The 121,896-nt window shown below is 41.4% G+C and overlaps 4 protein-coding genes and 1 non-coding gene across 14 annotated transcripts; 2 read left to right on the top strand and 3 right to left on the bottom strand.

The window, feature by feature from the left end:
* Window positions 1-877: 877 nt before the first annotated feature.
* On the bottom strand, window positions 878-74,103 carry klhl5 (kelch-like family member 5). 3 transcript variants are annotated; one of them, XM_026170938.1, is made up of 13 exons: window positions 74,053-74,103; window positions 29,549-29,737; window positions 19,971-20,107; window positions 18,291-18,487; window positions 16,812-17,024; window positions 11,753-11,939; window positions 10,922-11,146; window positions 10,017-10,092; window positions 9,390-9,476; window positions 7,914-7,988; window positions 7,497-7,634; window positions 6,034-6,205; window positions 878-3,300 (listed from the first exon to the last, which is right to left on the bottom strand). In XM_026170938.1, coding segments are annotated over exons 1-13 (1,755 nt in total). In that variant the 5' UTR covers window positions 74,055-74,103; the 3' UTR covers window positions 878-3,243. The 3 variants fall into 3 exon arrangements, with proteins under 3 accessions (XP_026026723.1, XP_026026722.1, XP_026026724.1); XM_026170937.1 differs by lacking the exon at window positions 74,053-74,103 and adding an exon at window positions 36,915-38,288; XM_026170939.1 differs by lacking the exon at window positions 74,053-74,103 and adding an exon at window positions 33,722-33,747.
* Window positions 74,104-74,148: 45 nt separating this feature from the next.
* LOC113024157 (uncharacterized) lies at window positions 74,149-81,337 on the top strand. Of its 3 annotated transcripts, none has more exons than XM_026170941.1 (10): window positions 74,150-74,498; window positions 75,051-75,347; window positions 76,911-77,216; window positions 77,968-78,078; window positions 78,329-78,382; window positions 79,807-79,842; window positions 79,922-79,960; window positions 80,058-80,090; window positions 80,174-80,221; window positions 81,186-81,337. In XM_026170941.1, the coding sequence occupies exons 1-10, from the start codon at window positions 74,411-74,413 to the stop codon at window positions 81,245-81,247; spliced, it is 1,074 nt and encodes a 357-aa protein (XP_026026726.1). In that variant the 5' UTR covers window positions 74,150-74,410; the 3' UTR covers window positions 81,248-81,337. The 3 variants fall into 3 exon arrangements, with proteins under 3 accessions (XP_026026728.1, XP_026026726.1, XP_026026725.1); XM_026170940.1 differs by having other exon boundaries at window positions 74,151-74,498; window positions 79,919-79,960; XM_026170943.1 differs by lacking the exon at window positions 80,174-80,221 and having other exon boundaries at window positions 74,149-74,498; window positions 79,919-79,960.
* Window positions 81,338-82,852: 1,515 nt separating this feature from the next.
* On the bottom strand, window positions 82,853-98,055 carry fam114a1 (family with sequence similarity 114 member A1). Of its 4 annotated transcripts, none has more exons than XM_026170936.1 (13): window positions 97,965-98,055; window positions 95,159-95,485; window positions 94,561-94,645; window positions 93,173-93,405; window positions 91,456-91,590; window positions 91,086-91,238; window positions 90,861-91,002; window positions 89,132-89,217; window positions 87,103-87,315; window positions 86,760-86,899; window positions 85,242-85,314; window positions 84,696-84,749; window positions 82,853-84,109 (listed from the first exon to the last, which is right to left on the bottom strand). In XM_026170936.1, exons 2-13 carry the CDS (start codon window positions 95,477-95,479, stop codon window positions 83,984-83,986), a joined length of 1,761 nt encoding a protein of 586 aa, XP_026026721.1. In that variant the 5' UTR covers window positions 95,480-95,485; window positions 97,965-98,055; the 3' UTR covers window positions 82,853-83,983. The 4 variants fall into 4 exon arrangements, with proteins under 4 accessions (XP_026026721.1, XP_026026718.1, XP_026026720.1 ...); XM_026170933.1 differs by having other exon boundaries at window positions 90,822-91,002; window positions 97,965-98,045; XM_026170935.1 differs by lacking the exon at window positions 97,965-98,055 and adding an exon at window positions 96,415-97,407 and having other exon boundaries at window positions 90,822-91,002.
* A 441-nt stretch (window positions 98,056-98,496) lies between these two features.
* Window positions 98,497-98,568, top strand: trnap-agg (transfer RNA proline (anticodon AGG)). Its single transcript has one exon. It is a non-coding gene; the product is annotated as a tRNA-Pro (tRNA).
* A 4,908-nt stretch (window positions 98,569-103,476) lies between these two features.
* Window positions 103,477-115,567, bottom strand: klf3 (Kruppel like factor 3 (basic)). Of its 3 annotated transcripts, XM_026170930.1 has the most exons (6): window positions 115,216-115,567; window positions 107,868-107,928; window positions 106,874-107,366; window positions 106,232-106,367; window positions 104,032-104,198; window positions 103,477-103,936 (listed from the first exon to the last, which is right to left on the bottom strand). In XM_026170930.1, exons 2-6 carry the CDS (start codon window positions 107,907-107,909, stop codon window positions 103,755-103,757), a joined length of 1,020 nt encoding a protein of 339 aa, XP_026026715.1. In that variant the 5' UTR covers window positions 107,910-107,928; window positions 115,216-115,567; the 3' UTR covers window positions 103,477-103,754. The 3 variants fall into 3 exon arrangements, with proteins under 3 accessions (XP_026026715.1, XP_026026714.1, XP_026026716.1); XM_026170929.1 differs by lacking the exon at window positions 115,216-115,567 and having other exon boundaries at window positions 107,868-108,882; XM_026170931.1 differs by lacking the exon at window positions 115,216-115,567 and having other exon boundaries at window positions 107,863-107,926.
* Between the last annotated feature and the right edge of the window lie 6,329 nt (window positions 115,568-121,896).

Genomic DNA, 121,896 nt, shown 5'->3' with positions numbered 1-121,896 from the left:
TCTGTCATTTCCTTCTGTTTGTTCCAGCTCTTTATTGAAGCCATATAGTGCTTTTACTGGGCGCCACATAAAGGATTTTATACACACTTTTTATACACACTCACACCAGTCAGTCTCCACAAACTTTAGGGTCTTTACTAGAATTAAAAATACAGTTTTGTGGGTCTCACAAGCGCTTGACTGCACAGCATATCTGCTTTATTCTGCTGCTGCGTTGATGCAGATGTTGACAGATGTAAGTGTTTACCGGTTATTTCCAAGTGTAGGATGCAGAATGAAGCAGACCACTTTGTGTCTCCCTCTTGCTGCTGTCAGGGGAAATAGACTCAGGTGCAGTAAGGCGGCAAGACAAGGTCACCAGCATCATCTCTGAACGCCACCGGGAGTCGTTTGTCAGAAGCACTTATGATTTAAAGCTTCCTCTGCAATAAATATCAGAGTGAATCACTTGCCTACTGGTCACTGTCCTGAGGCTAAAATATCTATAAACTGCCCCCATTCCTCCTCCCTGCACACTTGTTCCACTCTGCCTCGAACAGCTGTGGCGTCTCTGGTTCAGTGTTTAGCTTTTACATTTGAGGAGCTGCACTTAAGACTAATGAGGATCCATATTAACCTCCAGGCACATGAAAATACATTCAGAATTGCACTTCAGCAGCCAAAAACCTGCACAGAAACCTTTGAACTGCAAAGGGCCTTGGCTGGAGTCGCACCAATGGGGGTGCTGTTAGAAATAAGAGCCAAATTTACACCACAGTGGCATTTACTGTGAATGTGACAAACGCAAACTGCCAGCTGCAACATCTGTAGCATAAACATGATTAGCTGTTGCTGTTAAAACGCCTCTGTCGAGCAGGGAAAAAGCCACGGGAAGTGGTAAATCACATCTTGACTTTAATGTATAAAAGACCAATGATAGCTACAGCAGCATATATTGTACATACATAATGTATTTTGTAAAAGACGAGCAGCTGTGCAGTTTCCCACTGACCGCTTTTATTACATCGCTTCATCATCTGAATTCATGTTACAAAAAACAAAACACAATAACACACAGCATTTTCAGTGGGAAGTGTATAATATAGACACCGTAATGCAGTAAGACTACATTCAGACTTTATATTTATTTATGTACATAATATACAGTTATAGTTAGATTTGGAATGTGTTTTATGTTATTTTTAACCTCTTGCTGAAATCATACGACACAGTGGAGATGACACACTTCTTCTGCTGTGATCTGAAGAGAATTACTCTAAATAAACACCAGGCAGGTTTGAAGAAGCAAGCGAGGGTGGGGGAGAAAATAGAATAATGCAGCAGTGCATTAGGCTTGAATAAACATCAGCTCGGCAGAGGGGAATTGAGAGCCTTCGCGTCTCCGCTTTTTAGATGTCAAGCTGGCAAATTTGGGCGGCTTTTCAGTCTTCACCGGCTCCTGGGGCGCTTGGCTTTCAGCTGTGTGGTTAAGTGTGTCTTTGTGTGTGTGCAATATGTCCGTGTGTGTTTGTAAAGTGCATCCTGGGGGCTACATTAGCCCTACATCTGTCAGTTCAGAGAGGAAGCCTGTTTTGCCTCTCACTGTCAGGAGTTTCCTTGCTCTGCACTGGACAGACAGACAAACACACACACGCACAACATGACCAATAGGAAACAGACAGGAAATGCACAATTAAGGATGCAGCATGACATTTTTGTGCCGTGTGCCGGTAGGGAATCTGCTGTCAGAACCTTGCATTCCCTACGTTTCCTGACCCACAGTTTGTTCCACAGCATTCATCTGCCCCTCATGTCTTATGTTTTGTCTACAGTAGCATCGAATCCAATAACGCTTTGAACTCGACATCAAACAAAATATCGGCACCGGCTGAATCAACGTTATTAAATTCATGGTCTCATTACATGGTCTGTTGTTCATTTTTCTGGGCCTGAAATTGGGCTCTAAAGCAAAGCGGTGCAAGCAAACGTGTGTGTGTGTGTGTACGTGCGGTGATGAAGTGGGAAAACGGGGATGCAGAGAAAGCAGCAGGGAATTGAAGATGTGGTGAGGGGAAGATTCTCATTTGAGATAAAAATATACTCCTTGCAATTTCTGAGCACCCAACACACACACACACACACACACACACACACACACACACACACACACACACACACACACACACACACACACACACACAGGAAATGAAGAAACCTCTACAGTGGAGGGAAAAAATACGGTAGCTGAACAGACCCTGTCTGTAAATAGCTGACCCTGTGGTCTGGAGGAAATTGAAAACAAAATTTTCCTGCAGGGATCAACAAAGGATCACAGTGTTATCACCATTATCATCTCACACACACACGCACACACACTTCAAACCCAAATATCCTGCTTAATGGACCTAGAGTTGTGCAAAAATGGCAGTTAAAAACAAATAATGAAGTCAAAAGTTGGACAATCTTCTGGCGCAACTTAAAGAAAAATAAAATATTAAAAAGCTGAGATAAACTTCATACCGCAGCATTGCAGAGGCTTCAGATGTGAGCTGATGCAACATGGAAGACATATGCGCAGAAATATTTGATGAAGCATGAAATGTTTTTGCATGAAAATTGTAGTTCCTCACAGAATCGCTGTTCGTGAGGGTGTGCTGATTATGTCAAAAGTCTTTCTTTCATCTGTCGGCGGGTAACGGTGGGAAAAAGCAAGGGGAAGAAGAGCACTTGCCAACTGCAGCATAAAAATAATAGGGACTATCTTAAAATAGCATCAGTACACAGCATCAGATACTGTTTGGAGAAACGAAGAGCGTAACGTGATGAGGCAGTTTTGACAATCTCGCTCTGTCTTCCACCTTTTTACTCAGCACAAATGGGAGCTGAAAGCAGCCGTGTAGATTTACACGTGCACGTACGGTATGTGTGGGACAGCTGTTCTGTCGAGCTCGGATAAACACTGCAGATTTCCTCTCTGCCATGTGTATTTCTGGCAGTTCACTTCTGTGGCACAAAGTATCGGGACGTGAGAACTTTATCGGAGAGCTACTGACATGTACCTGAACCCTAATCTGCCTAAAATCTGAAGGATTAGTCGGCATTACGCAGAGTAAAATGTGTCTTTGCTGAAGAGTGTTCGCAAACAGTTTTCTGGTGTGGCCGGAAAGACCTCTCGGTGTCCCCAGCAGTGTCGGCGGTGGCAAAGAGGAGGGTCTGCGAGCCATATGGTGAACAGTCTGCCATCTACTATGTGAGGTTGTGCTTTCACAGTCTGACAGCCACCACGCACGCGCCTGCCCTGCCCAGACACAGAGGTGCTACCTGCAAAGATAACAGGACAAACATGAGGAACACAGTCAGAGATGTGGATTGTTTATATAACTGAAAATTACTATTAAACTACTGACTTGCATTGTTTCATAGTTTTGAAAACGTTGAATGTAAAGACTGCAAATTTGGATACGGCTATATTTTTAAATGGTCTGCAGCTCACTTGAGCAATTATTTAATTTCATTTTAGTCTTTTGGGGGAACAAATTTATTGATTTTGGCTCAATAAAAAAAAAACCAGTTTTGAGTACAAATGCTGTAAATAAATCTACAGCAGAATATCTGCCCCGTGCCCGAGGGTAGTGATCCAAAATAATGGGAAATAGACTGATTCTTATACAGCAATCTACTTACTCAAAGAGCACTTTTTTTAACAAGTGATTTTTATCTAACATTCACACACACAATCACACTCCAATCAATGCATTGGGACTTTGGGTTCTGATTGTAGGGGTCAGTATTTTGCTCAAGGATATTTTGGCATGCAGGCTGGAGCAGCCAGGAATCCAACCGCCAACCTTCAAACTTTACCACCCAAAACACGAGTCAATACCAGAAAAAAACAAAAAACTAACTAGAAACATGACTCTATGGGAATGATAATATCCTGTTTGACTTAAAAGTTTATAAGCACCTTGTTAACATATACAGATGGATAGCACACACGTGCTGATACACAGACGCGCACTCTCTTGACTACGCCGAATTTACTAATGAAGACTACTTGATATAATTTAAAGCTTGAGAAAAAAAAAAAGCTAAACAGAATTGAAATGACTTTGTTGGCTGCTTTAGGTGTGCTATTCTCCACAGTCTGGATCTATTAGGTGGTGATGGATGATCTCAGTGGCAGCCAATTTCAGTTTTACTATCAAACCTCATCCAGAGCTTACTTTTAAGATGCTTCAGCTGCAGTCTCTGCTGCCTCTGCAAGCCTCTTTGCAACCTACGGTGTCCCTATCGTGCTATTTTTGACTTGACTTGTGTGTATAGCTGTGCTCAGAAGTTTACGTACACTCATGGCCACGATAATTTTGGGCTATTTCGTTATTTCTTTCTGTTTTTGTTCCAGGGTGCAATGATTGTATAGCATACATCTTTAATGACTTTAAAAAACACTCAGGCCAGTGATGTGTGTACGTAAACTTTTGACCAGAACTGTAAATGCACCGAATGGGAGGGAGATCCCAGAATAGAGTGATGCTGCCAAACAAAAACTGACTGCAGATGGAAATAACCCATCATAGTTATTTGGAGTAAACGGGTCCTGAAAGTGAACGGAAGGAAATGGGTTATTATGTGACTGCAGGGAATGCATGCTGTTGATATCAACAGTGAGCCCAGCAGGGAGCAGAAAGTGACGATGATAACCGAGTGGTGGAGGTGGTGTTTTAAAGAGCATCAGTAAGTGGTGACAGCACAGCTTCAGGGGAACACAGTGAAGCTGTAACTGCAGCAGCAGACATGAGTCAACCACCTGAACCAGCTGACAGGTTTTTATGCCGAAATGCCAAGGTAATTTCTTCTAATATCATTTTGAACAAACGGACTCATTTCCCCATAATTTATAATAATAAAAAAAGAGGAACAAAGAGAAGGCATCAGTGCTTATGTTTGACATCACTGTTACTGCACAGACAAACCATGCTGAGCCTCCTTTTAGCACCTATATTACTCGATTTGGCATTATTGAGACTGACAGATTTGTGCCAAAGCCAAGAGTGGAAGTGATGCCACTAGGATGGCACTGACAATACACCAACTGATTTGTTTGTTTAAGTCTCTGACAGTAGATACAGGACATATTTAATGGTCTCAGCATTTCTTCTCTCATCTGAGTTTGTCCTTGTCCCTCCCTGCCAGTCTGAGCAGTTCAATGCATTCTGCTTCCTTCCTCCCACACCTCTCTTGTTCTCAGCATGGTGCCTGTCTCTAAAATGGCAAATTTTAACAGAAAAATCTGCCAACCAAAGTTGGAAATCCTCTGAGCCTACGTGGGAGATGGGGTATAAACTGAAGAGTGGCAGAGACTCCTGAAAGCCGCTGAATGAGATCACTCAACTTTGAGCGGCAATATCCAGCGGCAAGGACAATATTAGCAGGAGGAAAACACACATTTACATAACAATGAAAACATGCCAAGATACATCGGAGAGGAGCTGTGGGAAGGTCAAACTGTGACTGAGTGTTTATACATTTCATCTACTGATTGTACATTTGTGTTTTACTACACGTTTTTTACTGAACTGCAATCAGTGTGTGTGTGTTCATACCTGGATGCCCTCTCTGGATACTCTCAAGCTTCACTTGGTTCACATTTTGTCATACTTTCAGTCTTATTCCAAACTGAATTAAATTAAAATTTCAAATTCCAAAAAAATCACATGTACAGAAGTATTCACAGCCTTTGCAATGACACTCCAAACTGAGCTCAGGTGCATCCTGTTTCCACTGGTCATCGGTCAGATGCTTCTACAGCATGACTGGAGTCCACTTTGGGAAATTCAGTTGATTGGACATGATTTGGAAATGCACACACCTGTCTATATAAGGTCAAATAGTTGACAGTGTCAGAGCACAGACCAGGCTAATGGTCCATGGACCTCTGAGACAGGAACATGACAAAATGTGGAACAAGTGAAGTGCTGTGAATACACAAAATGCAGTGAATGAGGTTAAAGAGACACAGATTTGCTGCGCTGTGCACGTGTCTGCATACAGTACCTGTTTCCACTCGTTTGTCTGAGGGTCGTAAGCTTCCACAGTATTGAGATACACCTGGCCGTCATACCCGCCCACAGCGTACAGACGATCACCAAGGAGACAAACACCTACGGCATCTCTGCTGATGCTCATGGGAGCCACAGCTGTCCACACATCTGTCTGAGGGTCATACCTGCACACAGGAGTTCACACTGTAGTTCAGTGGTTTGAAGTTGGCGTGAGATGATGTTCATTAGCTCAGCTTAACATGAATACTGGAAGTAAAGGAAAACAGGCTATTCAAAAATAAATACCTAATTTTCACCCCTCACTTTGTGCCATCTCATTTGTTTAATTTCACAAAACAGAAATGACAGGATCTTGCTTCAGTCACATGCTGTGACCACTTCTTAGCAAAACAGCTGGACACAGTAACTTCACAGAGTTGTTTCATCACTGTATGACACTAACACACCTTTACAGAGATCTCTGCTCACCAGCCAAATCTGGAATAAAGTGTGGGTACGTATAAACAAGTCAATAAAATAGTGACGTTAGTCTCACCAAAATCACAAACTGTGTTCTTACAGCAGCTACATGTACCTAATTAAATGTATGTGTAGGATTTCATCAGCTGTAGATCTGCTCGCCTGTATTTTTTCAAACTTTGGACGTAACCAGGAAAACTATTTTCCTTGTTTTGCAACATGTGCGCAAAGCTAAGCAGATAAAAAAATGACTTCAACTAAATATTTCACAGGGAATTTTTCAACCTATCAAATAAGCCCATTTTTCAAGGTGTTCAACTATTCCTGCGAAATACAATATATACAGAATTAATGTAAATGTAAAAATAACGTAAAAATTATTATACATTATATATATACACATATACACATATATACACACACACACATATATACACACACATACACACACATACATACATACATACATATATATATATATATATATATACACACATATATATATACATATATCCAATAATTGAAATCAGCACGTTTCTACGATTTTACAACCAAAACTGTTAAAAACAATCAAACACTGTGGTAGAAAAGTCAAGAACACAAATCTTTGTTGTGATTTCTTTATCACACTTGCTTTCCCACTACCAAAGCCACAGTGTGCTGCACTGTCCAGTTCATTTGTTCATGTAAGCAGCTGCATCTTTGTCCTTGAGCAGAGATTCAAATGTCCTTTCTTACTGATGCGCTGACAGTAGTCTTACACTCAATTATAATACACACAATACTAAATCAAGGTCAAATCCTGCTCCCATTTAGTATCTTCATTAGCAAGATTAATGAGTAATAATTCTGCACATTGCAATGAGGATTCAAAAGACACTAAAATCTTTCCATTAATTTTAAAAACGCTGCCACTGTATGACAGACACATTATAAGCACCACAATACTTTAGCATATTTCAAATCAAGCAAACACATTCATAAATGTGGACTCACCTTTCCACGCAATCACTTAACCGAGATGCCAGGGATGACGCCGGAGCATCGTGGCCTCCGATGGCGTACAGGAACCCGTGCCACGTGGCCACGCCCACACCTCCACGCCTTTTAGCCATAGGGGCACAACCACTCCACCTAAAAATGAAGAATACAGTTAGAAAAAAAGGAGAGGGAAACATATTGTTTGAAAATTACTTTACTCTTTCCAGTCCTTCCAGTAGACCTTAATCAAAGTACATGACAAGCTTTTTTCAGTGTTGTCTGTTCTAACATCCTGTGAGGGTTACTAGTCTCCTTTGATCTGTGGGTAAATAACCTAACAGGAAGAAGCGCTTCACTAGAGGAACATGTAGACAGGAAACAAAATAGGAGACAGCAATTAGTTGCTGACAGATGAAGTCCCCGGTCTCTGACCTGTTGGTGTGGGGGTCGAAACACTCCACTGAACGCAGGCAGGATGAGCCGTCACGACCTCCTACTGCATACAATCTGAGGAAGAGGGAAGATGGTGTTATCCCTCTGAACATTTCTGGACCCTGGAAGTCCCTTTTCAGTTTAGTGACACTGAAGCAGATGGTACAAGGTGGAAGACAGGCATATGTGTGTGTCTGTGTGTGTAGCTTGTGAAGGTTTTTTTGAGGGCAAAATGAGGTGGGAAAAATCAATCAGCCATCACTCTTGGTGCAACACAACCCTGAGCAGTCAGTCTGTGTGTGTGTCCTTGTGTGTGTGTGTGTGTGTGTGTGTCCATGGATGTGAAGTTGGGACGGTAAAGAAAAAAATGAAACGGGGCCAGTCAAGCAAGTAATAAGTTCCATCAGGCAAAGCGCTCTGAGAGTACACAGCACATACAGTACATGACACACTCACCAAAGCACACAGCAATGCTCACACACACACTAACACACACACACACAAAACTGCTGGGCAAGGTTAGCCGTTGCTTCTGTATTAATTAGCATCTATAAAGCATTTCACTGTCTCTGAGGCCCTGAATAATAAAAACAACATGCAATATTTGATTCTAATAACTTCCAATTCTTTGGCCAGCGAGGCACTAAAAGCCCTAAAGCCTTATTAAATCCAGCTATTTAAATAAATGTTCGTCTGTGTGTGCATGTGTGTGAATGAATATTGTTATGCTTTCCATTACTGCCTCACGTGTCTTACAGAAGAAGGTGGGAAGTGACAGTAGTATAAACGTAACACTTTTATCTTCCAAACAAAGAGCGAGATTGTGAAGGTTTCAGGTCTCACGTTTCTCAAATGACAAAATATTTACAAAATCTTCTCTTTATGCCACACGTATCAAGTCACATCTTGCATAAAATTATTTTTTATTTGATTTTTGAGAGAAATATCAGCAGCTGGTAACACTGGCTTCAAGCTTAGCTGGCAGATACTTTTGCTTAAAGTCATTCAAATAAATATAGAATATCACATTTTAACCCCCCTGGCGCCTGCACTATGATTCATTTGTAGTATCTTGTCTGTATTGGTATTATTTAACTTTGAAATATGTAATTTAATGCTGCACTTTGAGCATCCTAGTTTATTTTTTTATATTTACATTTATATTTCAATTGAGGTTGCATTCTGCTACTTCCAAATGTCCACAGCAACATATCAGGGGCAACAAACATTGCGTTTGTGATGTTGATGCCTTTTGGAGCCCTTTAAACTTGAATTAACTAACAAATTATATGGCTCGCTATGTGTAACAGATGCAAAATGCTAATTCCAAAACCAAAACGTCTACACTCCATAACAAACGGCCAAAGCTGTGTTTTGTGCTAAAACAGATGCGCTAATATTGAATGCACTTAATATAACTTAGAACAAGCAAATCTGAGTAACTTTTTACCTGAGGGGAACTGTGAGATCACTTACTTGCCATTGAGAACAGCTACTCCCACTGTGCTTCTAGGTGTAACCATGCTTGCAACAAAGCTCCACTGGCGTCCTTGAGGGTCCCACCTGACAGACACAGTGTAATTTCTCAATCCTGCTCAAGGCACAGCATAAAAACCTGTATCTCTAAGGTCTCAGTCACACAGGCTAGAGACCGGTCAGCAACTCCCTGGCAACCTCCAGTCACTAGGGAAAAATGTGTGAGTGGGGCTTTAGCAATCATTTCACAGCAGCTGCCATCAAACTCAAACAACCCTCACTAACTGCTCAGGAAACGTCCATTTTTTCCTCGTGACCAGTGGTTGCAACCCAGTGTGACCTAGGCCTTACCAATAATGAAATATGTAATGTTTAAGAAGGGAATCAAAATATCTGTCAACAGTAAAATGTCATTTTAAAGAGAGACAGCCGTTTCTCCACAGAAAAACAGTATAAAAAAGCAGGGATATGAACAGCAAAACCTGGTCATACAAACCCAAGTTTACCCATATGACTAACTACCAGACAAAGTAAGTGACACTATTTAATAATTTGGATGAATTGACCCTTTAAAAAGCTGGGTTGATATCACAGGAAAAAAAACAGCAGTGTGAAGTTATTTTGCACCTTTCCACTGTACTGAGGTAACTCCAGCCATCGTGTCCTCCTACTGCATACATGGGTCCCTCTAGAACAGCCACACCTGCAGAAGATAAACACACGTACTATTAAATCATGAAAACTTCTCAAAACCAAATCAGCCAGGATAAGCAAAGCATCACACATATAAAGCATCATACTTTTAGGACAAGAGGTGTTAGTTTTTATGTGTGTGTGCAACTACACCCAGGGCATTAGGCATGTAGAGTTAGCAGCATGTTGACACCTCTGTACTTCAGGGATTTATCTGCCTAAACATCTGTGCTGCCAGATGTGTTTGAAAACCCACCACGGTTCACACACTTGCACACTTTCGTAAACACAATAAAACAGCACAGCACGCCTTATCAAATGTTGTTATAGTAATAGCAGGACACTGCTGCGAGTGGGGAGATGCCTTTCAAATGAGAAACATGGGCTCAAACCAGCCTGCTGAAGTGTTCTTGAGCCGTGGCACCGAATCTGCTGATCCGCTGCAGTTGAGTTGCTCTTTTTTGTCACTTTATTGCGTTAGGAAGCAAGTGTAAGGACAACGTTTGAAGGATTGAATCCAATTTCATAACCAAATATTTTTTTTCTTCAAAACTTTACTTTTATATCACAGTGCTTAATATCTTTGGGACACAGTTTATCCACAATGGAGCAGGGTGTGTCTGTAAGGTGCATCTAAGCTTCTGTTTTGATCAAAATTTGTAAGGTAAAGTCCAGTTTATAGAACAGCACAAAGTGAAGACATGCAGGAGTGTATCGAAGGCAACTAAATTTGAGATAAAGTATAAATACAGCCCAAACAGGACACCTACCTTCTTGACTCAAAATTCAAAATCTAAAGCAAAAAGAAAAGAAAATATAAGTTGTCAAACTGCCCTCACCTAGGCCATGCCTGTGTGTGGACATGGGGGGCATGACGCTCCAGGTTTTGCTGTGTGGGTTGTAACACTCCACAGTGTTGAGTGTCTTGAGTCCGTCTCGCCCTCCAACTACGTAGAGACGCCCGTCGAGGACTGCTACACCAAACTGTAGTCTCCGTCCACTCATGGTGGCAACTTGCCTCCAGGCGTCTCGACGTAAACAATACTGCTCAATAGTCGTGGCACCTGAAAAAAAAAAAAAAAAAAAAAAGAAAGAAGAAGAAGTACGTGCTATTAATTCTGAAACTCTCTAAACTGTACTTTTTCACACTTTGTCCTTTTATGCATTAAAAAAACAATTCAAACTTGCACCTTCTTGATAACGCCTTCTCACAGTTGTAGGATAGTGTTAAACCTGTTGACACTGATGCTCAATATTTCATTTAAAGGTAGAACTAAAGGAGCTGCTCATTAATGTGGAATCTGTTAAGCTATTAAGGTGAACCTATTATGCTTGTCCTTACTTCCTGTAGAACCGACTCGGTTCCTCACACTACACATGCGGTCAGCAAATGTACAAGTAATTCCTTTAAGCAAAAAAACCCTTCAGATTACCCTAAACAGCCTGTTTAGTGAAGGAATACCCTTAATATGGTAATGTCAGCTGTGGCTGTGAGCAGAGATGCCCCATCTATTGAAATCTTCTGTTTGTAATGGGCATCAATCAGAACAAAGCTTTTCTAAATGGAAGTTACCGACTCTCAGTTTGTAGCATTTGTCACAGTTTAACTGTAAGCTCAGTCCTCCTCTACCACAGCATCACCTGTGTCTGGATGTGAGATGCTGTTGTACCTTTCGTAGCATCCATGCCACCCACAGCGAACATGGCCCCTACGGTGGCCTTGCGAGGCCGAGTGCGGGGGCTCTGAAGCAGGGGCCGACGCTGGGGTAAAAGGTGATACTTCATCCCCTCCATCAGGAGGCGTTGGCACTCTACACTCTCCCGGAGGAGAGGGTTGCTCTCAAGGTCCGCTAGGAACTACAGACACATGCAAAAAAGAAATGAGAAAAAAAAGCAAAGGCATCAACACGCAGAATCATGTGACAGCTGCAGCTGGAATATATGGAGGGCACACGCATGTGCTACATCAGTATGGGTGTAGGGACATGTTGGCTGCGATGTTATCGCTGATTGAAGAGGTTCAAGAGCCGAAAGAAGGCTGCTCTCTCTCATTGAGAGATTAGATGAGATCAGACCAACAACCATTAATGCGCTCTCGCACACGAGACCACGCACACACTGATCATCTGACACACTAGAGAACTAATCTGCCCTCAACATCTCATCAGCTCTCCACACCCTATAACCTCATCTACAATCACACACACACGTGCGCAAAGACAGACACACAAATACCCAGGGGCTGCAGCAATCCACAGCCTGTTCCTGAAAACACATCCTGAGGAAACTGCTGCCTGTGAGAGGCATGGTAGTGAGAATCAAGTTTTCCCTCAAGCATGGGGGGGAAATACATGATTTACATTTAGATAGGTTTGTGTTTGTGTGTTTGTGTGAATTTCGAAGTCATTTTAGGTTAGACTTTGAGAATGCCTGCATCTCTGTTTTTGTCCCGCATGTTCAGACAGTCACTTAGATTCAATCACAGAGAGCAGGTATAATGGAAGAACTAGAAGATAAATAAAAAAGAAGAGGAAAGCGATTATTATTTTTACCCTCTCATTATGAATTATGTTCTCCTCCATAATTCCCACCAACACAAATAACATTCAGCTCAAATAATTCAACTTGGTCACTGAATATAAAATCAATTTCCCCCCCGCCAGACGTGGAGAGCGTAAAGCAGGCATGGTAAATGGATAAGCAGCTTACACACCAGGGTGAACCCACACTTCTACTGCGTACAATCACTGAGGGACAAATTACGGCGAACCCTATTTGCGCATTCATTCATGTGCATGTGTGTTAAAAAAACGGACAGATCGAAAAAAAATAGTGTTTGTCCTCTCCGGTGGTATTTATACATCTCTCTGTGAAGGACTGAATGTGGAGGATGAGATAAGACAGCTTGCTGCAGGCGTCCCACCTTGTCCTCTCCGTCCTCTCTTTACCTCACAGTGGGCAGAGAGAAACTTGTGTTATCTTCTCTGTTTCAGCTCACGCTTGAGAGAGAGAGAGGGGCAGCATGGGCTCTGTCTTCTTCTAAAAAAAAAAAAAAGGCACACTCTCATACACACATCTTCCAGCTACACACATTTTTTATTCCTTATGCGTGTCCCTGTTGCTGGATGTGCTCTTGCTCTAGCTGTCCTCTCCATCTTGACTTTTTGTGAACACCATACCACTGCACAAATTCCCACAAAACACAACTTACAAACAATACTGCTATGCAAATAATTTAATATACAATTTTAATCATTTCAGATTTAATGTTGTCCTTTGAGGCAGTTCACTGGTTTTAGGCCTGACTGTAATATCTCAGGAACTACTGGGCGTACAGCCATGACATTTTTTCCACATACAGTCATGGTAGCCACAGTCTCTTTCATTTTAGCGCCATCATTTTAGCTGTATATTTACTTTTTCCAATACTTGTACCATATCTTGTATTTAGCACTAAAAAATACAAGAAATGAACTCATTCAGTGCTAAAAAAAAAAAAAATGCTGGCATCCTCACGTATTAAAGTGAAAATCTAAGTGGTAAGTAAACATTATACCTGTGAAATAAACTAGCATATTAGCACTGTCGTATTAGATTTACAACATTTGTTTTTTTAGCATTGTGTTGTTGGAAGGCGGGCTTTTAAATATATAATACATCTCGATTCAGGTTTGCAGTAATCCATATTCTTATAAACATATTAAGAGCCAAGGCACACCATAATAAATATAATAGCATCTTTTCACTAGTGCTCTGACCTTGTAGTGTTGTTAAAAATTAAAAAACAAAACAAGGGGAAGTGTTTTACTGAATTTCCATGACAGAAAAATAAAATCTCATTTTAATTCTTCTCCCTGGTCTACACTGCCAATTTTGCTTCCTGAGATATCACATAGAGAAACTTACATTTATATTTTTTTCTCCAGATTACAAGCAGCAAGCTGTGCCTGTCTTGGGAGAAGACTTTGCACTATTTTTGGTAGGCTGCATTGGTTTTTGCCATTACTTTACTATTACTGAAATAAACTGGCTGTGGCTGTGTTCATTAATTTACTCAACTGTTGTCAGATCATCTGAAGAGCTTTGCAGTCTAATTTTTTCTATAATCGTGGCTTCACAGTAAGGTGCTGGGGTCGTTATGGCTCAGGATATAGAGCAGGTCATCTACCAATCAGAAGGCTAGTAGTTCAATCACAGTCAGACACTGGACAAGATACTGAACCCTGAGTCACTCCTGACACATTCGTCAGGGTGTGAATGTTAGAGAGAAGAATTACAGAAAGAAAATGATGCTTTGCTGGCAGCACTGTACAAACTAATAAGAATTAAAACCCAACAAAGAAGTCAAATAGGCTCGCAAACGGTCATATCCAGAGCAAACTAATCTTGGTTCACTAATCTGACCCAAAAAATAGGACTAACAGTTCTTATAAAAACGTGCCTGGAATATGTTAATTTATCACCATGAGGATAATTTGGGTGAAGGCCTATTAAGTGATCATCATGTGCAAGTTTTATTAAATTCTGACAAATAGTGTAGAAGGATTACCAATTCTTGTGAACTGTGTCCAAGTGGCTGCACATCATCATTTAGCAAGACGCTTACTTCTGCTTTTCTGCATACCTCATACATACAGGTTAAGTTCATTGAAAGGTCATATAGTATGGCTGGAAACAAACGCATACACACACACACACGCACACACACACACACACGCACACACACACACACACACACACACACACACACACACACACACACACACACACACACACACTTCATATTCCTGCTTAAGAATGTCACGTGTATTTGTAATTGCATATTCTTGTATGTGACAATAAAAAGGGCTGTAGCAAAGGAATCAGTTGAAGTGAGCTGAGTTCAGGTGAAGGAATCTTTTCCTCAACTTTGGCTGACACAGAGAGCACATTCTTGCCTTGTTTTGTCGTGCAGTTGAGTGTCTTGTGTTCCAGCGGGGTTTGTGCCTAGATAAACCCAACAGATGAAGACACCCACGTAGGCTTCAGCTGCCAACATGCTCCATCAGACCTGCTTGTCGGTTGTCATCCTGCCTAAAAGCGCTAAATTTCCACTGGTCACAGATATTGTACAAGCTGTCATACAGCTGTTTGGTGTGTACCGTCAGGCTGATGCACTTCTGAGGAGATTCGATGAAGAATATATATGTGAATGTGTATGAGTGGGAACAGGGATCGGGAATTAAAACATTTCATCTGGTGAATTGACATCCTCTTGATGAATAATAACATGGTGGCCTAGATAGAGAGCTAACTAATTGGCTGATGAATATTGATCGGTTGTCTGTGTGAGGTTTATGTTTCACTCTATTGGCATTTCACAGCTCGTGAGGATCCTGAATGCTGGCTTATTTGTCATTTTGTCATGGTGGCGGTGGGGGAGGAGCTGTCACACGTGATACACTGTTAAAGGTAAAAATCAACCCTTGGCTCTGTGCCTCTTTTGCTTTCAGTCTCTCTGCTCTGTTGCCACTCTGCTGCTTTACCCCTCTGCCATCCATCTTCTTCCCTGGTTACATGTTACAGCTACTTGTGATTTCAGCTGACCGGGGCGAAGCCATATATCTGAGCTGTTCATGCTATAAAGTGCCAAAGAACAAAAACAGGGCGATGTATAGATGCTGACAGAGATAATGGAAAGACCTGAGGGGGGACAGAGGGAAATTGTTGATAAGGGAGATGAAGAGAACAGATAATTTAGCTGCAGTTACGAGAGATATCACAGTTAATTAAGGTTTTAAAAAGTGTGTGTCTGATTATGCCTGTAGCCCTGGGCAGTAAGTGAAGTTCTGCTTAGCATAAAAACTTCTGAGCATTACAGTATAAGTCAGATACCTGCCACACATACTAGACAGCACATAGAGCTATGACACACCTGACAGAGTAATGGTTATGGTCCCCAGCTGTCTGAAGAGGACAGTGAGACAGAGAGACAGGTTATAACCAAGAGGCCCGAGAGGAGAGAAAAAAAGGACGAGTTAAATTTGGCCAGCACACCGTCAGGGGGGAGACAGATGCACACTCCAACCGTGTACTTTGCTGTTACACATATGAGGACATAAGCATCTTTGACATCTCCCAAAATAAAATCAATAAAATATTCATGCAGTTCTAGCTTTGAAAAGCAAAGACTAATGCAGCACGCTGAGTGAAATGGTCAACAACACAATATAAACACAATGTGCTCTTTGTTAGCTAACAGCGATTAATATATTTTTATTCGAAGAAACCCATGAAGCGCCGCACATCGAGACATGTCGTGTTCACGGCTAAATCTGGTTGACCAGTTGTTAGCCTTTAAACAGACACGTCTAATTGTCTGTGTATGTCTAAATTTGATTCGAAAGCAAAATGTATTTTTTAAACTATAAAATTCATGTTTACCCATTGAGCAATTTTCTTTTGTTTGGAGATCTAAAAGGTCTAAATTTTGTTAGGAAACGCTTGTGATCAAACAGTAACACATCTAATCAAAGTACACAGAGCAGCATTATCCGATGTTTACGCCTTTGATAAGCTTATGCAATGTTAAGTTTATTCCCTTTCAGAGCTGCCGGGTCTACTTATTAGTGCAACTCTGATAATTAATTGAATTTTCACCAGGATCTCTGTATTGTGCATCTGTTTGTTAAATCTTACCATTTTAATTTTCTTGGTAACCAGTGACATTTACCTCTTTGACGCTCTCACCTGTGGTTGCAGCAGCGGGAGTCTGATATGAGCCAGCAGCTGGGGTAGGTGGCGTTGTCGAGTGGAAGCGTCATGACGGACCCAGGTTAGTAAAGACGTAACCACGGTTTCCTCATCCGGCACGTTAATCTCATCAGATGTGAGGAGCCTTTCCATCTCCTCCACTGGTAGTAGGAGGAACTCCTGGCCTCCAACCACCTCCAGAAAGTGCTCCTGGGGGTGCAAAGAAGGTTAGAGTAAAACTGAAGGATGGATGAGATGGACTGGAAGAGAAAGACAGAAGTGGGGGGAGGGGGTTAGAATAGATGAATAATGCATTGCAAAAAAAAAGAAAAAGAAGAAGAACAGCAGAGAGGATTTGAGAGGAGAGAGAAAAGGGATTAAGGGTTTGAAGAATACAAGTGGAGGGAGGAAAAAAGAGGAGGAAATTACAGCTTGAGAAAGGTCAGATAAAAATTGAGAGGAAAAGCTGCAAAAGGGGATCTGGATGAGAAAATATGAGATCTATTGAGTCACAAGACGGGAAGAGATGATGTGACAAAAATTAATGAGTGTAATCGGTTAATCTGACAGTTATTTGCTAAATGAACTGATTAATTGCTTAGTCTATTTGCAGCTCCTTAAATTGCAGATTTCCCTGCGTGTTTTTGTCAAACAGTCCAACAAGCTACAGCTGATCACAATCTTGTGAAAGCTTATTTCTCATTAGATGTAAAAAAACAAAACAAAAAACTCTCAACATATTTCTACCATCTGTAAAATTAAAAGAAAAAACAGAGAAAAAAATGTGACCTGAATAAAAAGGTAGGAATCTAAGCAGTGTCGAAGTCATTCTTGTTTAGCTCTTACACAAAGACTGCAATAATCCTGTAAGCTTTGTGAGTCTGAACGTGTGTTTGAGAGTGAATTACAGACACTGACAGTCACACCCAAAGAAAGCCACCTTTATGACATAATTACCCGAGATTAAACCTTAACAATAATCCACTTACAGAGAACTGGAGAGAAAAAGAGAGCAACAGTACTACAGACAGAGACAGACACGCAGAGTGACGCTGGATGAAAAATGAGGCATGTAAAAAAAAAAACACCACACAAAAAAACAAGAGAACAAGAAAAAGAATAATCAAGTCGATGAAGGAGCTATTTCACCGTCACCATAGCAACTCTGTGCAGAAAAACAGCCATTGTGGCAATAATGATTGTGGTGCTGTGTGAATGAGGAGCCAATTTGTTACCAAGAATAAGATGAAGGCTGGGGGTGACTGGAGTCTTACTGAATAAAGCTGTACTGAGGTTAAAGGTGAAAGAATCCTCTTAATTGTTTTTACATGTCACTGTTAAAGACTTGCAATCTACCTAGATCTGCAACATCATTTCCAGCACTGCGTTTCCCAAAGCAGTCTTTTCATTCATTTTCGTGTGGTGATTCTACAAGCAGGGGAGGTATACAAAGATGTGAACTGGCTTTGTACCCACCATGGTGTAGGCGTGAGCAGCCCGATGCAGGTCATGGCAGCCCTGAGCATCAGCATAGGAGCGGATGCCGAGACAGTTGGATGGGTGGAGCTGCTTCATGAGGAAGGAACAGCAAGCCTGAACTACAGATGACAACTGCAGCAGGCAGGAGGCTGACAACAGAGACTCAATGGTGTCTTCCCTCAACTCAAGACGGCCTGGATGACATGAAGGGAAGAGCAGAGGAGCAAGATGGTGAAGAAAGAGAATTTAAAACGTCATAAAAACATGGAAATAATGAGACTTAATGTTATTTAAGAGATCTACAGTACTGCAACAAGATCACGTGTGTTCATCTTTTTAAAAAGAGAATAATCATTAAATATTTAGTTAACATAGAAAATGTAAAGGCAGCTAGAAAAGACTTCCTGGAGATCTTAGCCATTAATAGATGTTGAGCTCACAGTAATGTTGGTGCTTGTTTGCATAATTTAGATCTTGCAGAGTACTGTACAGGACCTGGTCTGTTAATCCTAGCATGTCTTCATACTCTCTGTAATGGAGTATACAACGGACTAACCACACAGTTTACTTTTGCATTTTGCATGTATATTTTGTATATTGTATTGATGCATTCATATTTGTATATACTGATGCTGGAGCACAATTTCTAGATGGTGATGAGATGATGATCATTTCCACCCCCCAAAAGGAGGATAAGCCACAGAAGGTCATTGCTGAAAAGACTGGCTACTCAAGAGTACTGAGAGGAAAGGTGTGGAATGAAGAGGTGCACAAGCAACAGGGATGAGTGCAGTTTGAGGAGAGAAAAGTTGATTGAAGAACTTTGAACAGCTTCACAAGGAGTGGACTGAAGCTAGTGTCAATGCATCAGGATGCACCGCACACTGAAGTCTTGAGAAGACTGCAGCAACTGTCTGCAGCATTTCTAATGTGAAGGCACCACAGCCCTCTACGAGGAGGTTTTAGAGCACTTCCAGCATCCATCTGCTGACAGGCTTTATGGAGATGCTGTTTTCCTTTTCCTGCAGGACTCCGAATCTGCCAACAGTGCCAAAACTACTACCAAACTATGAACTATGAAGAATGTACACACAGCGTTCAGATCATCTTCATCTAGACAACTAGAGATAATGAATATTTACTGGAAGTGAAATATTCTAAGAATACTGGGTGTTATGAGATCTATCATCAAAAATAAAAGCAGAGTACTGCAGTATAAATATATAAATAGAGAATTTGGTGCATTTGTCAACAATTTAATGTTTTTTTAAAATTCCAAAATCATGAAAAAAGAAGTGGCCATGTATCCGTAAAGAGTAACGTGAACATAGAGTTAAGTGATAAAAGCTGATGTCAATGCCCACCCACATCCGCTAATGGCACAGCAGCATATTTGCAAATTTCTATGCTTTTGCCTCTGCAAGCCACTTTGCAACCCGCTTCCAGTCCAGCTCCTCCTTCTTATGGTATGTAACTGAACTGATGGCATGCATGCTGTCACTGATGTCTGTTCTGTTCTATGCTGTAGGTTTGTCTTGCTGCTATTCAGTGCATGCACATGGAAGAGAACCACACAGCCAAGCACTATTTACTACAGAGAAGAAAAAAAACAATAATTCCTTCTTAAAGATCATCCTGTTTTTCTAAAAAGAAAAAGGGAAGTTGACCACTATATACCTGTGTATGCATATTGCACCAGGACCCACAATGCATCAGGGTCTACACCCTCCATCTTCACCTCGTCCTGCTTGGCTTCCCGCACATCACTGGTGAACATTGCAGCAAAGTAGTCAGACACAGATGAGAGGACAAGCCTGTGAGGAGAGAGTGTCAGGGATCAGCCACAGAAGACGGATGGCTGTAATGGAGCAACAGAAAAAGTTCACTTTGACCTCGCTGACAGGATTGGGTCAGAACACAGATCAGAAAAGAGAAAGAAGAGGCACAACAAAACCATCTGAAGAATGAAACAGGAGGAGAAACCTTAAGGAATAAAAATAAATAAAGCTTGTTGCATTGTCAAACAGCATATGCCTTTGGTTAAAAACAATCCCCTCAACTTTCTGAAACTTCCAATCTGATATTAACATACAGCCACAGTAAAAGCCTAAATGTCCCAATCGACTGATTTGTCTCTTTTAACCTCTTTACGTTAAGTGTTAAAGTGTACAGGAATAAGGAAATTGGTCAGACTTCAGCACCAGGTGAGATTTCTGCAGCAGTTAGGAATGTAAAGGTCTCATTATATAATCTCCTTTTAAAAATGAAGGTCGCTGAAAGACCTTTATATTAGAGATGGAAAAAAATGAGTTAGAAACCAGTGTGTGCAGAAAATGGTAAAGAAAAAAAAGTCATTATTTCATCAGTAGAGATTAAAAAAGACACCTAGTGTCCCCTGACCTTCAGTGTAAAAACATACTTTATCAACCATCCATTTAAAAAAACAAATGATGCAGAGCCTGAGATCTTTAAAGAAACATAAATGCTATTTCAACAACATTCAGCCAGATTTCTGTCTAAGAAAGAAGAGATGGCAGCTACAACTTTTCAAAGAAATACACAGGCACAGTTTCTAGACTTCCTTCAGTGTGGTACAGCACAGTCTTTGTCAGTAATAAGACTGTAAAACCTAACTCATGATGATTCAGACCTCTGGCTTGGAAGATTCTCTCATGATCCATTCTTAATGACTTGCCACACAATCCTTCTATCGTACTGCCAGATCCAGTCAAAAGTGAAGCCCTCCTCTGCAATGCTATCCAGTGTGCTCAGTTGGGCCTTGCTTGACACCCCTCATTTATATAGTATACATTAATTCAAGATGTAACTTTACTCTTTGAATAAGATATGTGTTTAATTTACCCACTGCTAGTTTCTTAATCTTTTTGCACACACTCATACCCCTTGGTTAAAAAAAGGAGAACAGAAACATGAGCAAATCTAGTGATGAGATAAAGGAAGAAGAAAGAAGACAGAAAGAAAAGAAGGGGAAATTTGATTATAATAAGACAAGGTTAATGTAAAATTTATTGGCAGGAAAGTCTGAGGAAGAAGTTAGCTAGTGTAATGGAAAGAAAGTGAGATGAAGGACAGAGTGAAATTATCTTAAGGTCACTTGTAAGAAGACAGTTAATTAATTCCATTCTGCAACAATCCATTAACCTTTCGTGCCACTGTTAAGTTACACACAGGCACACAAACATCTAGGCATTACAACAGCACTCGTTGGTGAATATTTACTTCCTGCTAGAGATGCCTTTGCACATGAAACCTCCAAGGAAGGATGCAAAATGCCATTGACATATATTTTTGATATCTGATCTAAATGTATCTGAGTAAAAGGCTCCCGAGTAAACCTTTTGAGGTGCAGCAACTAGTCAGTTTAACTGATTAACGTAAAAATAATTCGGAACGTTTGTTCAAGCAAAGTCCCAAACATGACCTGAATGATGACATAAACTTGTGACTCATATTAACATGTTAAACTGGCTTTGTTTGTGGCTACTTGAACATGAGTGTGTGCATGCACTGAATGTGTATAGTCTCATTACTGAGTGTGACACTGGGACCTTGACAGATAGCCTGAAGCAGAGAAGAGCTGTGTGAGCGTGTGTGCAAGTGCGTGTGTGTTTATTGTGCAGACAAAGATGTCAAAAATACACTACAGTCAGCAGGAAGTCATTCTACCAGTATTCTAGTCAGGTATCTTCCCCCCCCAATCCCTCTCTCCCTGGTGCACACACACAAACATGTTCCCTTAATTTTTCATGGGTCTCTGTCTGACTAGCTGTGAGCGACACAGGCTGTATACAGCACTGGGTTATTTGCACACAAACACAAATGCACTGCGCTGAAGACAGAGACAAGACAGGCAGTGTGTCAACGTGTAATGGAAAGAGCAGAGAGAAGACAAAATGCCAGAGTGGAGAGAGCAGGAAACAGACGAGTTGGACTCAGGAAAGGAGGGCAAGCGCTGGAAACTGAACAGTGTGTCTGTTTGTGTTTCAGTGTGGATGTGATGCTCGGTATAGAGACACAGTAGTGGAAAAACAGAGAGGGGAAAATAACAAGCAGGTCGTGAGAAAGACTTGCTTGGATACTGCAACTTTTTGCAGTATCTCTGAAATACAGAGTTAGAAGAGAAGGACCTTTAACTGATAGCTTTGCTGCCAGTCCAGGGATTTCCTAAATCCATTTTGGGGCTTTTTACCTGGAACAGTTTTGTTAATTGGGTCTTCATTAGCTCATGTGTATTGGTCATATATTTTATCAGATGGTAGGAAAAGCACAGATTTCTTCCATATATTGCTGTAATTGATTTTAAAGTATGTGCACTACCTATGGTTACCCCTCAAAACTCCATTCCCAGCCAAAGCCTTGAAATTTAGTACAGACTTTAGTACAGAGAATAAATCCTAATGGTACGTATGGTTTGAACCATCAGATTTACTACACACATTCACATCACACTTGGGTTAAGCTGAAAAAAAATATCAGTCTATTACATTTTCAGCTATAGCAACAACACACTACAATACTCTGAGCAGGACCCATTGTGAACTGTCACATCCTCTGCAGAGCAAACAGACCTGGGTGGTTCATATAAGAAAAAAGCTCCTGGAAGTGGCTGTGCATTGCCCTTTAACAGAGGGGCTGAGGTTAACCAGATGTACACTGGCAAAACCCACTAGTTAGTTTTCTTCATCAAAGTCTTTATTCTTGTAAAACCAACCTTATAAACCCGCTGTTAAAGTTCAGCTCATAGCTGATTCTATTGGCTCTTCTAAAGGGCCCTACAGTCTATTATCCCCCGCAGTGTATCAGCAAAACTGAAGACTCTTGGTCTTGCAGTAATGGAAACAATGAACCGCAGCGCACCTACCTATCAGTCGATATACAGTGATGGTAAAAAAAAGAAAAAGAAAAAACAAAAGGTAATGGTATACTTAATAAAAATCGGTGAAGGCAGCGCTTAGAGAAGTAGGTACAAAAATAGATTTGCAACATAATGTGCTGCCACAGAGACTAAAAGGTACAACTGTGCTCAACATATTTATGCATTCACAGAGTTTTGGGTTGGGTTTTCCTCAAAGTGCACTGTTTGCAACAAACTCCGCAAGAGATAAGCAGCTACACGCAGTACAAGTAGCCTACTCAGCGTGTACACTGCATTTGTCTGTTTACATGTAAGATAAAGAGAGAGAGAGGGAGTGTATATTTTAGTCCCAGAAAAGCACTTTTATCCTACACATATAACAAAATCAATCCCTAACAAAACAACCACTTTCAAACAAAGATGTCGTACTCCTACCGCTTGGCACACACACACACACACACACACTTGAGACAAACGAACACTCAAATACTTCAGACGCCAACACACTCTTTCACATGCAGCATTAAGATTCTCCTACAGCAGGGTCTTTTGTTTGTCACCATCTGTGCCTGGAGGACTAAATCAAATGAGGCAGAAGAGGAAGGCGAGAAAGAGAGAAAAGAAGCCTTTCTGCTGGTGGAGGGCCACTTTTCTGTCTCATCCCTGCAGATGGACCCTGCTGCTTCGCCAGTGGCCATATGCCCAGGGAGTAACATCGATGGTGCAGTGGAGGCATGTGACTGATGCATGGTTCAAACAGACTCTGGTACATATGGTACAGAGGTACTATAAAAATAAATCCTAGGAGCACGACTGTGGTTCTGCTGTTTGTGAGAGATTCTTTCCAAACATCCTGCGTGTGCAGTATATGTGTCATCGTGCCCGTGTGTTCATGCGTGAGTGTAGATGCACGTGTTCAGATGTTGTGGTGCATGTGTCAGCACTTCATTCGGGAGTTAATTATAACGCTGCTGCATGTATGTGATAGTAGAATCACTATTTCCAGCTGCTGTATTGTTTTTGCCTTGTGAGTCTGTGTGTGCGTAACCTGGAGAAAAACTGAAGTGGGATCAAAATTAGTTCTGAGCACCTTGGCAGGTGTTCATGTCTGTCTGTTGACAAATTTTATTAAGCAGATGACACATCGATTCCCCCCCCCCCCTTTTTTTTGGCCGAGGCTCTTGTCTCTCTCTCTTTATTTATTTATTTTTAAAACGCTGTTTCTTTCCAACTGTTTTTTGTATTGAACAGTCCAAAAAAACTATTCAGGCTATCACTCTCGTCCTCTGCAGCTTTATATTAGCACTATTCTTTAAGCTAAGCTACTATAGAGTGACTGTGCCAGCCCTTAGGCTCATGATGTCCTGGACACTGTCTGTTCTTTTAAAAATATTGACTGTCTTTACAGCTCAGATTTTGGCATGAAGATCAATCTCGGGATCATGACTTTTTGGTGGTAAAATAATTCAAACCAAAAAGAGTTATATTAATAACTAAACACTTTTAGGATGGTGTCATTTGATGCACTCTCTTGGCTGAAGTTTTGTCTGTTTTCAGTGTCTTCTTTATATAAATGATGGCACTTGTACCTTTAGGTGTTGTGCTTTACTGACCGACTTTCAATGTATTTTTTTTAATCACGAGAATTCTTATCATCTGCCCTTAATCTTTTAAAAGAGATAGACTGGGATGATTTATTTATATTAGCATACATATTGATATACTATATTTTTCGGACCATCGGTGCACCGGATTATAAAACGCACGGTCGATGAATGGGTCTGTTTTTATACATAAAGCCACCGGATTATAAGGCGCATTAAGTGAAACAAAACAGTCAGATAAGTCAAACTTTACTCAACTCATTCTTCTTGCTTCCTCCACTTCCGTACCATTGATTCATTAATGTTGAATCCTCTCGCAGCTGCTCTATTCCCATGTTGTTGCAGTATATTAATGACTAACCTCATCTTGTGGTTGGATTATCTCCGTTGTTCTCCTGACTGAAGTTTGGTCTGTTTACAGCATCCTGCCATGCAATTGCATTTGTCAAAAACCATCGGGAACCCTCACGTTTAATTAGTTAGTGGTTCATCCTCCAGCTTCACTGTGTTATGCTTTGTGTTATGCTAACATAGCTGTGTCGCTAGCGATCACATAGCACAGCATTATATACCAGGTAGCCTAACTTCAGTAACCCTATAAACGTCACTACTGTTCAGTTTTCTGTCTTCATTTATGTTGGAAGTGGTAGCAGAGCTGTACGTTTTAATTTTTTCAGAAATCTCTCAATAAGAACATGGTATATCATGTTTAGGTAACTAGTGAAACTAGCGAGCTAACTTCCTGCTAACTTCTAACTCTGTTAAATTGAATAAATTCTGTTTTCATGGATACCTAGATGTTAAACGTAATTGTTAAACCTGGTGAAGCAGCAACGCTGATCATTTTATTAAAGTTAAAAGAATATAGACAGTTTTTAACTCTCAGTGTGCTGGACTGCTCGTTTGACTTTGGGACCTGAAGGGACGGAGTTTTGGACCCAGATTACTCTGAGTTTGCGAGGCTCCTGACTACAGTAGCCGTAATGCTCCGACAATCCATCAAGTGGTGCGGCTTCATAGCTTACCAAGGTCGTACTACATTTTTTCACAGATGTTTGAGCGCCGTGTACCACATAAAATCGGTTCGAGGTCAGTAAGCACAACCAGAATTCAAACATAAGGCACACCGGATTGTAAGGCGAACTGACAATTTTTGAGAAAATTAAAGGATTTTAAGTGCGCCTTATAGTGTGGAAAGTACGGTAATACAGGGGTCTTAAACTCGCAACCCAGGGGCCACTTGCAGCCCACATCACCCCTACGTGTATGTTGACATGAAGAAATATAAAGCAATCTGGCGCCTGAAGTTACTTTTTTTGCTAGGGAGGATTTGTTTGTTGTTGAGTTCAATGTTAAAATAAGTTCTTTATGAAGCAAAAAATTATTTAATATGAAGGCAACATGAGCAGAGAGTACAAACATGTTGAGGGATTAGCTCTGTTAGTTCAGCGATTCATGTGTAAAGAAAACAATTTTCACTAGCAGTCAAAAACTAATGTGTACAGTTATGTCTGCATTTTTATGTTGTTAAATATGAACAAAATTATAGCAGAAGTGATGCCATGTGTCTGGCTAAAAAGAGAGTACTAATTTGTTTATTTGGTAGTTCAATGAAGGCTTCAGTTAGTTAAGAATGGGGGGGGGGGGGGTTTAATCTTTTTATACAATATTAGAAATTTTAAAAAACAAACAAAACACTACATTTTCGCAAATATTAGTGGGTGTTTTCTTGTTTGTTTGTTTGTTTGTTTGTTTTTTGTACTACATGAGCACTAAAGCGGCCCTCCAATGAGATGACAGTGCCAACAGTGCAAGTTTGAGACAGCTGATATAATAAAAATAACACAATGATAGCAAGCCATGAAGTGGCAGAACATTACATTTCATCTAGCCTAAAGCTGCGTCCACACAGGGAGAGATTCACAGCGATGTGGCGAGCAGAAACCATAGAAAGTGAAAAAACTACTCTGAAGTTGGTTATGTTGGCTCACAGAAAATCTGGCATGGTGTGCATGTTTAAATATAGGCTCCAGCGCCGTTCCATTGGTTTATCTAGTTTATCTGTTCTTTTCCAACAAAAAAATCTAACCAAATCCCAGTACTATCATATGGAGCCCCTCTGATGACATGGTCCAAAAAAATACTACTTCGTGGGCACGAAATGGGAATAACGTGCCCACGAAATACTTATTTGTGGCAGGCACCTTCAGGCCTGGTGGGTGTGGTCCTGCCAGCTGACCGGTCACACCCAAGGATCCTCACACACACCTGGCACCAATCAAGCCTCGTCGGAGGAGCTACAAAGCAGTGTGGCTGAGAGCTCCTCGACGCTGGATCGTTGAGTGACTACCCTTCAGTGTTCCCAGCAAAATCAGTGAGTGCGAGTCTGTCGCTTTGTAGTTGTGTGTTAACGGCTTCCTCTGTGGATTTTCCAGCAGGAGTGCGGGAACGGGAGAGCAGCGAGCAGAACTTTCACGGGAGCGGAGACACGGAGCAAGAGCACTGAGAAGGAGACACGGCACTGGACTTGGAAACGCACAGGGATTTATTATTGTGTATTGTTTACTTAAAGCGCTATACAAATACAGGCCATTTACCATTTATTTTACCATTTACTTCACTGTAAATAAACACACTGCATTAATCGCACGGAGTTCCGCATTTTGAGTCCTTCCCCACACACCCACGGTCTGCCACGCAGACCATGACAAAAGTAAAACTCAATCATTCTGTCTCTGGCCATGGTGTATAGGTTTAGCCTACTCTTATGCTTATGTCTCTATACGCAGCTGTCCAGGAATTGTATCAATGTGATGTGCGCACGAAATACTATTTCGTGTGGCCACGAAATATTTCGTGGCCACAAATAAGTATTTCGTGGGCACGTTATGCTATTTCGAGGGCACAAAGTAGTATTTTGTGGCCACAGTTTATTTATTTTTTGGACCATGTCATCAGAGGGGCTCCGTACTATCATGCTACTGAAAGGATTAAATAAATTAGGATATTGATTTATAGCACTAACGCATCCACTATCTTTGTAATGCCATTATCTTTAAAGGTAACAGTGGAGAGATCAAGTGTAACACAAAACACACATTCAAGTAGTAAAATTCCTTTACACTGTATAGTAATCAGTTAATTAAAAGGTTGAGCAGAGTCTTAACTTGAAAGGTTTGTTGTTCCCAGTGTGGTGATAAGGAGGTCAGGCCAAAAGGGCGGAGTTTTATAATGGCCACGAAATCAAACTGTCAGCTTCACAGCCATACACAACGACTGAATGGCTCCCTGTGTGTGCAGCTTAACTTTAATGCTATTTGGATTTTCATCTTCCTTTACACCCACTGTTATAGAAGACTTTTATGTGTGTTTACAAATATTTCAGCTGGAGTGCAGATAAAATACTCACTTTCGTCAAGTTGAAATAATTTGCACACTTTAACCTTTGTGTTCCTTCAGTTTTTTATTTTTGGGAACTAAGGGAAGTCTTTGAGCACAAGACTTATTACAGACTTCAGAAACAGTCACCACTCCTTAAAGAGATCCACATACAAAGACAGGCGTGGGCTGACTATTACTACTAAGTGCTTTTTTAAATAATGTAATCATTTACTGTAATAATGCAGTAATGAAAGCCGGCTACTCATTGATCAGAGCATCAGCATTTCAATTTGATTTACTCTTGTAAGGATTTTGAACTTATTACAGAAACCATCATCAGGCTCTGGGAAATCATTATCATTATTAATCACAAACAAAACTAACAAATTTTACAAAGGTTACACTTTATATCCCAAAAGTTTGATTGTGTTCATCTGGACGTAGCGTTTTCAGTGGGAGAAATGTTTCGTCATTCATCCAAGTGACTTTTCCCCAACCTTATGAACAGTACATTTACACAATGACTGAAACTAGCCCACTGAGTGAACAATGGGCTGTGAGGTCAGTTCCTTGATCACTTACACTTTATAATACAGCCTGTGACTAAGGGCACTATTGGAACTTCCATATATTTTATTTGAAATTACAATGTAATTATATTTAAATGCACATACTTAAAGGTAGCTACACTAGAATAAGGTAAGTCATTTTTTTTCTTTACAGAAAACTAATAAATAATTATACTGTAACTAAATTTAAGTACTAGTGTACAATTTCACTGTCCTTTTGCAGAAAAACAAACAATATTTTACATTTTACAGAGTGGATCTTGGCTTTTTACATCTTTATATAATATTCATTATGTTGATGTGGAGGATCGATATTCTATTATTCAATTATTCTTGTATTTTACCATTATAAGTGTGATAAGGATCGTTCTTCCCTTCTATATTAAAAATAAATAACAAATAATAATAAATACCATCAGAATTTGCAGGCTTATGTGACCTTGATGATGGAAACAAAGTCTAACTTCATTTTTGTTTTTTCACAACCATTATTAGATACAACTTTCAAAATGAGTGTCGTTTCCTGTAAAATACCTAGAAGTCATGTACTACCTAAAATTACTTATACATTGCTTAAATTAAAAATTAACTCATAGTATTATTATTTATTGTAGCATATCTACTTTAAGTATTTGTAAGTAAATAGAATTACACTGTAATTTCAAATACAGTACACTAAAGATCCATTCAATTGCAGGGGAATTACGCTCTTAATTGCAAACCGCATTACAAAGTGTTACCGAATGTAGTAGTAATGACAATAACCATTAGCATCACAGCCTTTGCTGTCCGTGTATTAGAATTTTAGTGCTCCTTTGCTCCTACCTGTGAGCAGGTATTCGCCTCTCCCCAGCCACCAGTATGACATCACAAAGCTGTCTAGTCCGCAGGTAGCCCTCCATCTTGCGGAAGGTGACATCAGCATGGGACAGAGCGGTAAACATGCACTCCTCCGGACACGCGCACTGCTCCATTGACACACATGAGGACAGCGTGGCACTACTGTTAGACGTCCTGCGCCCACACAATGGCACACAGACAAGGACAAACATCCAACAAACACACACGGACAAAGACAGAAAGAGAAAGAGACAGTAACTTTCAGTGGATTTATTGGTGAACAAAGAGACAGATGTGTGAAGAGAGCTACACCAGCTGTTCTGAGTCATCTAATGTACCCTCTTTGTATGTCGCCAGGAGCAGACAAAAGATCTTTAATGGTTCAATTACTAGGAGTAAATGGCCAGATAAATTTAGCCCTCTTTAAAGAAAATCTGCCAATTAAATAGCTATGGGAGCTAAGCCCATAGGATATGCAGTAATTTACTCTGCTCCCTAATGGCAACCAGTTTCCTTGCATTTATACCAACAACAGGAGACAGAGCAGAGTTTAGGACCAGGAAGGCTTCGACATTACTGTTGAGTTTATTTGTGCATGCGTGTTTGTCAGAGATGAGCTACCCTGTGAATTATCAGCCATCATGACTCCCAAACCAGCATTTAATTTATGTGAGCCAGTGCTGTACTTCCATTTTTAATTTAACAGCAGAAGAGGCAGGACTGGCCCTGCAGCACAAAGACATAAAAATAAACTGATACTCCAAGGATAATATGAATTCAACTCCTCAGTCAGGAGAGAACTCACACTCTTTTAGTGAAGTGTGTGTGTGTGTGTGTGTGTGTGTGTGTGTGTGTGTGTGTGTGTGTGTGTGTGTGTGTGTGTGTGCTCAAAGCTCAAGCTGTTTCAAGTCAAACTGTCTTAAATTGCAATTTTTCACTTGCATGTTCTACCAGGATTGAATAAAGAGAAAGGTAGAAAGAGATACACAGACATAAATTGTGGAAAAGGTGTTACAAAATGTGACTTCTGTACAAAACAATTTAGAGATTGGATTATTTACTCAGAAATCATTGTCACGTATTGGTGTAGCATGTTAAAAAAAACTATCACTTGGCACTTGAAGTTGCTATACATATTTCCCGATCCATATTTTTTTATACATGTTTGCACATAAATAAATACAGACAGACATTTCCTCTGAATTTCTTTGTGAGATGAAAATGTTTTACAGCACTGACATTAAATATAGGATTCATTAGCTCAAAAGAATGTGTAGTTAAAATTTTTTTTTTTTTTAGTACTGGGGAATTACCACCTGACCATGAATTTTTACATGGTTATTTGTGTTCACTGTTTTAGATTTTCCATCCTACAGCTTTTACTGTTTTGTGTTGAGTCCCAATAGTCTTATCTGTTTTCCTCAGACATAGCAGGCAACTGTTTTGAGCACGGCAACCTCCAAAGGTCCTGTATACAACATAGACTGTATATTAAAAAGATGGATGCATCCTTTTCTTTCTGTTTATGGGTATACACATTTTCCGTTGAGATGCTTTTCTACAGACAAAATCTGCATCTTAATTAAAAGTGTATTTTTGTTCCCCCACCCAACTCAGAAAGGGCATTTTAGGCAGTGACTAAGCATGTATACATAATTGATGCATGCACAATACAGGAGAAGAGACCGTTTTACTGTTACTTTATGAACTTCCCTCTTATTTTTAGCCTTTTAATAAACAGAAATGTAGACTGAGTAAATGAAAACAAAACCAATACTCATGGTTAAAAAAAGAGATTTATTACAAAGTTTATGACTTTTCTTTGGCTCTTTCGGGGTGGAAAAAGAAAAACTCCTTTGCTTAGGAAAACTAATATCAGAGTGATGCACCTTGCTGAAAAGCTCACACTAGGGCTGTGTCAAGTCATCCTGTCCGTGATTATACCACCACAGATTTTTACATCATATCAGAATATCAGTGATATAGCAACACCACACCCTCACGTTCCCTAGCAAGCCTGGCAACGACACAATACCAGGCATGCTTAAGAGTGAGAGCAGGTTAGCTCCCCGATGACGGTTTAGTAACTAAAAAGAGAAGAAAGCTACTTCAACAACCTCCAACAAAAACAGCACACTTTGCTTGCTTGCTTCTTGCTAAAGGTGTAAACGACAAATTTGCTTCATAGTTTGAGGCATCATCGAGTACAACCAGACTACAAAGGCTCGGCTGGAGGAGGATGTGCTAGCAACAGCTGATGTGCAACCCAGTGGATGGAAATGGTGCAACAGAAGCGCTTTAAGTAGCTGGTTAAATAGCTCGACCCAAGATACAACATCCCAGAAAGAAACTACATTTCAGTTTAAACTGTATTATGTGACAATACTGTGCAGACTCCTGAAAACTTCCAAGGTTAAGTATTAAGCCAGCAGCTTTTGCCTTTTAGAGTTGCCAGCAGCAAATCTAATGCTGTTGCTGCTGGCATCTTGTCATAAATATAATTATTGCAAATTTCCTTGAAATAATGTGATGAAAATTTGAGGATATATCACCCACCCCTAGCTAGTCCTAGCTAAAAAACAAAGAAACAAAAAACTTAAGGATTCAAAACAATAGTCTACAAACTGGAGTGTGACCCCAGAGTGGCTACAGCCACCTTCAATATACTGTCTATCGCCTGCTCAGCATCAAACCTAATAACCTGCTACTGCATATAATGAGGCTGTTGCAAATATTCTTAATGTGATTATAATTGAATATAAAAATAAATTAGAACATTTGTGTGTGAAAATGAAATCTGTTGTGGAAAATAAAATCAACATTACCACTTTTTGTCTCCCGAGTGACACAGAAAGCAAAGCTGGCTTTCCACCTTTAGATACAACGCTGCCGAGGGGTTAACGGCGCATCCAGGAGAGTGAGAGCAGTGAATGATTTATCCTACCTTAATTAGGGAACATAAGTGGACAGATGTGAGCTGAACAACTGAGGGTCAGTGTTGTTAAGTTCTAACATTCATCTAGTTGTCATTTTCTTCCTTAAAAAAAAGTTCTTTTGTTTTAGCAACTTTTCTCCATTCTCCAGCTGCTTCCATTTTCACACCGGATACTCTTCCTGATGCAATCCCCATGGGATCTGATTCTCCTCTCGAAATCAGGATCTTTTGCTTGTTAGGCGAATGTGTGAACCACTCCATATGGAGCCAGGCTGTTTCTATGTCTAACACTTTGTAATAACGGTGAGCTAACAACATATATAAGCCAGCTTAATAGTTAGCGCTTGTGTCTATAAAAATGTCTTAAAAATACAAAACTCTCAGATGCTCAAGCCCGACAAGGATCTAGAGAGACTGGAGATGTAACACAAGATTTAATGGCTCAACTCTGTTTGGGTTTTTGATAGCCCTAACATAATGAACCATTTTTCTAGCTAAAGACTCTTTATTTATCAATAACCGGCAGATTTACATTTATGTGGACAGAAAAGCGACCTCTTAAGCGGAGGTCCGCACCTGCTTGATGTTAGAGCAGGCATAACAAGGTCACCGTTTCAAACCAAGTTAATGCAAGCTTAGGTCTTACGAGATAAGAACTCATTTGTGACTTTAATGAACAAACTCTCACTCTGTTTAAAAAAAAGAAAATAATGTGCACCTGGTGCGTTTATGCACATATTTAGTATAATCACGTGATTAGGAATGGGTATCGTTTAGGTTTTATCCGATACCAGTACCAAACCGGTACTTTTGAAACGGTGCCGGTGCTTAAACAGTGCTCGAACTGGTGCTTAAAGAATGGAAAACACAAAATTGGTCCAAAAACCTCTCATGTTCAGCTGTTTTTTTGTAAAAAGATAACAATGTTAGACTTTTCTGCAGCTATGGGGCATATATGGCATCACTCTTGGCTGGAAGCAGTGCTTAATCAATGGAAAAAAAACTAACTTTGTCCAAAAACCTCTCATGTTTAGCTGTTTTCCACTTTTTCTTTGGTCATTTTAGCCTTTTTGGTCAGGGTGAAGGGAGTATGTGCCATCAAATAAGAAGACAGCCGCATGTAACTACGACTGTGTTTGCTAGTTCACCTTACATGCATTAATGTAATAACGTGGTTAGCCTACTCAACGTAAATTACACACGAACAACATTAAGCTACTCACGTGGAGAAGAACGGCTGCTGCTGCCATCATCATCCTCATCATTTCTGCTACACTGGCAGGGCTAGGGGCCAGGACTCTAATCTTCGGGTTTTTGGGGGATGTTGCTAACTCCGGGTCCGATAACAGGCACCACACCCGCAGTAGAGGTGCACGATGTGAGGTCTCGCAGCAAGCTATCAATTACGGCACATTTCTCGGCTTTTAACAAAACGCTATGCGTCGCCAGGTGTTTCATCAGATTCGAGGAGTTACCTCCTTTGCACAGTATCACCTTAAAGCACTTGTTGCTGGCTGCTGAGTTTGCATCTTTTACTGAGAAGTACAGCCAGACTTTGACCACTTCGCTTTGGGCATTTTTAATCTGTAGCTCTGCTCTAAAAGAACGTACGTACCTGGGCCCGCCTACTATCCTTGCAAAGGTAAAATGATTGGCTGGAATCCAAAGTGTATGACATCTCAGGGGAAAAAAAGCACCGAAATAAAGCACCGAAATGTGTGCTGCTTTTCGGTCTGGTTACTACCGTTTATGTCAGAATGGCACCGGATACCGGTACCCATCCCTACATGTGATACAGCCAGGCTCATCTCTGCCTATGTGCATTCTCTCTCTGTCCTGTTCCAACTTTCATATCTCCAACTAATCTCATTACTCACTCTCTTCATTCCACCTCATCCCAACATTAATCTTTGCCTCAATTTTCTCCCTCTTTCCTATCCCGTTCCAACCCTCCAAGGAGGCTTTTTGGCTGGCTTTCCTGCTCTCTAGCATGTGCATGTGTGTGTGTGTGGATGTGTGTCTGTAGACGAATGGTGTGGCTAAATACTGCCAGAGGAGACGGCTTTGAAGTAGGGGAACGCTGCCTTCCAGTCCCCTTAACTGAGCCTGGCAACCACTCAATATGGACAGAGAGAGAAAGGAGGAAGAGAGAGTGTGTGTCTAGGGCAAATCAACACCATGAAGCCAGATTTTTTAAACCCCCGCACCAGGCAAGGGCACTCGCCCAACTGTCATTGGGTGTCTCTCTCCCAGCCTCTTTAATACGCTCACTTCCCAACACATTAGCAAGGGAAAAAAAGAAGGGGTGGAGGGGGAGGGCAATGAGTGGCCAGGGGTGGGCAGAGATGAATGTGGGACAGGAGGAGAAAAAGGGTAAGTAAGGGAGGTACACCAGGATTAAACGAGGGAAAGCTGGGTGGGGTGTGAAAGTGAAAAGGAGAGGAGGAGATGAGTGGAGCCGAGCAGTGCCTTCAGTCGCTCTGGGATTCTGTGCGCGTCCCTTCCCATGATCCCATTTGGGATTCTGCCACCCGTGTTTTGGAGTATCACACTGTACACAGGAGCTCTCTGAGGATGAATCGCACAGAGAAACACACAAACAAACCCCCACACACCACAAAACAAACATGCTGAAAAGCTACACATGTATGCAGCATACACTAATGTCTGGGTTGGTATGGCAACAATAATGTGTGCAAGGACATGGCTTCGTCCGTATACGTTTCCATTCAGACTCGTGCAGTGAAAATTTTCTCTGCCTGTGTTAACGAGGCATGTGCGTGTGTGTGCGTGCTTGTGTTACTATTAGGCAGAAGTAATTTGCCGTGTAAGCGCCGCCGGACTACCATCGTCACTGAAGATACGACATTAAGCCTTGCATAACAATGGGTATTTTTAAGACCTCAGTTTTCTCCTTCACAAGCAGAAACATACACGTTTGCGGTGAAAACAAGTTCATGAAGAGACATCAAAGATGAATCGGTTTTTAAAAAAATAGGTATATCAACTTTGGCTCTGATGAAAGCTGTGTGTGCACACATGTGCGTGCATTGTTTCCAATGAACCTTTTATATTTTCTGAGGTGTATGGGGAACACGGAGTACGATAGAAGGCTACCAGACGCATTTTGCCTGTATAGTAAACACACCTAAAGAAGCTGCCTAAACATTGCCCGTATTTTACAACTGCATCACAATAATATAAGTGTGGTTAGGACATCCTAATTACCCTGTTTTCCTATCTCCAAGGCAACTATTAATTAAATGGCTTTTTCACACCACTACAGCTGGATGGTCACACAGATGCAACACACTTCTTTCCGCATGTGAACACAAGCATGCAGAACCCTAAGGATTAAGAATAAAAGCCTTCGACTCTGATGCTGAAAACAAAACAATACAAATGTCAAGTGCAGTATGCAGCAACATGCAGAGCTCAGCCCTAGAGTCATATTGTAAATGACTCTGAAAATCCCATAAGCACAAGAGTGAATTTCTGTTTGTGTTTGCATGCATCGTCTAATAACAGAGCCTGACTGGTGAAGTGTTATTAGTTGGTTGGAGGGAGAAGTCAGTGCACCACACCCAAATGTACTCAGCCCTCACCTTCTCTATCCATCTTTCCATCTGTCTGCATGTTGAGAGTGGTGAGAGCATGCTGTCTGAACAGCCTTCTTATTCTATTAACTCATCAGGGGGGAATTCAGCTTCCATAGACCCTGTGTGCGCCAGAGATCAAAAGGAACAACAATAAAGAAAATAAATGATAAATGGCCTGTATTTGTATAGCACTTTTTCTAGTCCCTAAGGACTCCAAAGCGCTTTACACAACCTGTCATCCACCCATTCACACACCGGTGATGGCAAGCTACAGTGTAGCCACAGCCACCCTGCGGCGCACTGACAGAGGCGAGGCTGCCGGACACTGGCGCCAGCAGGCCCTCTGACCACCACCAGTAGGCAACGGGTGAAGTGTCTTGCCCAAGGACACAACGACCGAAACTGTCCAAGCCGGGTCTCGAACCGGCAACCTTCCGATTACAAGGCGAACTCCCAACTCTTGAGCCATGATTGCGAATAAATTCACATCTTCTATTTAATTGTATTTCTTCCTTTTGAGCTATTGTACTTGTTTAAGCCATTTCATTTGTCGTTAATGTTTGGCCTACTATAACACATGATTCCAACGTAAATGAAAGTAGATCCCATCTTAACAACGCACTAGACTGCAAACAGCCCAACTAGAAGAATTACAGCTTGCCAAATGCTCTTCTGATAAGTTGAAGCTAACACCGAGGAGTTCTTGTTTAAACTTTTCAGGGAAGTGTGCGTCTTTCACACAACTAAGTGCAGAAATTCTGCTCACAACTTTCACCTGAAAAGTCAGAAACTGCCAACAGCATCCCCCTACTACTACCTGCAAGAGCTGGAGTCTGTTTCCGGGTGGTTGTTGTTCTCCTCGTTGCATGCTGCTGCCGCCACCGCTGCTGTCGCCGCCGCCGCCTCCTCCTCCTCAACCCCGGGGGGCTCGGACACCAGCTGGGGTGCAGGGGCCTCCCCGGGGGGCTCCATGCTCGTCACGGGGCGAGAGCGACGTTGAGGCGGCGGGGAGACCCAGGACAGCGCTGCGGAGGAGCTTCGGCACTCTGGCTGGCTGAACGAGCGGGGACAGGAGCTCCCCGTCGCTCCAGCTGCCGCTCCTCCCGGACCGCCCCGACTCCCAGCCGGATCAGCAAACTTTCTGCTGCTGCCGCTGCCGTTACACAGGTTAGACCCAGCGCTGCCACTGGCCACCAGACCGCCGTGACTCCCCGCACTGGGGTTTACGCTGTTTGAATTCGAGTTGCTAGAGCCGCTAACTGAGGGTCCGTCTCCGGAGCTGCCGCCCGCTCTCCTGCCGGGGAAGTAGTCTCCTAGCGGCGGGGAGTGAGGCGGAGGGACCGCGGGGTGACCGAACCACCTCCATCGGATTCTCAGGATCTGCTTCACATCGAACTCCTTCCGCGAGGAAGAGCCCGAGCCGCTACTCGACATTCCAGGGCTCGACACGAGGAAATGGCGGGGAAGATCCCGTGCCGCTCTGCCGTTAAAACTGTACACTGCACTGCACGCGCGTCTCTCCTGGCAACCGCACGCCCGGTAACCGCGACTGGAGGAGTGAGCTGAATATAGCGGAGTATACAGACACACAAAGAGAGAGAGGGAGAGAGGAGGAGGAGATCTACTCTTAAGAGCCAGAGCATTTCAAGTAACCACAAACATCTGCCACAAGGACACGTTCATGTCACAGCTCTGCCAAATGACACAGAGCTGAAAGAGAGTGGACCATCACCATCACCGTCTTTTTCCCCGTCATTACTCAACAGACCAGACAATCAGTCGATATTAATTAATAGGAGATGGAAGCCAGCAGACAGGCAGTTTGTTGTGCGCGCTGAGGTCGATTAGTCGATCAAAATGAAAATAACGACCAACTAGGGCTGCTGCTAACTGTTTTCAGGATCGATAAAGTAATTTTTGGTTCTATCGATTAATCCCAGACCACTCTGGAAAATGTAAGAAGTCCGTGAAAAATGTGAAATTGCTTGTTTACTAAAAGGATGCAACCTTCAAAGCTGAAAAAAAGAAAAAGTGCTGTTTCACTTGGTGCCTGAGGCTGCCTCCTAAAGTCAGTCCCCACGGGCAGCCATGTTAAAATGTCTAACGGTACAGCCTTAAAATGCATGTTTACAACCTGCTGCAAAATACAGAGTTGGCAGAGTGAACATTTTGTTGTTGCTCTTTGATACTACTTCAAAAAAATTCTTACAACTTAAAACTTTTTTAGCTTTAAAAAGTATTAATGGGGGTATTTGACCTAACTCACGTTGCACTTTTATTAAAAAAAACACAAGAGGAGAGGCAATACTGTCAAACTGTTGCAGTTTGGCTTGCACTCACACATGCACAAGTCCCCAAATCACAGGTTAAAAACCAAACTCCACAGTCACACCCTGTATAATTAATAAACCTGTGCAGTGGGCCACCTTTACAGGCTACAGGGTAAAATCCATAATTACAGTAATAAAAGTGCAAAAATAACTTAAGCTGGAAGTAAAGCAGGAGAGATTGGGGGTGGCTGTAGTGCAGAAGGTAGACTAGTCAGCCACTAGTCGGAAGGTTGGTGTTTCAGTACCTGGCTGCCGTAGCCCTTGTGCCAAAGTAACCTTGGGCACGATACTGAACCCTGAGGTGTTTTCTGATGCCTTGATTGGAGTGTGAATGTTAGATAAAAGCACTTAATGAACTTAGATATAGGCATGTTGTGTAAAGCACTTTGAGTGTTTAGATAGAGTAGAAAAGTGCTGTTTAAGAACTTTTTGCCATGTTTTCCCCCAAAGTACAAAAAACGATCGACTGTTAGTGCAGAATAGCCTCAACAAATTAATATTAATTGTAGCAGAATCGTGCTTTCCAACTACCTATACAAGCTAAAGAATAACCTCTTTTTAGCTCCAAAGAGATGTGAGGGGTACCCATAGTCTTACCTGCACAGGCCCATACGCTCCAACTCAGCTTCCTCCTCATGTGGCCAAGAACTAAGCTACTATTAACCAAATAATTACCTTGAGCTTTAGCTGCAGTAACATATTGATGTGGGTATTAAATTTCTTCATTAACAAACTGTATGACTTCATTCTATGCATAGCTGCTTTCTTCTTCTTCATATTTTGGCTGCTCCCTTTAGACGTTGCCACAGTGAAACACCCCATCCCTAGCATCCTCATCTCTCTGCCTTCTCTACATCCACAAATCTTATCCATGGTATTCCTCTTTTTCCAACTTCTTCCAATTTCCAACATCCTTTGTCCGGTGTATCCTGTATCCCTCCTCTGCACATGGAGGACCATGTCAGCCGTTTCTCCAAAGTGTCCATCTGATACACTCATTTCTAATACTGCACCATCCTGGTCAACGTCAATAAAAATCTTAGCACCTCCTGCTCCACCTTTTTCTTTCTTTGTGTCCAAACCATATATCACAGTAGGCCTCACTGCCATCTTATAAACTTTCCCTTTCACTCTTGCTACTTTTCTTCTGTCATAAATGCAGTGTTGGGACTAACGCGTTATTAAGTAACGCGTTACAGTAACTACGTTATTATTGTGGTAACGAGCACGGTAACTAGTTATTATGCCAAAATCAGGAACGCGTTACTCGTTACTGGGATTTAGATAGGCTCGTTATTCGTTACTTCGTGTGGTGGCTATCGCGGAGCTTCCACAGATTCAATAACAATAGCAAGTGGTGGAGGCCAGCAGGTGGATGAAGGAAAAGGGAGGCAAGAGGAGAGACCCGAAGCGGCCGCTGGTCCGAGAGTGTCAGGTGAACTGAACTTCAGGTAAGAAGTTATAACCTGCAGTCCACCTGGGTCAGATATGAACCAAGTTTAGGTGGAGTTTATTTTCGTTATGCTGACTTTTTCGTACTGCGTGCTAGCTAGCATGACGGAGTTTCTATACAGCTGGGTGGTGCTATGTTACTGATGTTGAACTTTATTTTGTTCATAAGTTTAATTATTAGAGTTGCCAACCGTCCCGTAAAAAACGGAATTGTCTGGTATTCAGAGAAAATATTACGCGTTTCGTATTGAGGTGAAAAGGAACAGTTTGTCCCGGACTTCAGCTACAATGAAAAAGACACAAAGCTGGAGTTATTCTGTGTTTACGCTGCACAGCTGCCTCTTCTTCTCTCATCCTCTCACCCTCCCTCTCCTGTTTCTACTTCAATCATTAAACTGATCAATGATCAGCTGATCGGCTTTTCTCTCTTGTTTATTTATCGTCCGCTTTGCGCCAGAAAGAGGAAACCAGCGGGTGTCACGCTAAACAACAGCAGCACTTTTAAGCTTGATCAGCTGTTGTTAGAATTTATTTAATATTAATTTCTAGTATCAGCTGATGTTGGCTGGAGCCACAGCTGTAAACCTGCTGGTCATGATATCGGTTTGGTTATGTGGTGAGAGGGAAACATGAAAATGAAACCAGGAGATGTCCTTCCTGAATCATCAGAGCTGTGATGGAGAAACAGGTTTACCTTTTAGTTAACATGAATGAGTTGAAGAGAAGTTATGAACTGTTTCTGAGAGACAAATAACACCAGGATCCTTTTCTAAGTAGCTGACAGCTGGTAACTGTGCAGGGGCGGGTCTAGCAAAGTGTTGCCAGGGGTCCATGTAGGGCATTAAAAGGGAAAGGGGGGCACAAGGAAATACTTTCTTATTCTCATTTAAAATGTCTCACTTTTAAAGAAAATAACTATCTGAGTCTTACAACAAACGATTGATAGATTGATACATATTTACCATCAGAACAGTGTACATCACTGTGTGTTTATTTTCATTCAAAGGCTTTATGGTTTTTCCTATAATGGTGGGCCGGTCTTTAGTCAAAATGCCCGGGACAATTTTTTTGTCCCAGTCCAGCTCTGTATGCAGCTCATCTTCAGTCTGGTGTTACCTACATCTTCCTATTCAGAAGGCAGAATTTCCGAGTTCTGAGTACAATCAAAAGCACCACGACTGCAGTTTTTTGTGTTGGATGTAAAAAACAGGCTAGGATAGAATCAGGCGTGGGATTTCTCTCGTGGAAATGTGCACATTATTTTTTCCTTTCTATTGGTAGGTGGCACAGTGCACTTGTGGCAAGTAAGCAAGCTAGAAGACTGGCAATCTTGCTGGGTATCCAGTTACGGAAGCAACACATTAACAAGAGAATTCTGAGTAAAACCAAAGTTACTTTCCCTAGTAACGAGTTACTCTGAAAGTAACGAGTAACTTGAAGTAACTGAGTTACTTTTGATAGAAGTAACTAGTAATGTAACTAAGTTATTAATTTAAAGTAACTTACCCAACACAAATCACAAATCATATTCATCTCCACCTGCTCCACCCTACCTGGTCTCTCTTTGTCACCTCTCTTGTCCCCCCAGGTGTATGTCAGTAGAATTCACAGACAACAGTGACCTTTAAGGAACCCCATAACTGCATTTGTGTGTATTTTTAAAGGACTATCTAACAAATTACGGTTCACTGTGTGGTACTTCAGTTTTGCTGAGGGAAATTCTTGTAGTTTTTTTTTTTTAAAGTCCACGCTAATTAGCTGATATGTGTGTGCGCATTGCACCCACGCAGCTTATGAGTGCAGCTTGCCAACCAAGCTACTGCTCCACCCTTTAATCCATATCTGGCTCCAAAATAAAGCAACAGGGAAACAGCTAAAACCTTCCAAATGTGGAGTTCAGCGGGTGACGCCACAGTTAATTTTGTGATTTTCAAGTAAATGCAACAAACATCCCACTAGTGTGAGGCTGAATTTCACATAGTAACAATTTTGGTATTCACCTTTGAAAAAAAAAAAGAGCTTTAGTGTTAAGACTCTGGTTGCAACAACAGGGCACGGTTCAGGTTACATAGGATAATTTGTAATAAGTCGTTACAGAGCTGCTAAGAGACAAACAGGTGTCTTTGTAGCTTTCAGTGAACACGAAGGTTTGTGAGGCTGCAGCAATCATTACATGGTAATCAGAGACTCTAAAATGTAATGAGGCGGTGGACACAACCTCTTCATCATCTTCTTACTCACCTTGTCTAATGGTGTTCACTCACTCCTTTCTGCACCCTTATTTCTCTGAGTCGCCGTCCATGTTATTGCCTCTGAACAATCTTACACTTTTTGGAAGCTGGCTGCAATACACTGATGTGATGATTTGTTTCTTACGCAGATACTGAAAATAGCCTGCACTGCCTCAAATCACCACAGCGGGAAGGCCTGAGTTTTCCTTGAGAATAAGATTTCACCACACATGCACAATCTTAGACAGACATGTCTCTTGTTTTTGGCCCATGCACATGAGCTTACTCTTCTTCTCTATAAGCCATTACTATCATCCATCCATTACTACGCTCCTTCCTTCACGTCCCCCTTTTCTCTCCATCTGCAATGCAGCAGCTATTCATGGACAATAATGATCTGTGGGAGCGGGCCCTGTGGGAGCCATCCCATGCAGACACACTCGGGGCACCCGGCGGCCCAGCCAGGCAGAACCTTCTTCCCTTCCCGCAGTAACCCCGGGACGACCACAGGATTTGCCAGAGCCAGAGAGCCGGAACACCTTATGTTCTGGATGGAGTCCCACCAACAGGAGGGGAGGGATGCTTTAGGAGTCCCACTCTAGCAAAAATCAATAAGTCAAACAGCTGAGGTCAGTTTGTGAATTACACAGATGGGAGATGTGTTACTCATAGATTGGCCCTGCAGAGCAACAGCCAGTCGGAGAGATTCATTTTTTCCATAAATAAATGACTGAGAGGAGCAGTTTAATACGGCCGATTTAACTTTCACCGCTTTTGTTTGCCAGGTTCTGAGAAACAGGGCTTTTCTTCAGCTTCAGGATGTGCTGATGACTAAGTGCAGGACCACCCTGCTGCTTTATCCGATCAATACTACAAAGTCAATACAAACGCACACAGACACAGGAACATAGAACACACACACATAAACCAAGGCTTTGAGGAAGCATGAAACCAGCAGCAGCATCATTATTAAAGCAAAGAAGTAACAAAAAGTCAAGGAAGCGAGAACGATTTCACAGTGACACATCATACTCCTTTAGAAGGAAACACTTTAACTTGTTAGAGACACTGGACTTATTTATACATGCACTCACCAGCCACTTTATTAGTTACACCTGTTTAACGGATTACAATGCAAATATCTAATCAGCCAATCACATGACAGCAACTCAGTGCATTTAGGCATGTGGACAGGGTCAAGAACACCTGCTGAAGTTCAAACTGAGCATCAGAATTGGGAGGAAAGGTGTTTTAAGTGACTTTTAACATGGCAGATGTGCTTCTCTGAGCATTTCTGAAACTGCTTATTTACTGTAATGATCCCACACAACCGTCTCCCCAATGGAAAAGAGAAAGTATCCAGTGAGCAGCAATTCTCTGGGAGAAAATAAATGCCTTGTTAATGCCAGAGATCTGAAAAGAATATCAGCTTCCTTTGAGGTGATAGGAAAGCAAAAATAACTCAAATTACCTCTGGTTACAGCCAAAGCATGCAGAAGAGCATTTGTGAATGCACAACATGTTGAACCATGAAGCAGGTGGATTACAACAGCAGAAGACCACACCAGGAGGCCACTCCTGTCAGCTAAGAATAGGAAACTTAGGTTAAAATGCAGATGGGATCAACAACATTGGGCAATAGAAAATTGGAAAAATGTGGCTTGGTCTGAAGGGCCTTGACATTTGGATAGGTTCAGGTGCTTTGTGGCTTAGACTGCTACTGGATGTGTAATGGTGTGGGGGGTATTATCTTGATACACTTTTCAATACTAACTGAGCATTGTGTAAACACCACAGCCTATCTGAGGATACTTGTTGAACCCGTTGAACCATCCCTTCATGTGCCCATTGTCTGATAGCCCCATGTCACAAAGCTTAAATCATCTGAAACTGGTTGTTTGAACATAGCAATTAATTCACGCTGCTCAAATGGCCTCCACCATCCAAAAAGCACCTCTACGATGTGTTAGAATGAAAAATTCACAACAAATGTGCAGCATGTGTGATGCCATCATGTTAATATAGACCAAAATCTCTGAGGAATGTTTGCAGCATCTTGTTGAATGTATACCTCAAAGAATGAAAGCAGTTTTGAAGAAAAAAGGGAGTCCAACTTAGTATAAAAACACATATTTCACATGTGCAAAAGAGCTAAACAACCTTAATTTAAATCTATCGGCAGTATTCTGCTTTCTGGAGACCATTCTCCAGGCTGAGAGACCACAAGGCATAGCACATATAAAGGCAGGTGCAGTGAAGGGCTGCAAAGACGTATAATACAATAATAGTTCCTTTGATTTCATGTGACTTTCCAATTCCCACTGAGTCTGTGCAATTTCCCCACAGTGAGAGAAATTTATCACATAACATCTATGTATGCATGAGCACAAATCCTGAGATTTCCAATACAAATCTGTCATTTAACTGGTGGGGTTGTAAATAATGTGATCTTTTATTTTTTTTTAAGTTATGCTGTGTTTAGACCATAGAAACTGAAAATGGATGTGTTTTTTGAAAAGTGAAACCAACATGGAAGTCCTGTGATTGCACAAAGGTTTGTGAGACAAAAACCCACGACTCCCACAGCAAACATTTCCTGATCAGGTGAGTCGCTTGTTTCAGGTCATACTGAATAAAATATCAAGTTCATTTTGTAAAGTGGTCGTTATTAAGAGTCAGAGATTTCAGCACTGGCCCCTTTTTTGTCTCTTCCGGTTTCAAAACAACGAGATGGTGATAACACTCAGCTTCACTAACCAGTGAGTGATGTCACAGTGGCTCTGTCCGTCTCTTATACTGTCTATGGTTTCGCCTCCTTGTAATTGTGTGAATGCTCAGGGGTATTTTTTTTTAGATTAAAGCCCACTTATTCTGTTAAAAAGGGCCTTCAAGCAGCACTGCATTAAAAACAGTTACACTTCTGTTTTTAATTCACCTCGTTGGCTCATGAACACTTCCAAAAAACATTTTTCATTCCACCATCCACAGATTCAAGATCAAAGTATACAAAGAAGAAAAAAAACCATGAACAAGATCCAGAAATGCCTTTTCTTCTACTAAAATCACTTAAAATGGACTAAGAAGAAATGGAAAACTGTCCTTTGGTCTGAATGAACTAAACTTGCAATACTCTGAGGAAATGATGAGCATAGGGGCAACATCTGGCTTGTTTTACCACACAGCTCAAAAGCCAGCATCTGTGATACAATTAGGTTGCATTAATGCGCGTGTCTTAAGGAACCTTCATATCTGAAGTCAACTTTAATACTAAATGATACACACGTGCATATGGTGCAGTCTAGCAGTTGTCCTACTTTTCAGACCTGTCCCCTCCTGGTGATGTACGGAGCATTAGGAAATGAAAAAGGCTTTGCCAAGACACCGGTCTCCTCACTTCCCAATAAGCTACAGATCATCTTAAGAAAAGATGAGGTGAAACAACACAGGAGTCGGTATAAAATGTCTTTGAAATGTCTTGGTGGCATTAAATTCAAAATGACCACACATGTTAGAAACAAACAAACAAAAATAAGAACAGTTACAACATATATTTGATATTTGATACAGCATCCTAGAATTACTTTCAATTAAATGAGTTTCAATGATTACATTCGACTGTACACATACAGTCTGTGTTTGACTTACTGTTTTTTGTTGTTAAAATGGCAGCTAAGTTAATAATTTACATACCCATCTTGCACATTGATTTACTCTCGTAACTCCTAACTGAACATAAATTCTGCATCAGCATCAATTTGGCTGTGTTCCCTCTTGCGAGTGGATTCCTCCCAGGCATGAGTGGTTATATATTTACATCAGCTTGTGTTCTGGGAACCGAGAATAGATTTCACATTTCATTTATGTGCTGTTGAGTTTAAGAGACCCTGTATTAAAGGGTTATCTGGATAACTTTCTAATCCGGCCTTCTCTCTCCCACTGAGCCCTCCTCACAACTATAAAAAACCCCAACAACTAAGGAGTCAGAGAGCAAACCAATGCATTTCTGTGCTACTTACGGTGGAAATGCACTCCTGTTAATGGGGGAGGCTGGGAATGGGGCTCAGAGGGGGAATGAAACAGAGGAATGACGGGTCATTCGGCTCTGGTCTCCTTCAGTTGGATCTAATCATTGGTCACTTGGCAGAAGCCTCCTTGAGCGGCCTACTGTTATTGGTCTCCTGGCTGTGGTAGTCCAAGGCTATCACTCACAACTCTCTAGCGCAACTTTATGGCTCTACAACAACATACACAAACACACACACCCACACCCAAGAAAATGACACCGTGAAAGTCCCTTCACACACACTCCTCCCTTGATAAGCTTCCTGTTTATGTGCATTCACGCATGCATGCATACTGTCATGGTACTGGGTCTGGTGTTCAAAACAGTGTTAATGTTTTAATTATTAATATTCTGTAATTTAGTGGTCGCGTCTCAGTCTGTGTCTCATGTTTCCCGTTTTATTTTGATAGTGCCTCAGCTGGTGTTAGAGTGTTCAGTTTTGCTTCCTCTCAGTCTTGTGTGTGTGCGATTAGTCCCAGCTGTGCTTCCCTCCTGGTCCTCATCCCCTCATTACCCTTCTGTGTATGTAGTGCTCAGTCTTCCACTGTCTGTTGTTGGGTTGTCTGTTTACCTCCCTCATGTTTCCTAAGTCCCAAGTTTCTTCAGGTCTCAGGTTCCCAGTTTCTGTATTGTGTTTCTATGCACCTCATGTCTTTATGTTTAGCGTTCCCCAGTTTAGGCTTTTGTTAGTTTATCACAGCCTCCCATCGCCTTTTGTTTGTAGTGTTTTGTGGAGCCCAAAATAAAGGCTCTATTTTTGTTAATATCCACCTCCATCTGCATTTGGGTCCACGTTCTCTTCAATCTTCGTCCGCCACTGCAGACGTGACACATGCACTAACATACAGCTGGTAAATGCAAATTGTAGCACACCATCTGATTCGTGCACATGTACTTCATAAATATTCAAGTACGCACTCTCAAAGTCACATAAATACAAACACAGAGTCAAATAAAAATAGGTAGCAGCATCGAGGGAAAGCTGTCGTAAAAGATTTTATAGGGCCAGAAAGTGAAACATTATCTGTCTGGCCTTGCTGTGATGATCAGCTCATCTCTCATGACTGATGTTCATCCTCCAAAGGGCCTCTTCCAATCTCTGTCTTTACTTATTCCCTCTTCCTCTTTCCACTTCTTCTTTTCTTCCCTACGGTTGGCTCCGTTTCGAAAAATCTCTACTTACCCCCTTTGTTTTCCTTCCCACCCACACTCTCTGCTTTTCTCCACAATCTCCTTCCCAACCTCAATTTCCAGCTTGAGGAAATTGAGGTTGTTGCATCCCTGCTATTATACTTCGCTCGTGTCTCTCTCTCTGTGTGTGTGTGTGTGTAATGGCGGGACTCTGGTGCTGATTCCCTGAGGTGTGAACCTCCAGGGATGTCACTACAAAAGCTATTGTTCCATATAGGCATACACCCATCAAGACTTGTTTTCAAAATACGCGGAGCATAAAGCTCTGAAGATGAGCTATACGCCACCTATAGATTCAGCATGCATACACATGACAACCAAACAGTGTACTTTCATTCAAGTCACGACCACTGCATCATACACAGGCATTAACACTGCCAGCTTTGGTCTGTTGTGTTGCTTGGTACTGTAGCTGCAGGCGAGTCCGTCCTTGAGACTCAAAGCAGGCTCAGACCGGCCAAGCAAATAATTACCTCTCCACATTGCCACACTAGCAGCACCCGCCCATCACATGAATGAGGCAGGGAGTGTGTGTGTGTGTGTGTGAGAGAGAGAGACACACACACAGAGAGAGGAAGATTGCAATTAAATTCATCTGGAGGCACAGCATTTAATATAATTGAACAGAAAATAATTTCACACCGACTAAAGGATTTACAAGGCAGAAGGATTTTGGAATGTGAGTGAGTGTGTGTGTGTGTGTACTAGAGATGGACCGATCCGATATTACGTATCGGTATCGGTCCGATACTGACCTAAATTACTGGATCGGATATCGGAGAAAAATAAAAAATGTAATCCGATCCATTAAATATCACGAAAGCACCTCACAAAACTTGCAACACGCCGTAACTCACCTCAGAACGTTAGCACGTCGGAGCAGTATGCATCACGTGATAGAGCGGCTGTGGCATGCGGGACCTGTCGGTGGTCTGGATAGCATGTGGAGCTTCGCTAGCAACCCGGCATTTCATCTCCGACAAAGTTATCACCGAGAGAAGTAAAGCAAGTGTGTAAGTCCATCTCTGAATGTTTGTAAAGCATTCCTGCGTTAAGCTTAACGAGCGACTGCCTCTTCTTGCTGCTACTTCAATCATGAAACTGCTTAAACTGCAGGAATGTCTTAAAGACATAAAGACCTGGATGGCCGCTAACTTTCTGCTTCTTAATTCAGATAAAACTGAGGTTATTGTACTCGGCCCTGAAAATCTTAGAAATATGGTATCTAATCAGATTCTTACTCTGGATGGCATTACCTTGGCCTCCAGTAACGCGGTGAGGAACCTTGGAGTCATTTTTGACCAGGACATGTCCTTCAACGCACATATTAAACAAATATGTAAGACTGCTTTCTTCCATTTGCGCAACATCTCTAAAATTAGAAATATCCTGTCTCAGAGTGACGCGGAAAAACTAGTTCATGCATTTATTACTTCCAGGCTGGACTACTGTAATTCATTATTATCAGGATGTCCAAAAAACTCACTGAAAAGCCTTCAGCTAATCCAAAATGCTGCAGCAAGAGTCCTGACAGGGACTAGAAAGAGAGAGCATATTTCTCCTGTTTTGGCTTCCCTTCATTGGCTTCCTGTTAAATCCAGAATTGAATTCAAAATCCTGCTCCTCACATACAAGGTCTTAAATAATCAGGCCCCATCTTATCTTAATGACCTTGTAGTACCATATCACCCTATTAGAGCGCTCCGCTCTCGCTCTGCAGGCCTACTTGTTGTTCCTAGAGTATTTAAAAGTAGAATGGGAGGCAGAGCCTTCAGTTTTCAGGCCCCTCTTCTGTGGAACCAGCTTCCAGTTTGGATTCGGGAGACAGACACTATCTCTACTTTTAAGATTAGGCTTAAAACTTTCCTTTTTTCTAAAGCATATAGTTAGGGCTGGACCAGGTGACCCTGAATCCTCCCTTTGTTATGCTGCAATAGATGTAGGCTGCCGGGGGATTCCCATGATGCATTGAGTTTTTCCTTTCCAGTCACCTTTCTCACTCACTATGTATTAATAGACCTCTCTGCATTGAATCATATCTGTTATTAACCTCTGTCTCTCTTCCACAGCATGTCTTTATCCTGTCTTCCTTCTCTCACCCCAACCGGTCGCAGCAGATGGCCGCCCCTCCCTGAGCCTGGTTCTGCCGGAGGTTTCTTCCTGTTAAAAGGGAGTTTTTCCTTCCCACTGTCGCCAAAGTGCTTGCTCATAGGGGGTCATATGATTGTTGGGTTTTTCTCTGTATCTATGAAGCGCCTTGAGGCGACTTTTGTTGTGATTTGGCGCTATATAAATAAAATTGAATTGAATTGAATTGAAATTAACGATCAGCTGATCGGCTTTTCTGTCGCCAGTCGTGTCTCTAGTTTGCTTTTGGCCCACTTTGCACCAGAAAGAGGAAACCAGCGGCTGAACAACAGCAGCACGTTTAAGCTTGATCAGCTGTTGTTAGAATGTATTTATTATTACTTTCTACTCGAGGATCTTTATCTACGTAGCTGACGCTGGTAACTGTGCAGGGGCGGATCTAGCAATGTTTAGCCAGGGGGGCCGATAGGGCATGAACAGGGAAAAGGGGGCACAAAGACATACTTTTCTTTCTTATTCTCATTTAAAATGTCTAGCTTTTAATAAATAATTATCTGACACCCAAAGTTTTAATTTGATGTAAAATGAATAGAAGTCAATTACTGTATATAGTAACTATTAAGTCTAATATATATACCCTAGTAAGCTATAGTACTTTTTCCTTTGGGAAGGTACCATCTGTGCAGTCTGCAATTTTGTTGAAGAAAGATGTTGAATCTAGTTAATATTTCTTGAAAAATAATTGATTTCTGTGCATTTTTTTTCACACTGCATCAAATTAAGGTTGATTACGTCGATTAAGCATCATGAGGTGGCGCGTGAGGGGTGGTTCCCTATTTTTTTATTTTTTAAGTGTGCCTATGCGAAGGCACACTTATTACTATTGCTCGGATTTATTATTATTAAGTGTGCCTATGCGAAGGCACACTTATTACTATTGCTCGGATTTATTATTATTATTATTATTATTATTCTTTTTCCGCCTGAAATTTTGGACCTTAACTCGCCCCACAGTTTTGAGACAAGGTTCACATATGATATATCATTGTGTGCGGCTGGAGCTGGAATGAGTTGCTATGACTTTTGGTGTTTATTACTTCTATAGTTTTTTAAATATGAATATTTTAATGCAAGTTTTTTCCCATTGAAATGAATGGAGAACAAGAAAACTTCATTTGTGGTGTGCTGGCTCACTCTAGTGGTATGTCGGGAGTAATGCGAGGCGGCCGCTGTGTCCCTGTGGACGCTTTTATTTTGTATAACTACCGGAAGTAGTTCCTGTGTACTGACGCTAGCTGGGTAGCTAGCGCCGCGTCGCTTAAAAAGCAGCCGGGCTTGTCTTAAACTTAAGAGGCTGACACTCGCTAAACCACCCGATCGCTCGCCAAGCGACTGTTTCACACTGGACTTATTTTTCGTTTATATGGGCCGATGATGCTGGTCGATGAGGAAAAACTAACTGAGTTGTTTGGTGGTGGCTAACGCGGAGCTAGCTAGCCACCGGTATGTGTCTCTTTCCCCTCATATGTGGGGAAAGAAACATGTGAGGCGGCCGCCGATCGACCGGTTTTCAGGTGAGAATGTAGGTGTGTAAACGTCAAATATCTGCTCGTTTTGTCAAAACATCCCATATTAGCAACAGATTTCTCACGATGTTGCTGCTAGCCGGCTAGCTAGTTTGGCCGGCCGGCTAGCCGGCTAGCTAGCTCGGCTAGCTAGCGCCGCTTCGCTCAAAAGCATCCAGGCTTGGCTTTCAGTGAGGCGTCTCTAACTCCTTTCACCCCCGATCGCTCCGCAAACAGTCTTTGTCTTAGCTGGACTTATTTTTCGTTTATATGGGCCGATGATGCTGGTCGATGTGGAAAAAATAACTGAGTTGTTCATATACCGGTGGCTAGCTAGCTCCGCGTTAGCCACCGGTATATGTCTCTTCCCCTCGTATGCGGGGAAAGAAACACCGATCGACCGGTGGTGGCTAACGCGGAGCTCAATCGTGGATAAGGGAAACCCAATGCAGGAGAAGCAGGCGGCTGGTGAACTGAATTTCAGGTAAGACGTTATTAACTGCACTCTATTTGGGTCAGATATAACCCGAGTTTAGGTGTAGTTTATTTTCGTTGTGCTGACAGTTACAATAACTGTACTGTGTGCTAGCTAGCACGACGGAGTTTCTATACAGCTGTGCGCGCTAAGTTACTGATTTTGAACTTTATGACAGCCTCCCCTATTTTCAGGCGAGAATGTAGGGGTGTAAACTTCAAATATCTGCTCGTTTTATCAAGAAGTCCCATATTTTATCAAGAAGTCCCATATCTCTCACGATGTTACTGCTAGCGCCGCATGGCAGCTAGCTGGCTAGGGCGGCTTGGCTGACACCTAGGCCGGGCTGACTGATACCCAGGCCGGCTCACGCTCTCGTTTCACCGCCGCATGGCGGCTAGCTGGCTAGCGCGGCTTGGCTGCCACCCAGGTCGGGCTGGCTGACACCCAGGCTGGGCTGGCTGACACCCAGGCTGGGCTGGCTGACACCCAGGCTGGGCTGGCTGACACCCAGGCCCGCTCACGCTCTCGTGTCACCCCTAGTCTTTCGTGATGACTCTTGGTTGGCTGCTGGACTTATTTTTCATTTATATGGGCTGGTGATTCAGTATGAGTGTCCGGTGAACTGAATGTCAGGTAAGACGTTATGTATATGTAAGGTAGTGACTGGAATAAGTCACAAGGTGTCGCTGTTGAGCTGCATATATGTTGTAAATTTTAGCAATTTTGACCATTTGTCCTCTGCAGGACACCGTAGTTCAGATTTCTCGTTCGCGTGGGCGCCATCTTGGTTCAGTGTTTACTGTGATGTGCAAAGGTAAGCACTGTCAGTGGCGAACTGCATTGGTTTTGTTTAAAAATAAGTGTTCCACTGTGTAAAATAGCGGTTTGTCATTTAAGCCGAGCAAATATTTTGTTTATTGAGAGGTTCATGTATTGTCTGATGAGAGTATGAGACAAAGATATACTTTTCTTTCTTACTCTCATATAAAATATTTAGCTTTTATTAAATAGTTATCTGAATCTTACAACCAAAGTTTGTATAATAATACACAAGATTGGCTGTAGACCATTGTTAATCATTCAGAACACTGTGTAAAAATAACAAAAAACAAAAAGTGAATGAAAAGTGCATAAATATTTATTTTACGTGTTTGATGTGTGTGGCAGGGCGTGGTCTGCAGTGCCGCTGCAGGGGAGGTGGACCCACCTCAGCGGCATCTGCAATCACGCCTCTCAGGTGTAAAGTCTGTGCTCTCTCTGCTTTTGTTTTTGTTTTTTTTGTGTATGTGTCGGGCTATGAGATGAAAAGCTACAGCCGGCTGTGTGGGTACAGCAACTATGTGTGAAAAGTGGTCCATAACGTAATGCTTCAAAGTGTGTTCATGCAAACATTGTCGGGTCTGCTTATGAACCTCTGCGCACAGCGTCTACAAATTGGGGCTGTACGAAGTCACCTCATCTTTACACAAAACTGTAAGCTGTCATCTGTGAGGCGCGAGCGGTGTTTGGTTTTACCATAGTTCATGGTGGAGAATGGCTGCTCCGGTGAGTTTTGCTCTCTGTAGCCGTTTGAATGGCAAACTATACTGATTAGCGGCGGCATAGGCACACTTAAAATTTCTTCAGAAATTTTCGCTTTCTAGTTATTATTATTATTATTCTTTTTCCGCCTGAAATTTTGGACCTTAACTCGCCCCACAGTTTTGAGACAAGGTTCACATATGATATATCATTGTGTGCGGCTGGAGCTGGAATGAGTTGCTATGACTTTTGGTGTTTATTACTTCTATAGTTTTTTAAATATGAATATTTTAATGCAAGTTTTTGCCCATTCAAATGAATGGGAACGAACGAAAGTGAAACTTTACTTACTTTGTGGTGTGTTTGCTCACTCACTTAATTTGTGGTGTGTTGGCTCACTCTAGTGGTATGTCCCCGTATTTGGATTACCATAATGACAACAATACGAACGGCGCGCACAGCGTTGGTGCTTTCAGGAACCATTGGAATTCTTAAGGTTGCACGAAGCATTGAATAGTTACGGTAACGGCAATGGTGTACGCTTGGTGGAAAACTGCATATCCCACAATTCAAAGCACGCCTCTACCAGTCAAACAATGGCGGCTGCCACTTGGTTTAATATATTCCTCTTATTTGTGTTTCTAGGTCACAAAGTAAACTTTTAAGATATTTTCAGGTGAGAATGTAGGTGTGTAAACGTCAAATATCTGCTCGTTTTGTCAAAACATCCCATATTAGCAACAGATTTCTCACGATGTTGCTGCTAGCCGGCTAGCTAGTTCGGCCGGCTAGCTAGCTCGGCTAGCTAGCGCCGCTTCGCTCAAAAGCACCCAGGCTTGGCTTTCAGTGAGGCGTCTCTAACTCCTTTCACCCCCGATCGCTCCGCAAACAGTCTTTGTCTTAGCTGGACTTATTTTTCGTTTATATGGGCCGATGATGCTGGTCGATGTGGAAAAAATAACTGAGTTGTTCATATACCGGTGGCTAGCTAGCTCCGCGTTAGCCACCGGTATATGTCTCTTCCCCTCGTATGCGGGGAAAGAAACACCGATCGACCGGTGGTGGCTAACGCGGAGCTCAATCGTGGATAAGGGAAACCCAATGCAGGAGAAGCAGGCGGCTAGTGAACTGAATTTCAGGTAAGACGTTATTAACTGCACTCTATTTGGGTCAGATATAAACCGAGTTTAGGTGTAGTTTATTTTCGTTGTGCTGACAGTTACAATAACTGTACTGCGTGCTAGCTAGCACCACGGAGTTTCTATACAGCTGTGCGCGCTAAGTTACTGATGTTGAACTTTATGACAGCCTCCCCTATTTTCAGGCGAGAATGTAGGGGTGTAAACTTCAAATATCTGCTCGTTTTATCAAGAAGTCCCATATTTTATCAAGAAGTCCCATATCTCTCACGATGTTACTGCTAGCGCCGCATGGCAGCTAGTCGGCTAGCTGGCTAGGGCGGCTTGGCTGACACCCAGGCCGGGCTGACTGATACCCAGGCCGGCTCACGCTCTCGTTTCACCGCCGCATGGCGGCTAGCTGGCTAGCGCGGCTTGGCTGCCACCCAGGTCGGGCTGGCTGACACCCAGGCTGGGCTGGCTGACACCCAGGCCCGCTCACGCTCTCCTGTCACCCCTAGTCTTTCGTGATGACTCTTGGTTGGCTGCTGGACTTATTTTTCATTTATATGGGCTGGTGATTCGGTATGAGTGTCCGGTGAACTGAATGTCAGGTAAGACGTTATGTATATTTAAGGTAGTGACTGGAATAAGTCACAAGGTGTCGCTGTTGAGCTGCATATATGTTGTAAATTTTAGCAATTTTGACCATTTGTCCTCTGCAGGACACCGTAGTTCAGATTTCTCGTTCGCGTGGGCGCCATCTTGGTTCAGTGTTTACTGTGATGTGCAAAGGTAAGCACTGTCAGTGGCGAACTGCATTGGTTTTGTTTAAAAATAAGTGTTCCACTGTGTAAAATAGCGGTTTGTCATTTAAGCCGAGCATATATTTTGTTTATTGAGAGGTTCATGTATTGTCTGATGAGAGTATGAGACAAAGATATACTTTTCTTTCTTACTCTCATATAAAATATTTAGCTTTTATTAAATAGTTATCTGAATCTTACAACCAAAGTTTGTATAATAATACACAAGATTGGCTGTAGACCATTGTTAATCATTCAGAACACTGTGTAAAAATAACAAAAAACAAAAAGTGAATGAAAAGTGCATAAATATTTATTTTACGTGTTTGATGTGTGTGGCAGGGCGTGGTCTGCAGTGCCGCTGCAGGGGAGGTGGACCCACCTCAGCGGCATCTGCAATCACGCCTCTCAGGTGTAAAGTCTGTGCTCTCTCTGCTTTTTTTTTTTTTTTTTTTTTTTTTTTGTATGTGTCGGGCTGTGAGATGAAAAGCTACAAGCCGGCTGTGTGGGTACAGCAACTATGTGTGAAAAGTGGTCCATAACGTAATGCTTCAAAGTGTGTTCATGCAAACATTGTCGGGTCTGCTTATGAACCTCTGCGCACAGCGTCTACAAATTGGGGCTGTACGAAGTCACCTCATCTTTACACAAAACTGTAAGCTGTCATCTGTGAGGCGCGAGCGGTGTTTGGTTTTACCATAGTTAATGGTGGAGAATGGCTGCTCTGCTGAGTTTTGCTCTCTGTAGCCGTTTGAATGGCAAACTATACTGATTAGCGGCGGCATAGGCACACTTAAAATTTCTTCAGAAATTTTCGCTTTCTAGTTTATTTTTGTTGTTGCTGGGAGTTGGAGCCCTATTAGTTAGGTTGCTTAATATATATGCTAAGTACTCTTTAAAATACCAGAATAGGGAGGATGGTGTAGGTTTAAGTTTATTAGATTGATCAGTATTGCTGAACTATGAAATATTTTTTTTTTGCATACAGGTATAACAGAATAGCTTTAGTGTAGTTGTTGTTTTAAATTTGAGTATGAACTTATACAAAATGCAGCAAGATATTTAAAAAACAGTTTTGTTGATTAAAAAACACTATATCGGATTCATATCGGTATCGGCAGATATTCAAATTTATGATATCGGTATCGGTATCGGACATAAAAAAGTGGTATCGTGCCATCTCTAGTGTGTACTCTAAGTCTGTTAATTCAACTCAAAAACTGTAATTCAAAGGTTGAGTAGCATCTTACTGTACATTATCCATCCATTTCATCTTCCTAACTGCTTATCCAGTTCAAGGACAGCCTATCCCATCCATCACTGTGTACAGCCCGGGCAGGTCGCCAATCTATCTCATGCCTGACACAGAGAGACAGACAGCCACTCACAACTAGCATCAACCTGTTAACCTAACATGCATGTCTTTGGACTGTGGGATTAAGCCAGAGCACCCAGGGAACATGCAAACTCCACACAGATGGGCCCCATAAGAACGTTGGAATTTTCTGGCATGATTTTGTACCTTTTATATCTAGTTTCCTCATGACTCTGGGGTTTCCCTCACATGGGGAAAGTCAGAAATGCTGATCACATGGTGTTAGTTGAAAACTCCAGTTTTATAGAGAGCGACCTTTGCAAACACTGATGCAAACACCAATGATTGCTTCCTGAGTGGAACAGTCATGTGATATTGTTTTTGTTGTAAATGTGGCATTTTTTGACAGAAGTTTACAGGAAGTTTGACACATGACCTCTTTCATCATGGGAGGATTTTAATGGACAAAAAACAGATTGACCGCTGAATTTATGGGATGTTTCTGAGAATAACCCCCAACATTTCGAAACAACCTCTAATTTTGTTGCTCAGCTCGTTATTTTGAGATCTGAGAGTGACAACTCAATTCTCAATTTAAAGTAAAAGCTTTGCCTTTTGAAACTTGTTGGTTTCAGGTTAAGTCACAATTTTTACTTTGCATGCAAACATTCTCTGTTTCTGGTTTGAGTTGCACTTTTCCGGTCAGCGAGCGTTTTCAGGCAAGCCGGTCTGTTCCGCTCAAAAAACTGGTGACCGTGACAACCTGCTAGTGGGTCAATGGGAGTACAGCTTTTTCCATACTGAACAGAGATTGGCAACTGGTCTCTAGTCCTGTGCGACTGAGGCCTTATGGAAAGTATTGCAAGTTTACTTTCATAGCCCCATAATTTATTTCTCAGCCTGTGCTGACTCAAGTGAAGTCACTGGAAGCAATTTATTTGGCTTTCATGCAGCTCCCTCCTAAGCATCAACAGTCTTCGTCCAACTTTTTAGCAGAAGCAATAACTCTTACATCTGTAAACAGACATCATCGTGCAAAATTGATGGAGTTGCCCTTTAAAGTTTTAGTTAATGGGATGGGGAATACATTCTGCCATAGAGAGCCCTCACAAGCATGGAAGCACAACGCATATGTGTGTATCTAATTTGAATAAAACGCAGACCACCTTCAGCTGGTAATTTCCCTCTTATCCCCTATCACATCAGTCAATAACACAACCGCACACATCAAGGATACTTTTCTCTGTGCGTGTGTGTGTGTGTGTGTGTGTGTGTGTGTGTGTTGCTCTCTATCTGGATTCAGGAGTGTGTCGGAGCTCCAGATGGACTTTGTTGTCCCAGTTTCCCGACACGTAACTAACAGGAAGGATGAAAGAATGAAAGAAACTCACCATCAGATTCAGATGCCTCGCTTTGCTGCTCCTTCCTTCACAACTTTCTCTTTTTTGATTTTTTCCCCCCCCCCAATCACATTACTGTTATCGGAGAGAATACATGCAACAAAATTCATGAGCAGTGTTGCTTCAGTCCATGGTTGATTTCTTTTAATGCCTCCTTTTCATTTCTATTCCTCTGTAATCTCTCTCTGTAATATCCTCCCTTGTCCGTTTACTGATACCCTCCTTCACTTCTTTCCCATCCATTAGGCTTGTTCTCTAATTTCTTTGCCAGCCTCCACCTTCAAGAGACAGAATAATGGTTTGAGAAGGCCAGTATTAATTATGTGTGTCTCATGTGTGACTAATACAAGTTTCTGAGTGCAGATACAGTAGATTGTAATGAGTGGGAGTAAAAGAAAGAAAGAAAGACAGGCAGCAAGAAAATGAGCAAATGCCTGTGTGATCTGAGACATGGAAACTCAGCAGGCATGGATCAAAACACCCAAAAGGCCCACAATTACATCTATGCCTTGCGCTGACAGAGGGACACACACACACACACACACACACACACACACACACATACACACACTCTTTCTGATCTTGTATCGGAGCAGAACCTTACATCCTGCTCCCTCTGCACTGAGCGAGACTTTGACACACTTTTACTGACATCCTTTATTAACACAGTGTAGAGAGGAAAAAGATTGTGTGTGTGTGTGTGTGTGTGTGTGTGTGTGTGTGTGTGTGTGCATTCTCTACCTCCCAGATCTGGTAGGAAAATACAGTGTGCATCCTTTCAACTACACACACACACACACACACACACACACACACACACACACACACGCACGCACACACGCACGCACGCACGCACGCACGCACACAGACACACACACACGCACACACACACGCACGCACACACAAGGGCTTTAGACTGCCCAAGTGTGAACCAAACTGTCCAATTACTTTGATCCATGCCTGTTGCTGTGGGAAGAGTTTCTCCCCTTTTGCCTTAAAGCATATTACCTAGGTATACACATGCACTCACCGCACACACACACTCCTACGCACATTTATACACAAACAGAACATAATGGCTTTGGTCTGGCTTGCCAGATCTGGTTCCCCTAATTGCCTGAGAGGATGGAGAGCAGAAAATCAGGGAGGGAAATGCAAACTGCAAAATTTAACCACATTTGTTGAGTGGTGCATCTGTTTAACAACTCCAGAGGAGCAGCAGCAGCAGGAGGAGGATGGAACCAGCTGTGGCTGAAAAACAATGGCTCCTGGCTCTCATTCAATCTAATCAAAATCCTTGTTATATCAAACCGAACACACAACCATGTATTTTGTGAGCAGAGGCAGCCACTCATGTGTCAAGGCCCAACGTGGCATTCGTGTGTGTTCCTGAAGTTAAACTTTGCTGCTGCAGGACAAACAGAAGTTTATGAGCCCCTATGAGATTACACCCTCCCCCAATAAACCCCACTGTGCCCTCCATCAGTCAAAAATGCAGTGAGTGTAAACTGTGTCCTTCAAACAATATTTTCACAGTCCTTCAGTAATGTACAAGTTATCGAGTACATCACAGCAGAATTACACAAAAACTGGGTTGAAAATCAGTGGCAGCAGGACTTTTTTGGTTCAAATAGTCAGTATGTGTGGAGGAGGTCAGGAGAGGGGCACACCAGTGAGTGTCTAGAGTCATTTGTAAAAAACGGTGGAGGCTCTGTCATAGTTTGTAGCTACATTTCAGCCAGTGGTGTTGGGAATACTGTTGAAACTTTTGACAAGCAGCTGATTGACAACAACTTCCCTTTTCAGCATGAGAGTGATCCCAAACACCCTGCCAATTCAGTTTAAACATTCCTGGTCTCCCCAGAGCCCGGACCTGAAACCACGTGGGATCATCTTGACAGAGACAAGAACAAAAAACATCAAAAGAAGAGCTTTGAATGTCCTTCAAGAAGCCTGGAGAACTATTCCTGAAGACTACTTAAAGAAATCACAAGAAAGCTGCCTAAGAGAGTTCAATCAATCAATCGATCCATTAATCCTTTATTGGTACACATTGCGTGTTATGTGTAGTTACACATACACGTTAGATGTTACACGTTCAGTTGCCTGCAGTGAAAATTGGACCCCTTCTGACCACACGTACATAGCACAAAACATCACATTGGGAAGACAGGCCAGAGAGAGGTTGAATGGTAAGAAAAACAATGATGTTTAAATAAATCCCATTTTCCTAACAAAATATAAAGAATGAAGGGCAGCTCAAGTATTTTGCACAGTACAGTAACCAGTAAGAATCTGTTATTGTTTAAGAAAAGACTGTAGTGTACTGTTGCATAAAACAATCAACTTAAACTCTTCATAAACCTAACAATATTCATTAGTGTAAAGTTATTGTAGTTCATCAGAGAAAACAGTTGTTTACACACATGCAGCCTCCGTTAAAGTATCAATAGACTTATTCCGATTTTTCACCTCAAGCTCAATTAAAATAATACTAATATTACCTTATTCTGTTTTGTTTTCCTTTTAGGAAGTTGGGACTGGACCGAGATGGCCAGAGGGCTGGTTCTGACCCTCAGGCCGTATTTTCTTTTTCTGATACATTTATTTATTTGATTACTTCAATTATTATTTAGATGAAATTTTAATATCATTGTAAAGTTGTTATTCTTTATCAAGACCTTTCTTTTTTAAATTAAAAATACAAACTGAAGTCTTTTTCTTGGGGGGGGGGGGCACTGCTGACCTTTACCCAGTGATCTTTAATTTATTAACTGGTTAAAAAATGAATGGATGGATGGAAGCTACTATGCAGCTGCCTATTGTTGATATCCATAGACATGGAAACACATTCACACTGATTTAGAGTCATTGGTGGAAATGATGTAATGAGATCCCTAAAATGCAGCAAATGTTTGCTATGAAACCAAAACAATGAGCTAAAAGAAGTTAAAATGCTCCCCAGGGCGTAGAGCAGAGTCATGGGATCATTTTCCACACGTTTTACATCACACCTAATAAATATGATATAATATAATATAATATACTTTGGGTAGGAAGTAATTGGTTAGAGCACCTTCATTCAGGAATGGGGAGGAGAGAAGGTGAAAAGTTTAAGATAGCAGCCATTAGCACAGAAAAAGATGGCACAATTAGATTTTATGGATCAGCACTGTACAGTTATGCTAAGTAGGTGTTGCCTGATAGATTCGGAAGGACTCAGCAGATAAAGAAAGTACGCTAATAATCGCCCCACTGCTGCTCTGGAGTCAGAACTTTTCAGTGCATGAATCTCATATTGACATAAATTACTAGTTTGCTGGCAAAATACCACAAGTGATGCCTAATCCTCCTGTGTGTGTGTGTGTGTGTGTGTGTGTGTGTGCGCGCGCGCGCGCGCGTGTGTGCGTGTGCGTGTGTGTGTGTGTGTGTATACAGGCATGTGTCAGGCTGTTTGCTGCTCTTAAAAGTGCTTAGGCATAAAGTTTGCAGCTGCACACACCAGGAGATAATACACATCCTGAATAATTGATAGAAATGAAAACAGCTCTATTTTTTCTTGATGCACTCTTTCTCTGTCTCTAACCATCTCTCATCTTATCTTGCTTCCTTTCTTTCTGCCCTCTCCACCCATTTGGCAGTTTAACAGCTCTTTAATGACAACAACACTTAAATGGTCCCTCTTTGGTAGTTTTGTAAAACACACGCACACAAACACACAGATTCACCAGCAAATAGCCTCTATTCTGAGGTACGAGGAGGGGGCGTATTTGCTCTCATGCAGTCAGACATCAGTGCAGGTCAGGTGGCAGGTGTGGAGGATTGGAAAGCGCTTGCTGTGCAATCCATCAAAACTGTCCCTTTGTCACTCTTTCCTTTTCCTCTCTCATGCTCCATAGCTCTCTTTTTAAAAAATTTCCCTGCTGACATTTTTTCCCCCCATTTCTGTTCATCACATTTGTCTCGGTGTTATTTTGCCTTTCTTTTGCTCCTGCATGCTGTGGTCCCTTTTGTTACCTGTTCACTCGCTTCCTAAATGGGCACAGAAAGGAAATCAGAAAGCACCGGGGAGAGAGGAAAGGGAAGACAGGGTGCATTTACGGCCAAATAAAGAGCAGGCCTTAATAATTTACTGCCCTCCACAGCCACTAGCCAATCACAGGCCATTGCAAGGATAGAAATGAGAGAGAAAGGGAGAGAACGAGTGAGAACAAGTGAGAGTGCGATGAGGAAATCAGACAAGCAGGGGCTGCTTCGTATTAAACATCCCTCCATGCTGTGATGAATTATTTGAGGTGATGTATGCTCTGAAAGCTTTGAAACGGTCACCATTGAAAAATGTCACGAAAACTGAGACGGCAGTCCAGTTTTTTAAAAAAAAGACATCTTCAAGGATAAAATGCAAGCTCTTCCAACAAAATGATCCACACATGCGTTCAAAAAAGTAAAAAAAAAATTCAGGAGCTAAATATTGTGTGACTCACAGCAAACAAATATTTCCACTGACCCACTGTAAGATTTCAAATCCATTATAAAGTTCATCAAAGCTTTTTGAATTTAAATCCTACTCCTGCACAGATCTTTTAGCCTCTCTGCATTTCGCGCATATACTTCATATAATTATATTATAATGATTTAACTCTGCAGGAGCTGCATACAGTAGGTTGGCCCTAATGTGCTAGTGTCTCCTCTGGGAGGTGGTCTCAGATTACTGCTCTTACTATAATGGATACAAGCTTCAGTGTAAACCTTAACCTAACTACAATTTTGCTCAGGAGAAGACAGAAATCAATTTGTGGCTGCAAAGAAAATAATTAAGGACATCTGTTCCCCCCAAATGAGACAAACAATCCTCACGTAGAGTTAACAAACACGCGCACACCATTTCACATGAACACTTACAGGGCTGCTACTGTACGCTTTCTGCTCATGGTGTGAAAGAAATAGACAGATAGTGCCTTAGAAGCATTTTTGGCTGTTGGAATAGGCAGTGCTCTATTCAGCAAGTGCTCGAATTGGTCAGTGTGAGGAAGGTCACCTTCCCCCCCCTACCAATCATTGATCCATAAACCTGTGAGACAGCAGAGATACCAACAGGAGAGAAAGAGAGAAACAGGTGAAATGGAAGAAATAAAAGGTAATCGGTGAGTACTGTATCTCACATCGGTTGCTGATGGAGTAAAGTCTTGGTGGCTTCGGTAATTGAATGTTAGCCTAATCTAAAGCCAATCAGTCTAATAGTGCTCAATCAGCCAGTCGACACCTGATCAATTCTGGATCCAATTCTCACTTAGTGAGCGGTGTTTGAAAGTGATGCATGTGTGTTTTGCTTTTTCTGTTCTTAAAGAAAATAAATAAAGAAAAGGAAAGAGAAGAAGAAGAAGAAGCAAGCACGATGCACTTATACTGCTGTCAGAATTATTACACCTGTATCAACAGCGTGGTGCAGATTTTTATTCAGGCACATAAATGTAGCATCGTAGTTTTTTAAGCAAAATGGATCATGGCATGCATCCAGCCATCCATACGGCCAGTGTTGTGCAAGAGAAAACAAACTCCTGCAGAACAATGTTTGTCTCAGGTACGCTGCTGGACTAAAACTAAGCACTGATATGTGCTGAACAAGCTAGTTAACTGCACTGGTGCATCTTCTTCAGCCAGCTCCATATAGCGGCTCATTTGCAAACACTGTTGTGGCCACTTGTGTGAAGATGTGGGTAGAGTAAGAGTGAAGAAATATGAAATAAAATTACATTTGTGAAATTTAAGCAGGCTTGAGTTGTTACTCTACAGCAGAGGTGGTGCAGGCAAAGAGTCAGAATAGTACAAAATGATGAGAACTGGATTGTTTTTATGTGTCTGTACACACTGTTAATTATTCTATTATAAGCCCTTATAACTGTGGGTGGTACCATCTGCATTTCAAACTGCCAAACTGCAGCATGAAAGCAGACTTAGAATAAGAATGAGTGGGTAGTGAAGAAGGTGAGAGGAACATCAGGCAGGGCTCTTGTTGGATAGTGTGACTAAGCATTAATCAGCGGTAGGTGGGATAATTACAGGAGGGATGGGGATGCATTTAGAGCACGTTGACACCGCAGTTTATCACAGGATAACTGGTCCTCAGTACTTTATATTTCAGCACCAGGGAGCTTTTTGTATGCATCTGGTATATTGATGGGTGAATGAATCAGACTGAATGAACTGATGTGATGGTGGAAGAGCATTTAGGGCGTGCGTGTGTCAGAAGAGAGTCTGGAGATGGGCGATAACAAATGTTAATCAAATCAAAATGGCGGGAATGTTCTCACTGACGTATGATTATAATTTTCTGTGCGCAGAGCGATTACGATTAACAACACACAATTAACCTGCTTTCACTGATTGCTGGGAACAGTGTTTTTTGTGAAGGACAAAAATCATGTGGCAGAAATGTGAGCCCTACCAGCCAGTATCCATAAACATCCGCCTGCTGCTTCTCAGTCACGAATAAAAGGAAATGAGATTTACACTGCTAATGTTTGTCTGAAGTTTAAATGAATGAAGTTTTGTTTTATTTTCACTGTATGAGCTGTATTGTAGGAATAATACGCTGCGGAAAATGCAGACAATTGAAAAAAAAAAAAACAGTCAGAGGAGGGAGAGAGCTGTGTGCTCATCTTTTAGAGAGCTCTTCTATCAGGGTACATTTGAAGATCTCTGAAAATAGCAGGGTCATCAATGCAAAAATAACACACACACACACACACACACACACACACACACACACACACACACACACACACACACACACACACACACACACACACACACACACACACACACAGATCTAAAAAAGATCACCAATGCACACTGTAGTCTAGACTGTTTTATACACTCAACACACAGTTCTGAATGTCTGGTTTTGACAGTGAAGCCAATGAAAGAATGGGTTATATTTGGTAAAAAAGGAACATTAAACAAATTTAAATTACTTGGAGTAAACCTCTGACAAGAAATCACACCTGAGATTCATCCAATAGTTCTCACGCACTAATACCACCACATTACTTCCCACCTTGATTCAGGTGATTTATCAGACATGGTCTGGTGCTCGTTCGAGATCTGTTTCCACAAGTCAGAAAACAGTCTTTGACAAGTTGGCAAGATTTGGAAATTATGTTTTTAACTTATCAAGAAGACTTACATTTTATCAGGTACACCTAGTTAACTACTCTTTAATGCAACAACTATCTGATCAATCCAGTCACATGATAGAAATTCAATGCATTTGGCCACCTAGAGATGGTCAAGCTGACCTGCTGAACTTCAAACTGAGCATCACAATGAAAAACAAAGATTATTTAAATGACTTTGAATGTGGCATTGTTGCTGGTGACAGAGAGGCCAGTTGAGCATTTCTAAAACTGGATTTATGGTCCGAAAAGGAGAAAATATCTGGGGAATGGCAGAGGGAAAAAGACTGCTTGTAACTGCTAGGGGGCGGCCTTAATTAACATCTTGTTACAACTAAGATAAGCAGGAAAGCATCTTTGAACACACCACATGTCAAGCCTTGAAGCAGATGACCTTCCGCAGCAGAGGAGTCTGGATATGTAATGCAACGTTCAGACGGTAGGGTCAGAATTTGATGTAAACACCATGAATGTTTGGATACATTCTGCGTTGTATCAATAGATATGGCTGCTGGTGATGTAATGGTGTGAAAGATATTTTCTTGGCCCACTTTGAGCCCCTTAGTACCAACTGAGCCTTATTCAAACACCACAACATACCCAAGTATTGTTGGTGACCGTGTCCATCCCTTTATGACCACAGTCTACCTATTTTCTGATTGCTGCTTCCAGCAGGATAAGATGTCATCTTACAAAATTCAAAGAACCTCAAGCTGGTGTTTCAGCATGACACTGAGTTCACTGTACTCAGATGGTCAGCTTAGTCACAGGATTTCTAACCAATAGAACAACATCATGGATATGCAGAAATCTGTAGAAACTTTGCGATTTATGGATGAAAATCTTGGATGAATCTTTCCAGCACCTTGTAGAATCTATGCCATGAAGAATTAAAGTAGTTCTGACACCTCATGCTAGGAAGGTGTACCTAATAAAATGGCTGATGGTGTACTTTTATCCCTTTATTAGAGACGTGGCAGCAGAAAAATGACACAGCTAACCTCCCACTCTGTGCCAGCAGGGCACTCTGGCAATGTCTGGCAACCCTCATGAGAAATAAAAGACAAAAATGGTGATGTCACTTATTTAACTTACAAGCAAAGCACTCTTTATTTTGCAGCGATATATTGTTGTAATTTTAACTCATGCACTCTGTCTCTTGAGTGAATAAGGCTGTACAGAAAATACCTATTTGTTCATTTAAAATTGGATCAAGTGGACTTAAAATAGAGGCCTCTGAATAAAGACTGATGAATCAAATCCAGCAGTAGATTCTTTATATTTTAGAATAAAGGGCAGTGCATCTATTTTATCTCTGATGTGAAGTGGAAATATAGCAGATATCACTCCGGAGAGGCAGTACAGACATTGGCATCGATCACTGTCTGCTCTTACTAAATGATGTGAATATATGATGCATTTTATTGAGCCTTTATGTTAATGTATTTTATAGCGTTTGCATTGTTTTTATGATACATTTAACTGTGCATTTTTACTGCACAGCCCTGCCTCTGATCCTGCTTATCTGCTCAGAACAGTAAAAGTTGATGGTATGGATTGTGACCAATAAAGCATTGTAAAGTGTTCATGTTAACACATATCAACGTAAAACAAGAGGAGAAAGCCCGTGTTTTTTTCAGTCTCACTTCACAGCGCACAGTTATTAAGAATCCGCTTTGAATTTTCCTTTTTACCTGGCTCTTATACATCAGCCGTGCTGGTGTGCTGCGGCAGAACCGACCATTTGTTGGGGAGGCACGCTTGAAAAAAAGGTGCAATCGGAGCACATTGATTTTTCTTCATGTTAAAAAGCTTTTATTGACATGGCATTTTCTCACCAGAAAGGTTACAGCAGAGGAGAGACGAGAGGGAGGGAGGAGGTGAAACATAAAGACACGCTGCACCAGCACGGCTCAAGAGCTTCTTGTAAATTCACCCCACTTTAGCCCACTTTAGTGGGTGTGCTATCCTTTTGAAAGTGCAAATTATGGCCTCTCCCAACACATACGCATGCCCATGCACAAACACGCAAACACATGTGCCTCTAAAAACCTTGAAATCCTGGCGGACACAGCGAAAGAGGGGGAGAGTGTACTGACTGAGTAAGGCGAGAAAAAAAGATTCAAGGTCATGAATTCGGAGAACAAATGAACATTGTAAAACTGTGATTCAGAAAGACAGGCAGGCAGACAGCTGGGCAGATTACAGCTCAAGGAGGACGGGACTGGAACCTTTCATCACCTTTAAAGATTCACTCATGGTGATAATCTCTTTGTGAAACATCGTAATTTCTCAGTAAAGACTCATAAAGCCTCACAGTGTCTTCGTCTCTGGAGAGCCAGGCGACGCCTGCTGACACAGCTCTAAATCACCATGCTCTCCTCCCTCTTCTCCATCCTCCTCCTCCTGCTCTGTTTTTAATAGAAAAACATGCTCACGACTCATACCTCATTTCCCACCACTTCTCCCTTATTTCTCTCCCTTTAAATATATCTATTTATTTTACCACATCGGTGACTGGGTTGAATACCATCAAAACAATCGGCACACCCTCATCCATTAGCTGCGGTTAAGCCTTCATGCTTTTAATAGAACATGCTTGAAATAGACAGAATACCTGCAGTAACTAAACTTTTGGTTATGTGGAAATCCATCAGCTGCACACCAAATAACTGTAAACATGTTTCAGGCCACCAAGCAAAAACAGTGAATGGAAATTCACAAGCTCCTTAAAGTGGAAATATGTGTGATTCAGGCATATTAGTTCAGTTTTATCCAGTTCACCGTTTTAGTTTTGTGTTTTACCATGAGAACATTTGCAAACAGCAGCTGTTATTTAGGAGACAGAACATCCTGTCCTCATGTCAGAATGACCCCTCACGTCTTTATCAAAATGCGTGCCTGTTTATTTCTCTATTAACCATAGATGATGAAGGAACAGTCACCAAAGTTAGAATAAAAGCTCATGTCCATCAACCTAACAGATGTTGAGATGTTTTAGTGTGAACCAGAGCAGCTGACTGACAGACTGTCATTTTCATCCCTGGGCTCGTGTCATTTGGATGGCTAAAAAAGGTGATAGAGATGAGATAGTCTTCTTTCTCCTGAGGTGCCAGATGGTAGATGAGAGGCAACAATGGAAACTTGACACAGTAACTATGTGTAAATTTTGACAGGAGGGGATCCAGAGAGAGGCATTTTTCCTGTCTCATTAAAATGTTGAATTTTACCTAGCTCTATGACTGATGCAAAGTCTAACATGCACCGTGAGCTGAGCAAGTTTAGATTAGATTAGATAATTCTCACTCTTCTTTTCCAGAGAGGAAAATGGCTTCTTTACCCATGCTCGTTTAAAAATGTCAAAAGAAAAATGATGCAGTCAGATCAGAGAACAAAGAACAGCTGTGACGATGCCGTAGTGGCATTCATCAAACTTCTGAGAGGACTTTAGTGCAGCTCGCCATGAACCTATACAATGCATACAATGCACATCTCAGAAGACAAGCATGCATCCTTAACCCTGTAAAGCCTGAAACAAAGGTGAGTTCAGAGCCTTTTTAGGGGTGCTCAGCATCCCTAAATGTAATCGTAGCACCTTTAAAAATAAAAGTAGTGACAGTAGTAGACTTCAATCACCTATCCTACTAATTATGTTGCTTTTGAAAGAAACATTGTCATTTGTATCTAATTGAACTGATGTTCAATTTATGAGGTTATGGAACCCTGATGATGGGATCGACAAAAACTACAATCAAAACTAAAATCTACAAAAGCTGAGCCAGGGACTAAAGCATGAAATAAAATAACAAAACTAAAAACAAAACTTGTTTAAAACTGGAAATGACAGAAATATATTTAGAAGCATAAAAACAGGATTTTGGTAATTATAAATATTGTTAATTTAGGGCAGCTGTGGCATAAACCTAACACTGGGTGGTGGGCTGATAAATTTATTTCATAGTTTTTTGTGACCCGCCTACCAACTACGAATAAAAATTAGCAGCTGCCGTTTTCATGTATTTTAACAAGTGTCAGGACCCTGCTGAGGTGTCCTTGATTCCCTGCTAAAGAAATAAGTGAAGAAAGAAAATAAATAAATAAATAAATTCTTCTGTAACGTATTGTCTTAAGATCAGAAACAGTTTTTATACACATGAGCACATCAAACAGCATATGAGCTTTAAGCTGTCCTCCTGTTGTACAGGGTGAAAGAGAATCTCTAATCACTGACAGTAATAATGCCTTTGCTTATCTAAAAACATCAGTGTGTCCATTAAAATCAGAGTCAAGTTCAGATATGATGTAGAAGATCATGTATCCTACATCAAATGCCTGTAAGATAACCACCGAGCCAGCCGAGTGGAGCCTGTTCTCAAATAACATCGCTTATACCTAAATCCCTAATCTCATCACGCTGTTATAGTCCAAGTCTGAACTCTCCACATCAGATTCTCTGTTAAAGCAGAGCTCCAAAAATATCCTGTACACTGTACCTATCGAGCGATTCTCGCCTTTGACACTGTCAAAACATGTGACAGGGTGTACGGTTAATGTTCATATATATATACAGCAAATCACTGAGTCTCAAAGATGTGTTTAGTGCTATAAGGGCACCCGTCTTTTCACTCTCTCTCTCGCACACACACACAGACACACTTTTCGCCCGGTCAGCATTTGCACAGCCGTGTGTGTTCATCGTTACAGCCTCTGACTGCAGCGCTAAAAGTGACAGATGTGTCCTGTTAGCTATATGTGACAGACCGTGCAACAAGACAGAGCACTGTGCAACAAATGACCTGTTTGATTGCACACATACATAATAGAAACGATTTGAAGATGAGCCAAAAACTCCAAAGTGCATGTTTATTATAAACAAGATTAAACGTCTAAAGTTCTGCCTGTGATCTCTGGAGGCTGCAGAGTTCATTACAACCCATTAAAAGCTCAAACTATATACTTTTCTTAGTGCCCTTGGTCTTTTCTAACTACATTATATCAGGTGAGTTGTATAAGCTGGTCTAAAGAGCAGAAAAGTGTTAACACGATGATGTCTAAAGCCTCAATTATACTTTCTGGGTTTGTGAGTCAGCTGGAGTCCCAAGTGAAGTAAATTCTCGTCAGATGGCAAGCGCAAGTGTCCATGCAGAGGTCAGTGTGCCTGCCTGTTTATTTTTTGTGACCACACTGACTTGTCTGCAGAGGATTTACATCACAATGCACCAACTACACAACCGCTCCAGGAGGCAGACTTCAAGCAGACTTCAAAGAAATGACAACTCAGCCCCTGGGTCTCCACCTGTCTGTATGCCTGTGTCTGCAACAGTCTTACTCTAACCATTGGCATGTGTCAATATATATATATATATTGACACACACACACACACACACACACACACACACACACACACACACACACACACACACACACACACACACACACACACACACACACACACGTGTGTGTGTGATTCTGGCCACTAGCATCCAAACGACCAGATTAAATACCTACAGTGTAATCACAGTTTAACCATATCTTAAACCATATCTAGTTTTAGTGCAAAACCAGTGAAACGGGAAGTATAAAATGTAGACTGAAAGGTATTTGTACACCTGGCTTTCCTGTCAGGCCCTCGCTCTCCGTGGACTACCTTCATCCAGCTTTCTGCAAGTCCATCTGCTGCAGCTTCCAACTAATCAACCTCAGAGCAAAAGGTCCAATCAGCTGCCTTTATTCGACAGTTTGCAAGGTTAATACAGATCCACATTCTCCAGAGGAAGATTAAAATTTAAAAAGAAGGCTAGAAAATTTAAAAATCGAAGCTAGAGTTCATTTTTTAACATGCAAAACTATTCAGTAACATAGTACGGTTCACAGTCTCATGTTTATTTAGTAGTGTTAAACTACCCATGCTTCACCCAAAGCTGATTCATCCATGTTCATCCAAACTGAATACTATCAACACATATTGTTCACTTTGTAAAGGTTTGTACAAGGCACTATCTAGAGATCTATCCATCTAGTTTTCAAGCAAATGTATTTGCAAAAGGCTAGTGGGTATTCCTCAGGTAAGTTGAATATACCCCAGATGTGCATGGTTTGGTTTACAATTGCAGGCAATGCCCTTAATGTGAACCAACTACATGTTAATGTCTCCTTATTTTTGTCTTGCAGTCAGTAAATAGACCCCTTACCAGAACTGAAATGTGTGGGCTGAGTGTTATTTACATCTGAGGGTTTAAACTAGCACATATGTGACAAACTGTCGAAAGTCTCAAACACTGAACAGCATTTTAGTGTGAAGGTGTTAAAGTGATAAACTCAGAAATGTTTAATTTTAACTGCGGGTGTCCAGTTATTATTTATTAGAGTTACAGACATCTCGTCAGCAAAGTGACATTTCCATTAAAGTCATGCTGTTAATAGAGTATATATACTTTTTTTTTTTTATTAACAAACAAATAAGCAAACAAAGGAATACAAGGTTTTCGCACACAACCATCTCTAGGTTTTAGAGAGACTGGTGTGAAAAAGAGAAAATGTCCAGTGAGCGGCAGCTGAAAGTGCCTTGTTGATGCAGAGCTCAGAGGAGAAAGACAAGAGTAAATAAAATGACAACTTATTACAACCAAGATATGCAGAAGACCATCTCTGAACACACAACATGTTGGACCTTGAAGCAGACGGGCTACGGCAGCAAAGGACCACACCAGGTGTCACCTGGGTGCTTACAGCACGATAACACACCTCGTCACAAAATTCACATCATCTCAAACTGCTTTCTTCAACATGGCAATGAGTTCACTGTACTCCACAGTCACCGGACCTCAGTCTCACTGAGCACCTTTGGGACGTGGCGGAAGAGGAGACTGGCATCACGGATGTGCCACAGACGAATCCGCAGTGTGTGATGCTGTCATGTTAAAAATGTTTTCTGAAGAATGTTGAATCTCTACCACAAAACATTAAAGCAGTTCAGAAGGTAAAAGGGGGTCTCTTTTGTACATCGCTACCACCTTCCCATGCTGTCAATCTCAATACTGATTAATGTAGTCTTACGTCTGCATGGTTTAAATCTGTGCTGTCTGTCATTCTCCCTTTTATACTCTCATTTGTGCAATCCATCTCCTCCCCATGTCCACCTCGCCTAATTCACTCAGAGCTCCACCCAAGTCTTAGTCTTCATCTTCACTATCACCAGCGTCTAGACTCCAGGGGGGGTCCTGTCCTAAATCCCATCACTGCTGGAATTCCATTCTGAGATGATGGGGCAGTCTAATCACTGAATGCACTGATTAATTTCTCTATCTAAAGAAATGATATTCTTTTCCCCAAATGATCTCTGCTTACTGAAATATTTTAGCCCTTTTTAAAATTAGGTTTTACTTGCACAAAGACAAATTTTCTGTAATTAATTCTGGAAATCAGGACAATCCCATTGTTTCCACAGGGATAATTTACGAGGGTATTTTTCAAGGACACCTCAGCAGGGTCCTGACACTTGCCGACAGCAACAGCTCCTCACACACAAACACAATCACAGATGGTAAATGCATTTTAGCTAAACACTCAAAATATTCAGGAATTCTCAGAATGTAAAGCATTTCTTTTGTTTTTATTGTGCATAAAAGAAAGAAGGTGATTTTTTTTTAAGTTTTGGCTTCTGCCCCCCTCTCTAAGCTACTGACTGAGCCCTGAGAGAGGCAAGCCGCTGTGGAGTGGAGATAAGGCTACACCTGCCAGCCAAGCTCATCACTGTGTTTGTGGTTTTGAGTGTGTGTTTGTCTAAGCCTCTTTCCGTGTGTGTCTGTGTATGTTCCAGTCCCAGGGTTGAAAAGATAAGTGGCTCTAAGGAACCCGAGTGTAAAATCTCAGCTACACCGAACCCCAACAGAGATGAAGTGAGACAGCACAAAATGAAAAATACATATTCCTTTCAGAGTGGATTAAACTATAAAAAGATAGGCAGAAAGGTCATTTCCTCCTCAAAAGCAGCTAAAATACCTTCCAGCTCCCAGACATGTAGCCACATCACTGAAGAGCGAAGCCACAGCAGAGACCTGTGGATATGTTCTCACACTTATCTTATATTTACAACTAATTAGTGGTTTATTTAAAATATACAATAATGCTCAAAAGTCTATGATCAAAAGAAATCTTCTCTTGACTACACTGTAATAATCTGCTCTAAAAATAGTATAGTATATAAATGATGAATTAAGCACTTGTTAATACCTGATTCATGCTTAACAGTGTAACATTATTATAAAGTGCAATCAGAAGGCTTCTAATGTATTTGACTTTTTAAAATTAATTTGAAGAAAAGTGGTTGAATATTTTGGTTTCCACTGACTTTTTTTTTTATGACATTTTGTTCTCAAGCAATTACACAATGTAACTGTATAATTTGTAAACATTGTAGTCATGACAACCTTTCTTAAAAACTACAAACCCTTTGATGTGTGTTTACACGGTGACTGATGTGTTTTAACTTCATGTTTTATATCGCATAAAAACCATGTGTATAATACAAACTACTGATAGTCTCATGATTGAGATAAGGACAATTATGAGACAGTTTTGTATCAAAGAATGGTTACAGGCTACTAATGTCTTAGTATTTCCAAAATCTATAAAAAAAAAACACATCTGTGTATATGTGATCTGTGATAATGAAAATATCACATTTTATGAGAAATGGTGGCAATAATATGATATAATCTAAAAATCCTGCTGTAGAAAATTATGAGAAACTCCTCTGTGATTGAGAAGAAGCATCACAAGACAAAAAGTCTGTCATGATGACAAACAAAGACTGCATTATGAGATGACTGTTATATAAACGACAGGCAGGAAAGCTGCACATGTGGAGATCGGGGGGTTTTGTTGTGTGTTTGTGATCATGTAAAGTTTCATTCCTAATCTTAATAATCAGTGACACAGGCAGGTTACCACATGTTACTGTTGTTTCCCACTTTTTAAAGATCATTCACCTTTAAATGACCTTTTTTTCCACTCTGTTTTTAACATTTGTAAAACGCAGTTCTCCCTCTACAAAGAGACTACACATCCAACACATAATCATATGTCTGTAACCTGCTGTTTACACAGGACCTGAATTCATAAATAGTCCGATAAAGTTTGTCTCTTTTTTCACGAGAGGATGAGTGGTCACGCACACACACACACATCCACAGTCAAACAGAAACACACTTTGTACTTACATTTTGTTGACTGAAACTCTTTGTTGTCTGTGCAGCGCTCCATTTCTCTCTCTTTCTCGCTTACTCAGAAAATGACAGGAAGTGTAAAAGGAAGGGAAGTTGCTTCTCGCTTTGTGTACGTGTTTTGAAATGTTGCGGCCAGCCTCTTCTTAAATTACGAACTCTATCGTGAGAACATCAAAAAGTCCAGCGACGGCTTCTCTGATGGGCAGCGGCACGAGTGTGAATGGATGTGTTTGCTGAAAACTCGAGAGGGAAGAAGACACCACGCGCCACGAGTCATGCCTGTGCCAGTGTGAACAAGTACCTGTGCCTGAGCGCGCGCGTGTGTGTGTGTGCGTGATCTTATGGTACAACCATGGCAAGAGCAGCACTTACTAAACTTCTTCTCCTCGTGATTCTTGCCTTCATCATCTGCCTCCCGGAATTTTTCACATTTTACCAAGGTTGGTCACACAAACAGCTTCAGATCCACATTAGTTCATTCTGTGTGTGTGTGTGTGCGTGTGTATTGTGTAAATGTTAGAATGTTATCCAGCTTTTGTTCAAACTTTGCATCAAAGTAAAGCTTTAGACAACGTTCGCTTGATTTGCTTCCTCTTTACACACATTGTCTGTGGAAAGACCTGTCTGTGTCGGTCTAAGATTATAAATCAGACCCAAATATAGCTCCATACAACTCTGACTGACAGCCCTTTTGAAAAGGTTTCCGTATTGTGTTGCCTTGAAAACACGTTTCTTTATGAGAGCATCTCGGTTTACCCTTGTGCTCCTGCCGTCTTTGCCTTCAGTGGTTTTTCTTTTTTGTCTCTCCATCTGTGTCTTTCCTCATCTGTCTCTTTCTGTCAGATACAAACTGGAGGCAACAGCTTCCATTTCGAGATCTTGCTATGATTTATAGCTTGACAGCTCGTTCTTTGCTGCTTTTCCTCTTTATGCCTGCTTCTGCTGAGAAATCAGTCTGAATTTTGCCGTGTTCATTCTCTTTATCCTTGCAGTAACAAAAGTGAACTTCTTCTGCCTTCCCTACCGACCCTGCGAACAAGGAAATCAGGTGAAAGAGGGAGAAAATGGAAAGGCTGGAAATGATGACGCTAAGAGAGGCCATATGTGTGACCCATCTCAGACTCCAGATCAGGAAAAATGGGAGCAAGCGTGCATACGAGAAGATCAAAGCAATACAACAGATTCGGCTTCAGACGTCAGGCGAGGCAGAGATGATCCAAAAGCGAGGTGGTTCATGTGTGAGACAGACATGGAAATGGCAGAAGTACACAGAAATATCTCAACTTCAGGTATTCACATCTAGAGACTCAACAACATCTGCTTTCTGTTTAGAAAAGCTTGCTACTGCCTGAAGTCCACACCGCTGAGTGCATCTGACCCGTACTGTCTAGTGTGTTTGGCTAGTGTGATTATTGAGTGCCACGTCTGGGTGCGGTTAAGTAAACTGTGCCCTGGTCTGCTTGAAAAGGTGGTCCAGGGCATGCTTCAGTTAGACTCTTAGCATACTCTGTGTACGCTCTTAAGACTTCCAAGGTGAATCATGACTCTAGGATCCATCACATTTGAAAAGTTTAAGCTAATTAACAACTAATTAATTGTTTATTAAAAGTGACATTTTATGGTTACCGTCACAGTGAGGACTCTATGCAGTCCTGTGAAAAAGTAAGTAGATCCCATGATTCAGTAGTTTAGCGACAATAACTTGAAGCAGTTGTTTTCTGTATGACTTCATCAATCGCTCACACTGGACACACTTTAAAATGCCATTTAAGTTCATTGAGGCTTACGAGCATTAATTTATGCACATTTCTCTAAAGGTCTTGCCACAAGATTTCAGTCATGTTCAGGTTTGGACTTTGATTGCAACAGCTTAACCCTTTTGTTTTGCAGCCATTCTGTGGTAGGGTGCAGTCTGAACCAAGCTTTAGCCGTTAGGCAGATGGCCTCACATTTCACTCTAGAATACTTTGGTGTACAGAGGAGTTCAGTGTTGACTTACTGAGTGCAAGATGTGTCGGCCCTGTGGCTGCAAAAGAAGCCCAAGTCATCACCCCTCCACCACTGTGCTTCATAGCTGTTATGAGGTGATATGCTGATATGCATTATGGCCTAACATCACGTTGGTCTCTTCTGTCACTGTTCCTGAAGTCATGATCAGATGCATTTTTGCAAACTAAAGCCAAGCTGCATGTTTCTTAAAGAGAAGAGGGTTTGTCCTGGGACTCTTCCAAGCAAGCCATATTTGTTCAGTCTATTTCTCAGTGCATTTAACATGCTAACTGAAGCTTGTCAAATCTGAAATATACCTCTGGTTTGGTCTGGTGTATATTTTTGTATTTGCTCCTACCTGTTAGTTGTGAGATTCGCACCTTTAGCAATATTTGGGTGAGAGGTTGTACTGTTTTTTCAGCTAGTGTTCAGCTAGTAGCTTAGTAGTGGAAAGGTGCATCCCAGGTCTTAAAACTGCAATTCCTTGAACAGCCACTTGAGGGTAGATTTACAATGTAAAATAAACTTTTTTATAGCCTTGTACAGGAAAAGGCTTTTAGTCTCTAAAACTTCATGAAAACTGTACAGAGGACACCTGTCACGAAGTTTGCCATAATTCATCTTGTGTTTCTGTTGTTCAGCAGACCATCAGAGGTGCAACGCTTCCAGAGAGAACTGATCGCCTTTCACTAATTAAAGAATCTAATTAAGCTTTAAAATATGAGCATATTAACGTGAGCGTCACTGTGAGCATGTTCACAGGCTGGTGTTATTTAACTCTTGCGCTGCGATGCCTTCTTCAGCAGACAATATAAGCCTTTTACGCCCCAATCAATACATTCATGCTATTTATTCACCCACAGCTTACGAGTCACATCTGGAGGTGTCAGCCGAGCTTCATCTGCCCAACGCAGAGACCCTGAATCTCACCTTGTACGGCCGCAGCAATCACAGTTCCTTACACCTCTACCCACCTGAGGAGGAGGAGGAGGAGGAGGAGGAAAATAAGGGTGGTGATGAAGGACAGAGGAAGGCATTCTACTGCTGTCTCCCTTTCCTGCCCAACTCTGAATCGCCCAATCAAAGCCGCTGTCTCCTTTGGTTCGCCAATCAAACGGTTTGGAATTCAACAGCAAAGGAAAAGCTGCCATGGAAACGGACACAGAAAGGTTGGTGTCAGGCGGATGGAGCTGGGCTTCTTTGATCCCCACGCGGCAAGTGTGGCTTCACTGTAAGATGGAAAGGAGAGGAAAGAGGAGACAATAGGAGACAAGGAAATTGGCCACTCAGTTTTCATTTCATTCCAAGCTGCCCACTCTCTCAGTCCACAATGGAGTCATTCTTTTTAATAGAAGAAATTTCCTTCAGTTCTTCTCCTGACTTTTTGTTTCTCCCTCTTCCTCTGTACTACATGATCAGTCATACTTTCCAAAACTACAGTACATCTTAATTTACTGTATCTCTAAGCCTGTATTGATTTCTTTCTTTCTGCTCTGCTCTCCAAAAGTCCCTCTTGCTTAAGACATTGATTAAGTAATATTTTCCAAAGTGCATAATGAAAGCTGGATATCCATTTCCTTCCAATTTTTCTGCAGCACCTCCACCAGACCTTTCCATTTATGCTTTTCCCTTTCTTTGTTCTTGTTTGTTCATTTCCTCTTATTATTTATATTGCCTCTTCTATGTCTTTTATCTCTTTCCAGTCCTCCTTCCTTGCCGGTCTCTTGCCTTCTTATCCTTCCTTCTTTTCTTCCTTCATCCACTCTACATTTTCATGTATTTTATTTTCACATGGCATGAATTTTAGTGCTGGAATGACTGGGATGGATTTTTTTTTCTTTAGGTAAAGAGGTCAGTAATGAAAATAATACATAATTGTTTCAGACTCTGCTTTGTCCAAAATGTTCCTCTGTTTTCCAGATGAGTGGCAGTGTGCGCTCAGAGTGGTCTGGCTGGCTCTGCTGTGTTTGGTGTTGCTGAGTATAGTAACGAGTGTGATCGGACAAATCTACAAGAAAAGGCGTTTGTGCAGTAAGAGACAAAAAACAATCAAACAAAAGAAATCACTCGTTTTATGATGCCACAACTGAAGAAACAAAGTCAAAATTTTGAGTTACTATTTTAAATTTCTAATTAAAAATGAAAAACTTTGAGTTTTTGAGTTGAGTTTGAGTTTGTATTAGTGAGTTGAAAGTTTGGACTTATGAATATAAAAAAGGCTTGGCTTTGTTTTTCAGTGGTGGAAACAGGCGTCCTAAGACATGTTTTTTTCCTCTGCCAGGGAAGCCGAAGGTGCACCCTGATGGCTTCAACTTAATTACTCAGCAATTAAATGGTAAGCCAGCAAAATGTGTATTCTGAAGTTACTGTACACTAGATACGTTTGTACTTCACTGGATTTCAATATTGTGAGTGCTTAAAAATATCCAACTTTAAACAAGTTCACCTTTTGCTGAAGGGCAAGACTGAGCGTGCAAACTGAGGTGCACATAAGAAAAAAACAACAACCATTTACACACAAAGATAAAAAGCAAACTCTAATTATAACACAAGAAAAATGTTTAAATGTAGCATGTTCAGCAGCAGTGGTCTGTCCAAAGGTGACTGACAATGTGCAAGGCAAAAGTGCAAAAAGTCATGTTTAGCGCTGTGACGTGAGACTTCCTGCTTCTATGGTGAAAGACAAGCTTTTTCTCCTGGCCGCATATTGCTATCAGAGCCACTGCTTTAGACTAGTTTCAACCACAGTGCAGAGAACTTAAAAAACAATTATTATTATGAGAAATTCTGAAGTGATTGGTTTTGTCATATTGTACAAAACCTTCTATGACAATTAAGCAAAGGTGAAACCAATGAGGGACAAGATCAGAGTCGAACTGAAGCAAGACTCATGAAAAACTGACTTCCACACCCAAAAAGGAAATGACAAAGAAATGAGTGTCTTACACTGAGGCATGAACACTAAGAGGAGGCAGACTCAAGGGAACACAGGAAGCCTCAAATTACAACCCCCACTAGGATTTTCTCAGTGCACATGTACCAATACACAGCCCTCTGTGACATTTCAAGCAGCCCTCAAGGACAGAATACACTACCATACAGTTCATTCACCCACAATATATAACTTAACACCAAATATAGAGGCAGAACCAAACCAAGGGAGCATAATCTATTCATCAAACTCAACAGTCACCTCAAGGCACTTTATATTGTGATAATACAGAGAAAATCCCAACAATCAGACTGCCCCCTATGAGCAAGCGCTTGGTGACAATGGGAAGGAAAAACTACCTTTTAACAGGAAGAAGCTTCTAGCAGTCCAAGTATCAGGGAGGGACAGTCGTCTTCGACAGTCAGTGAGGGGTGAGGACAGGAAGCCGCTCCGGAAGAGAGACAGAGATTATTAATAACTAATGATTAAATGGTGTATAAACATAAGACTCAGCCATTCAATGTTAACAAATACATCTGGTGTCAAGAAATGCCACCTCTCACTGTAATGGTTAAAAAAATGATAAGCCATGGCTTACTATCAACCAAAAACCAGTGTGTTAGAGCTCTGAACAAACACACTAAATGTGTATTTAATCTATGTTTTCATTTATATGCTGGCTCAGTACATGGTCACTTTTAGAAATCCTGGTCTGTGAATAGTCTGTATTGTCTCTGAAGTATAATATATTAATAATATACTAAGTAAACTAAAATGTATTCCAGAAGATGAGAGTTACAACATGTTTATGCTACTCTTTTATGTAGACGGTGCCAAAGAAACAGAAGTCAGCCCTCCTGAAGGTAAACTGCTCAATAAAAACGCATTTACATCTGCGTCAACAGGTTTGGAGATTCTAACAAACTCTTTTTGGTTCAGCAGGGACAAACCTCCACTTATACGGGTTTCATACCTGGTCAGGTCAGTCCTTTTAATCAGTCAGCATCATTTAATGGATCTGTTGTTTCACTGCTTTCACCACGTTAATCTTTTTCTTTTTTTTTACCAAAATGGATAGGGCTCTCACCAATTAAAGAAGTTGACAGTCAAAGTAGGTACACACACATGCACCTTTTAGAAAAATGAGTCAGATCACAAACACACGTTCTGATTGTCCTCACGTATACTTTTCAGATGACATATCAATGTTAATGGATGGAAATGCTGACCACTGCTATACTGGTAAAGTCTTTACTGGAACAATTGTACAGGTTCAAAGAGAAAGCTGTTGGTGGTTATGACCACCAATAGCTGGTTGATGACTTTCAGATACTCTTGCACGCATTCAAGACTTAACTTGGCGCCTCTTCATGCAACCAAAGTTTGATTAATTATATGCGGTTTAGTTTTTAGATGCTATGGGTCGGCCTTTAGTCCTGTCCTTACCAGCGTATTGCTGGATACGTTATTTGAAACTGCTGCACGGTTGGGAACCACATCGCCCTTCATTTTCATACGTGTGTGGTAATCTGCGAATGGTGCTACGAGAGCTCAAAAACTCCAAAGTGTAGCTTTAAATATGATGGACTTAATGCATAAATACAAAAAGTATACCAATGTGTAGCTAATTATCATTGAATTGTTTGCTGTATTAGGCTGTTCTCTTTACGTAAAACGTAAACATAAGGTCAGAGGTTAAATGTGATGTGATATTTGGATGTAAATTATAATGTGATATTTAGAATACACATACACCAGTATCATTTCCTAAATGTTGCCAATACAAACAAAGGCAGTCGTAAAGTTAAAAGACATTTTATGATGTTTGACCTTATAAAATACACACAACACTTATAAGAATCATAGTTTCTAAGTTATAAGGCTTTTTGGTAATTTTGGACCTATACATCATTATTTTGACATTGAGGATTGTGGTTGATGTGAGCCAAATTTTGAATGGATTGTTAACACGACTCCATTCTAAATAAAAAACGTAAAGTTTTATCGGAATTCATTCAAAACTTTTTGAGTTATGGTGTTTACAGACAGAACGGCATGCACACTTCCAAAAACGTAATCTTCCAGGCGGAGTTAATCGTCAAAAAATTCATCTCAGTAGACAATTACTGCAGAGTATCAACACATCAGAACCCTTTTAAAATGTCATCTAACAGTGTGCTTGGTGCCTTTTTTCTGTTGTCTTTAGGTTTTCTGCATCATCGCAGCCATCCCTCCGTCAGCTCCATCAAAGATGAGCCTGCTCGATGACAGGCGAGCAGCCGGAGGAAGCTGGAGGAAAACAGCCGCCTCATTTACCAGCATTACTAATGGTGAAAATAAAGATATCTGAACCACCTACATGTGCTTGTGAACTTATTTTCAGCATGTCATCTCGGAAGCTTTGTCTATGTTAGCACTTTATTAGAGGACAGTCTCTACACATTATTAAACTATCAAAAGTTAAATAAATGGATTGGCCCTCGAACATTTTTCACCCTGAAAGAACTAAATTGTTTTGTATTCTGAGTCAGATGCATGGCTGATAAACAGCCTTACCCCGTCTGGTTATAGCTGAAAGGAGCCAAAACATTTTGACAGCACTGACTAATGCTTAATAGCTTTCCTTGCCAGCATCCATGTATCTCTAAAACTGAAGAAGAAGCAGAGGGAGAGAAATATTTATCCTTCAGAGATCGAGGTAACTGTGGGCTAAGCGCTATAAAGTAATTCATCTCAAATTCTGTAGAGACGGCGGTTCAGAAGGAGGAGAAAAATGTAGAGCATAGTTGAGATACAACACATCTGACACATCTCTGCGGTGATGTGTGAGATGAAACCGACGTGGTATACATTTCTGAATGTTGGAACGCATGATCAAAGGCTTTGTTCTGGAGTAAAAACATGTAACCTATGTGTGCATGTAAGGCTGTCTTTGGGGTGTTTAAAGTGGAATCACACAAAGTGTACAGCAGGTCGAACGCGAGTAACCACCTGGTTTTATTTCACCATAAAAACATTAAAGGAGCCAAGCTCGCTCTGCCAGGAAGTAACTAACTCCAGATAGCAGCACCTGCAAGGCTCATGTCTTACTGTGAATTTGCTCTTTTTGCAGTCAGTCGTACTCAACCATCTGGAAAACATCTGTATTTGCAGCACATTTTCAGAATTATTAAACCCAATCGCTACTCTTTTACTTTTATGGCATAAGAGGGAGACATGAAAAATATTTTAACTTATGGGTCATTCCACCTCATATCGCTCATCACATTTTTAGATCATTGTCTGCTCAACCACCTGTGTATTGCTTGAAAATCGAATGGTTTAAAACTTGGATGACTATAATCTAGCTGTGAAGTTTCAGCCTCGTGTATCAAATACTTTTTTGGACATGTTTTGTTTTTCTTTTCTGAGGCAATGTTTCAACATGAATATCTCAAAAATGTCCAAGATAAAAGCCTAAAACTTTCTCTGATCTTTCTTTCTCCGTAAGATAGAATCAGGGTCTGTAATTTGGAAACAATGCTTAAAAATGTCTGGGTGGATTGAGCAAACACAACAAGTTGCACACTAGAGACATTAGCTCATTATTTAATATGAAAGAACAAATTTCAGGAGCTTCCAGATGTAAGTCTTATTATAACGGAGAAAATTATCTTGTGAAGTATATGCATATTTGTTATTTTCAAGACCCACTGGATGAGTCTAATAATGATGTTTAATTTTGAAATATACAAAAATGCAACAAATACTGATTTTTTCTTGTACATACAAATAAATATTACAATGTTGTATCTTTAAATTTGAATGCAGACTGGAGCTGGTCGAGCAGATGGCCCACAATAATTTGAGATAAATTGACCCTTATACCAACAGTTTTGCAGAGTGAGGCAGTTTTAATGCATATTTATAACCAAAGAATCAGAAGTTACACTCCGTTTCAGCAAAGATTGCTGTGTGCGAGTTATACAATCCACATCTACCTATCGTGTTTCAATAACCTTTAAAGTGAGTGAACAATGAGTTAGCTCATTGTTTAGCAACAAACAGATGCACATGATGGAGTAATTCCGGCTAAAGAGCTCAATGTCCCCTTTAGGATTTAGCAAAAGCCAAAATCAGAGTTTAAAGAGTCAAAATTCACTAAATGAATGATAGTGTTTAAAAGGTGATACATAACACAAGTGTTCACTATTTACTTCCACAAAAAATGTCTCTAAAATCAGTTATTGCAGGTTTGAATTAATAAACCCCCCCAAAACAGACAGTTTTTGTTTTACTGGGGTAATTAAATGTTTTATTGTTATTTTGTTGCTGTATTTCACACTGTTTGGTTTTGGTGCAGCCAAACTAGCCGATTCCCTTCAAAAGGCTGTGGTTTCACTTTTAGCGTAGAGAGTGGTATCGCTCATCTAATTCAGTCCAACAACAAGACGCAAACAGAAATTAATTAACCGACATCACATTAGTAATGTTCACAACAAAAGATGGAAATAAAATATAAGGTAGTGTTGTTTCATATAATTTAACACAGAAAACAAAATAAGTATGATATTACTATATATAATCACTGACGCTGGTATTTTATCTTAACCTGCAATTAAACAGTCAACACAACAGACACTCTACTAGTGTTAGTCTATGTTTTTTCCTGTTGTGCAAAGAAAGCTCAATGTACAATAATATAGAGTTTGATCAGTACAATCAGTAATATTCTGTTTTTTGGTTTTGAGGCTTGGACGTCATTTTGGTTTCTTAAAGCAAAACATCAACGGCAAAACAGGCAAAGTAACATTCAGAGACACAACGTGGCACAAACACACAAACAAAACGTATGCGAGCTACCACTACGTGTGTCAGTTAAGCTGGTATCTTCCTGATGATATTCTCTGTGTTCTGTTACTATTTGGCACTTAGTGTAGATTAAAGCACTTGTTCTGGTGACTCTATTCTCTATACTTTACTGTACAACAATAGACACACTGGCAGGCAGTTGCACAGGCAGTGTTAATGCTGAATCTGTGCTGCGGCCTCTGTGGCGGGTCGGCAGTGTTGGCTCTGGATGTGGGAGATCTGCAGGATGGGCAGCAGCAGCTGAAATGCATTCTGGATGTAGTTGGTGCTGTTGGAGCCCTGCGGATAGGAAATCATAAGTAGATGTAGCATAGTGCTGAACAATATATATGCATATATACATATATGTATATAATTGAGAGTTTCAAAGACTGATGGCTTGGGGACAGAAACTGTTCTCTTGCTATTCTGCTCCAACAGCTGTAAATCCTCTAGCTAGACACCTGTAGTGAGAATAATCCATGATGGGGATGGATGGAATATAACAATGCTACATGTGCACAGTTTGTGTGCACAGCTCTGGATGTTTCTGGTCATCCAGAAATTCCTCGAGGCATTAAACAGGTGCTTTGCTAACAAGAAAACAATGCCTCCTGGCATCACTGTCACAGAGATATAACAATAAAAATGAGGAAAGATTTGTTTCTAGAGATGCAATTTGTAAAAAAAAATGCATTCTGAAAAATGTTGAACAAGTCTTTAAACGCTGTGTGGATCTCGTCTGAGTGCCTCTTAAAACTCAGTTCCCATTGCATTAGTGATGATGATCCTGATCATTTATCTGTCACTCATCATGAGACTGCTACATCATTAATTTTATCCATTTTTATTTTTATTCACGATGTTCAAAGTAAAAAAATCTCACCTCTAGCAGCACACTCTCTACCAGTGGGTTCAGCTCTTCTGCTTTCCTCTGGCCCTAAAAAAGAGAGGCAGTGACACTCGTGAGATCAATAAAAGATGACGGAGTAGCAGAAAAACACAAGTACAAAGACAAAGATCAAAAATTATTTTACTACTGTCAGCAGAGCCTATGAAAAAAACCCCAAACAAACAAAAGAAACAGTGACTTGATCCAACAAACAAATACTCACACATCAGCTGTCTGATATATCTCCTGCTACATCTAAAAAGCTCTGCTGTCACTGAGTCACGTTGTTGTAGTGGGTGAAATGTTTTATTACAATGAATACGACCACTGTATTTATTATGAGTCAGCTCTACAGAGACTGCTCTGTTGGCATAAATACTCATTAGAGCACCCTGTGTGTATTCATACAACTTAAAATAGGCCCCAACTGAACTAAAGTTAAACCCCGATGGATACTTTTTGACAATAGCAAACATTATTAGAATAGTCACAATCATCCCTAATGTTCACACACCCACATGCACACACACTCTCACCTACCCCAACATCGAGCAGCGTATCAGAGAACTTCTTGGCCAAACACTCCACCTCCTTACACATGGCACATGTCAACCTGCAATAAGAAGAGTGGATTTGAGCATGCATCACTCCTTGGAGTAGTGATACTATCTCTTCCTTGACCTCTCTCTACCTCACAGATACACACACACACAGACATGCAGACACACATTATGTGCAAATGGATTATTTCTTCACATTTAGTTTTTGCTAGCTCTTTAATTGTAGACCTAATGCCATACACACCTAACTGTTCTTATTTTAGTGCCCCTCAATCCCCTTTTCTCTCTGTCCTCCTCTCTCCTTGGTACCAGGGGGATTCACCCAAATGATCCTGGTAAAACAGATCCTTATCAAAGCCTTCCCCAAGCTGCAGTATCTGCCCTAGCACAGGGCCGAAAAAAAGGAAAATCAGACCCTCTAACTGGACCGACTTTATCTTTGATAACAGCACGTTTTTCATAAGCTTATGCACACGTGAACTGTGCAACATTTATTTTGATCATTTTTGACCAACATCTTGTGTTGATGATGAGCATGTTGGATTGTTACGGCAAGTTATCTCCAGCACATCCCAGTGGGGTTAATGTCTGGAGTCTGTTGCGTCTAATCCACGTGAAAATGACGTCTCCTATTCCCTGAACTCCCTGAACCACTCTTTTACAATTTGAGCCTGATGAATCCAACCCAACCACATTGGAAGAAAACATTTACTAAAGGAAAAACCTGGTCATTCAGTATTTTCAGGTAGTAAGCTGACCTCAATTTCTGAACCAATCCCAGATCGTAACACTGCCCCCACAGGCTTGTACAGCAGAAACCTGACACGATGAATGCATCACTTCACCCGCCTCTCTTCTTGCCCTGATGCACCCATCACTCTGGAACAGAGTAAATCTGAACTCATTAGACCACATGACCCTTTTTTCATTTACTCCAATCTTTATGCTCCCGAATATACTGAAGCCCTTTTCCTGATTAGCTTCACTGATAAGTGGCTTTCTTAAGGCTACACAGCTGTTTAGTCCCAATCACTTGAGCTGTTCTCGCACTGTGTGTGGGGAAAGGCTCTTACATGTTGATTTTTTATCATTTCATTCCAATTTTAGCAGTTCCAACAATCTCCTTAGTTGTTTTCTTTGCTTGACACAGTCCAATAATTTCAGTGAAACGCAGTAACAGCTGACACGGTTGTCTAAGAAATGATAAGCTCTTATGTATTTGCCTAGTTAAATCCAGGTGGTGACTTGTCTTTTGGCCAGGCAGTGTATGCGACTGTTTCAGTCTTCTTTGCTTGTGAACCTAACCTCAACAATCACAAATGCCAAATCCCAAACATTTCCATTATTTCCCTTAGCAAAGACATAACAACAGCTTATATTTATCTCCTGGAGGCTTACCCTAACCCGTACCATAACCTTGAACCTGTCAAGGGGATACCCACAGAAGGAAGTTCCCACAATGTAAGTGTGTAATACAAGTACACATTCACACACATACCTGGTGAGGACGTGTGCCTGGTCTCTGGCTGGTTTCTCTTGCTCCTGGCCGTGGAGGATGAGCTCCGCCACCTTGTGGAGCTGCTCGATGCTGCGAGCCGTCACTTCTGCCAGACTGCTGACCGATGACAGGTAGATGGCCTGATGAGAGGAAGGTGAGTGTATACACACACACACACACACACACACACACACACACACACACACACACACACACACACACACACACACACACACACACAGAATAAGTGATTCAAATCAAATAAGGCAGTGACAGCAGGAAGAAAAGGTGACGGAATTTAAACTTGAAAGCAGAAGTCATAACAGTGCAGATGAGACGTCACCTCTACAGATATGGGGTCGCTCTCCTTTGCCTCTTCTCCTCCCTTCATCTCCTCCTCCTCGCCCTTCTTCTCCCCCAGCTCTTCTCCGTCTTTCTTCTTCTCTTCCTTTTTGTTCTCCTCTCCTCCTGGCTGGTCCTGCGTTTCCCTGCCAACTGTCTCTGTAGTGACAGGTTGTTCCACCTTGCTCACCCAATCATGGGCCCTTATTCGAGCCTGGAGATGCATAATTACCACTCATCAGGTCTGCATGAAGACACATTCCCACCCTGATCCTGATGTATGCTAATTAGATGCATATACATGGATATATGCTAATATTGGTTTTTATATATGTGAATGTGATTACGCAGGATGGCTTTAGGGGCTGATAACTTTTAAATTAGCTTTGCAGCAGGATGCAGAGTTACTATGTTGAGTGTAGATACAAAGATGTGTATTTTTGTAGCTTTGTGGACCGTTTTCTCAGAGCAAATAGGAAGAATGATTGGTGGTTGTTAGAATATTCCTGGTACTAAACTACACTATGGAATTTGAAATGCATGATTTCAACACAATTTCATAATAAAACGAGGTATAAACTAATACTCATAACACAGCTTTATAGAAGAAAAATCAAAGATTTTCTTTCCAAATCAGAATCATAGGCAGCACGGTGGCACGGTGGTTAGCACTGTTGCCGCACAGCAAGAAGGTCCTGAGTTCAATTCTACCATCAGGCCGGGGTCTTTCTGTGTGGAGCTTGCATGTTCTCCCCGTGTTTGCGTGGGTTCCCTCCGGGTACTCCGGCTTCTTCCCACCGTCCAAAGACATGCAGCTTGTGGGGATAGGTTAATTGGATAATCCAAATTGTCACTAGGTGTGAATGTGAGTGCGAATGGTTGTCTGTCCCTGTGTGTTGGCCCTGCGACAGACTGGCGACCTGTCCAGGGTGTACCCCGCCTCTCGCCCTATGATAGCTGGGATAGGCTCCAGCGCCCCCCGCGACCCTGAAAAGGATAAGCGGAAGCGAATGGATGGATGGATGGAATCAGAATCATATCACTATGTGAAGGAAACTATCTGTGCATTACACCTACAGGAGTGTTTATGACACCCCAGAAAAAAGACAACAACCCTTCTCCATCAAACTTTAGAGCAGGCACGATTCGGTCAGGCAGGTGGTGTTCATGTGGCACTCGCCAAAGCCAGATTGATGATGTATTGCTTGCGTGCTGCTTCTCAGCCACAGAAACCCGAGTCATGAAGCACCGGGCGCAGTTTTTGTGCTGATGTCGAAACCCTGCAGTTACTCAGTCAGCAGAGCACTATGTGCCTCAGCACTCGGCAATCCTGTGCTGTAACGTTACGTGACTTGCGGTGATTCCTAAATGCTTCTGCTTTGCAGTAATACCACTTACAGTTGACTTGTTGCAACAGCTGAATCAGAGTTGCAACACTGGCATTTCTCTATCACAGTGCCACCTTCAAATTCACAAATGTTTGTAAAGGCAGGCTGCCTTTATATACCTGTGGCCACGAGACTGAAAACACCTGGATTCATAAATGATGTGGCTCAATACCTTTGTCCATATAATGCAGAATGATATGACATTCAGAGCACAGACAGTATACTGGCTACTTCCTAGACTTCTGTACAATCAGACCTCTTTTTGAAACCAGAGGAGTCGCCTCCTTCTGGACATTAGAGGAAATACAGGTTTTAGGCAATTCAACACCAGCTTCGCTTTTCAGCCACACAACTAAGGTCTGTATTTTATACACAGTCTGTGATTTAAAGGCTCGTCACAGACAATGTACCAGAAGGCAAAAAGGCGCTTCACCCACTGATGGTGCTGATGTAAAGTAGTAAGTGTCAGTAACTTAACAACCGGTGTTGCCAATAAAAAAATATAAAAGATTGTATTTATTATTAAACTGTACAATTTACAGAAAAGACAGTTAATTTAAAATTGATAGCAAAATGCAGGATGGATGGATGGATGGATGGATGGATGGATGAAAACTACTGGCATCTGTGTGAGTGAGTCACCTTGTTGAGTTTGTCCGGCGTGGCGGCAACATGAAGTTCAAAGAGCAGCTCGGTGAGAACACTCACAAACTCCTCGCCATCAGCAGCTGATAAAAATGCACAAAAGGCATGCACCACCTCGTGTCAGTTTACTTAAATACACAAAGCACGTGTTAAAGTGTGATGCTACACGCATTTACACCACATGTCAGGAATCAGTCGATTTACTCCATGCTGAGATCACGAAGCGTATATTGTTGTTGTCATGCCAACGTAATTCAAACTCCTGTGTATAAATTACAGCTGGAATTGTAAAACATGCAGATTCGGCGCCTGGATCTTATGGATTGTTTCTGTTGGCTTTTCTTGAGTCTGCAAATGTGTCGGTGGCCCCTGAACACCAAACGCCGGATCAGGCATCCTGTTCAACCCTCCGAGCAAAAGGGCGCCTGCCTGCTTTGAGCTGTGCACCTCCATGACATCCCCTGAAGGTGCCCCTCACAAACCCTTTAAAATGTAAAGTGGTGAGATGTGACGAGACCAAAACTTGGCATCACACTGACACAGTTTCACTCCAGTAGAACATTTTCTACTTCTTTAGCAGATTAGGAACAGTCACCGTCATCGCTGATTCCCGTAAGGATCTAAGGTTTTCAGGGCTTTTAGGAAGAGGAAATATAATTTGGGTAAGTTCTAGGATGCAGAGCATATAAGATTATTTGACATGAAGCAGATGTTTAAGTGAAAATTTGGATTCTTGAACTCTAATTACGACATAATATAACAGATTGATGTGACTTGTCAGAGTCATAAGAGAGTGAATAAAACAAAAATGTCAGGTCAGATAATAAGACGTTTGGGATCAAAAGGGTGGCTGATCATAACCCTAGGTAGACCTACTTGTCAGGTTAGGTTACCTGTACCAGTGACCAGTGACGATACTAATGCAATATTATTAGAGGCTGAACTGGGTCAGAACAAGAGAGTTCAGGCAAAGGAATGCTATTTTTTAGTTTATGAGGAAAAGGTCCAGATTTTCTTAATTTTTTTTTTTTTTCGTGGAGTTTAGATGACCTCCATATAAACAAAGAAAAGAACATATTTTTGTGTGCTGACAGAGCCTGACTCAAGGATGACAACGCAGTTAATCTGGTCACGTTTTCACTGAAGCCATGCAGTGTCTTTCATCTCGTTATAAGATGCTAAAAGATCATCCTGTATCAGTAACAGGAGAAGGAGGGGTACTCAGGCCATTTTCCATAAGTTTGTTGCCTCATAAGAAACAAAGGAAAAGTCATTGCCTCACTTTTTTCCTGCAATGTTGCTGAAACTGGAGAAGGCTGTGTAAACGGCTTTAAACAGCAACCAAATACCACAGGATTAGTCTTTGTGTCTGAAATTGATGGAGCACGCTTTTAAAAAGCACTCTTTGAATCTGCACAAACTAACTTTCTGCACAACTGCACAAACTTTGAAAAGATTAAAACTAAAATAAGTGAGCTAAAGCTCCCTGAGGAACAACAGCAGGCTGCCCACAGCCAGCATCAGAGATAAGCGCAGTCATGAGTGTGTTCAACAACAAACCCTGTTTTTAACAGTTTGGGTTATCATTTCCCATCCAGGTGCCTGTCAAAGGCCACCTGATCCTGGGTCAGCGCTAAGGGACCACCTCCACCTACAGCAGGTCTAGCAGTCGATCTGGGTCACTCACATAAGGGGGTAGAACAGTGTAATTGGGAACTAAGATCACCGTTATCCTTCGTCTGTCCTCCTCCTTCTGTCTCCACATCCTCCTCTTCCTCTTGCTTGATGAAAATCTCCTTGATGTAAATCAGCTCCTTCTTCACCTCCTCCTGCTCCTCTTCGGTCAGGGAGGAGAGGAAGGCTTGAACCTAAAATCACAGCTGCAGGTAAACTGCTTGAAACAGGCAGTGTTTCTGAAGCGCTTTCTGTATTCCCGACACTCGCGCCTTACCTTTGCTTCACTCTCATTGGACAGAATCTCCAGGGCCTCCAGGTGTGACAAGCCCTGGTAGTCATCAAAAAGAATACCGTAGTGAGCTGTGGGAGCACTGATAGGCTGGTTACTCAGACGGGCCCGCTCCTTCTCCTTGGCTTCCTTCAACATCTGAAAAAAGAAAAAAAAAAAAAAAATCAGAAAAAACAGAGCCACCAATTTAAAGCAATTACACCTACACACACACACACACACACACACACACACACACACACACACACACACACACACACACACACACACACACACACACACACACACACACGACACACCAGTTTCAGATTCATTTCTTATCTGACAAGATGAGATGAGATGGTCAGTTGCATGCCTGACTAAGTGACGCGGTCTTTTGCATCAGAGTTTTGGTCTTTTTAAAACCCGGGTCACTCTCTGCAAGAACAGTCATGGTCTTCTTTCCAATGAACTCCAAGGCATCCAAGCCTCCACTGATCACTGACTTACCCTGAGAGACACAGAGAGACAGATGCAGAGCGAGGAAGGGTGGGAGGGGAAAGGCAGTTCAGCAAACTACAGTAGCCTGTTAAAGAAAACAATAAAAAAACAAAAACAAAATAGGATTGACCAACAAAATTGTAAATTTAGATTGCACACTTTTATAAAATGTTGTAATTTAAATAATATCATACTGAAAGTTTGCATACTGAAAACTAAATGAATTCAGTTAAAAAAATATGAGCTTGCTCTTGGTTTATTGAGGTCCATGAGCGCCAAAATGAATGAAATAAATACATTGTTAACTAATTAAATGTGTCATTAATCAATTAACCCTTTAAATCTCAGTCAGTTCAGTCAGGAACAAAGAGGGAAAAAATAAAGTGAATGTTTTTGCAAAATATTTAAGTAGGATTGTAATTTTAAAACTGCAGCCTTCTGCCAAAAATCAAGAGATCATTGCTTACAATCCATAACAGCTCACAACTGCTTCCAGTCTGATTTTCAAAGCACAGATGATGTCTTTAACTTTAACTGCGCTCCTTCACACAGCAGGAAATCGAGAGGCAGAGCATGTGTTAATGAGAAATATTTCAGCTTACTAAAACTGTGAATTAGGAGGTACTTAATATGTAACACAAATAAATAAATCGTTGACAGCACTGAAGGGGCTCGACTTTTCTATCGACCATGGCTTGCCATCGAACACAGATTGAGGAATGCCGCAGGGAAGGAGAGGAGAGGAGCTGGCAGCGACGTCCAGAGGAGGATCAGTAAATCAAGGACTGTCTTCTGCAGCGTGGACGCTGTCTGAAGTCATCACAGTCAAGCACTCTCACCAATCTGAGGCTATAATAGAGCTGTGCTGTGTCTGCTGTAACTCTATAGGCTAAATTAGTTAAAGGGTTAACTAATTAAATAGGTTAAGCTCTGTAGAGTTCATTCTTTTTAAAATCTCACTTATATTTTGAGACATCTTATTAAACAGTTTATTTTGGATTAACCTGATTTTGTAGATTAACAGATTAGCATTCAGGGTTAATAGGGAAGCTTTTCAATTATGTTTGCAGTTCAGCAGCAGTTTTATATGCTTATACGTTAGGAGCAAAACTGTGACACCACTAGTGCATTATACTGATCACTGACTTATCCTGAGAGAGACAGAGAGAACCTGAAATCTAAATATTTAAAAATTTTGCCAGGAGGAAGGAGAATGACTGAAGGCGACCATAAAAAACTCTCACTAAGTCTAAAAGTCTCAGGAGACTGCTGTGGATCTGATTAAACTGAACGACCTCCAAACATTCGGTAAAGCACATCATCAGAAACAAGCACAACTCCATCACACAGACAGCTCTGCTGTGGACACCAAAGTGCAAAAGAGAGCGCCCTAAGACCACACGGCAGCAGACTGTCGAGGCGGCATTATGGGCACTAAGAAAACGAGACGACTCTTCATATCTGAGTACATGACTGCCTGGTGAAATGTATGATTTAATCGCCACTAACACTCTTTCATGACATGGTTTGGAAGCTTCATCAGATGGATACCTTTTGTGTGTCTCTCTGTGCGTGTATGTGTGTTCACTCACAGTGTTTTGTACGGCATGTGTGATTGTAGAGAAAACGCCCCTGCTAGAAGCTGTGGCTGCAGTAGGAGAAGACGACTCCCCGGAGTTGGACAGGTCAATCTCTCTGCTTTCGATTCCTCCTTCTGTCTTCTCCTCCACTCCCTCCTCCTCTTCCTGTGCCTCCTCTCCAACTGAGGTTCTGTGGAGACGAAGTGCCTCTCCTGCCTTCACCTTTACTGAGGTCAGGCTTTGACCTGCACACAGAAAGCAGCAAATTAAAGACTCACATACATGAGGAGAAGTAGACATTGATGGTCTATTTCTCCTGCTTGCCAGCGACATTTCTCATTACATATATAAAAACACATGGTCCTATAATAATCCTGGCTGAAATCTATGAGCCAATTTTGAAACCGCAAGAATGATGGCAGAAGTAAGACAAGCGATAAAATGTTTCTTCACTTGCTTATGGAAGGACTCTGTGCTTGTCTGTTACTATCACCTTGCTATCAGGTCCCTGCTACTGCAGAAATACCGTACCAGTGATTTCTGAATCGCTACACATGAGCAAATACACATATAGATATTGTTAAAGTGTTTATGTGATGACAGTGTGTATTTTCAAATTGTGCATCTTGGAAAACATTGCTGCACCACAAATCGTGTACAGATTTGGGTGCAACAATGTTTGGGTCCTTTCATAGTTATGGTGTATTTGACATTCCTGTGTTGGTGTTTGTGCATCGTCATTTGTGCAACTGACCAGTCATGTTGCTGTGATGTCACAGCTGTGCAATGGAGGGGAAAAAGAAAACAAACAGCTCTGTTTTTATAAAACACCCTCCTGGAATAAATAGTAAGCACTGCAAGTGCTTTCTTTATTAATTTATACAATATAATAAATTTACTATGGAGTTAGGTTTTTGTTAGCCAAATTTAACTCATGTTAGTTCGCTAGTAATAGCTTTCAATAGCATTAGCTACCTTCTCAGTTAATGCTAACTGTATGCTCACACAACATCACTGGTCAGTTTCAATGTTGACCCTGAACCAAAATTATTATGGTGACGCAAGAACAACATCAACATGGGGATATCAGATTGTGCCACAGTTATGCACAACTGGCCAATCACAGGGTGAAATGTAATTCAGTTCAATTCTATTCTATTCATACAGCACCAAATCACAAGGCCACAATGTGCTTAATATTGTAAGATAAAGACCCAACAATAATACGGAGAAACAATCAGATGACCCTATGGGCAAGCACTTTGGCGACAGTGGAAAGGAAAAGCTCCCCTTTAACAGGACGAAACCTCTGGCAGAACCAGCTCAGGGAGGGACTGGTGGTGAGTGAAATGGGTGTAAATGTGAAGAAAAGAATTGGATGAGAAAAACCTGGGACATACCCACTGTGGAGGTGGCAGTGGTCAGAAGAGATTTTCCCCATGAACTCCAAGCTCCCCAACCTTTTTCTTTGTCCAGGAGGGACTTCTGTGCGCAAATATCCATCATAGGAAAGGAATAAAACTGTTAACCGTTTGGTCTATAATATGTGTGAAAGTACAAAACAAATGACAATCACAAATCTCTAAATACATATCATAATTGCTTGTTTATTATTAAATATTTCAAAATGTCAATATGAAGCTGTATTATACATAGAAAGGCTGGATCTTAGCTTTAAGGAAATGCATGTATCATGAAAACAGAAACTAGCAGTTTTCATCAATCAAATTAACTAACAAGAAGTTAATAGGCTTTGGCTTTGTCAAGCTAAAAGACAGTGTAACACCTTCAGTGTCACTTATTTAAAGATTTCAGTGATTATATGTACATATTTGAGCCTGTATATACAATTTCCTGAATAAAAATCCTAAATATATTCAAAATTCTTGTTTCTTTGAAGTTATTTTATAACTGTGTGCAAGTGTATCTATGAGACATTTTCCTCTCAGTGCTTTGTGTCAAGGAAACATAAATCAAACTTCAGCTTGTGAAACAAACCTCCACATCTTCCTCTGCAGCCTCTGTGTCTGGCTCCAGGCTCACTGGTTGGTCACATTCAGTCATCTGACTCTCTGCAGGAGACTCTGGTTGGTCAGCCTGACCCTCTAATGTCTCAGAGGTGGTGGTGTTCTCTGTGGTCGACTGCTCTTTGGACTGATCAAAACTCTCAGGGGAGAAAAGAGGCTGCAGTGGATCTGCTGGGGGTGTACCGGCTGCTGGTACATCCTGACCGAGGCTGGGAACAGGGTCGGGGGGCTGAACAGGTGGAGGGGTGGGGTCTGTGGAGGGGTCAGCATCAGAGGAGGCAGCCTGAGACATGATGATCTGCAAAAAGTTGGATTTTTAGTGGAAAACTGCTCATCTGTGTCTTTCGTATAAATGCACTTTCCCTAAAACAAAAACACTGTTTATACAAATCTAAGCATAAAGTGGAAACACTCAGTTCTTACATGTTTTATCATGTGTGAAACTCTTGAGGCCTGGCACATTCACACAGCGTTTAATTATTAGTGTGAATTAGACTTTTCATTGGGATTAACTTTAGTGACACTAAACAATGTTCCTCAAATTATGAAGTACTAAGAGTACCAACTGTGTAAACTGTTCCGTGCCAAAGAGGATTGAGGAAAAAGTCAATCAAGCTGTGTCTGTATCCCACACATACGTCATAAGAGGTGTGATTGGGCTAAAAACATCTGGCTTTAAGGACTGGGAGCTTTTTTCTGCAGCTCACTGTACTTGCAATTGAACATGTTGTAAGGGACTTTTGTTGATAATATATAATGTATTAAATAACAATTAAAAAACTGGGGTATATAGAGACTCCTGGACCATTTAAAGCAGGGGTGTCAAACATAAAGCCCGGGGTCCACAATTGGCCCGGTGAAGTCTCGAATCCGGTCCCCTGGACAGCTTTAGAAAGGGACGCATAGATTTTGAACTTTTGACTGTATTTTCATAAGTTTCACAGATTTTCCTATTGATGAAGACCAACCACCTTCATTGCTGCAATTTTACACAGGTATTATTAATTTCTCTGGTCCCAGCCACTTAAGATCAAAATGGGCTTTATGTGGCCCATGTAAAAGGAGTTTAACATTCCTGGTTTAAAGTGATGTAGAATAAGTATTTTTTTTTTAAATATATAAATAAAAATGAAAATCATAAAAAATGACAACTTGGATTTCTACCCCATCCATCCCTCTCAGTCACATGCAGCAGTCCCTGAAGACACACCCAGACCCCCTTCTTACCGGTCACCTGCTCCTTACCCAGCTCAGCGCACGCCAGGTGAGAGATGTAATCTCAGGAATGCCTGTCTTGGGTCTGCACTGGTGCCTCAGATTTGGCTTGGGAATTAGTGATTGACACCATTATTTAACACACACCATTTTCAGTGCATGGGAGATCCACGTTTAGCCACTGTGGCATCAACAACCAAAGGGACTCCACTTGAGTGGGTATCTCTTTTATCTCACCCTGGTTTTTACTTAAGGTGCAGTACCATTTATTCTTATTTTTGTTTTCTTTTTAGCCCTTTATTATTTATTTAACTTATTTATTTCCATATCTTAAAGTTGCAGTTTGTCTTTGTATTTTCTCTTTGAAGCATTCTAGGGTGCAGGTGTGCATTAAATAATCTGTAAATAAAGAGTCGAGTTTCTATCTTATTCTAAACTGTTGCAGCAACGAACAATTATCCCGATTCTCTAATAAACACGATGGATACTATTTATTTTATTTGGCCTGGAATTAGAGACATTTTCTCGCTATGCTCTCCTTTTTTTCCTCTTCTCGTTCCCTTCAACCTCCCACCATATGGTAGCAGATAGCTGTCCCTCAATGAAGCTAGATTTGTTGGTCGCTTCCTATTAAAAAAAGAGTTTTTCCTTCCCGCCATTGCCAAGTGTCGTAAATAAGTGAGTGAGGTTTTAAATGTGATTTTTTTTTTCATTAAAGCTGCAGTAGAAAGTGCCGTGAGGGGAATTGTTGCTGTGAACAACTAAATAAAACTGGACTCAACTGAAAGAATTTTGACAACACAGAATTTTATATGTGCTATAATTAAAGCGACAGTACTGCTGGTCATTTCATGTCCGATGTTGCCATCTTGTGTTCAGTTGCTGTACTCAGATGCATATGACTATCACTCAGTGATTTTCTTACTGTTAAAAGGAGTTTTCTGCCAGAAAGAGGTTCTTGTGCAGAACGTTTTGTTTTTTTTGTTTTTTTTTAAATCAGAAGAGCTGGTGTGGTTAAAAATAATAATTAATATATATATATATAAAACTTCACAAAATAGAAAAATATGTTTTCACCCACACACAAAAAAAATGCTTTAAACAGATACTGGAAACCACGGTCTCATAATTCTCATTTTGCATTTTGAGCAGTAACAATAATCTTGCACTTTTGACATAAATTATATAAACATCTTTTCCTCTGACTCATATAGAGCGTGACAGCGTGACAAATAATAATTCCCTAATGCTAACACCTAAGTAAGGATGTATTAAAGACTGCCCTGCCTTTTTAGTGCGATTTATAGCATTAACGTGACAGCATAGGCAACGCTGTATAAGAGACAGGCAACAAAGAGCACTGTTATGCTCTACTTTCACGCTAACATGAATGGATGTTTCTCACTTCCTAAACACATACAAACACACAAAAACAAAGCGATGCAGCAAATTTATGAAAGACTAATCTCAAGTTGAACTGCAGTTCTTCGCTTGTATAGTCAAAGGAAAATTATAAAGCTGGGAGACAGTTTTGTTTTTATGAAAGTGACAGTGCAGCTCACCCGTTTGGTGCCAGCCAGCGGCTCTTCCGCCCCGCCACGTCGGCAGGACGGTGGTCTGTGACTGCGCCAAAGAGTAACAGCTGACAAGAGAGTTCTCTGCCTCGGGAGCGGCTCTGATGAGCTAAGCTAACACAACTTCACAGACGGGCAAAAAACTACAGCGCACACAAAAACAAACTGTACGTGTGTGTGTGTTTTTCCTCCAATAATTAGAAAACGGCACCACAGTTTCAATATAGCATTCTGTTTCAGAATGCGACCGCTGAATAAGTTAGGCCAGTCATAAAATAAACGACGCCAGTCAAAATAGCAGCGAAGTTGCATCTATGTAGGAGGGAATCATTTCAGTTCTTCTGGCTCTTTAGAGGAGCAACACCTCTATTCTGAAGCTCGGTGAAACGAGAGTCCGCACAACAGCTGCTGTTACACGCAAAACCCCACAAAAACAAATAAAACAAAACAGACTAAAATGAGTACAACTAGTGATGACGAGTACGATTTATATACATATTAATCTGCTTGCTTGCTCAGCGGCTCGTTGGTCTAGGGGTATGATTCTCGCTTAGGGTGCGAGAGGTCCCGGGTTCAAATCCCGGACGAGCCCTCGCTTTTTCTTTCGTTTATATCATCTCTAATATGCACAACACAGAAAATCCAAAGTAAAGGGCTATTGCACGTAATGAGTATGCAGCTGTATTTTTTTTGTCCCTCAATGTTGCATTCTTATAGTAGTAACAGTATTGCTGCAAGGCAGTGTAACATTTTAACATTTCTAACTTTGAAATAAACTACTGGGGGTGTAATAAATCACAGGTTTGGTATTTAGTAAACAAAGAACAAATATGTTTTATTTGAATTCAACTACTCCACCTCTCTCACTAAGAAAATCTAGTGACATTAAAAGTCATGTTACAGTCTTTTAACACTCTTGTGTTCTCCTTATCCCAAAAATAATCATCACTAAGCTGATGATAACCATTATTTCACTGCTGTTCTGTCTGGTTATCATCAGTAGGGATCAAGCATTCATAAACTGGCACACCTCTTTTGATCCACACCTGACAACTGTAACAACTGTAAGTGCTGTCACTTCATTTTCTTTGTGGGAGTTCCCTGAACAGAGAGATTAAATTGCACTTGACTGTAAAAACGTCCTTTCATGCTTTCTTCAGGTGCAAGGGGTGAGTGCTAGACTAAACATGCTGTGCAGTCACACATAAAGAATCCAAAAAGCTTAGAGTGAAGTCTCTGAAAATGGATGTTTTTATTTAAAAAAATTAAATCTGCACAAATCTCTAATGCTCCATAACTACTTCATGATCCATCCATCCATCTTCATCCGCTTTGTCCGGGGCCGGGTCGCGGGGGCAGCAGCCTAAGCAAAGAGGCCCAGACCTCCCTCTCCCCAGCCACCACCTCCAGCTTATCCGGGGGAATACCAAGGCGTTCCCAGGCCAGCCGAGAGATATAATCTCTCCAGCGTGTCCTGGGTCTGCCCCGGGGCCTCCTCCTCCTGGAACACCTCACCCAGGAGGCGCCCAGGAGGCATCCTTGTCAGATGCCCGAACCACCTCAGCTGGCTCCTTTCGATGTGGAGCAGCAGCGGCTCTACTCTGAGCCCCTCCCGGATGGCCGAACTTCTCACCCTATCTCTAAGGGAGAGGCCAGCCACCCTTCGGAGGAAGCTCATTTCTGCCGCTTGTATCCACGATCTCGTTCTTTCGGTCACTACCCACAGCTCGTGGCCATAGGTGAGGGTAGGGACGTAGATCGACCGGTAAATTGAGAGCTTCGCTTTTACACTCAGCTCCCTCTTCACCACGACGGACCGGTGCAGCGTCCGCATTACTGCAGCTGCAGCCCCAATCCGTCTGTCGATCTCCGGCTCCCTTCTCCCATCACTCGCGAACAAGACCCCGAGATACTTGAACTCCTCCACTTGGGGCAGGAACTCATCCCCGACCCGGAGTGGGCACTCCACCCTTTTCCGGCTGAGAACCATGGCCTCAGATTTGGAGGTGCTGATCCTAATTCCCGCTGCTTCGCACTCGGCTGCGAACAGTTCCAGTGCGAGCTGGAGGCCCTCACCCGATGAAGCCAACAGAACCACATCATCTGCAAAAATCAGAGATGAGATTCTGAGGCCACCAAAGCGAAAGCCCTCCGCCACTTGGCTGCGCCTAGAAATCCTGTCCATAAAAATTATGAACAGAACCGGAGACAAAGGGCAGCCCTGGCGGAGCCCATCACCCACCAGGAACGAGTCCGACTTATTGCCGGCAATACTTCATGATGCAAATGAGTAAAGATTTTACACCATAAGCTTTTTGTGTGGTTTGCGGCATTTTTGTAGGAACTACCTTCTGCAAACCACACATCACAGCAGATCTCAATACTATCTTGTAATTTCTTCCTTTTGCTCTTACGCTACCCTCATACACATATCACCCTCGACCCTCATTTCCACCCACTTTGTCTTGTCTTTACCTATACTGTCCAAGTATTTAAGCTCATCCACTTTCACCTTTCCATCTGTCTCCCTCTCATTCACACACATGCATTTTGCCTTACTTCTACTGACTTTTATGCCTTCACCATCATAGTCCGCATCTATCAACCTGTCCATCACCACTGCAAACAAGAAGCTCAGAACTGATCCCTGATGTAATCCCACCTTCAGCTTGAACCCATCTGTCAATGCACCTCACCACTGTCTCGCTAGCCTCATACATGTTCTCAGCCATGCTCATACTTCTCTGCTACTGCGGACTTCCTCATGTAGCACTACAATTCCTCTCTCAGTACTACTATCATATGCTTTCTCTAGATCGACAAACACACAGTCCAGCTCCTTCTGATCTTTCTGTGCTTCTCTATCATCACTCTCAAAGCAAAGCTAACATCCGTTGCGCTCTTTCGCACTATTAAGCTGCACTGCTGCTCACTGATCATCACCCCAGATCATACCTGTCTTTACTACACCACCTTATTCTTGAAAAATCAGTTCACTTCTCCATTCCCCAGGAATTCTCTCATACTCCAAGAATGTTTTAAACAATCTAGTTGAAGTCCCTCTCTCCTAGACATCTGCACCATTTATTCCTGCCTGTGGCTATCTCACTGTACAATCCCTCCATGTAAAACAAATGTACACACTGGGCAACAGCACCTTAATATCAACCATATTTATATATTTATGTAATTTGTGTTATATGGTGGAATTTTTATAATTAGAGTCATTTGTATATTAGTTATATTTTATAACTTTGTAATATAATGTATAATTTTTAAGATTAAATATTTAGTTATTGTTCTTACCATCTTGGAGAAACTGTGACTGATTCCCTGAGGAAATTATGTAAAGTTTTCCGACTGATACCGCCACAGGTATGTCTTCTGGACCTCCTGCCTTTCCACTCTTCATCGCTGCCCACACTTCCCGATTTGTTATAATTTCTCCATTTATTCTCCTCCCTCAGATGTTCTTCATTCAGCAGCTCCTCAAAGTACTGGTTTCCCAGCACACTCTTCACTTACCCTTAATCAATCTACATCCTTTCCAGCTCAAAATCTCTGCCTAGCCAATTAATAAAAGTCCTTTTCTCCTTCTGTAGTATCCACAGACATGCACACACACTTTTCTCTTCTAAAATAAGCTAATTCACTAGCAAACAGGTGAACAAAAAACAGAATCACAAACAACGATACATGCTTCAAATATTGCAATAACTTTATTAAGTGGTATGAATATTTTGTTTAAAAATGCTAAATTGCAGAAAGACCATACGTTCACAGTTTGATGAGTTCCCTTTGAATTGCCAACGGTAAGATTTAATTAGAAAAAAAAAGACAGGGTTTATCATAAACACTAGAAATAGAAATATGTAATAGAGTATCAAAATCATGCTTAATAAAAACCATTAATTGCCCGTTCAGTCTAATAATGAATTATAAAATATAGATATTAATATGACAATTGTATTTGCAAAGATACAAAAAGGAAAAAAAAAAACCAAACAAAAAAAAAAAGAAAAAAAAGCACAAACTGCAAAAGGCATCGAGGAGCAAATGCAGATCAGTTGAGCTGCTACATTCGGGGTGTGTGAACGTGTACATGCGAATAAATGGCGGGGTTACACCTTCTTGTATACATGACTAGAAAATGACAAAAAACAAAAACAAGACAACTGCTGAACTGGACACCTTCCAATTAAACCCAAAAGCAAATGTGTGATAGAAAAAAAGAAAAAGAAAAAAAAACACACAACAGAAAAAAACCAACCTGATGTGATTTAAAATGTCTGGCTTTGGGAATGTTAAATAATGTACTCATACATACTATTTATACATATATATATATATATTTATAAAATATATATAAAGTGCACATTGGAGATGTACAAAGGCGCCATTTAAAAAAAGATAAAGAGAGAAAGTGTATTGCTCTCCACCTGTGGAAAATTGTGCTCTAAAAACCTTTATGGCACTTTTAAAAGGAAAGAAAAAAAAAAAAAGGTTTGGCAGCAGAATATCTGCTACAACAATAATCCCTGATTTGACTTTTAGGGGAATGATAAAGTATTAATTGTGTACAAGTTAATTTTCTTTTAAAACAAATGCATGTGTAGAGTGGGCTGGAATATAACTCAACTGCTCCTGAATATAAAAATTAAAAAATAAAAAATAAAAAATTTATTTTGTAATTTCCCTGCCTTGCATTTTGCATTTTCTCCCCACCCCGTATCAAAGTGTGACACAATAATAAAAGCTACCTCGGTGTCACGTCTTAAACCGAAACACAGTTCATAGATACAAACTCAACATAAGAAATCGGTAAAGACACAATTTCATTGCTTCTACCCTTAAACTGACCGGGTGGTGCCTTTTTCCTCACCGACACATTAATGCCCCTGTGCAGCAACTTTCACATTTCTGAATGAAAACATAAAACACTTCACTGACTGAAACTGCCCACTAGACTGTTAAAACCCACGAGTACACGAAACCAAGGCTGAGTTGCTTTTAATAAGAGAGTGTATGTACAAGAGAAAGCGAGCGTTAGCAACCTGTCATCACTTCATGATCTGAGCTTGCAGAGGCAGATGAGGTGTGTGGTGTGTTTGTTTGTTTTTTAATTATAGCAGATCCCGAAGGAGGAAGTTGGCACGAGTGTTTTAAAAAGAAAAAGGAAAAGCTGAAGTATCTATGACACAATGCACAGTAGGCGTGATAGGATACATTCTGGAACGTTTCACATTGTATTGGCGTAGCGAGCAAAAAAAATATGTATTTGTAAGTGTGTGTCCAAGTCCCAAACATTTACTTGAATGCATGTGAAACAAAAAGCTTTAAAGCTGGAGATCATGTTGTGCTGAGAAGCTTGTGAGCATGCCATGTGGCTTGCACAGACTGAACTGCTGTTTTGGTTGTGTAGCCACAAGAGGGCGCTGCTCTCAGGCCAGCTGAGGAGCTGCAAGCAAAAAAAAAAAAAAAAAAAAAAAAAAAAAAAAAAAAGTGTCTGGCCCTTCCACAGCTGATCAGAGGTTTGGTTCAGCTACCATATTTCTATAAAAATGAGCTGGTCTTAAATGTGTGAGCTGGCAACCAGCTTTTTTTCCCCTCTCTTTGGCTTAATGAGGTGAAAGGGTTTAAACATTAACCCTGAGGAAACATTTCCTCACTCCCTGTCGCAGTCCAGGTAAGGCCAGCAATTTCATTTTAAAGTCAAAGTGGTGTAGTCCAACACTGAACCCAGCACAGAGTTGCATTCAAGTTGCACGGCAGAGGGTTTCACACTAGGAGGTGTCGTTTCTTGTGTAAAGCCAGGTGGTCAGAGCGGGAGAAGCTGCGGTCACAGTCGGGACAGTGGAACGGTTTGACTCCCGTGTGCTTGCGGTAGTGTCTCGTCAGCTCGTCTGAACGGGCGAACTTCCACGTGCAGCCTTCCCAGCTGCACCTGTAGGGTTTCTCCCCTGCAAAGAGAGGAAATTACACGAGGTTTGTTAGAAGATGTCAAAAAGTTTGAGGCTTCTGGAAAAGCACGGCTGGTATATGAATGAAGGCTCACCTGTGTGTGTCCTGCGGTGTGCTTTGAGGTGGGAGCTCTTGGTGTACACTTTGTCGCAGCCGCTGAAGTCACAGCGGTGAATCCTCCGTTTTTTCAGTGTGTCAGGTGAATCAGCAGGGAAAGGGTGCCTTGTGCCCGAGTGGACTATTACTGATGGGTTGTTACCCCTAAAAGAAACACACAAAGGGTAGAAAAAGATTTTAAACGCTGGTGCTTTGTCCATCTTTGTCTAATGTTGCCAGCAGAGGGAGCAAAAGTCCTCTCTTATGACACTGAAACCCACAGTTTAACTTGGCTTCAATGCAATAACAACTTCTGCCAGGCAGGAAGCTGAAAAACCCGCCTTTTCCAGTCAGCCACACCTTTGCCTTGCCCTGTCAACCTCTGTCAATCAATGTTTATAAATTTATCCTTGACCAACTCCAGGAGACTGAAAACTGTCAAACAGCAGGTGAATCTGCAACACTGTTCCCAGTCAGAGCACATCAAGTCCTGTTTCTTTGTGTGTGCAAACAAACGCACAAAATGTACCAGTTTTACAGTTACAAGAGAGGAGTTGTCTTTCATCACTGTGTGTGTGTGTGTGTGTGTGTGTGTGTGTGTGTGTGTGTGTGTCAGTCAGTTGAGAGCAGGTGTTGAGTGCTGAAACATGATTCCACACAGATCAATTCTGCATAAAGGAATGTGCAGAAAATCCCCTAACACACACACACACACACACACACACACACACACACACACACACACACACACACACACCCCCCAGCGTATAGTAACTGTACGTACATATTGTTTATGAGGATGTGTGTGTGCTTTATTGACAAGATGTGATGACACACAAAGATGCACCCTCTTTTTTTCCCTTTAGGGTCCAATTATTTCATGTTTGGCACGATGACAAGAGCAGCCTGTAAAGGGAACCGCCCTAACAGCCAAAGTAAAAAAAACGAGGTGTACTTCACAGCACACACACAAACACTGACATACACTAGCTGCCAGCAAGGGCTGACTATTACATGTGCATCCAACTTGCAATTATTTCTTCTGAGGAAAAACTTATTTTGCAGAGGGGAGGGGACCGGAAGAGGAAGGTAAGAAAGTGCAGGGGAGATGTTGGACAATGAACACAAAGCTTAATAAATCAATCATAATAACAGTAATAATAATAATAATAATAATAATAATAATAATAATAATAATAATAATGAGGGAGAATGAGGGGAGGAGGAAGCAGAAGAGGAAGAAATAACCCAAACAAAAACAGTAGGAAGAGGAATGAAGGTGGTAACAGGACCCAGATGGCTGGCATGAACTTGTGACGTCTTAGATAAGGAAAGAAAGAAAAGAGCTTCTAATGTGAGGCGTGGCTATTGGGCCTGATGGAAAATAAAAGGATAAATATTCTTCTGTACTTCCCCAGTGGCCGAAACTCTGTTAGTGAGACAAAAGAATAGAACAGACAATAACAAATAGCCAGTGCTCTTCACAGAAGCAAGAATCTAAAGACAAAATAAATAAATAAATTAAATTATGGCTCCACAAACATGAAGGAAATAGAACTGTGTCCAGACTCAGGCTGGAGACAGATCATTTTCTAATGTGTTATCAAGGTGATGATAAAATACATTTGGAAACAACGTTTGTTTTATGACTTGGAAATGGAGCCAAATTTTAACAATTATGTTCCATCAGAGTGAGATAAGCTCTAAATCTTCGGATATAACCAGTAAGTTCACGCAGTTCGGTCAGTGTTTTTCTTTTTTTCCCCCCTAATCACACAAGGCTCTTACTGGCTGCCCGCTAATAAGAACCGCACCGCCCTGATCCCGGGACTGCCCCAGAAACTGACATGGCTCAAACTACAGTGACATGCAAAGAACAGTCATATCTTATGACAGGACTCTCTAATAACAAGACTGTAGGTTGTATTCCGTTGCATATGTAATGATCTCGACAACATGCTTTTGTTTTAAACACGCAGAACAAAAGTTCAGATTAGGGAGCAGAGAATAAGACCTTCGGCAGCAGGGAGTGAGTCAAAAACGCTAGTGAAACAGGGGTGTGGAGTCAGGGGACGTGAAGTGTGTGGCCACCACCACCAGCGTGTGGGTTTTTACATGGAAAACAGAAGGAGCTGTGACAACTCGCTGACCACTGAGTCCACACAAAACTCGCTACAGAGTGTCGTCGTGTTACTTACTCGTACTCGTGTGGCATCGCTCTGACTGATGACTTCTCGTGACTGCTGGGGTCATGAGCGGGTTCAGTCTCGATTTTGATTGGCTTGTGCAGGTCGTGGGTATCACTTCGCGGCTCCAGAGGCTTCGTTGGGTGAACTGGGTAGGGATGAAACAATGTGTGAGCTGACAGTATGATCAGGTCTAAATCACATTCATAATTAATATGTTAACATAAATAAATAAATCAGGCATCTAAGGTCCCCAGAGGATAAATCCTATCAGTGTGGCTTTTTACTTAAAGTTTCTTCTAGCACCATCACGAGGTCAAGTTTAGACTGAAACCTTTCTTCTCAGAAAAGGAAAAAAAAAAAAGTGCTATTCTAAGAACAGAGGGAATGAAAAACATTTCCTCATTATCACTGATAATTTTTCCATTCTCTCTGCAAAAATCGTTTACTGATAATTTATCAGTAAACGATTTTTGCAAATTTAACAAGAAAATGCCACAAAAGTGATGTGATTTAAATGCAGTAACAACATGAAATGGATACATTTCACGATGACTCCTGCACTGATGTGTTTTTAATGTGATTCTCTAATGACTTCTTGTTTTGTTTTTAGCTTCATGTACAGTTGCAACACAAACACTGAACTGCTCTCACCTATCTTGGGCTCCCAGATCCTGAAATGGTCATCGTCGCTGCTGGCAGGTGAGTTCATCATTATTGGCTGGTTCAGCAAATGTGGTGGGTAATAGGGGAGAATGGGCAGAGGCAGTACGATCTGAGAAACCATGATCTGTGACTTTGGGATGACCCCGGGGCCCCCCGGAGACACAATGGTGGGACATGGAAGGGAGGAAGTGGGCGGCGGGAGAGCGTGGGAGGGCGAGGAGCGCAACTGAGTGTGTGGGGGCGAGTTGCGGGAAGAGGTGCGGCTCGCCGAGCTGTAAGGCGAGGCAGGGGAGCTGCGAGGGGACGCCGGGGTCGACGCAGAGGAGCAGGGAGGGGACTTGGAAGATGAGTGCTTGTTGACAGACAGGTCCACGGGCTCCATCTGGGTGTGTGTCAGCCCGGTCGGGGTGTGAGAGTGGGACAGGGGGTGCATTCTGTAGAAGTGCGGCGGATGGGGGAAGATCACTCCAGGATAGAACGACTGTGAAAGAGAGGATGTAGAGAGAAGAGGAAGCAGTAAAAGGGGGACAAAAGAGCAGAGGGTTAAAAATTTCCATTCTGCTTTGAATGGCAGGGAAAACATGTTTTTGCCACACAAACAATTACAGCCAGCCAAAAAATTTAAACGCTGCTCTGTTTGGGAGCAGATAACTGTTTTGTCTCAGAATACAGTGTGTGTGCTCATTAGCCCACTGCCTGGCAGTGTGCGTAGCTATTGTTTGCAAATGTCCACTGTACATTAGCCTGTTTGTCCAGGAAGAGCTGGAATGTGGGAACCAGTCTGTCTAGACACGTATAGGTGCGTGTGTAGTGGTTGCTGTTTGGTATCAAAAACATGATCAGGCATGATAATGCGCGTACACGCACACACACGCGCGCGCGCGCACACGCACACACACGCGCACACGCACACACACGCGCACACACGCGCGCACGCACACACACACACACACACGCGCGCACACACGCACACACACCTTACCGGCTGAATGTCTGTCTTCGGAGGGTAATCATACATCAGCATGGCTGCACACGCCAGACTCCTGCAGAATACACACATAGCACCAAAAATCAATATACAGGGAAGACATTTACACTAAGCTCACACTCTTGATAATAATTTACTTTATGCACCAATGCAACATTGTAGAAACACTTAAAACTTATTCAAACATTTGTCACCTCTCTACTTAAAGTACTGAAAGCAAAAGGACACATCCTTCAGATAATGCACCTCTATCACACTCCCCTGAGTATAAGTGACCCCCCAAAAAAAGAAAAACACAAAAACAAAACAAAAACGGTAGAGAACCTAAATCTGAGGTCATAATTAATGGTCAGAATAAAGTAGAAGAATAATTCTGTCAAATTTTTCTTTTAGTTTAAAATTTTAAATATAGCCATGTGCAAACAGTCTCAACATGAATGCTAACGAGCAACTACAGCTGCAGACTTTGCTTTGTCTGCTGCCTGACTGACAAAACTCCAACCACTGCAGCTTGTCCTCCTCTACAGGAGGGTGGACCATGCTGCACCACGGGCTTAAAGTCCATCTGCCAGGCACTTGGCCAGCAAGCCCAAGTCTGGCATCAAGGTGGAGTGTTTTCTGACTTTCGCACTTTGTCATGCCCCTCACCCAGGACCAATTTGCCTTGGGAGACCCTACCAGGGGCATGCTGCTTGGGGCAGAGCGGCTCTGACCACAAGATTCGTCTTGTGGTCAGAGCGCCTGAAAACGGATAAGCAGATACCCTTAGTTACATATAGCCCCAACGTCCATAAAGGAGACCGCGAGGGCACGATCAACGTTGGTTCAGCCCCAGACATATTTTTTTCTGTCAAACTTGACACATCATCTCCTCTTTTTTCACCACTCAGTCATGGTTTCAAACAGGTACTCTGCGTTTGACAGAGCGCTGCCGATGTCAATCAAAAACACTCGACATTCAGACTTGTGAATTAAAGGGACTGGGTTTTTTTTTAACGAGAATGCAACACACACACACACACACACACACACACACACACACACACACACACACACACACACACACACACTTTGGATCAAAAGCGTGTGAGGTTTCAAAGGTGTTTCCAGTTACCTTGGCTTTGAATGGCCAGGTGCAGCTGGGATGACTCTGCTTGTGCTACATGAGGGTGTTTATTAGCTTCTTTGTGTGCTTGTGTGTGTGTGCGCGCGTCTGCTGGTGCATTAAGGCAACATGAACTGTCAAAGAATGTACCCTGAGGCAGTCTCCGTGTGTGTGACCTGATTAAAGTCCACAGTCTGAAGACAAGTTAGCCTTTAATTATTAACAAATGGGCAAGAACAAGTCATTACACCCTAGTGCACACATATAGGAATGCGCACACACACACACACACACACACACACACACACACCCCCCCCAGATGGGGAGCAGACCAATGGTGAAGCAGGATGCTCACTAGCTGGCTCAGGAAGGGTGTGAACATGACGACTGAAGCCTCACCCTTTGCCCGGCTCCAAAGAAACAAAGAGCCTACCGTCAGGTGGGAACTGGGTGTGTTTTGAGGGCGTGTTTTCTAATCCGGGTTTGTACTGTACTGTAGTTCAACTTGAGGTCAAGCAGTTGTTCTATTGTCATTGTAAATCACACATTAAGGTGACAATGAGACCAAGTATGAAACACAAACAGATTCTGAATTCGGAAAAAAGGAAGAAAAACAAAATCACTGACAAAACCCCCCAAAAGAAGAACAGATTAAGGAAAAGAAAGCAGCAAATACCTGCTGTGTATAAAAGAAGCAGAAGGTCTGCCAGAAACAAACACACACAATAAACAAAATCCCATCTGGGAACAAGGTGTCACTGATGAAAAACATTAGAAACCGCGACCAGAAAATGTTCTGGTCCCAAACGTCACAAACATGCACGACAATGTCCCAAAGTCCAAGATGACATTTTAAAGTAGTTATTGTCTCATGCCACGTCCACATCACCACAATATTAAGCAAACCTTATTTTCCTTGTTTTTATTTTTCCTTTATACTTACTGTAGATTTGTAATTCTATACCAGTTAAGTTGTCAGTTATATCCTGTTATATACAAACTACATAGATGTACTTAGTGGAAGAAGCTCCTTTCAGCTGCTTGTTAAGCAGTTGCCACAGCAGATGGATCTGCATGTTTGATTTGGCACAGGTTTTACACCGGATGCCGTTCCTGACGTAACCCTCCTATTTATCAGAGCTCTGGACTGACACTCGCGTGCGTGAGGCTGAGTTCGTGTCTCCTCCGGATCTTGAGCAGACGATCACAGAGCCAGGTTTCAGTGAGTAGCGTCACTATCAGTACCTCACCAAATGTGTAAGGTCACCAAAGTCTAATCGGTTCATCCCAGAGTACAAGTCTATGTTTGTGCCAAATGTGACAAAATCTCCTTCAGGTGTTCTTCGGATATCATCGGGGGCCACGGTACCCTCAATCTTTGCCAATTCTAATCAGTAAATCCTTGAATCCAAGTGAACATTTGAGCCAAATTTGGAGAAATTCCCTCAAGGCGCTCAAGAGATATTTAATTTATGAGAATGGATCGGAAAACTGGAAAATGTTATGCTGTCACTAGTGCAAGGCAGGCATGAGTAACTCAGAGGCTCCTTTAGGCTCTGTCATACAGGAAGTGTTAATTATCTTTTGACTTTAGGGCTGGGCAGGTGTGGGCTGTGTACGCCTGTAAGTGAGAACATGTATATTCACAAACAAAGTGTTCAGAGCCTCACTTATCTGGCTTCATCTCTCACTGAACAACATATGCATCGCTCAGTGCATGTTAAATTCTTTGAAAGAATGCGTGCAGTGACAGGAACATGCTGCTCTCAGAGTTCACCTGTCATACATAGTCTTGCATTTCCCCTTTTATTAACACTTTAGCACGACAGACGCGAAAACGAGTTCTTGGCAGCTGGTTAGTTGGCCACAGGTACGAGTAAACGCAGGGGAGAATTTGGCCGATGGCGTCAGAGCCCGGTGTCGTGCAGCAGGGACGGCAAATAATTCACGTTATTTGCTTCAATCCAAAAACAGGCGTGTGCCTAGTGGTTGGGTTTTACCACACAGGAAAATGAACAGAAAGGAGTCATCAGATAACGTGTGACAGCAGGATGGCAAGCAAAGGAGGGAGAAACTTTCCCTCTGGGTGTCTCATGAAAGAATAAGCACAATGAGTCGCACAAATGTAACAATCACAGGAAAGAAATTTCACTCAGCCGTGCAGCATCTTCCTCAGTGGCCACAAGGCCTCAGCAGATTAGAGATAAACTGCAGCTGGAGCAGCATTTCTGATAACTGAATTAACCGTTTAAGAAGTTCCCACAGGAATCCCCCCCCAAAAACCAAAAACAAAACAAAACAAGACAAAACCAAAAACATATTCCATGAAAATGTGAAGAGTTCTTTCTTATAGGACATTAACCTGAATATCTTTGGTTTAATTAATTTGGATATTTTCCTATTACTTGTTTCTACGCAGCATCAGGCTGATTGCATTTGTCATAGCTCTCACTAGACTGTGCTCTTATTTTCTATGAAATTGAACTGACATACTCGAGGACAGGAATTAGTCAGCACTCTTTTCCTTTATTGCCTTTCCAGGTAAAAACAGACAAACAAACCAAACTCCTGCATCATCACGATAAATAAGTCGCCCTACTTGGGCTAGGTTTTTTTTCTGCTACTGGGTTTGAGTTTGTGCATGTCCGCAAATATTGTCCTTCTAGGTCAGTGGAACTACTGTGTATTCAGCCCCAACCCACTCTGCAACCACCTTCTACACCCCTCTATTGTGTCTCCACCCCTGGACTCTTCTCCACTCGCTCCCCAGCAATCGCTCATGTCTTTACTACTGTATTTATCTGAACCGCACACCACCCCACACTCTTATTCTCTCCCCCTCTGTGAATGTTATAAAAAAACATGACTGAAGGGGAAAATATTGTGGCTTGGACTCCCTGCCCCCCCCCCCCCCCCCCACACACACACACGTTTCTGCTAGCTCAACAGAATACACACACTAAATCACTAAAAGGACTAAATTATTACAGACACGCACACATACTGGAACACACGCAGACAAAAGCTGGCCGGCACACACAAAGTCTCTCTCTAATGGCAACAGGCTGGAGATGATGAGATCACCAGAGAGACCAAAAACCTCCAGACAACATCTTTGTCCAAGAACATGCCACAATACACTCACACACACATTTTCAGCCTAGCGTCTTCTAGCCTCTTTACCCCCTCTTCACTTAAGTCATTCTCACCTTGTGACAGTCCTGTAATGCTTCATGTCGTGATATCAGTCGACTCAAGGAGAACCTCACATACAAACTCACTACCTATTCACACTCTTCAGGAAAGGCGCCCATTAGTCTTAATTTAACATCCTAATTGCATGACTCATCCAGGTACTCATCCAATATTATGCCAACATTTAACTTTTCCCTTTCCTGACCTCTCCCTAAAGTACTCTCACTTCTTCTGTTGCCCCTCACTCATTCCAATTTATTCCCCCTTTCAAGCTCTCACTCCCAAGTGTAGCCCCTTGCTCCCTGCTTTCAACCCTTACCTCACTTCCTGCTCATGACTCCCCTAATAACCCAGCACATGCTCCAATTTTGACTCCTCTTGCTTTAAGGCCCTTGCTTACCCCCAACCTCCCCCCCCATTCCCTCATCCGAGCCACGCAGCCCACTTCTCGTATTTTTACGCCCCCAAAGACACATGCACACACACACACACACACACACACACACACACACACACACACACACACACACACGTAGTCCCCCTGAGCTCCTCTCAACTACACTATGAGGCTGCAGGCCTCGGGGGGGGGGGGGGGGGGGGGGGCATCAGCAGGGGAGAGGAAACAGGATCCATCATCTCAGAAACACACATTTAAAGACACACCAGACTCATCTGGTCGCGAGGCTCAAACACTGACAGAGACACACACGCGCACCTCAAGTCGAACTTGACGGGGTGCGCGAGAGAGTGCGCAGCGTTTTGAGGCTTTCCAGACAACTGAGGACAGAGGGAAGGAGAGAACAAGAGAAGAGGGAGAGAAGCGGAAGCCCTTAGAGTTTAGTCTGACTGTTATTATTTCCACACTGCGTGATGGGTCGGGGGGTGTACAGAGGAGAAGGAGGTGGAGGAGGAGGAAGAGGAGAGCGAAGCCAAAAGGGGGGTGCTGCTGCAGGGGGCCTGCGGTTTCCTGTTTGACTCCACACACACATATTACACCTCCCTAGTCTGAGAGAAGAGAGGTGGGGTGGGGGGCTGGAAGGAGAGAAAGGGCAAAGAAAACAGCCGCTCTGACCAAACTATGTCAAAATGGAAGTGGAAAGAACAGGGCAGAGAGAGAAATGGGGAAGAAAATGAAGTGGGTTTCAACCAAAATATGACAAAACTTCAATGAACCTCAAACATGGGGGGGTGGGGGGCAGTAAAGAAGGAGCTACACAGTCACAGTGGCTCAATCCAGTGGTTTGAACACACAAGTGTTCGGTGTGTGTTTAAGCATCCGTGTCCTGTCACTCTGCAAACTTGTGCAACTAGTCACAGCTTTTCACGTTTATGGCCGCCTGTGGAGCAGCGTGTCCTTATTTCCTCAACTTCTCATGGAGAATCACCAACTACTCAACATCCACCCGTTTAATGTTTAGCCCTAATGTTCCCTAGCACATGCCCTTTGAGCAGAGTGTGCGCGCGTGCATATGTGCGTGCGTGTGTACACACAGTCTTGCGCATTTTGTTCCACCAGATAACATCAGCATGTTGATTCAGGAAAAAAGGCGTAGGGATGGGTGGAGTATTTGGGGCGTGTGTGCGTGTTTGTGCTGCACTAATGCCAGACAAATAAACAGGTAATACACAGACGGAACAGCGACTCATCCGTGTTTTTCTGCTCAACAGTGAAACAAAAGTACAAACTTCAGGCAACAGGGAGGGGAGAGATGTCGCCCTCATTCCACCCATCCACCCCCCACATCTCTCTCCCTCTCTCCTCCCGTCTTTCTCTCTCTCTCTCCAGGCTCTAAACAGGATAAGGGCTTCATATGCCAAGTGGAATGCGTGACGCAAGCCTCAGCCTTGAAACAAAGCACAGGAAACGGGGAGAGACAGAGAAACACAGAGGGAGAGTACAGGGAGAGATGTGTATTGTAAAGAATGCAGTGACACAACAGGACTGAAACAACATCTCAGGTGTGACAGTTTGGGAAAAAACAAACAAGCAGATGCCCTCTCCTTCACCCTCACCCACACACACCTGTCACATATTTTCCCATCTGTAACTGAACTCAGCACAGACACACAGCAAAATCTGAGGCTCGTCTTTCAAATCACTGCTCTATTCTGCATCAACGTCAGCCTCTACAGTTTCACAATCTGACCTATGAATAAATGAGTCATGTGCGCAATAAACAACAATAATTATGATAGTCCTTATGATTCATTTCACTTGATGAGCCCAGCAAACACCCATTTCTCAAAATGTTGCCGTTTTCCTTATATGGAAATATTTCTTCCCCCCAACTCACATATTAAAAAAAAAAAAAAAAAAAAAAAAAAAAAAGTGAATCCATTTTTAAATAATCTAAAATGTACTTCTCAAAACTTACTAAAATGTAACAGAATAAAAAAAAGGTAGTAATTAGTAGATAAAAAGGATCCCCAAGTAATAACTTTACTATAATCTACATTTATACAACAAAGAAATAACGCATTGTGTTATTTGATAACGGGGGGGAGACACATACACAAATAAACCCACATTTATGTTAATTAACAACAGCCTTAGTTTTTAAAAGGCTCTGAAAGCCCAAAATAGCATCGTCTCCCCGTGACTTGTAACAGCCTAAAGTCGGGTTACATAAGTTACAGCCAGTGTTGAGCTCATTAATCATTAATCAATAAATTAAGAAGAACAACGTTCACCACTGTCAGTGTTATAGGAAGATAAATTAAGCAAACATGCTGATTTGAAGGCACGGAACAGAAAACAGCTGTGAGTAATTAACTAATTAATTAATCAAACCTCAAATTACGCACGAGCCGTCTGTTCTCATTAAAACCCCGACCCGCAAATTTAATTTATGGACTACTTCTCCCTGCTGTAATCTATTAGGAATAATAGTCTACATCAATCCCACTACCACATCCAGCTTTTATTAAAAGACCACGTTGCAATTACTGACTTCCGATAGGAAAATTAGACCGTGCCGGGGTCAGCCTGTGAGGCAGCCCGGCGGACACAATGCTGTCAAGAAGTCACCGAGTCAGACTTACCTCTCAGATGGGGTATACGGTCTTTTCCTGCAAGGAGAGACGGTAGTTTCGCGGCTGCCTTGCTGAAAGGCACAGGTTCCCTTCCCAGGGAGAAACTCAATTAGACTCTCCGCTGAAAAGGCGACGCTCGGTCCTCCGCTGTGTCACTGACATCAAGGAAAAAAACAACAACAAGACGATTCTGTGATCGATGGCTCCGTAAAACTTCCCCAAGTTACGAAACTCCTCTGTGTATGTGTGTCTCACTGTGGCAGAGCATTTGTGTGAGTCCGCTTTTGTCGTTCACAAACCGCTGCTGTCACATGACCCGCCGTCTGTTCTCCGTGGGGTCTGGCCGCTGGGCGGGACCGGGGCGGGGTGGTCCAGATTATGTATCTATGTGTGTTTCTCACTCTGTGTGTAATGCTAATTTCAAGTTTTAAACGCAAACAAACAACAATGTGATATGATTATGACGCTCCTACTACAACCTGAATGTATCTGGATAATTTTATATAAGACTGAATAGCGTATTTTTCAGAAATGGACAGAATAGAAACAAGTGAAAGAAACAGCCTATTAAGATCTTAATAGGCAAAACTGTACTTTGAAAGAACATATTTTTATTTATAATTAAAAGTACAAAAATATCAAAATCCTTAAAGTATGAAACTTAATTGTAAACTGAAAGACTTGTTCCAGCTATCAGTTAAATATTATTTTTCTTAATATATAAAGCTTTTCCACTATTACAAGTTTCATTTCATTATATTTTCATGATCTAATTTTATTTTATTTTATTACTAATTTAGGTTCTTACCATCTCTGAGCATTTGTCCTGTATTAGCTTTGTGCTTTTATTTTGTAGGGGATGCGAAAAGCAGAAGACCTGAGACTACACCCTAAACTAACCCCACAAACAAAAACTGCAAAGCCCAATTTGATGTTGTCACAACTTTGCTCTGTTGTTGCAAAACACCCCATCACACTAGAGTTTCCTCAGTGTTGCAGCATGTTGTATTTAACTAATTGATGTAGGGATGCATGATGTGATATCGATATCACTTATCGATTCTCATTGAGTTATCATTGGTTTTTTTAAGGTCACCACCATTGCTAAGTAGCAATAAAGAAATTACATTCATGTGAATTAATTTTATGCTGTGGGTCAAATGTTTGTGCATGTTTGTTGTGATCAGTGTTGGAGTCTTACTCAAAAAATAATTATTACGCATATTACACAGAACACTCTTCTTAAAAAATAATGCAGTAGCTACTTAATGACTTAATTTTCAAAGATGAAAACCAGCACAAAAAAGCGATTGTCACAGTGATTCTGCTTTAGAAACGTGAACAGGTAAAAAGTGAGACTGCAGCCTGACTGCTTATCTGCTTGTTACCCGTTGAAGTTCAGGGTCTGGCTGCTGGGGTCAGCATTCACTCAGCTTTCCCTCTGGGTTCTTGGCTAGCTTAGCATTAGCATGCTATCTGTGCAGATGCTTGCAAAAAACAAAGTTGTGTTAGCAGCATAATGCGGTTGTTTCTGTCCTGGATGCAGTTTTCCACTTTACCATTTATCTCGTCCTTTTGTGCAATAATAATAAAATAAATGTCCATATCCATGCTCTAGACTGTGTTGCTATTTTCCTCCTCTCACAGTTAAGCTGAAATCAGATGACTAGCACAAGCGCAAAAACTGCTAAGCGGGATCAATAGGCAGGTAGACTAACTCCAAGGAATTGGACTACTGGTTCTCGATTCCCATCCCTAAATGCATGTTTATCTTACCAAAGGTGAGGCATTATTATTATTATTATTATTATTATTATTATTATTATTATTATTATTATTATTATTATTATATAAATTGTAACGTGTTTAGACTGTATTACAACATATTTAAAGAGCCTGGTATTACATTACTTCTGTAACTTGACTATAATTTGATCATAAGAAACCGCTAATATTTCACTTTCACAAGCTATAGTTGTGCTTGTTGTGAAAGCTTATCTCAACTTTTTGTTTTTCTGAAAACATACTCTATAAAAGTCCTAAAATGTAAATGCGTCTTCTTTTTGCACATGCTTCACAGTTACAAGAGTATAAAACATAATGCGCAGTTTAAAAATATGATCTAAGGTGTAGTTAGTAATAAAGTTTTTTTCAATATTCCACTTAATTGGGACTTACATGGAAACAGCTGTCCTGATAATAATAACGATAACAAAAATATTAAGTATAAACTAGCAGGAAAGGCGAAAGGTATGACACTATTCTAAGGCAAAACTAGAGACGCTGGAAAAGTTCTACAATTCCTTCTTTGTCTCCACTCCTCTAGGTTCATGAAAATCAGCATGGCCAATCAACAAGCAGCAACAAAAACATAAAAATACAACCTCATTGGTGATGTTAATAAAGATTTACTGACTCCTCTATATTTTGTTTCCAAGACTTTCTTGTATTTTTTAAAGTGAGCTTGTTTTCCAGGTTTTCTGAAGGCCTTTCAAAGTTTTTCCTTGGACACTGGCTTCTTTTTCACTTGATTTTAGTTCAGTCCTTGTACCTGATCATTTTCAGGGAACTTTTGTTTAAGCCACTTGACACAACACTGACCTATGAATCATTCCAGGCACATATGCTGTAAAACAAAAGATGAACCACATAACAAACAATTTAGCAAGAAACCAAGTTTAAATGATATCTTTAGAAACTCTGTTACTAGCCCGTCACAAAAACACATGGTTTGTTCCTGTTTCTTTGGTTGAATCTATGAAAAAAAACCCAACAGGGTGATTTCTAAGGAGCTGTTTACAGAAAGGTTGACATGTCCCAGCAGGTTGCGTAGTGCGTCCTTAAAAAATCTGAAGAAACTGAACAAGTGTACGCCTAAAAACTATCTACAGCAGATGAACAGTAAGGGAGTCATTATCCTTAAAAAAATCCAGCAAAGACCTGACGCGGGACATGAGAGATGCGTCTGGCCCTTCTGTCGATCGATTTACCGTTCAGTGAAATGGTCTCAATAGAAGGGTGGCTGTCAAGAATCCATTGTAATGAAGGGAAACATGACAAAAATGCTGAGGTATACTAGATTACAAAAGAACTTGACTGAAAATTAAGTGCTTGTGGTTCAAAACATCAATATCAATGGGGTAAGTCAGGAGAGAGTTAAGGTTAGTGCACACAAAACACGGTGGAAGCTCTGTCATGCTTTGAGCTGCATTTCAGCCAGTGGTGTTGGAGAGCTTGTCAAAATTGATGGAATTATGAGCACTGTAGTGCCATCAGATCCAACATGGAACAGCACCTGGAAAGCATCTGACAGTGACTTTAGTTTTTAGTGTGACAATAATTCACAGTAAGTGGTGTGTGCATTTTAAGAATGAATCCAATGCTGATTTAAAATTAGACATTATCATTAACATAAAGACCTTCCAGCAAAATTTGTGTTTGTTAATCTCTTTGCTTTTACATCACTTTTTTTTGGCATACTGGCATCTTAAGTGGAAGGGTTTAAATTGGATTTAGATAACATGAGCATTTTGTGTGTAAGCTAAACACTGGGCCAGATATTTTGCGATGCTTCAAAACATTAAAATGGAGCATAAATTATATGTGTATATATCTATATCTATCTCTCTCTCTCTCTCTCTCTCTCTATATATATATATATATATATATATATATATATGTGTGTGTGTGTGTGTGTGTGTGTGTGTAATTCATATATTACACAATATATATTTATTGTGTAATATACATATATTTATGTATAGATTAAAGATTAGAAATGGAAACAATCCAATTGACTCCGGTCTTGTGTGCGCGCGCACATGCATATAGGAGGAAGACAATAGCCTGGGTTTGGCAAGGAACAAGCTCTTCCCAAAAGGAAGAAGAAAAATGTTTACGTAAGATGAGAGGGGTGGAGCTGCAGAGCAGAGCATAAGACTGAAATTAATTGGTTTCAATTGGAAAATTCTTCTATCAATGACAGAAAATGCAAATCTTTGATTGGCTGCCAAGTGCACATAAATTTAAGCCACAGTCGATGTCAATAGATTAGCTGTTTGTGTTAAACTGCAATGTGCCAACAACACCTACACTTGACACTTTCATTTCCAAATAAAGACCTTTACACTATATTTGAGGTATTTAAGGTAACGCTAAATAAATCTTGTGGAACCCACTGAGTATCGGCACAAACAGAAACTCAAAGATCTAAACAATGAGCCCTGATTTGTTTTACTACCTGAACAGTATAGTGACCCTGGAAGTTTTCAATAATATTTAAAAGTTATTTAAATAGAATATTGTTAATTTCCTATGGTTATTCACCAGATGCATATATATACATATATATAGTTTTTTAAAACTAGTTTTTCAGTAAGCGCACTGCCCTCTGTTTCACATTCTGAGCTCATTTATCAAAGCCCAACTGTGGATAAATGAAATGTAGCGTAGTGCATTCTTTCCATTCGTCCAAGCAATGGTGGTAATTTGACAATCCTCGATCTAGATTTATCTTCCAGGTCAGACACATTTCAGATATCTTCCCAGGAATTCAGAGGTAAAGCTGATTGTGTAACCAGCTTGCTTTCATCAAGCCAAGAGAAATACTCGGTGTGTAACCTACTGTACATCACAGATGTATCAAAAGAAATATCCTTCAAAGTGCAAAATGTATTTCACTACTACAAACTATCCATGTAACGTGACCTCTTCTCCACTAACTACCAAACACTGCTAGCACAAACGTAACTGTTTCCCCTATGAAAACGACATTCGACAACCTCCCCTGTTCCCTTAATGAACAAGTATATATGTCAATAAAGATGTGGTTCAACCAGCATTAGGGTCCGGGTACTCTTTTTCAAGAGTAGCCTTGGTAAGACCAAAAACTGCTCAGTTCAGAAATGAGAAACAAACGTTGCTCCTGGTAGGCATCCAAGGAGGAAAGAGTTAAAACAAATAGAAAGATGAATCATCCTGAGAGTGAAACTTTATCAGCATCTATGTGTTTTTTTTCTTTAGAAATCTTTGATTCTCCATTTCATTTGCATCTACAGTGTACACTTTGAATAAGGTAAAACAGTTCAACACCACAACCGGAATGAGTGTTACGCGGATGATCAGGTGGCAGGTGTCTTTCATTAGGTTTTTCTCAGTCCTAATCTCAGTAATCCTCAGTGTCACTGTGATATGCACTTGTAACAAAGCACTCCAGTTGTTTAAAATTTTAATAGGCTCTTTCATTATCAGAAATGCGATACTTTATATTTTGGCCTCACACCTCATATTTCTTTTGATTGATCAGTTTTCTAAGACAGCTCTTAGTGTGGTTTACAAAATCACACTTTTTTCCACCACTTTTTCCATCACATCTCTATTTTATATGCTTTGCTCTCATAAATGCGTTTACCTGTACTCATTTTTAAGGAGTTCAGCAGAATTAGCGACACGGAGCAAAGGATTATAAAGTTTGTCTTGTAAACAAAGAAGTTGTAATGCGCACACACTGTGACATCTGTCATCACTTCTGTCATCCATGATCTATGCGCTATGCATTGAGGCAAGGCATAGCTGATATGACAATTTATGTTTTATGGATGGTTTCTGTATTTGTTATAGTGCAAGGCTTTCAAGTCTGAACACACATCCGCATACGCTCACCTAGCTCTCTCAGCATGATGTCAAGTGGCGCATCAGACATGATGGTGGCTTACAGCGCAGGTCAGGCAGGATGAGCTGTTGTAAGTGTGTTCCTGAATCAAAAGTGACTTAGGGAAAAGTAGGTGTGTTTGACTCCACAACCTACTCTAAAACGGAAACTGTGGAATTTGTTTACAACACATTCATGTGGCATTCATAAGACATCTTCTTCCAAATAACACTAGACCAGATCTTCTGATTTGTAATCTTTATAATTTTCTATATTTGAAAATTTACACACCTTTAGACCGCTGTGTCACAAAGGCACTGCGCATGGCAAGTTCCGCACATGACGGGATCTTCTGTGCAAACTGCCAATGCAAATACTGCTTGGAACAAGTTTTCCACCTCTGCATCAGTCTACAGGAAATTGTCAAAGAGGGGCAACAGCTCGATTTGTAATCGTTTCTTCTCAATCTTTGTTTTTGGTCACAGCAATCAAAACTAAAACATCAAGTTCAGATGCATTTACACAAATACATACATATCAGATGGTGAACTTGAAGGGAACCTGTTTGTTTATTCTTCAAAAGAATCCATCTATCTGTTGTGGAGTCAGCGTAGAACTCCAGCTACTAGAAAGTTACTAGAAACATTTGATTTTTTTTCTTTTTTTAAGTAGTAGGAAGTAAAAAAAAATAAAAATAAAATCTCAACAAAAATTATATAACACTTTTATAAAACGGTATCTCAAAGTTGCTTTGGAGAGGGATTTTTTTAAATGATAGACACATTATTTTTAATAAGTTCTTTCTTTAAACCACACTCTTTAAGTCTTTGTTCTGATTAAGATTTTGTTGCTTCCATTAATCTACAGCCACATTCTTCATTTCTTGTTTACTTCTCGTGTCTCTTGTGTTTCAGCATTCCTGCATGACAATGGATTCTTTATGTGAAACTACGCTGCATATATCCCATGTTGTATCTGCAAGCAGACACACTAGCACTTAAGCAACCTGCAGCCTTTATTGTAAATGCAAACATTTATTT

This window comes from Astatotilapia calliptera, chromosome 6, assembly GCF_900246225.1.
Source record: "Astatotilapia calliptera chromosome 6, fAstCal1.2, whole genome shotgun sequence".
Classification (NCBI taxonomy): Eukaryota; Metazoa; Chordata; class Actinopteri; order Cichliformes; family Cichlidae; genus Astatotilapia; species Astatotilapia calliptera.
Note: the sequence above shows the minus strand (reverse complement) of the source record. Positions and strands in the feature narration are given on the sequence as shown.

Bases quoted from the DNA above. Each gene is read 5' to 3' on its own strand.
- klf3 (XM_026170929.1), bottom strand. From the start codon at position 107,945: ATGTGTGTATTCTGCAGGAGTCTGGCGTGTGCAGCCATGCTGATGTAT. The intron at 106,368-106,873 runs GTGAGAGCAGTT...ATCCCTACCCAG, and splicing joins GATCTGGGAGCCCAAGATAG to TTCACCCAACGAAGCCTCTG. The intron at 104,199-106,231 runs GTAAGTAACACG...TGTTTCTTTTAG, and splicing joins GCGATGCCACACGAGTACGA to GGGTAACAACCCATCAGTAA.
- fam114a1 (XM_026170933.1), bottom strand. From the start codon at position 95,479: ATGTCTCAGGCTGCCTCCTCTGATGCTGACCCCTCCACAGACCCCACC. The intron at 94,646-95,158 runs GTTTGTTTCACA...ATTTGCGCACAG, and splicing joins CTGCAGAGGAAGATGTGGAG to AAGTCCCTCCTGGACAAAGA. The intron at 91,239-91,455 runs GCATGCAACTGA...TTCTTTTTTCAG, and splicing joins AGACCGCGTCACTTAGTCAG to ATGTTGAAGGAAGCCAAGGA.
- klhl5 (XM_026170937.1), bottom strand. From the start codon at position 37,531: ATGTCGAGTAGCGGCTCGGGCTCTTCCTCGCGGAAGGAGTTCGATGTG. The intron at 29,738-36,914 runs GTAGTAGTAGGG...GTGTGGGCGCAG, and splicing joins ACAGACTCCAGCTCTTGCAG to GACGTCTAACAGTAGTGCCA. The intron at 6,206-7,496 runs GTGAGTCCACAT...TCCTGTGTGCAG, and splicing joins TTAAGTGATTGCGTGGAAAG to GTATGACCCTCAGACAGATG.
- LOC113024157 (XM_026170940.1), top strand. From the start codon at position 74,411: ATGGCAAGAGCAGCACTTACTAAACTTCTTCTCCTCGTGATTCTTGCC. The intron at 74,499-75,050 runs GTTGGTCACACA...TTATCCTTGCAG, and splicing joins ATTTTTCACATTTTACCAAG to TAACAAAAGTGAACTTCTTC. The intron at 77,217-77,967 runs GTTGGTGTCAGG...TCTGTTTTCCAG, and splicing joins ATGGAAACGGACACAGAAAG to ATGAGTGGCAGTGTGCGCTC.